The sequence below is a fragment of the Eleginops maclovinus genome, chromosome 15 (genome assembly GCF_036324505.1).
Source record: "Eleginops maclovinus isolate JMC-PN-2008 ecotype Puerto Natales chromosome 15, JC_Emac_rtc_rv5, whole genome shotgun sequence".
NCBI classification, from domain to species: domain Eukaryota; kingdom Metazoa; phylum Chordata; class Actinopteri; order Perciformes; family Eleginopidae; genus Eleginops; species Eleginops maclovinus.
Window position 1 is genome coordinate 6,525,348 of NC_086363.1, and position 126,081 is coordinate 6,651,428.

General features: G+C 40.8%; 7 protein-coding genes across 8 annotated transcripts in view; 4 read left to right on the forward strand and 3 right to left on the reverse strand.

Moving 5' to 3' along the window:
* Positions 1–4,518, reverse strand: part of opn8c (opsin 8, group member c) — a 5,060-nt gene extending 542 nt beyond the window's left edge. The window contains exons 1-4 of the mRNA XM_063902779.1: positions 4,391–4,518; positions 2,986–3,279; positions 1,068–1,399; positions 1–577 (exon numbers count right to left, since the gene is read on the reverse strand). The exon at positions 1–577 is cut by the window's left edge and continues 542 nt beyond it. Coding sequence (XP_063758849.1) covers positions 74–577; positions 1,068–1,399; positions 2,986–3,279; positions 4,391–4,487 — 1,227 coding nt within the window. The 5' untranslated portion in view covers positions 4,488–4,518 and the 3' untranslated portion in view covers positions 1–73. The remainder of the gene's footprint in view (positions 578–1,067; positions 1,400–2,985; positions 3,280–4,390) is intronic.
* Positions 4,519–8,810: 4,292 nt separating this feature from the next.
* ppp2r5a (protein phosphatase 2, regulatory subunit B', alpha isoform) lies at positions 8,811–45,657 on the reverse strand. 2 transcript variants are annotated; one of them, XM_063902784.1, is made up of 13 exons: positions 44,590–45,657; positions 29,658–29,854; positions 21,727–21,828; positions 21,519–21,611; positions 16,830–16,960; positions 15,039–15,098; positions 14,471–14,579; positions 14,026–14,079; positions 13,792–13,842; positions 13,584–13,703; positions 12,721–12,848; positions 12,176–12,277; positions 8,811–11,291 (listed from the first exon to the last, which is right to left on the reverse strand). In XM_063902784.1, the coding sequence occupies exons 1-13, from the start codon at positions 44,735–44,737 to the stop codon at positions 11,042–11,044; spliced, it is 1,545 nt and encodes a 514-aa protein (XP_063758854.1). In that variant the 5' UTR covers positions 44,738–45,657; the 3' UTR covers positions 8,811–11,041. The 2 variants fall into 2 exon arrangements, with proteins under 2 accessions (XP_063758854.1, XP_063758855.1); XM_063902785.1 differs by having other exon boundaries at positions 14,026–14,075; positions 14,470–14,579.
* An 815-nt stretch (positions 45,658–46,472) lies between these two features.
* On the reverse strand, positions 46,473–53,475 carry dtl (denticleless E3 ubiquitin protein ligase homolog (Drosophila)). The gene is made up of 15 exons (XM_063902259.1): positions 53,230–53,475; positions 51,848–51,985; positions 51,651–51,743; positions 51,510–51,571; positions 51,301–51,421; positions 50,882–50,947; positions 50,607–50,722; positions 50,445–50,518; positions 50,223–50,329; positions 50,031–50,135; positions 49,421–49,533; positions 49,210–49,299; positions 48,929–49,052; positions 47,894–48,543; positions 46,473–47,272 (listed from the first exon to the last, which is right to left on the reverse strand). The coding sequence occupies exons 1-15, from the start codon at positions 53,279–53,281 to the stop codon at positions 47,207–47,209; spliced, it is 1,977 nt and encodes a 658-aa protein (XP_063758329.1). The 5' UTR covers positions 53,282–53,475; the 3' UTR covers positions 46,473–47,206.
* Positions 53,476–54,100: 625 nt separating this feature from the next.
* ints7 (integrator complex subunit 7) lies at positions 54,101–62,648 on the forward strand. The gene is made up of 20 exons (XM_063901517.1): positions 54,101–54,282; positions 54,427–54,556; positions 55,017–55,163; positions 55,334–55,471; positions 55,566–55,612; positions 56,095–56,294; positions 56,516–56,638; positions 56,718–56,835; positions 57,441–57,575; positions 57,678–57,775; positions 58,118–58,357; positions 58,928–59,065; positions 59,244–59,450; positions 59,755–59,949; positions 60,293–60,396; positions 60,503–60,571; positions 61,008–61,140; positions 61,441–61,539; positions 61,917–62,102; positions 62,251–62,648. Exons 1-20 carry the CDS (start codon positions 54,189–54,191, stop codon positions 62,530–62,532), a joined length of 2,883 nt encoding a protein of 960 aa, XP_063757587.1. The 5' UTR covers positions 54,101–54,188; the 3' UTR covers positions 62,533–62,648.
* A 1,535-nt stretch (positions 62,649–64,183) lies between these two features.
* On the forward strand, positions 64,184–107,000 carry lpgat1 (lysophosphatidylglycerol acyltransferase 1). Its single transcript, XM_063902776.1, has 8 exons — positions 64,184–64,761; positions 65,420–65,672; positions 78,416–78,534; positions 80,628–80,723; positions 85,556–85,835; positions 92,476–92,602; positions 103,370–103,476; positions 104,240–107,000. The coding sequence occupies exons 2-8, from the start codon at positions 65,435–65,437 to the stop codon at positions 104,389–104,391; spliced, it is 1,119 nt and encodes a 372-aa protein (XP_063758846.1). The 5' UTR covers positions 64,184–64,761; positions 65,420–65,434; the 3' UTR covers positions 104,392–107,000.
* Positions 107,001–111,068: 4,068 nt separating this feature from the next.
* nek2 (NIMA-related kinase 2) lies at positions 111,069–114,963 on the forward strand. Its single transcript, XM_063901925.1, has 9 exons — positions 111,069–111,399; positions 112,179–112,396; positions 112,499–112,739; positions 112,849–112,931; positions 113,028–113,154; positions 113,249–113,483; positions 113,678–113,732; positions 113,866–113,942; positions 114,207–114,963. The coding sequence occupies exons 1-9, from the start codon at positions 111,304–111,306 to the stop codon at positions 114,410–114,412; spliced, it is 1,338 nt and encodes a 445-aa protein (XP_063757995.1). The 5' UTR covers positions 111,069–111,303; the 3' UTR covers positions 114,413–114,963.
* A 1,045-nt stretch (positions 114,964–116,008) lies between these two features.
* slc30a1a (solute carrier family 30 member 1a) lies at positions 116,009–121,128 on the forward strand. The gene is made up of 2 exons (XM_063901924.1): positions 116,009–116,922; positions 118,491–121,128. The coding sequence occupies exons 1-2, from the start codon at positions 116,349–116,351 to the stop codon at positions 119,381–119,383; spliced, it is 1,467 nt and encodes a 488-aa protein (XP_063757994.1). The 5' UTR covers positions 116,009–116,348; the 3' UTR covers positions 119,384–121,128.
* The last annotated feature ends 4,953 nt before the right edge of the window (positions 121,129–126,081 follow it).

Here is a 126,081-nt window from a genome sequence, read left to right on the forward strand (position 1 = left end):
CACTGAAACGCACAACACCAGGCTTTTTGGTTGGTGTCAAAAGAAATCCCACGTCCAAACAGTGAAAGTGAGTTCATAAGGAGACAGGTTGGGTGTGTTTTTCAGGATTATTTTCCAAAATCTTGGGGGCTTCTTTCAGCGTTGACTCCCAGCAGGTTTGAACCGGCTTGTCAAGGACCTGGTTGTTGGTGGTACATTTTTCATTTTCTTTGCACTTGCTTTTGCTTTGAATTCTGTCCTGAGACACAGCAACATTCTTCTTCTGAACGCGGCTTCTTTCCTGCATCTGTATGTGGATGGGAAACTGGTGTTCGATGAGGAAGTGGACCCCCACTCGATTTCTTCCAAGCTTGGGCCAGATGACGAGAAGCATTTGGCGAAGCTCCCGCTGAAAGGTCCTGTTGAAGTAGAAGTAAATGAACGGGTTGTAGATGTGGGAACTTTTGGCGAAGAGTGCGGGAAACAGGTAGCCCTCAGAAGCCATGTACACGTGGTCCTCGTAGAAAATGAAGAGAAAGGAGACGATGGCGTACGGCGCCCAGGCAATCACAAACCCCATGCTGACGCCGAAAAACATCTGCAAAAGGAAGTAACAGATAACCAAAAAGATAAACACATTGGAAATACCCTAGTGCTGTAAAAAGAACAATGAATCATAAGGGATGTAGTCCTGTAAAGCTGGTCTCTTGGAGACTGTAGAAAAACAAACTGCAATGCTAATGTAGTCAAGTAACATATAAAAATCTATGTTTGTAAGTTATGGCTGTCCTGAAAGAGTGACGCTATCAGTCACATGTTTAAATGTTTATTTTCAGTGGCAAATGAGGAAACTTTTTTCATCTGAAGCGTAGTGTGTAGCCTGAACTAACCTTCTCCATTAGTTTATAAACTCCCTATAAACTGAAGATTCCCATCGTAAAATAGATCAATTTCCACCATCATGTTGTCTCTTGAGTGTTCTTGTTTTAAATCAAAACCTAAAACTTACTTAAGAAAATTAACATTAAGCCAAGATTTCAGGAAGCCACTGCAATGAAGTAGTTCCAGAAAACACATTAGTTTCTCACCAACGAGAGTCTTTTTTCAACGTTTCGCAGGTTGTTGCGGATGCCCCTTGCAGACAATAAGTAGGAAAAGCGGTAAACCTTGGCGAGGATCAGACACTGGGACACCATGATGAGGACAACGGGAATCATCGTGAAGCAGACAAAGGAGCAGATAATGTAGAAGGCGTCCTTGGTTGAGGAGTGGTAACCCCTCCAGGCCACAGTGCAGGATAGGCCGTAAGGTTCAGGGACGTACTCGCCCCATCCAAACAGAGGCAAGCAGGACCAAACCACAGCCACCACCCAGATGACACAGCATGCTAACCGGATGTTAGATTCTTCCAACCACACATCTGTGAAGAAAATATCTCAAGTTATCGAACACAGTGGTTGTATACATCTCTAAACATTTGATTTGATTTCACAAAATGTTAAACAACATGTGGGCTTATAACATGATGAAATATAACATTATGCGAGTGTAATAAGGTAAGTAAAGCAGCACTGCAGCCAAATAATTATTAAGGCTTCAAGACCAGTGACATACAAATGTTACAAAGACAAAACATGTTAATAATACACCAAAAATAAAAGTGGGATAGTATGGAAAAGAGTTTGATCTGAGTCAATACACATGTTTGGGGGGATGCTTGTAAATGTGTTATCATTATTTTTAAAAAGCATTATGAATATGAAAGTGAAATACTAAATGTAAACAGATTATTAGACGTTTGAGGCATGTGTGTTATAGCACATGTCCACAAAGATCGATATAGCTCTCTATAAAGGACATTTAAATCAAGAAGCTAAGCAAAGCTCAACTGAGCTAAGTAGCTAGTTAGCTTAGCACAAAGACTGAAAACAGGGGGGAACAGATAGCATGGCTCTGTCCAAAGGTACAAAAACAACACACACCTGCACCTCTAAAGCTCACTTATTCAAATGCTATGTCCTCTTTTGTGAAATCTGTAGAACAAAGTGTAGTTGTTTTTGTACAGTTTCAACAAATCATATATATGTGCTAGTTAATGATCTTTTGAGTTGCTGAAAACCAGAGCTAGTTGTTTCCGCCTGCTGCTTTTAGCTTCACCCTTTGCAGACATGAGAGAGGTATTGCAGTAGAAAATTCACTTCAAAGGAAAAGCTCAAGTTCTTGATAAATGGAGCAAATCAGCTCGATCAAAATCAGTCACATCTATGATGAAAAACCTCCTTTTATGCACAGACAGTTTGGTCACAGACCAATTAAAGTTCTGATGTATCTGTAAAAAAGCGTTAAATCATCAGGGCCAAGATGTCAATTCTAACATCTTGACAGAAAGAAGAAAGAGTCAGTTATATAATAAAAAAGGTTGTCTGTCACAAAAAAGCAGAACAGGCTTTTAGAAAAGTGAAGTGCTTATTAAGGCTGACAGACCAATGACACAAAAATGCAGCAAAGGCAAAACAGGTTAATAGGCCAAAGAATTCACTAATAATACAAATAAATAAATACAACAATTATCTTTCCTGCTGTAAAATAACCAAAATAAATCCTAAAAGTCATACAGTCCTGTTCTGCCATTTATCGGTATCTTTTAAAGAGGACATATAGTCATTTTCAGTTTCATTTCTCATACTTGCTGCAGCACCTTTTTTCTCCCTCTGAATAAAACCAGAGCCCAGTCTGCTCTGGTTTTATAGTTAGCTGGACAGATCTGTTGGGATTGGTCAACCCCTTAGCGATGTCCCGACCCTTATCCTATCACATACATGTGGGAGCACTAGCCAATAGAAACGTGAGTATTACATAGTGATGTCATTATGTTATTGAAGTAAACAAAGGATTCCAATGGTGGCGTTTCAGGCAGGAGCCAACCTATTTTACACAATACAGGAAATGGAAAACTCAGTAAAGCTAATAGGCTTCGTTAAATGAATATCCTTTCACTGCCCTCACAGTAAACAATGCTGTTGCAGGTCTTCATGTAGCGGCTGACGCTGATGGCCGCGACAGTGAACATGCCACACAGGCCGAAGGTGTAGCAGCCAAGACCGTAGTACACACATGTAGTGTTTCCTCCCAGCCACATGTGGTTAAACGAGGATGTAATGGAGAGCGGGTAGAAACAGATGCAGACAAAGAAGTCGACCAGGGCCAGGTTGACGCACAGCAGCTCCGAGCCCACCATCTTGTTCCTCCTGCGGTAACAAACCACCAGAACCAGCCCATTGCCCAGAACAGAGAGCAGGACTGGACAGGAGACAAGAGGAGAAGTTCAGTTTCTAAATAAAAGCTGCATTTATTGACTTTTTTGACCACTTGGCCAAAGACACGTGATTAATATGATGCCAAGGCTGCCTAATAAAAACACATCCCTCACCTCCCTGATGGAAAAGAGTGACTAACAGTATACTGTGTGTATTACTGCAATACTTTAATCTCATTGTCCACCTACTATGAGCCAAAATATATCCCTGAGCAACTGTAAATACTGCCCTGCCGCCAATTATTCAATGTACATTCCTGTAATTACTCATATACATGGGCACATATAGGGGAATGACTTACAATTGCAAGGGCAAGCTCTAATCAAGATCAGTCTCTATTGAGCTATATTATAACAAGCTGACTTCAAGCACCCAGAAATCACTGCTCTGCTATTTTCTACTTCCACCAGCTATGTGTCTTTTCACGCACATCATGACCTAAGTGCAAACATTTTCTGTATAAAAATAAATGATTTAAAGGGTTATTCAGAGTCAATTTGAGCACTGTGCTCTCTGCTTTCTAGTTCAACGTGCAAGGCGTACATTTAAATTCAATGTACTTAGAAAACATTGAATATACACTTTAAAAAAAAGAACTGCTCCATTAATTCACCCCAGATTATTAATAACAACACACACACATATCATAAATACATTAACACACACTCTTTTATATATATATATAAGACCTGACTTTCAAATAATATATCCACACTTTTCTAAAAAAATAGCTGTTCCATCAATTCCCCCTAAGGCTGTTAGAAAGAAACCTAACTCATAATAAATCAAATACACACTTTTCTTAAAATAAGTGCTTCATTAATGCCCCTCAAAGTCTATTAAAAACCTAACTTAAAAATATATCCACACTTTTTGGAAAATAAGTGCTACATTAATTCCCGAAAAGACTATAAATGAGAAACCAAACCTAAAATAAATTCACTTAAGTGCTCTCTGTCATTACTTTCTGGTTTCCTGTATCGTTGTAGAATACAACATTTAAATGGGGATTCTTTATTTTTAGTTCTAGCAGTGAAAACATAAACTTTCTAACTAATATATTCTCCGCCACACAGACAGGTGAACTCACGGACCCACGAGGAGGATGGCCAACCCGATGCATGTGTCCGTGGCGGGACTCAGGGTGGAGGTAAATGGGGAGTAGGTCCGGTTCTCCTCAGAGCGGTTCATCGGCTGGAGCACAATCCGGTGCCGGAGTCTCCTTCGCGGGAGAAACACGGAGGTGAGTCCGCGGAAGATCACTTTTATAAGAGCCGGTGGGTCTCCATGGTAACTAACATGCTACTTGAACCAGAAGGGGTTAACTGGGTGGGGTCACATCCCAGCAGGAGACACATGTCGACACGGGGTAATGAGAGGAAGTAACACTGAAAATATACATAAATACAACGAGTTTTTAAACTATAATTAATGTTGTGTTATTGACCTCCAATTAGTTGGGTTGGATCCTGTGAAAAACGGTGTATTTAGCTTCCACCTCTTTAGTTTCCAATAACATTTCCCTCTCAACCTATTTATGTGCAAATATGTGTCTACATATTTAGAGGCTATATGTATGTTTTGGTGGTTAAGTTTTTAGATCTTTTATATTTACAAAAGTAGTAATACCACATATTATAAATACGTAAAAATAAGTTAAAATCCTGCATTGAAATCCTTGAGAGAAAATAAAAACAACTACAATATTTAACATTGGGATGCAACGAAGTAGATGTAAAAAGTCGACAGCGGCTCTTCTTCCTCCGCAGGCTGCGGAAGTTCAACATGGACTCCAGGATACTCTGCAACTTCTACAGGTGCACCATCGAGAGTATCCTGACTGGCTGCATCACCACCGGTATGGCAGTTGCACCGCCCTCAACCGTAAGACTCTACAGAGGGTGGTGAAAACTCAGCACATCACCAGGACGGAGCTGCCATCCATGGAGGACCTCTACACCCAGCGGTGTAGGAAGAAGGCCGGTAGGATATTAAAGGACCCCAATCACCCCAGCAACAATCTGTTCTGTCTGCTGCCGTCTGGCAGACGGTACCGCAGCATCCGGACCAAGACTACCAGACTCATAGACAGTTTTATACCACAGGCTATAAGACTGCTGAACTCCTGAGCTCTGTGAATGTCTACTCACATCTTTTTATAGTACACACATACATATATTTATATATATTATACACATCTGCCATACATATCTGTTTATAGTACACATATATATATATATTATACACATCTGCCATACATATCTGTTTATAGTACACATATCTATATATTATACATATCTGCCATATACATCTGCTATACATATTATGCATCTGTCCATACCTCCTCATTCAACAGTGTAAAGTGTTTAAATACTTTCAATGTATTCCACATATGGTAAAATATTTATCACCTCAATTTGCATATTGTTTCTCCCATTTGTAATGATTGTGGAGGCCCATAATTTTCATCATAGTAACTTAATCTATGGCATGACAGAATGGAAATCTGAATCCGAAACACATTTAGATTTTTAATGAATTATTGTAATATCTCTGTGCTGTAAAATAGTATTGTGGTCATTCTCACAGCATAGTGTGTGTGTGTGTCAGGACTTGTCTGTGTGTTTTTATAGATGGTCCTACTGTCCTCTTGTTACGTATAATGGACTTTTGTATTATCGATTCAAAATCGGTAAGAAGATATACAAGACCACCTTCCTACGTCCTTTAAACAATATAAACCAATATAACCAAATGGCCAGACCAAAACTTCAAGAGATCTAGTATGCAGTACATTGTAAGACTCACCAGGCTGAGGAACTTACATTTGGTAAGTAGTAAACATGTGTAAAATATCACTGTTGTGACAATCTTGATGATTAGAATTTGTATGAATACAAACCAATACTACGTCTCCCTCGATTTTGCTCCACGCAAGATTCACCCATGTTATGTTTCAATTATACTGGTATTCTTTCTAGAATCGTTTGTTTACTTATAATTTATGAAACACACTGAGGTGTACTGAGCGCATCTTCTGAACTACGTCATAAATAAAGATACTTCATTCAAACAACTGACGGCCAAGATGGTAAGTAAATTTCAAATATAGGTGTATTTTAAACATCATTTGCTGAAGTACACTACAGTACTTAAATAAGTATAATTCTAATGTACATTTGATGTCCAGCAATGCATTAATGTGGTGTTGTGAATTGGTCTTAGTGACCAAGATGACTTTTTTACAGGAATTCTTCAATTTTGTTAGATAGTAATAACTTTCAGAGTGACATCAAAATAAAATGCCTCATTATATTGGGAATGTATGTTTGGAACACTTCAGAGAGTGCATTATTTGGGCTGTTGTTTTTTTTGCTGACTAAGTGTTTACAGAATATGGGATTTCATGATACGTGTAAATTAATAAAAAGGTACCATTATCTGAATGAATTTTAGGAAAGATCTTGCTCACATGTGCATGACAAAAGTCCCTGTGGGCTCTAAGATGTACAATGAACCCGACACAGTGCAGGAGAACGAAAAGCACTGCTTGTTGAAGCATTTAGTAGGAAAGTGGTAGACTTATTCCTGATGGTAACCATAGAAAACCTATAATAGATCTGCGATTGAAAACAGGTTTGCCCAGCGTTTTTAAGCCTCACAGAGGTTGGAATGCTGTATGACAGAAAGCATCAGAAAGATGGCCAAAATCAAGTAAATGACAGCACACGTGTTCAGCAGGAAACCATTCAATTTAACAAGAATCACAGTTTCTATGATTACGCATCAGTAGTCATGAACACATTCACAAATCCGAGCGACACTTAAAAGCAAAGTGAGGTATAATCTGAGATGAGGGAGTAAGCTTTGTGGTAGATTACCGATATTCTGTTTTCGTACAATACTCATTAAATAATTCTGATATACAAATCAGACTTACTTGTGCATTGTTAATGCCATATGAGACACTCTAGTCTTTCGCTTGACATAACTTTATTTCCTAAGATTGCACTTTCGTAGACCTAGGAAACAATATATACTGTACAGAAAAATCTTAAATCGATGGCATTTCTTTAATAGGCCTCAAACCTACACATTCAACTAATATACACTCCGCAATCTGCACCCATCATAATTCCATCTCAAATGAACTTAGAAATATTTGCCTCGTCATACTGAAAAATATGTCTTTCATCTCATATTTTGCACTATTCTTATTATGCTTTTTGGGAAGAGTATGATTGGAAGACACATAAGTCACTTCATATGAACTTGATAGCGTGCGCAGTTAGCCTGCATTAGCATAGATAACTGGAAACAATATGGAAACCATCTTATTCTTCTTATGCAGGATACCTGTTTGATTTGTGTTTGTTTACGTTGACACGTGTGGTGTTTAATAACAACATATATCGGTAATAGTTTGAAAGTTCCTGCATTGTGTTGTAGCGTGCTTGTAAGTTTAAAGGTAATGACCAATCAACTATCTTGAGGCGTCCAGTTGAATATACTAACATGCTTATACAGACTTATTAACATTTTGGACTCAAAAGTAGAATATATTATCTTTGGCACAACGATTGCAGAACAAAATCAGGAATTGTGTTGCATGTCTAGTAAGGTTTAAAGGCCAGGCTAGGTTCCTCATTCAGTCTTATGCTAATGCTAGCTAACAATCTGCGTTTATTTAACCTAAAATTGAGAGATGTGTATAACATTACTAAGTCATATCTTCAGCCAACAAAAAAAAGCATAAGCTTTTCTCAATTGTTGAAACATGTACTTAATTGTGGTTTGCTGAAAATCATTTAACTCTTTAAGTCGTTTCAATACTTTATGTGTTTAAAAATGCAGGTGTTGTGTCGACATCTATGCTTCACCCAGCTAACACATTACAAAATGAGAAACAATAATATCTCACAAATATGACATTACCCTAATTGGACAAAGTTTAATTCGTCAACTAGATCACATTATCAGAGATACAATCATTGGGATTTAATTCATCAAGATTACTTCTTTTGCATGCACTCCTTATATCATCTACAAGTGAGTAACGGTCTTATCTAGTGGGAACTAATTTTCATAATATGAACTTAATGCTATTATGGTGCTTGTTGAATTGGTACTTTTAGGATCCGAGTGCTTTTCTACCATGGATTTTTCCATTTTGTAAATAGTAATAACTTTCAGAGGACATTAGAAATTAAAATCACTCATTATATTGGATGAATGTAATAGTTTGGAACACTTTCAGAGAGGTGTGATTATTTGTGTGCCTGTGTTTGGTTTTTTCTTCTGCTGTACTCAAGTCTGTTTACAGAAAATATGTGGATTTCAATGATAACGTGATTAAATAAATAAAAAAAGGTACACATTATTCAATTGAATTATTTAGGCACAGATTTGGTCAATGCTGATGACAAAATGTCCCCCTCTGTTGGGCTCCGTGATGTACTACACCCCGACACTAGTGAGAAAGAGATAAGGAAAAAACACACTGCTTGTTGATGCTTTGAGTAGAAAGATAGAGTAGACTTTATTTGATGGTGAAACCTAAATAAGATCTGCGATTACAAAACAGGTTCCCCACGCAGTTTTTTTTTAACGTCACAGAGGTTGGAATGCTGTACTGACAGAAAGGCATCAGAAAAGACTGGACCTAAAAACTCAGAAGTAAGAGAGCAGACACTCGGGGTTCAGCAGGAACACCATTCAATTTAAAAAGAAGTCACAAGTTGTTCCTATGATCTACGGCAGTCAGATTAAGTCCATGAACACATTCATCAAACTCCCGACGACCGACACTAAAAGCAAATGTGAGGTTATAAAGTCTGGAGATGCAGGGAGTGAACAGGCATTGATGGTAAAGATTACTCGGATTTTCTGGTGTTTCTTGATATCACTACTTCATAATGAGTCTGGATATAAAAACTCAGCTTCTTGTGCATTGTGTGAAATGCCAGATAAGTGGTAAGACAACTCTAAGTCTTCTCGGCTTTGACAGATAACCATTTATGTTCCTAAGACTGCACTTTCGTAGACCACGGAAACAATATATACTGTACAGAAAAATCTTAAATCGAGTGGCATTTCCCTTTAAGTAGCCTCCAACCTAACACACTCAACTAATATACACTCCAGCACATCCTGCAACCCATCATAATTCATCTGCAAAATGAAACGTTAGAAAATATTTGCCTCGTCAATACCCTAGGAAAAATAGTACTTTAGGTCTCATATGTTTCTATTTCTTAATTTGCTTTTTGGGAAGAGTATGATAAGAAGATCAATAAGTCACGTCTCTATGAACTTGAAGCTGCCGCCAGTTAGCCTAGCTTAGCATAGATGCGGGAAACAAATGGAAACCATCTTATTTCTTTAGTAAAGAACCCGTTTGATTTGTTTGTTTACGCAACACCAACAGCTAGGTGTTAAAACAACAATTTCGGAATAGGTTGATACATCCCCTGCATTGATGATTGTACGCGTTGCTTTACATTTACAGGTAAGACAATGAAATATGCTTGAGGGAAGTCCAGTTGGAAATATACTAACCATGCTTGTAATACAGACTTGATTATACATTTCTGGAACATAAAGTAGAATATATTTATTCTTTGGTCACAACGATTGCGAGATAAACCATCAGGAATGTGTGTTTGCAGTAGGTCTGAGTAAGGCTTTCAAAAGAGCCAGGCTAGCTGTTTCCCTCCATTTCCAGTCTTTATGCTAAGCTAAGCTAACCAACTGCAGCATCTTATTTACACTACAAATGAGAGAGTGGTATTAAGCTTCTAACTAACTCTCAGCAATAAAAAAAAGCCAATAAGGCTTTTCTCAAAATGTTGAAACATGTACTTAATTGTGGTTTGGCTGAAAAACATTTAACTCTTTGAAAGTCCTGTTTCAATACTTTAGTGTGATTTTATAAATGCAGGTGTTGTGTGACATCTATTAGCTTCACCCAGCTAAACGAACAGTTACAAACACCTGAAACACAAAAATAATCTCACAAATATGACATCTACCCTAATTGAGAACAAGTTTTAATTTCAGTCTCAACTAGAGTCACTTACAGAGATATCAATCCATATCTGGGATTATAATTCATCAAGATTTATCTTCTTTTTGGCCATGCACCTCCCCTTACTATCTCTAACGTGAGATAACGGTCCTGTAGCTTCTTGTGGGAACTACACTTTTCAATACATCAATGGACACTTAATGTTTAATTATGGATCTGGTCCCATCTACCCCGAATACTCCCAAAGTCCGAGTTCCCTTCTTCCTTAAGGTTTGCACCCAAAGTGTTGGCAGCAACAAGGAAAAGCACATTAAAAAATAGACATCTTTAAATAGCTATTCAGCTTGTCTAAGTGCAGCACAATCGGAAACATTAAATTCAAGTCATTATTATTTTCTCCCCTCCCATGTATCATACAACGAATATAAACAAAAAAAAAAATCATTTTCAGTTAACAAACTAAATGTGAAAGGATAAATCTTTGATCAGACGAATAAACAAGATACTGCAGCCACACTGTAACATCCAAAAATAGTCTTAAGTTGAAATATATATACTTTTTTTTTCTGCCAAGGAAATGCTGGCATTTCTAAGTCACTCTAAGTTGATTTAATATACTGTTGAGGTGTAATTTGTGTTTTTTTTCTGTCTCCGTTAATCCTCTCCTGACAGTCCTGAACACGATGTCAAACCGTTAATAAAAAACTAACATCCGGTGTCATTTGGCACATGGGCTGCTCTCAATGGCCGCCACACTGTCGTCAGGATCTTTGTTTTCTGAGGTGACGGCAGCAGCCTCCGCGCTCTTGTCCTGGGTGTCATTATTATTACTATTGTTGTTGTTGTTGTTGTTGTTGTTGTTGTTCTGGACACTCGGGAGCCCGTGGCTGTTGTTCTGGGCGCTGCTGAGCCTCAACTCGTCCAGCTTCTTCCACAGCTCGTCCCTCTCCTGCTCCTTCTTCTTCTCCCTGGAAAGAGAAATAGACATTATTATTTCCATCCATCAGATCAGTAGTTTGCCCTGTTTCCGATGCAATCAAGTAGCCTTATAAAAAGGTTGCAGCATCTTTTTCACACATGGCATCTCCCGGTCGCTGCAGACCAGAGGCTTTTATAGCTGTGACCACACAGCAAGCCTTGGTGTTCTGATGTATTGTTTGTATCCAATGATTTTGGTTCGGCTGTTCATATTTTTGTGACCAATACCGGGATCCAGTGTGAGCTCTTTTAAAGAGTATACAGCAGATATACAGAGGTAATGGTAAAAAAATCAGAACTCTAAAACCTTTGATTCATTTCTATGGTCATCACATAAGAGTGCCAAATGCCAAACCAAGAAGTCTGTGCTAATAACCAAACTGCAAGACACCAACAACTAGAAAAACAAACAAAAACTTGGTGCCTTCTGAACAAATAAGCCCTCTGCTTATAAACCTCAGGAACATTTTTGGAGCTCAGGTTGAAATAATCTGAATCATGTGGAAACCAAACCCACAACAAATTGCTCTGATGAAAACAAGTCTATCACATTCATTGCAGACATATTTTTGAGGAAGAAAGAAAAGTGAGAGGCTCGGTGTAAATTCACTGTAGCTAGCTGCGATAACGATGAGTACATTTGTGTCTAAAATCTAAATTTACAAAGTGTCCAGACACTTGCTGCGCCAATTATTGAATTCCCCTTAACCAGCGGGACTTTCCTAAGATGGTGCACTTACTTCTTCCAGAGAGAAAAGTTCATATTTCTTGCGGCATAAGGAACAATTCACGGAAATTGGCTGCCCCAGGTGTCAGACAGTGTGACAAAAAAAGGTGTTCAAACTAATTTACCCTCGGTAGATGTGTTACCTACCGTTGCCTGTCTGCTTTATAAGAGGAGGTCAACTCGTCAAACAGCGTGCAGTTCATCTCCATCAGCGTCTTCAGCACGTTGTAGACCAGAGCAACGATTGTCCTGCAGCACAGCAGAAACGCTCCGTGAGAAACAACACTGTGGTCATTGAACGGCTAAGAAAATGTTACTTTTTAATGCAATAATCAACATTATCATCAGTATATTCACATCACACTAAACTGTAACATGTTTGTGAACTGTTGCGTGATTCTCCTCAAAATTGTTCTAGTAGATTTTCAGATTTGATTTCACACTAGCTTTGCTTTGTAAATGTCTCAGACTAAAATGAGACCTCTTTAAAGGAATCACACATATAACTTTCATGGCCGAGCAGGACGCTGTTGAGTAGTAGTATACCTCAGATAGCTCAGACTTTCTGCATAAATGGTCAGGCTTTCTTAACGACGGACACTACGTGAATACACTAGTGTTACCATGGTAATCCATTAGCATGTGTTAGTGTGTGGATGCCTGCTTAACGGCTGGAGTGAAGGACCACTCACGGGTTCCAGTGCTCTTTGGAGATTCTGTACAGGCTACCGAACATGATGGGAAGAACTTTGTCGATGTTCTCCTCGATGAGGCTGAGGATGTACTCGTTGTTCCAGAAGTACAGCGCCCGCTCCGCTACCTGCCAAGACAAAAAGTGTTTCAAAATACTTCAAACGGAGGGACCGTACAGCTTCTTAAGAGGGAAATTCAAGCACTAACTGAACCCAGACGACTCTTCAAGCAATACTACAGATGTATTTAGAACATGTAAAGTTTATAAAATCCCTTTATTTCCACCGCAATGAACATCTTTGATAAACGTAGATTTATTGTTTACATCTGGATAACTTAATGCTAGCTAGCTTTACGTCTCATCAGTGATGCTACAGATAAAAGAACATATATGAATCCATTGTTTCATTTCAAATACCAACATATTTTATTGTTTATATTACTTAAATTATTCAATGTTAAGCGAACTCCTAACCTGGAGAGCATAGTGATTAAATAAAACCTTTCACACTCTCAAGAGTTTCTTGAATATGAGAGAGACAGAATCTCCTTCCTGGAGGGAACTTTGGGATTTTAGACTTTGCAGACTATGTACATGCACAACAATCTAAATAACACACTACAGGAAAGGGAAGACACCAAAAAGCACAAAAGGACTGAATCCTTAATAATTAAGCAAGTCATTTGTATTTATTTATTTCAGCCATTCTGCTGATTTATACTTCTAGGCAAGAAAATGAATGAAAAATGTGTTTCAAGGTGTATACGAAATATGAAATTCCAGGATTATTCAGTAAATAATAGAAAAGACTGTGACTTTAAACAAACTGTAGGTATGTTTTTGTTTGAGAAATAGATGTACCTGAAAGTGTGGATTGGCCACACATTTAGAGATCTGTTTGAATAACGGCTCCTGGATTTTCTTGAATTGGGTCGGCTCAATGACATCCAGAATCTCCTCGATTTCCCCCAGAAACATCACCTAATACGATACGACATGCAGAACATTAGGGAAAACAAAGATGTGGATTAAGACTGTGATAAGTGTGAGTTAATGGCGTGCAGAATACCTCTTTCTGGCTGCAGGTTTTAGGCCAGAACTTCAGCAGCCCGCGGATCACCTGCACAGAGGAGACAGCAGGTAATTTTGTGAGAGCTTCTCCCTGATTTATAAATAAAACCACCTCGCACAGTCTGTTAGAGTGGGTTGCTGCTGGCACCCTTTACACATCTCTCTGCAGTGTAGACATATTTAGTGCTCGGGGCTTTGTGCTTTGAGTGGGAGGAATGCTAAAAATAAGTACCGGTTCAGTGAGTGTAGGATCTTTCTCCAGGAACTGGACCACACAGTAGGCCAGCTGAGGGACACACGAGAAAAAGAGTAAAAGTACACACTGTTCACAAAACAGGCGTCAGAGAAACACTGTACAGAGCATCCTCTAAAAATAGATATTATGTATTTAAACCTAGGATATATGTTACTATTATTTTAGATGCCTACTGTGCTGACTTTAAACATATTTAAATACACTGAACCTCAGTATTAATCACTAAATCAGTGCATGTTCACTTTCAAGCCACCAGGAGGTGCTATAGTACAAATAATCATCATGACGGTGCTTCATTTCTGAGACACCCCATAACAGCTTTGAATTTGAGATACATTACACATGTTTGACTATATGCAGCCAAAATTAATGCAAGTTATATAAAAATAATACAAATAATGTTAAAGAGAGTTTCTCCTACCTGCGCATGGAAAAGGGCCAGTGCTTTAGCCGTGTGTAACGGGATGAGCACCTTCATGAGGAACTGCTTGTGCTCAGCCTTCAGAGGCAACGCAAACCCGTTGATGATACTACAAACAGAAAAACAGAAGCACGCTGTTAGATAGATTACGAGCACGAACACAAACACTAAGCACCACCGGGACTCCCTGCTGGGACAGGATGGAGACCAAGTTTAGGTGATTACAGTTTTACCAATCCAGCTTTTCTTCAGTCTAGTTTTCTAACATGTCAGTGTTACCAAACATATAAACTGTCCGAAATTACTCAATTTTATCTTTAAATGCATCCAATAATTCACAACCAAATGTCTTTACTATCTGTGATATCTTCATGTTTTGACCTACTTGCATCGTTCTTTTTATCAGTTTCTTTGGAAATCCCTTTGGGTTCAGTTTTTCAATTCTAAATGTGCTTTTTTAAATCACCTTGACTCGACTGCTGGATATGTAAGGAGGTTGCGTTTACATGCTCTTCATTTAAATCTAGAAGACATTCATGGATATTAATGAAAGGACATTATTACAAACCTCCCCAGGATTTCTAGCAGCTCAGCAACTCCGTTGAAGTGCTCCGTTTCATAGATGAATCTGCACACAAATAAGAAAAAGAAAACACATGAACCAAACAGAGCATGCTGAACAAAACAAGGGATCAGGCTGCTCCTATTATCCAATGATTATTACAACAACATGTTTATATTATACCTTTTTATGAAGTTCACTGTGATTTGTGCCTAAGAAGTAGCTGTTAATCTACCTGCAGTTGGGATTAAATGAGTGTAGAGCTGATAGAAAACAGTTTTATGTCCTTGATAAAAGCCTTAAAGTTCTTTATTCGATAAGAAGTCCTGTGTAAATATCTGACAGACTGACTTGAGTGAAATAAGTATATTTAGCTGCTCTTATGTAACTGAACGATCCGGCCACGGTTCGTCTCTCCTGTTTGCTAACGTCTCTCTCGCTCGGCAGCCGCGGTATCTACAGACGGAGCCTGACAACTGTGGCACTATTTTTATTCTCACGGCAGATGGTCAAAGTGGGTGCTCCCGTTTAGTCACCTTGCCTGTTGGAAACGACATCAAGTGCCCCCCCCCCCCCTCTGTTTCAATCATGTAAAGCCCATTGTCACACAGCAACAGGAGCCGTAAAGTGTCAACAGAGCAGCGGAGAGTATGTGATGCCTCCATCTCCTCAGGTTATAGGAGGTGGGATGAGTCTGTCTGTTCCTACAAAATATCATAACATGTAGACATAAGGATAGGTTTCATTTAGTTTTCCCAGGTCAGTCAGGACCCCAAGCTTTAACTTGTTTGATTGAATGCAAACCAACTAAACTTGCATTTCTTCCAAAGACACGTTTTGGCAAAATAAATCAGTAACCTGCCTCAACGAAGCCACTGCGTATATAAATCCAACTTGTTCCCCATTATTAAAACGCAATATGCCTACATTTGAACACTGATGGACACAATTTACTGCTGAGTGTAAGCCGTTAGGGCGGTGGTGGCAAAGTCCATAGGGGGTTGGCCTGGGAACTGGAAGGTCACCAGTTCAAGTCCCTGAAAGACCAAGTGCCACCGTGGTGTCCCTGAGCAAGACACTGGTTACCTACACTGCTCCCCGGGCGCCGTACATAATGGCAGCCCACTGCTCCTAACACTAGGATGGGTCAAATGCAGAGACCGCATTTCGTTGTCCTAGTACTTGTACTCTGTGCAATGACAATAAAGTTGAATCTTCTTCATCTTAAGGAGATCTCATTTCAGTGGAGGTGGGAGAGGGGAGAAGCACCTTTTTGTTTACTATAAGGTTCATTTTTGGGGGGAGAGATGGTAATGTTAAGGACAAAATAAACTGCGGAAAATAAACAGCCACACTTCTTATTTTTTTATGTTGAATCCCCACACCAGAGATTGCTAATAACTTCAGATCACTGTCCCACATCCAGCCTGAAACGCCCTGAACATTTTTCTCGCCCCACAACCTGCTTAAGGCAGCATGTTGGAATTGAATTCAACAGATGGGTGGGAGAAATTGACTGGGGTGGATACACTCTTTTCCATGGGCTCTTTATGTTCTGCTAGAGAAAAGCTGCTGAATCAAGTGGGACACCTAGTGGATAAATTCAGTTTAGCAGTCTGGGGTTTGGCTTCATATCAAAACTGGTAACACATGTTTGTTTTTTTTAAACCTACCATCCCCAATAAAGGAAATTGTGAAATGAAAACATAAAAGACCTCGTCAACACGCCTGCGTTGTGTGAGAGAACAACAAACGTTCCCGTCTCCTTTGTCTTTGCTTCTTGAAGTCTAAACTCACCGCAAGAAAATGTTGTTGATCTGCTTCCTGATGAAGGCCCGCAGTCCGAGGAACTTTCCATAGATCCGATGCAGGATGGTCTTCAGGAAGTCCCTCTCCCTCGGGTCCTCGCTGTCGAACAGCTCCAGCAGCTGGAAGGACACAGACACACACAGACACACAGACACACAAGTATTCACTCCTGATTCAATCAGAAGGGGATTTGCTTTGTCTCCACCCTGCTTAATGTTGGGTCAGGATGTAGGTATACTTTGATATGCATTTAACTGAGTGGCAATAACATTTATATAGTTTAGCTCTGTACCATGGTACATTCCTTGAAGACACATTTATGGTCAGTAGAAAAAGGTTGAGAGGTTGGGTAAAGATTTGTGAAACGTCGTTTGTTTTCTGGCTTCATGACGTGCTGCTCTGATTAATTACTGGGAGGTAAAAGCATGACGTGATCGATCAATCACCTGCTGAGCTGAACCAGCGACTGACGCACCTCTAGCCGTTGTGGCCTTTGCCATGTGATGTGCTGAGCCATTTTCCCCGAGGATTAATCAGCCTTCACTGTGAAACGCTGGGGGTTACCCTGATATTGATTCTGAAACATTACTGGGTGCTGTAATTACCAACTGAAAATGAGTCCCCCACCTCTAGGCGATCAGAAAGGGGGACCAGCGTACTACGAAGGCTTTCTCTACCGAGCTCTACTCATTCATGGTGTAAGGAAGTCATTTCTGCAAACAAGTGTGAAAAATCAAGCCATATCCTACCAGCTAGAAGCACCTTATGTAACAAGCACACATGTGTCTGAACTCTCTGTATTGTAAATATATTTGAAATCTCTGGCGTATAAGAGCTATTTCCAGCAACATGATGATGACTCATGATTGCAATACTGTCGAGGGCAGCCAAGCCAACCGCACCGACTTCAAAAGGGAATGTTTTCAGGGTGAAACCGGCCTGGCAGTATCATACTTATTTTCTACAGGCATGCCATCAGCACCTCGGTGACAGGCCTGACAGTCTATATTTAAACCTGCCATATCCAGGAAGAAGGTGTTCATCCTGCACACATGTTCTTCTTCTGCACATTCATTCAAACCCTGGGAGATAAATGTAAATACACAGCACGTTGTAAGTCTTCCAGTTAGCCCTTTCTGCGTATGATCACCCTACGTACATGGAAGCGAGTACAGTACTTGAGCAAATCTACTAACTGTGACCACTGAGTAGTATTACTCTTTATTTTTCAAACTGTACATTTTAAGGGAACATTATTAACTCATTCGAACTGCTCAGATTGTTTAAAGAGAGATCATTATCTGTACGTTTCAGAGCAAGGTCTTTGCAAAAGCTTCTCTAGACCAAATGTTTGTTTTGGTTAAATTGACATCCTTGCTGACCAGACAGAACAGATGACGTTGAGCTGAAGTTGATCAATAAGTCTGTGATGGGACCGGACTTAATTGTGTAACGAAAGCTGCCACAGTATAATGCTGTGTGTGCCTGAGGCGGCGTCAATATTCAATCACAGTAGTGCACACTGGGATCTCAGTTTTCTCTGGAGCCTGAATCAGAACATGTCCTAAAATAACCCAGTGAGTCCAAAAAAACTGATCATTATTCCGCTGGGTGCTCTGTCCATCTGTAGAGAGGCACAATCAGAGGAAACTTGCCTACACAGGGTTCATAGAAATATTCAGAAAGAGAACAAATCATTATAATTCTCCTCCATGGTTTTCAAAATAAGTTCCTGAAAATCATACATGATAAACTCTCTCCGTTCAGGCTGCAGGAGATTAATCCACTGGGAACATAAACTGGTCATTATCAAAATTAAATAGAGTAATTCCCTGAGTAAAAGCCTCTCTGTTTACCAAATATGATTGAATCCTAACGGACAGTAATCACGTGACGGCAGCAACAAAAAAAGGTGATAATAATCTATCGCCAAATCTATATCTGGCGCTTGATGGACAATGTAACGTGTAAGCCTCTGCGCTGCATGAAGCTAACCTGAATGTGTGACAGAAGATTCAAGCTAAACTTTGGGAGACAAAAATCACTGAAGAAATGGACTTTATTATGATTTCACTTTGTTTTTGATTAAATGTTCTTAAGGAATACCAGATGCTTGCTTCAAATGAATACCTGCGTGCCTTATCAACTCTGTAGTGTGGATACAGCAGGACAGAGTTAGAGACCGAGTTCAGAAACAAATGTGTTTGTTAGCTGAGGCAGCGAGTTTAATTCATGCTCGTACAAATGCAAATCTACGAAAAGAATAAACAGAGGGGAAAAAAATCACAGAGACGAACACAGTGTTCTGAATCAGGTTCGGATTTAAAAGCATGTTTTTGAAAAAGTAAGATGAGGGTACTTCCTGAAGAATATGTAGGGTTTTTTTCTGTATGTTCATGTAGGCACCAATAACACCATGACAGTCCTCCTATGAGTTAACCTAATTGGCAATAAATAGATCCACTTTGTTTCATTAGAATATATTTTCTACCACCAAAGAAAAGCCGTTATAACATAAAGTACTTATTTTTCAAAACGGAGCTTAAACTGAACAAAGCCCCCCATGAGGCATTTCACTGGGTATGCCTGAAAACAACAAAACATCCTGAAATACTCCCTGACCACGTGTCTGACCACACGATCCGCGCTGAGCTCCACATGGATGTTTTCCCATGTCGAAGGTTGTTTCCTGCTGCAGCTGTGCCCTGCACTCCGTGATCCAGCGGTGCAGAAGCAGTGCTAGTTTTAAAGCTGTGTACTCAAGGACCAAAATATGCCGTTACCCACAGAGCCCGGTAGAAAAGCACTGACGATCCGGTTTGTAAGAGGATATGACACAACCATGCATAACATTATTTTCCACTTCAGGATGTTCTAGGACAAGTGTCATGATTACACAAAACAGGTACACAGCTTCACAAGGCTCAGGCTAAATCAGAGTTGACATCCAAACGTTTGTTTTCACACCGAGCTGCGTGTTTGTTTTACTCCACACCCATTTCTACAGGGACGAGGGCTGCTACACAATCACCTGAAGAAGTACATTCATGTCAAATAACAATAAAGAGCTCCGGGCTTTGTCTAAGTTTAGGATGTAACTGAGGTGTGAAGTGCATTAAGACACAGGCTTTAAAATATGTAAGGTAAACTCAGATACACCTGACTTCCCTTTGTTACCTCATCTCACCACAAATTAAAATGTTCTTCAAAAACACAACGCTGAACCTTCTGGCTCTAAGCGCAATTTATATTAAGAGAAATGTTCGGGGGAAGAATCTGCAGTAAATATTGGAATGGGGAAAAAATAAAGACATTTTTACCCTTAATTTTGGTGAAAAGTGAAGGATTTCCAAGTTTAAAAAAAATGTGGTTGCGGAAAGGACTCAGCTTGTGTACATGGGGCTAATGTGGCGGCCCTAAAGCTACAACATTCAACCTAAAGCTCAGGGTCATAGGTTAAATATACATAACATTTCTTTCCTTTTGAATCAGGCAGCAAAAGGTTGTAGCTTCACATGTTAAATATGAATACACCACACCTCCTGCAAAGTGACGAGTGCACATGCAAACATCACTAAGGGAGAGCTAGAGTGCTGCATCAGAGAGCACTGACATGTTTGTGAACATTTCAGAGGGACATTTGAAGACCTGCTCCTACATTCTGTAATATGAAAAGTTAACCACAGTTTCTACCCTGCGCCACCCTAACCTCCATCTCCTCCTTCCCTTTGCTCCGACCCCAGTCCTCCTTTTCTCAACCTGAAGAGTAAACACCAGCCAGCTATTTAAAGCTCCCCCACGACACACTCACATCATGGAAAGTCGGTCCAGGCACCTCGGATGTGGCCCGGCCAACATTCCTGGCCCTGTGGTCCCCCCCGTTAGCTGCTGCTGTGCTCTGCGGCTTCACATGAAGGGAAGCATTCCTGCAGTCAGTGGGTACTGAGCGGGGCGGATGCATCTGAGCTACAGTTTATTAATGTCTGACTCATCAAACAATCATACTGTAGGGTCCCAAAACACATTGCAACACGCCGCTGAATACCGTTACTCACCACATTAGACATTCCAGGCATTTGAACCACCATGTAAACAGTGAGCTGTGAAGCGCTGCAGTGATTAATCGATCAGGTATTTCCAAAACAAAATGCCAAAGGTCGCAGATCTAAAATATTTTGGGCGGTTTTCCGATCATTCATCAATGGTAAATTCATTATCTGGATGAATTTATGGCTGTATATCGGACACAACGAGACGTTTGAAGATCCATTTTTCCTGATTTACTGACAATTTGAATTCCGTATATAATCTGTAGCTTTAGAGGTGTGTAAATAATTAATAGATGTAGCCGTAATGCTGTCAGATCACGGTCAGCTCAACAGCTAGCCAGTATTCTCCTCTCAGGTTATAATTAGGAGGACAGAGTGCCGTCTGTTCTGCTGTCCTCTGTTCTTCTTGTCTTACTGCTGCTATTGAGTTTGATCTTCCTAGTAACAAACACACCTGCACTGATGCATGTGCAATTACACAAACTATTGATAAAGTGTTATATTAATGTGATCTACTTAGAATAACATGTGTACTACTATAATACTCCGTTTGATAAAGTAGGTACTTGAACCTCGTTATGATCCTGTAAAATGTTTTGTTTCTTTCTTTTTTTAAAGAGACTCTTACCTGCAGCACAAATTTCTGATCAATGTGGCGCTTTGCGATGCTGGGCTGGAAGTCTGGGTTCTCTAGAAAGCGTAGGAGAAACTCATAGACCAGCTGGAAGAGAAAAGAAAGAACATTTAAAGATAGAAAGAAATTGCACCTTGTAAATATTAACACAGCACATTGCTAATCTAAACAGGGAGACGAGGAGAGTATGGAGAGTCCTTACCTGAACGTGAGGCCAGGAAGCCTCTAGAGTGGGCTCGTCCTCCTCCGGGTCAAAATCAGGGTTGTCGCTTGGTGGTAGAGTGCGGAATATATTGGTGCAGATCTGGAGGGAAAGAGGATACAAAGAAAATCATTAGTAAAGCATCATAAATAAAATCAGGAGAAAAGGAGGAGCATGGGAGGAGAGATGTGAATATAAGTGAGCCTTAACTTAAGATAATATAAAATGCTCAAATCTGGCATTAATTAGAAAGCGGCTTATGAAATAACTAGGTTCCTTATTTTCTATAACAGTTGCTATGACTTCTCGAAGTTTGTGTCTCTATAAATAAATGTGACTTCTCTTGACCTATGTGAGAAGTATATCAGTGGAAGTTTTATTTGGTTCCCAGAGCTCAGAGCCCACAATAATAAACCACGTCACTTGAAGCGCGATTCAAAAATCTGCTATTTTAATTAGAGGGTCGCTGCAAACTTCCCTCCATGATTTTACCTTCTTTGTTTAACCACATACAGTACGTCAAGTAGTGTGAATGAGAAGGACAGTGTTCTTGCAGCGTGACAAACCATACACTACATTTGTTTACAGTTCATTTGTTTATACGCCAAACACCTCAGACAAGGTTACAGAGGCTCACCTGAAGCAGGGAACCAAACAGAAAGTGTCGCTGTTCACTTTTTATCCTGCAGGCATAAGAGGCTGCGGCAGCGTGTAGGAGATTAAATAAATATAGGTGGGAGAGCACAAACTGATTACAAGTGTGTTCAACATGCACTTTGGGAGGCGTGAACTGCGAGGTTTAATTTAACGGAGCAGCAGCACATCACCAAATAAAACCATTACAGATTCTGCATCTGCAGCAACCACACATTAAAATTCTGAGCCGAAGACAACGGCTGCAGACAGGTCACAGCCACCTCTCTGCCACCTTGTTATTTATAGCAAGGGTGAGTTGGAGAGTGACACACACACGGCAGTAGGGAGCTGGAAAAGCTGCCATTATGTGACTGGGTGCACACTCTAATTCTGAAGTGATAAAGACAACATCAAATTACATATTGGCAGCTGGAAAATCAAAATGACACTAATGGGAGGGAGGGGCGGCGAAGGTTTTTCTAACCTGACAGTAGTTCAAAATCTGATTTGCTGAAATAACCCGCAGAAAAACCTTGCAAGGAATTCTTGAAACAGCAAGGCTCGGTGAAAACAAACCATGGAAACTAATAAGCATGAGAATGAACTGCTGGCCTGCTAAAATGCACAACGTTTAGTAGAATAGTTTGGAAAATGTAGCAAAGAACCAAACAAAATCAGACAATTAAATGATCACAAAAAGAATTGTCCAACCTTATAAACATGTCTTCTCTCATATTTTCCTTCACGTTTGATATTTTCACATCATAAACTAAATTACAACACTGGTTTACATTTTCATTTACCATATGAGGCTTAAAAAGACGGAGCTGTCTACTTGAAACCCTTTTCACAGTTTAAAATGATCAGACTGGACAGGAAAAACCACAACAAAACAAGGACTCACTTCATTTAGAAATGAAAGCATTTTTGCTGCTTTCTACCCTCTCATTTTTGTAATGTGTTGAAAGATGCTATATGAAGAGACTTGCCCTGCCTTAACCTTCTGCTAGATTTGAGTTGAGACCCTTGTGGAAGTCAACCTTTTCGTGAGAGAGGAGAGAAGTATTGTTGTCATAACTTCCTCCCATCAGTACCAAATCATAGTGGTGGTCACCTTTTTTGGGTTAGATGTACTTTAACCTGGCTGTGAAATCTGCTACCTAATGTCAGCTCTTCATTCAGTGGAATTCATTTATTCGATCTGCTGTTTGAGAGGCCGTATTTGTTCAGGAAATGTAGCCAAAGACTGAATGACACACTGAGAAAGGGTCGAACTTGGCCACTATCATCGTTGCTGGGACATTCAAATGATCTGGTTCGACCATTAATGCCTGATCTTGTTATTTTCTGTAAGGAATGGTACCGGGCGTGGTCTGGCGCTGATGGAGCCCGCGCACCTTCCAGGCTGAATGGGCGGTTGGTTCAGAGATGCCCTTCAGATCAGCACCGTGCTGTTATTTTCTTGCTCTTGTCCTTCCTGTTATTTTAGAGAAGTCTGACAGTGTAAGTGCAGCTGTTTCTGAGCTGCTGAAAACACCATCTGGCGACGACAATTGTTGGAAAATCTCAACACAACTGTCAGTAAGTGTGTTTCCATAGTAACACACTGACACTGCCCAACTGTTACTGTGTGTTAGTGTGAAGGTAAAACATCACAAACAAAGGCACATGGTGAATCATGTCTGTAGAGTACGCTACAGTACAAACTCACGAACATCCAGCATGTTGTCCGACCTTCAGCGGCAGAAACACAACCTGTTGACGGCCGCTTGCTTTGTAAACAGTAACTCACTCTGGAGTTTCGAGGTTGCTTACTGCTACAACTCTGCACATTTTTACGACACACCCAGAAATACATCTGGGAGTAATACACTCAGCTTAGCTCACTGACTGGCAGCACACCTCAGGACTATGGTGTCATTAAAGCAGCTAATGTAGTGAACTACATTTCCATTCATGTTTTCATCATTTGGCCTCCAAATTACCAGAAAATATTGAAAATGGTCATGCATGTTTTTCTACAGCCAGAGGTAAGATCCTCAAAGTCCTTCTTTTTAATTTATCTGTCGTAAAAGACTCTGGGAATATTCACATTTAAAAAGCTGGAGTCAGTCTTATTATATTTCTGCTTAGAAACTCATGATCAGTTGTTCCTTAATCACTGTGTTTATCTGAGGATTAAAGGGGACATATTGTGCAAGTTTTAAGGTTCATAAAAGTATTTGGAGCCACGGCCAGCTCTGTTGTGATTGGTCAACTGCTTACAGATGTCCTGTCATAGAATGTGTTGGCGCGTGTGTACCATAGTGATGTCACATAAGTAAACAAACGAGTCCAATGGAGGTGATTGAGGCAGGGGTGGGGGGGGGCGGGTTCGAGTTTGTTGGAGACCATTTAGATGCACAAAAACCTATATTGTAAGGTACAGGAAAGGGAAAACCCCAAAAAGCATAATAGGGCCCCTTGAATTCAAGTCCACGTACTGAATATCACACAAGTTGACATTTGATTTTCTTCAGATGAACCATAGCAACAATTACAGCAAGTATTTTTACCTAAAGAATAATAATAATATGTTGGATTACATACCTGGGACCGACAGCCCGTTTATACCACCGGACTGTCGTTGCACAATCATCTGTGCAGATGCTAATAACGATGCAGATGAATACATCAGTGTGCCACATCTACAAACTCTCTGTGGCACATCACTCTGCTCTCCCTGGTGCGAGGCACATCATTGGCTGAGCTGGAATCAGATCACTAACAGAGTGAGTTGCCAGGCGGAGCATTAAGCCTCCGTGCGATGACCAGGGCAAGTGCTCTGAGGCCAAATGCTCACAGAGAGAAGACAAATGGAGGGGTTGAGGGCATTCGGACACACGGTGAGGCGGGGGGGTCATACCTGAACCACATATGGTCTGTAGTAAATATTGTTTAGCAAGGATTTAACATTAAAGAACTGATCCTGTGTCTATTGTGGATTTTATTCTGTATGTTCTTGGAGGTTCATGGACATTTTGTATATTTATATCCACAAAGAAATCAACGTCTTGGTATTATAATATCCCACGTAAAATAAAACGAGTTACTATAACAACAGGAGGAATGAAATGCATTATACTCAATTTCCTATTTGACCATTTCCAGACGGTAGAGGGGGCTGGGTTCTGTCTGAGGAGTCAAACATGCACACCGTCTGCACAAATAATATGTTACATAATTAACCACACAAGCATCCGCCACACTTATTCAATTCTCTCAGTCATTTTACAGAGGCAGAAAATATCTAGAGTCGGACAAAACCAGCGAAAATATTGTGGGAGGATAGCAAACATGGCAAGTGTGAGAGCGAGAGAGGGAGACAGAGAGACAGAGAGAGAGAGAAAGGGAGGACAAAGAAAAGTGTGATTTGTGTGTGAGAGAAACGTAGGAGGATCCTAAAAAGGACCGTTCCTAAGTGATAGGGCTGGAAGTGAAACTAATGTACACAAGCTGCTGACAAAGCGGTGCTCTGTGTGGGGTCAAATAGAGGTTGACTATAGTAGCAACCAACACCTAGCAACGCATGGGATGAGAGGGGCGGGGGAGATGGGGTGAGAAAGAGAGATAGCACGGAGAGAAGCATTAGGATGAAAAAGATGGGAATTAAAGCAAATAAAAAGGGGGGAATTAAAGCTCAAAGATGCTCGCCTGCTGGATTTCCACTCATCCCTCGCACAGAAGAGGAAGAATACCATCAAACCTGTCTGTGAGACGTGAGTTTCTATAATTTACTCAAAACACTAATTATAGAGCTGGCAAATAAGGCGAAAACCTCCTTTCACATAGATGAGAAGCCTTCGCCGTTTGTACTGCTAACAACCTCAGTGATCAAAGGCGTCCTCCATGCAGCAGAATAATGGGCAGCACTTTAAACCCTCACCTCTTCATTATCATGTGATGCCAAGCATGGAGTATCCGGGAGGGCTATTATCAACCCGGCGTTCTGAGTGCAGCTGCTATTTGTCTAACCTCATTCAGAAGCCTGTCTCTAGTGCGGGACCGGGTTTTCTATCGAGCACGACCCGCGTCCCCCCGTCCGGCCCCCTGAATAGAATAAATGAGATTACCCAGCAGGACCACTAATACCTGCGCGATGGCTGGAGTCACGCATTTAAGCTGAAGCAGTCTTACAGACCTGCTGGTGTGCTAACCCAGGAGGTCACTTATGTGGAATGTGCAACCAAGCTACTACACGTTAAGTAGCTTATTATCCCGAGTGCAACCTGTTGCTCACACACTCTCACTTGTTCACTTTCCTGTCTGCCTGCTCTTCTGCCAAAGCATGGGGTAAAAGCATACCTTTTTTTATTAAACTAGAGGAGATTTTTCCAGCTCCTGGTTATGACTGAGTGGGAATAACAGACTTCTTTTATTTTCATTACATTGGGCTGTTTACATCACATGTGCTCCTATGTATACAGCCTGTGTTGGCTGTGTTTATGTATTTACCCCAAGGTCCAATGTCTATATTTAGGAAATATATGTCATGAAGGCAAAACTAGGAAAGCCCAAGCTTGAAACGTAAACTGTGTTTGTTTTGTTTACATTAGCTATTTCATTTGCTAAAAAAGTAAAAAGTAAAGACAGTTTTTGAATAAATGATGGTCTTATTAGCAGCTATAACTCTCCATTTAAAACACTTGCTGTGAGTTTTTGGTTTCTGGGTGGGACCGGCTCAATAACAGCGTGCAGATAGTTGCTAATACATACCATGTCTTAAACACAGACGGTGTAAACACTGACATTAAACGTGTAATGGCCGACACTCTTAGCTGTCACCTTTATATTTACCCCCCTCCTCCTCCATGTAGGCACTGCTTTCCCCATGCAAAGGTTTGCCAAACTAGTCAAAACTTTTTGCACAAGCGGTTGTTTTGGGCATTCTTGGAGCTGATCATCACTGTTTATGTTATTGGAATAGCATTATTAACAGTAATGAGGCATCTGCACCACGCACGATACAAATAAATCCAGAAAATGTAATTTAGCTCGACAGCTGCACAACAGGGCCGTCTGCAGAATGTGACAGCTTGTTGTTATTGAGTACTTAAGATTATTAGATCTTAATGATGTAATTTAGATCATATGACCACACGCATTACTGCATTAAAGCAGAGGCATGTCAATAAGAAAGGGTCCAAACATCTCATCTGCTTCATATTTTGTTTTTGTTTATATTTTCTGTACATTTGGTCCCACATGTATATACTTGTTAAATGCTATTTTATTTTATTGTAATTACATGACCTTGTTTTTATGCTGCTGCAACGGAAATTTCTATCTATCCTAAATAAAAACGTGTCTTCCTAGTCAACCACTTGCCTCTTCCTGCCCAAATGAGGGCAATGTGTATTTAAAGAAAATAATGTTTAGGGCCATATTTCTGTGGTTGATCCAAAAGCACGAGCAGCCTTGGTATTTTAATGGAAAATTGACCTAATCGTCTATTTCTGTTGAAAGGTCACTTTACTTCTGGTGATTCTGGTAACTAACTAAATAGCTAAAATACTTGGAGAAAATGTGCAGAATGAATGCAGAAATGATAATGAGCCTTTCATTTATTCATCCCTCTCCAATCAGGAGACACATTCGACATAAAAGAAATTCTGATTAATGTGATTGAAGCAGAAACCCTGCGGTCTGTAAGCATTGGATATTGCAATGCATTAAATAGGGCCCTGTGTCTACAAAAATCTACAGGAAAATGGTTAAAATGTCCTTTTTCTGGAGTTGCTAGGTACAAGAACAACTGCCGGCTATAAAACAGTAAATATGTTATGATGTAAAACACTGTTACAGACAGATGTGAGAAAAATGTAATCCTGAATCAATGGTAGCAGGTATGACGTGGTCTACTGCCCCCAGTCCAAATAATGAACACTCCTCGACTCAGCGGTGCTCATACATATCCATCATGATAATGTGTGGAGTGAATCACTGCCGCACTCACGGTCCGTTGCTAAATGTTGCCCATGAGTCACTCTTGCACAGTAGGAGGAAAACTACGCCGCTGAAGGCACCTGCTCCAAGATCATAAACATAAACCCTGTCGGTCAGAGACACTCTAAAGGGTGTTGGTTTCCTACAGACCATTGTGTAAGAAAAAGTGTTGCAACAGCTGATGTGTCAACACCTCAAATGTGCACGACCTAAAACATAATCTAATGTAATTTAAGTGCTGAAGTGTTAGAATTAATGCCATTGTTCCGTGACTATTTGTATTATTACCCAAGCCTGGTGAGTGCAAAGACATGTTTCCAGGTTTCTAATAATGCATTTGATTAATGGCGACAAAACAATGCTCACACCAGACAGAACGGCAATTATAAATAGCAGAGGTGTGCGTCACTTGGGTATGCATTGTAACTGCGCTGTCATGTAAATAATACAGAGTGACACAGATCATGTGGGGATTTTTGAGTGGTTCTATTGTGATGAGTAAGGGAGGAATGTGTGTAAGAAAACGTATCAGTATTTTAAAGAGGATTCTTTCATAGCGATCCCAAAAAGCTGCGTGAAAAGTCTCTGAAACTTTGGAAATAAATCAGTCTGTGGTAACACCTCTCTGAAGGATGACATGTGACCTGCATTACTAAGATTTCTCCACACAAGAAGAGGACTGCTTCTTGCATTTTTTAAGTCAAGCTAACAAAAGAGTGAGTGAAATATGTGTAACCAAAGAGCAGTGTGGGGAGGGGCTTGTTGTGAAATAGTGTTCACTTCAGCTTACGGTATGTTCTTTAGGTCTAACCGGGTTAAAAGTTGGTCAAAATCTCAAGTCAGTGGAATAGTGTCACACAGTAAATATGATTGGTGGTGAACATAATGAACTGCCGCTACGTGGGTGTCACCATACAAGATTTCAAAAGCAGCTATTGCTAGTATCAGAGTGTTGAAAGGCAGCACCGACTGCTCTAATCAACCCTGTTTTTGAGAACAAACAACCTAAGGTTCAACAGTGCAATGCTTGATTCAAAATCTAAATATTTAAGAACTATGCTTGTTCTGTATTCACTGGGTCATACAGTTACATCCACAATACATTATATATGTTCCTTGTTGATTTGGTGCTTAAATGGATGAAACAACGCTTCTCCTCCAGTGCTGCATGTTGTACAGTGACACAGAGCGAAAATCTTTGCTGTTTTACAATAAACACAAGTAATAACACAAAACATAGATATTTGGATTAAATTCCTGCTTATTCTTAACCTATTAAAGGCACCTAAGAAAGGAACGTGTATCCTCACCATGGTAGTGATCTCTGGGTACGTAGTCTCCACCAGCACCCCTCTGTTGGTGGAGACGTAGTCCACCAGCTCGTTGAGCGTGGCCCTTTTGATCTCCTTGCTCTTCAGGTCCGTCACAGAGTCCATGAAGTCGAAGAGCATGCAACACTGCTGGAGTTTCTGGGTGAACAGCTCCTGCTGCTCTGTGGAGGGCGCATCTAGAAACACAAGAAAGAAAGAAAATACGCTGAGTCACGGTTCAGATACACAGGAGAAAGCTAATCAGGTAAAGTAAAACACCCAACTGAGAAGCTCAAGTAAAGTGTATCGTATATTTTTTTTATATAGAATACAATTTTACAATATAAAAGTCTGTGAAGCACAAACAGTTAACAGATGAGACAAGAGGGGGTGACAGCTGCAACTGTTCCCCGAAGACGTGCAGCTTGAAGAACAATAGGAAAAGCAAGGCAGTGAAGAGTATTACGCCAAAGGTTCAGACTATTTTTAGTTTTTAAAATCCCTTACTACGATCAATGAACTGATTCAAGACACATCGAGTCAAAAAAGTCCCTTTAAATGACTTCAAAAGCTGGTTTACTGCCCACTGGCTCATAGCTAAACTGGTGGATGAATAGACAATACCGTGATGTATTTTGCCAGAGAGAGGCGAGCCAGTCTTTCCCAGCTTTAATTGTAAAGCCTTTTATGGATTAGACGGTGAGTGCGTTCAGGGTTATGAGAGCTGTCAAACCTGACCCCAGCTAAGCTATAAACAGCATTTGGCAGCCGTGCAGAAATGCTGTGACACACTGTACAGCGACGTCCTGTTCCAACAGCGAGCACAGGACCGTCTCTGTGACGGAAAGCCCCCCTGCAGGTCTGATTTACTACTGCTCAAGAGCCGGAGACCCCCGAGGGTCTGGGGTTACACAAATATTGATGCCATCCAAGACACTTGTTGACATTGAAGCGTAAATTAATGTCTTAATTGCTATTTTTTCTGCTAAAGAGGTTTGGATCTTTTATTAGTTCAACTTATTTATTAGGAACTCCTATGAAGCAGTCAAAATATACCTTTTCCAATATCTAATGACTTACATTTAAATACTGGCATTTGTCCTAAAAACACAGCTGCACAACAATTAGTCAACTGGTGATTTGTTGACCAACAGAAAATGAATTGGCAATTATATGATGCTCCAAATATTGGTTTGAGTAACTTTTTCAAGCTAAACTTCAAATGGTATTTCTGTTTTTTGGTATTTGATAGTTCATATTTTTAAACTGTTGGTTAAAATAAATATGCTAAACTATTTATGGATTCAGCAGCAGTAAAATAATAGTTGGTTTCAGCCTATAACAGACAGTTATATTTATTTGAACAGTAGAGGAGTCCGTGTCAAAGTGTTGTGAGGCAGGGTTTCTTATTGAGCACTATTATGCAACCGAAAAGGCATTACCCATAAAACAGTGTGGCATGGGAACAACGCACAGTCATGCACAGCCAAAACATCACACCTAGTGAAAATGTTCCCGTGGTGATGACAGCTGACGAAGAAGTTACGCAACCAAACTCCACAGGTCAGACCCCGGCTGCTGCTCCGAGTGAACTCAGTCTGCGAGTTTCACTCCACCGAGCTGACTTGTTAACGCACTGCTTTGCATTGATGCCACATTTCCAAAGTATCGAATCTCAAAGGATTCCACATTCAAGAAGGGCAGACTGAATACCAAACTGGAACCAAAAAGGAAAGAAGACCACGGGGCCCCTGAGGACTGATTGTGCTGTTATTAACGTGACACATGGGCGGCTCACATTTCCTTCCCACTTGTGTATTGCTAGGTGTTTTCACTTGGCAGGCAATCTGGATTCAAACCTTTGTTCACTGTGAAAAGCAGATATTTAAGCGTGATAGTTTGTCATTAGCAGAAATTGAGAATTTTACCTCGTACTTTTGGCACCGTGTCCACCAACACTAGAGCGGCACGAAGATTCTGCTCAAACTGGCCATTTTCAACTATTGTCAACAGCAGAAAACATTATTTTTTTTACCTGACCCAGGTTTTAAAAGTGGATCACAATTGACAAAGTGCATATGTCCATCTGTCTGGTTAAAAAGAGTCAGTTTCACACAGGGTCCTTACGGGGAACAGCTGTAAAACCTTGCTAACACCAAGGGGCTACTATCAGCAGAAGAAAAGGAAATAAAGAAAAGGACATGGTACTAAAAGGGAGTTGATTCTATCACACAGCATAAGACAGATACAGCGCTCTGACTGTACCTTAAAAGGAATAATTGGACCTATTTGGAAATATGCAAATGCGCCCGTTTGCTCGGACCTAAAAATAAAGCTACAGAGATGGTCTGCTTAGCTTAGCATTAAGACTGGAAACAGTTTGGCTCTGTCCAATCAAAATGTGCAACATTCAGGTCAGCCTTTATAGATCATGTTGTGTTTTTCTCCTAGCTTTCGGAGTAACCGAATCATTGCATTTCTTTGCAGGGAATTGTCTTCATCGCCCTGAGAGCAGAGAAGGCTGGGCCTGTTAGATACAGCCTGACTGGTACATGCTTTTCCCAGTGTGAAGCTATTTTTGCCTTCAGATACAGATGCAGTCGTGCAAAAGAGTCCTCAGGGTGCTTGGCAAGGAAGGGAAATATTTCCATTAGAACTATGAAACCAGGCATCAGATGAATGATGAATCAACCTGAAGACGTATTTGGATTTTGTTCCAGAGAAATAAATGTCTCCGTTAATCCGAAAGATTATGGTGAACTGAATAGTCCTTCACTCCCACATGAAATGCTTCATCTTGGTACCAAAATGAAGATGACATTTAACAAAAGCACTCTTTTACACTGGGCTACATGAATCATTTAAACCATTATCTGGAGGAAATAACATGCAATTTGATAACCACACATGGACAAGTGTTAGAAAGTGGCAGGGTTAAAAGCAGAGACAGTAAGAGCCAAATATGAAATTATTCTTAAGAGTTTGAGTTAATAACAAAAGGGTCTTAATGCTGTCTCTGTGGAGGTTTTACAATTCATGACTGCCCCTTTTTATTAACTTAAAGATGATAGCGTGACAGATACAAAAAGCACAAACAGATTCCCTACCAAGTGTTTTCAGAGGGAACTTGAATTAATTCCGGCTTCATTTTTGTGAGTAATCATCTCCCACAGGCTTCAGCCACATTACTGTTGCTGGAATAAGATCCGAGAAGAATCACACACACACACCACATCTACCGAGTCCCTAAAATAGGCTGCAGCTTTTTCTGTTGTGTGAAAAAAGCCTCCATATAAAAAGAGAAAGATAGCAGCTCATCAGCTCTGTTTTTAGCAACCCCAGACGGTAGATGTTGTCGAGCGTTGCAAACCACACATTGCACCAGCCATTTAGTCGTGATGTTTTCTTTCTCTTGCTCTTATTTCATGTTGGTCATTTCTTTTTGTCTACGTGTTGATGGGTGAAAACCATATTGGTGTGTCACCATGAGACATGTTGCAGAACAAAGTATGTTTGGCAGGCAATGTTGTTATGCTAAATCCTAGAATTGCATAACCAGAAGATTTGCTGAAATTAAACAACTTCCACAAATATGATTTTATTTTTTGCTAAACAGATTACACTTAAGACTACTTTAAGGACTGTTTGTATCCTAATATTTAGGGTCAGAATGAGTTAGTTCCCAGAAACATACACTGTCAAACCAATGACAAAACGTGACATTTTGTGAGAAAAACAGGAAGTATGAGCCCAGCTGTACAACCACAGCACGGCAAAAAGAGTGTGAGAAAAACGTGCAATTGTTCAATTACCCTAAAAAACGCAGATGCTACAATACAGAGCACATCAGGGTCACTGGATCAGACGAGGGGGACACATTGCAACAGCACTCCCTACCATCCTCATCATACCACTGCTCATCCCTCCGCAAAAGTCCTAAGGTATCTATGAATGGCGATTTTGGTTGACAGTGGTCACCAACACTTCTTTACTAACACTTTTTTTGTCATTAAATTTAAGCATCTCCTGTCGAATCCTTGAAAATAGGAAGGCTTAAAGCTCCCAGAATCCATCAAGGTTGAACGGACATCTGTTTCTCAAATGGTCATAAGCCCAACTCTACTTAACTAAATGGACATCTCTGATAAAAGAAAGGCATAGAAAACAAAATCTACAGAAGATGCAATCTGTAACATGCAGGACGACAGATTTACAACTTAAACACCATCACTATGCAATATGTTCACAAATGTTATGTTGAAAACAGTCGCCATCTGCATCATCATTGTTGAATTACGCGCCGCATTAGACTGAGGTATGCTGAAGATAACTGCAACCGTTTTCCGTATAAGCACACCATGCTGCAGCGGCCCAATGACTGATGCGTGTTTCGCCTGGAAGAGTCGTGTTCTGCTGCGGCAGAGGACAACAGTCGGGACAGGTTGATCCACTCTAAGGGTTCATTTGTGGCTTTGATTCAAATTCAAGTTTATATGACTATTGTGAACATTCGCAAGTAAAACCTTTAAATATACTTCGTAAATAAGAAGCTTTACACATACATGTTGCTGTATTAGGGACACAGAAATACAGCTCTGGAAAAAATTAAGAGACCACTCCAAATTGTTCTTCAATCTTTATCTCTAGATGTATGGCAGACATTCCAGTGTCTGTTGAATTCCAACAGTCAGTAATTAATAGAATAAAACAACAACAACAAAATCATTTAACTCAAAGACATAGAAATAATAAAACAAGAGAAAATGAGGCAGCTGTACAGTATGTGCAGCTTGAGTAAAGTGATGACTTTTGATTGCCACTTTTAAGGAGTGAAAGCATTTAGCAGCGCTTTTCAATCCAAAATGTGGATTTCATTTGTTGATATAGGTATAGAGTCTTCAGCCCTAACGCTTTATGTCATATAAGGACAGGTTTGTAGTGTGAACATAGGATCGTAATCTCCATGATGGTAGAAACACTGGGGGTCTTGACCTATTCGAAGTTCAATATTCAACAAACATTATTGATATTATACTTCAGAAATCCTACGCTCAACACTTTGAAAATTACTTACATCGATGCCTGCCCTTTTGGTAGCCATCAACAGTTCATAGAACTACAGTCAAGCAGAAAGAAAACCAAACAAACTGAGGGAAAGTATGCAGGTCAGGTGACCCCTGCTCAGCCACAGATTAGTGCTCTGTAATACAGCTCTGAAATTAAGTGTATTGTCTCGGTTCTGTTGCTTAATCAAGTACACTGAATTCACCCCCAGACTTACCCAGACATAAATCCATTTTTGGTTTAAGTAATTAGTAAAAAACCTATTCAGGAGGTTAAAGACGCTATGGCTTACTTAAGAGTTGCAACACAGTTTTTTTCAGCCCTTATTATAAATGTACACAGTTCATTCATGGTCAACTTCGGATGAAAAAAGGAGGCTTAGGTTATGGCCTACCAATCTACCAGAAGAGACCTTTCTACAGTATGCAGCCTTAGAGCAAGGTCTGTCTGAGAAGCTGAAGCCAGAGGAAAGAGAAGGTCCCATGACTCAGCAAGAGTAATACTACTAATATTTAAACTCATGCATATTTCACTTCATTCAGGCTGTTTGACTGTGACTCGAGGATGCTTTAAAAACCCTACTTCATTCTTGGCAATAAATGTTAGCATACTGGAACAAGGACAGCCTAGAGAAGTAAAAAAGGATTTAGCCCAAAAAATATGAAATGTGATATAAAAAAACCAACTAAATAAAGAACGAGGGTTTATACTTGGCAGTAACTTCCGGAGCAGCCGCTAACAAGTCAGTCGGAGATGACAGTAAAAGCCCTTGAGGTGCTCTTGTTAAGGCTCCAGTATTATCTGTGCACTGGTTTGGCTTGCATTACAGAAATAAAGTCTATTCAAAGGAGAGCTGCAGGAAAATGAATTAATAAGCTCTCAGTTGTTTCTCAACGCTGAGAACATCTTACTTCACACATTGGAGAACATGTGAACGGCTTCAACGTGTGCAGAACATGACTGGTGAGTTGGAAAGAACGGGAGTGACAGCGTACTGTAGGCAAAATGAGACCATTTATGCACGACAGCGGAGATGCCACGTAGGTCGCACTGCAGCTGCAGAACTGGTTTGGTAGGACGGGACTGCATGCACAATTTGATCCAGACTTGTCCTAACATTTGTTTGGAGTGCACATTGAAATGATGCTGGCAAAATATATGACCACAGCAACCAGAAAGCAACTACAAGCAACACAGGACGGATGGATTTGGCTCATCAAGGTAATGTCAATTTTATCTTTTGACATGAAATAAAGTACTTTATAACCAAAGAGTGAGACAAAGTCCTTTTTTTTGAAAGTCATAACTATCAAATGTAATGCCATTTTTGCTCGGTATGATTGGCATATTTGCGACAATACCAAATGCTGACTTTGCTGGGATGTCTGGGAAGTATCTTGATACTTAAAAGGAAATTAGGCAAAAACATCAGGAAAAGTAAAAGAAGAAAAGATGTCAGAAGGAAAAATATCTGGTAATGTGAATGTGAGGAAGTTGGAAATGTATTTAAAAAGCCATAAAACAACACTGGTGAACTATTGTACCATAGTTTGTTCATATATTACATCCAAATTCATTTTAGTGATTTAAAGCCTCATTGGCTGTCTTTAAGATCCTGAGACTTGTTGATAGGGATGCTACTTTGTGCTCCCTTGTGCAACAGCATAAGGTGGTAGCCAGCACGTGCCGCTGGTCGTCTGTAATCACGAGGCCACCTTGAAATGGGCTCAACAGTTGCATGAACTGCAAACACGTGCAATCAAAGAACATAGCATAACACTTTAGAAAAGCAGCGATTAGGGCAGTAAACTGACTGCTGCTGTCAGCCAGACGAATGCTAATCAGTAACAGCTGTGGCCAATAGCTTTGTTTACCCAACTGGGAGCTTCGGGAGTTAACCAGACATCATTCAGAGGGTGTTTCAAGATCATCTTTAGACAGACCAGGGATAATTCAATGGCGAGATTTTGAAATCAAGCTAGTCAGAGTACATGAAAAAAAAGATGTCACTGCTATTTCCAGCTGTTCCTTATTCATGTGTGTTATAATAAGTGTTGACGTCAAAGTTAAAACCAGAAAAAAACCAAATAGGCCACTAAACACGTTTCTAATTACAGTACAAGCCAAAAACTTTTTCCAATGCTAATTTAAAAAACCACAAGTATGAAAGCAGAAAGCCAGAACTCTGTTCTCTGTCCAAAGATTAATCCGTTCAAAGGAATTAAACTCTTAACTGTTGTGGTTTTGCCACAAACAAGAGCTCTCCTAAAAAAGTCTATCATGTCCTTTGTGCTGTCTTGAACTTCACCTTCTGCTGATTTAAATATAAAAGGGCTGAGCATTTCAGATAGGCATGCCAGTGATGTTATGGACCTTGACGTGTTGAAACCTACTATCCGTGGCAGAAATAGGAATGTGTAGGGCATCCGGCGCTCCAGTCCGTGTCCAGCCTCTCTGCCTTGACCTCTTGACTTAATACAGGAACTCTTTTCTCTCTCCAAGGATCAAAACATGAAATGGAAATGAGAAAACATTTAAAGTAATCAAACCCTTTAAAGGATTAGTTTGATTTTGGAGTTTTTATCTGTGTATTCCAGCCTGCCGTTTCACTCACATTACCTCTATGGGTGGCGTTGACACTTGAGCATGTGCGACAGTTTCTCAGAAAGATTAATGTCAGTCGCTCTGGCCAAGGGAGGTCAAGACTCTGCATGGAAAAAAAGGGTGGACACAAAGCGGTAGGCCGGGTGCCCAGGACATTCCCATTTCTGCTACGGATAGATTTCAACACGTCAAGGTCTGCTCTGTCACTGGCTCGTCTGTTGCTCAGCTCAGCAACTACTTTTATAGTTAAATCCTCAGAGGGTGAAGTTCATGACGTGTGAATGACATGCTAAACTTTCTGGAGGAGCTATTGTATGAAGTAAAACATCAACTTCAAATAGAGAAAAAGCAGAGGAGTTTTTCTGTTTATGAAAGTTAGTGCGGAAAACTTTTGCTGTACAGCATAATAAGTGCTTTCATAATTGTACCAGAAGCGCTGGCTCTCTTTTCTTGTCACACACAGAACCCCTCTCTGTGTCTTTTTGTCTCCTGGGTACATGCTGTCCAACTACAATCTGTAATTAAAACTATTCAAATCAATGACAATGATTGCTTTCAGATTGCTAGTGTCCGCCTTCAGTTGAATTGCAAAAACTGCTCACCGGTGACAGCTCGAGAGTGGTCAATGTAGATAAAACGTTTATTTAAAAAAGTAAACCAGTGGCATCAGCGCTACAACCTGTACAAATGGCACAAAAGATATAAACTATTATATGGATCATTTATTCTAAAATAGCAGAGATAAACTGCCATGACAAAGTGCAGCATCAACTCAACTTACTGCATGTTATCGAGTGAGCACACACTTCCCCTTTGAGTTTACGGATGTATTTGCACGCTAATAAGAGCTTGGAGAAGAGACGAGGATGGGCAGGAAACATTTCTGCGAGTATTAGAAATGTTTGAGAATGCAGCTCTAGCTGTGCTGGGGAAATAAAACCCACAACTAAGACATTCTTGGCTGAGTCACTAATGAGTCACTGAAGAAAAGGCAGTGGTGAAAGGATGATGACACATGCAATAACTGTGCATTGGTGTCAACTCCGAGTTTCCATCAAAACTGTTGGAGAGATGGCTTCAGGGCAACGGCGGAAGCTGGATTTGTAATATTTTACCTTTAAGGTCTCCTATTATGCTATATCTGAACAATATATTGTAGGGCAATATCTATACAATGTATACATATGTCAAGTGTTTGGTCAAAATACCAAACAGGTCACCCATTGCAGCCATGCCTCATACCCCTCTACTTCAGCCCTGTTCCTGAAGTGCTGATTCTGTGACTGTCGCTTTAAACCTGAGCTGAATCTGGCCACGCCCCTTTGGAGCATCATGCATGATCTCTGTCTGAAGAGAGGAGCTTCTAACGGAGAAACTCAGCTATACGCTGCCGTGATTAAACCCCATACTTTTTTCCAAACCACATCAAGCATTATTTCTGAAACACTTCTCAGTGTTTGCCACTAGAACACTGACATTATATGTATTATATGCAACAACTCCAAGTCCCTCCTGCAGACATCCTGCAGAGACAAAGAGGTGCACGAGGGGATTCAGCTCGCGACTGTATATTGTGGACGATAGGTTGGGACGTGTCACTCGGGTGGGACGTTGCCAGGAGTTCAATGTAAAGTCAGCCCACATTTCCGATATGACGTCACATCGGCAGCAAATCTGGATCAGCTCGTTAGTACCCCTGTTTTTAGAGATGTGGGTAAGGAGGAAAAGAGAGCGGGTTGTATTTTCTGACACTTTGTGAGTCTTCTTACACACCGGGGACACATATATGTATAAAAGACAGCAAAAAGTGCATTTTGCATTATAGGGGGCCTTTAAATAAAATCCAGAAGTTGTACAGTAGCAAAAAGAAGACAAAAACACGATGTATTACACAATCAGGCCCAGCCATACCTGCAGCTGGTCATTATGAGAGCTCGGCTTCACACAGCACGTCTTCAGCCAGCAGAGTGCCAACACGGAATAAAGTAGAGGCAGCAGTTTTATAAAAGAAACGGTGGAAGCAGACTCAAACCTGCCAGAGGCCACGATTATGAAACAGTATGCAACAGAACTCAAACTGCCATAGCAGTGCATCAAAGCACTGTCCCATTATTCCCTGGAAAATCCATCTATCGATTAGCCATCTGCTGGCAGACATGATGGAAACGGACTGTGTGGCACACACATCAATCAATAGGCCAATAGAGTCACAACAGCTTTTCCATGAACAGGCATTGATGAGCCTTTGCTAAAGGTTGATGTAATCAAAACAGAATGAAACTGAAAATAAGGATTTTTCTTCATTTTCAATTAGGTTATTCATCCTATTTTTCATTTATTTTTTAGTGTATAGGGTGTTAAAAAGGTGAAATGTCCATCAGTTTCAAAAGTCAAACATAATGTATTGAGATCATTTGCATGGTGCCACCAACAGATCTGCATATCCTCACATTTGAGAAGCCAAATTACAATCTCCATTTAGTTTTATTCTCTTTATCAACTAATCAATTATTTAACAGATTGTTTCAGTACTTGGAGGGGCAAAGTTAAGGCCAACAAATTGTATAGATCGAGTTCATTCATGAGACTAAACGGACAGTACACTTGGCTGTGGACTCCATCTAGGCCTCGGGGTGTAATGAGCTGTAAATCTGCCCAGAGCCTTGGTGCTGGTTGAGGTAAATCTTGGGATCAATGTCTGGAGCCAGACACATCACATTTCAGGTGAAGCTAATCTTGTTATAGCGAGGATGAGGATTAGCTCTCATACGGGTAAGTTATAAGAGTAGTTGTACAATTCGTGTTTAGCAAGTTTTCTTATATTGTTAGAGATGATACATGATTGGATAGGAGAAAGCAGGGTGGTACAAGGCGGTAGTGTGCTAATTTTACACAAATGGGTAAAAAAAGGGAGCTGATCAGAGGGCCTAGAGCTTCCTTTTAACATCATTTTAAAAAAGGCAATCAAAACACATCGCAAAGCAACCCTGATAACCTGAGTGGAGATAGGAAATGTAAATTCAAATGTTCTCATAGTAATCTGTACTGCATTAAAGCTAAGGAACATACCTACCACTACACACCGTGTGCTTGACTCTAGTAAGGAATCATGGCTCAACTGAAAACAGAAATATCAACCTAAACGAAGCGGTCTGTATTTAGAAAGTAAAACATTTCCATGGCTTGCTCTCAAGGCTTCTGGCTGCCATGGCAACAATGTTGGTCTCAGAGTGACTCATCTTTTCAGTGTCTATCACACAACAGGAGCTATAAGCACTTCAACCTCTCCACTGCAGGAGAGAAGACATCTTTGCCATCTCCAATCTTTTTAGGCTCTGCTTTAGTCTCTACCAACCACTGCTCTTTACTTTGTATCCAAAGTACTGAGACTGCCGAGAAGAAAAGAGATGGTCCGAGTTGTCAGGAGGTGACAGTCGGTAAATTCTTCAGTTTGTGGTAATATGAATACTTACATTACATCCAAACCTTTCTAACAAATTAACACCTTCCCATATGTTAAGTGTGAACAGCTAAGCCTTTGCATGCAGTCCATTCTCACCCACAGATGCATGCATTGTACTTTATATGACTCATAAATCATACACTGTGCGCTACTAGGCAACGGATGGCAAAAGGTTAATGTGTTTAGTTTGAACAATTGGGACTGGCCCTGCAAACAACCCTAAGGTAAGGCACAAATGTGGGCCGGCAGAAATAGGAATTTACAATGAAAAACACACTCCCTTAATAGTGGACTGTGTCATGAAAGTGCCAACCGTATCACAGTTTTAGTATAATGACTGCACTTATGTCTGATTTTTGGCAACAAGGCGTAAAGAACGCCTTCACGCCAGCTTCACAGAGTACGTATGAGTAAGCACTTTTGCTGTGCTCCCGGAGGAGATACATAAAGAGCATGAGTCTTTACAAGGTCTGCACTGATCAGGGTGACTGAACTCAATCCTAAAGTGTTCCAGGTCGTCACTCACAACAGTGTCCAAATGCCGAAGAGCAGATATATATCATTAAACTGTGGCGGGGCACAAGACCCCCAGATTTGGCTGCAACACATTTTCCTTTAACAGTGCTCCACATACTTAAGGTACAGGCTATGCAACATAACAGTGAGCTGTTTGTTATGACTCAGTGTCAGAAATACTGGCAAATACTGTTGATGGCATCTAAAATGTAAGCCAAGGGTGTGCTGGTTTGCTTTTGCTGCGATGGAAGCTTACTGGCACACTGCAGGTAATATTTGTAAGCGCCTCACAATCATGAATTAGATAAAAGGCATTGTAAGATATGCTTGTTAATGAACTTCCATCCTATGATATTTCCCTTTGCTGTCATTTGCAATGTTTCCATCTAATCCACTGACACAAAAGTCCCTCAGCCTATACAGTGTTACTTTTAGTGAGCGAGAAGTCATCTAGTGCTGCAAGATCAACACTTCCAGCATGTGGGCCTCCAACACTGGCCAAAAGCCCCCTCCCTCACAGAAAACACTTTCCACTTCTGTGACTAAAAATACTTTGAAAAGACATCAAAATAAATGCATGTGTAGGTGAAAGGTGGGAGAACACTCTGCATCATGTTTAAAAAACTGCAGTCGTTATTGATACCAACTCTTTTTTTAATGTTATTTTTATGAGAAGTTGCATCATATAAACAGTTCAAACTACTTGACCAGGCAAGTCTCTCTCACGTTCCCTCTGCTCATTCCTCCAGTATCAGAAACACGGTAGGAAGCTGTTGAGGCACGTCTGTATACGGTTAGCAAATGACTCTTTTAGGACAGATTTACCCTTTTTTTTAATGACGCATAAGCGGTGTGGATTCCTCAACTTCTTTTAAACGTTTTTTAGTGTGGACCATAATAGGATTTAATATTGCTTATAGGCATACAGGTTATTTTATGTTTACCTCCTATATATTGTAGATGCCCACCAATGTCATAGTTTCATATTTCCATTCCTCTGTATTATGCTAGTCTAAAACAAAGCAAGGATCAGGCTGCACTACAGTGACATAAATTGTAAAATCCTGTTTGAATACACAGTGGAACTGATCACAAAGTTGTGAATGGAACTTCACGCGCTCTTAATCAGGATAAGCTCAGTGAGATTTAACCCCAGGCTGAAAGAAGACAACAGACAGGGATCTAGTCCGATGCATAGTGACATTAACCGTATAACAGTTTTCAAATACACACCAGACATAAACAAATTGAGGTGTTTTTAAAAGCACACTATTTTGGAAGAGTGCGTCACACTTTGTTGTGGATTCAATACAGGTGCGTGAATCAGCCAGTTCTTGCTAAAGCAGTTTTTAAAAACACTAATATGAATTCTGCCAAATGCCAAAAGCATGTTAATAAATCATAGTGACGATGAATCATTGGGTCTATGCTCAATTAAAGTGCATGGGGAGAGCTTGAAGCTGCCTTGAGTTCAATATCCAAGTATAAAATACACAAGACTACACCGGAGAAACAAACATGCATTAAACATTCAGCAAGGCTTGCAAGTGAATACAGTGTTTACTCAACTGTGAAATAAACACAAATATCTAAATGTTTGTGTCATTCGAAGCTAGGAAAACATCACGGAAAATGCATAGTTCAACAAATAAATATTTAGTTAGCAGGAACCTCTCCTTAAATAAACTAGCAGTATTTCACTCGACAGGTGTGGAGCAGAGTCGTTTGGGCCAACCCGGACCAGACCTCCTCCCCCCCACATGCCTGTCTCTACCTACAACAAACTACTGCATCAACTGACAACAGAGTCTCCAAAGTTTCATACTGGCTACCCATATCATCCCACAGTGTCACATTTCCCTTGATGCATTGTGTGACCCTGTATAATACACTGCGGTATGATAAGACTTAGTGCTTGCTAGGCAGCCATACATTTATTGCAGGATGATATGAACACACATAACTTCACAGATGAGCCCAGTGACAGACAAGCTGTAAAAACCATAATATTCAACCTGTAGGTTTCCTTTTCACAGTTGCAGCATTGTGATACCCTTTACCAGGTAGCCTTCAGTCTTGTGCAGTACTGGAATACAAATGAAGAGTATTGGGAGTGCTCTTAAGTATCAAGCCTGGGTCATGTGGCTTGTGACCTGAAGGCAACAAGTTCAGATTCTTAGACTTGCTGGGCTGAATGTGAATGAGTTAGGATGGCTGTATGCTTCTGTACTGAAGCTTTCCAGAAATCCTCGATCTTGCATAGCAGTGATAATCCAGCATGTTAGCACAGGAATTTGCCTTGTAACATAAAAGAATGATTATAGAGAAGCTTACTGAACCTTTCTTGAACAGTTGTCTCCACTATCAACACTCTCTACTATCAACAACCTACAAGAAGAAAACACAGGCACAGGTTTTGTGTTTTACACAATGTTGCTCCTTCAGTCAAAGGTGACTGCTTGGTTAAATTTAGGAAAATCATTTGGGAAAATCTACACTTTCCTTCAGAGCCGCAGATAAATGGAACTCAATCCCCACCCACGTCATCCATCTCAATGTTTGTATGGATCCAACTGTTTTTGCCAACATCGAGACCATGTAATGTATTATTTCTGACATTGTTCTGTATGTGATGTACTGTTTCCCTTTTCAATTGTTAGCATAGTACTGTATTGTTCTTTTAATGACTCCTTCCTGTCCATTTACTGCAGATGTAAAATAGGTTGTGTTGTGCATGGACCCCTGGTAAATAAATTAATAAACCAAACTCAAATTCCTCGCCTGAAACTCAAGTCATTTTGTTGTTGCCCCCACAACACCATGACGCAAAACCATGTATCCATCTTAACCTTTTCTACAACAACACTCTGGATGGGCCTCTTGCATGTCAGCACAGCTGCCAGTGACTGTCTTTGATAATGTAACCTGGAAGAGAGCAACATGCAACTGGGATTCAAACGTAGAAAACATAACCCTTGACAAAATACAGTAACAGATTTCGGGTAGTGCCCTGGGGCCAGCTCTTGTAGCTAATAACCTAAAATGTTTGGTGATGTCCCCAAAAGTTTGACCACTGTGTGTCCCTGTACAGAGCTGTGCATTGTGCTGTATGTAAACTGTGTGAAATACTAGCACAAAATGCACGCCTTTATATTATGTTTGCTGCAATTCTGGTTTTGGGCTTCATGCTAATTGCAAGTGCTGCATATCTAGCAGTACACATAGTAAACTGGTCATGACAAACAGCCTATTTTAAGCTGGGCCCCCTTCATCCTCTTACCGTACCTTTGAGCTGCGGCAGCGGGGAGAGCTCCACCGGGGCGCATTGTGTGCGGTACTGAGAAGAGCCTTGGGATTTTCTCTGTTTCTGGGCCTTCCTCATGGACTTTCTCGTAAACCCGTCCACTTTCTCGGATGCAGAGATGGCCGACATTTTGATGCACAAACTGACGAAGACTTCAGGCAAGCTATTGTATTCCTAGTTCAAACGAAAGGGTTGCTCTTCTGCTCGCAACCAAAATATGGAGCGAAATGCACGACTTGAAGCTTGTCTCCTGTCTGGTGTTATTCTGTATGATCCAACATGGTCGCTCGGTATTGGGATTAGACTGTGTCCAAAGACTGCATCATTCGAGCAACTTGTTCTCTGAAAGACGGGGACAATCTTCAAAACACGAAGCAAAAAGCCAAACTCATGACACAGCCCGCAGCATAACCTGGAGTAACAAACCGAAGGAATTGATCGCTCAGCTTTCAAAATGTCTGGTGTATTTGTATTACTGCTTCGTCATGTTTGCAAAAAATATACCTGTTGCAAAACGCATTATAGCCATTCTGGTAAAAAAAGTTGGCTGAATTAGTCGTAAAGTCCCGGCTGTAGCAAACTACTGTAGTGCTAGCCTGCTTGCTAACGTACCTAGCTAGCTTGCTAAAAGATTAGCCAACGTTAATGTACGCCACTACGACAACAGTTTGCACCGCTGTCGAGAAAGGAAAGTTACAAAAGGATAATTGCCCCGTTAAATTCATGTAGTTCCTCGTTAAAACACCAAGTCCAGGTCTTCAAGCCGTGTTTTTAATCCTGGTGAGACTTCCGCTGAGTGTTTTCAGAAGAACTATGCGATCGATGAAGTTAAATTTCGCTCGACGACTGAGTCCCTTAAAAGTTAGCCGTGTCCACATACAGTCGACTTAGTCTTAATTACATTCCCCGTTGAATCATGAGCTGTAGTTTCGTTTTCACGGCCTTTAAAAACAGTGAGTAATCTTATATAGACGAAATAACTGAACGTCGTGCTGAGCAGGCAGCCATAAACACTCCCAGTGTAGCCGTTCAGTCGTTGTCTGTCTGACTTCACTGTTCGCTGAGCTGAGGAGCCTGACAGGTGTACGTCACTGAACGACGTCTCTAAAGGCCAATCAGAGCAGAGGATTAAAAAACTGTAAACTTTTTAGACCAATTAGCTGGCGTGGAAGGCGGGCCCTGAACATGTGACATGTGAAAACAAATATGTGACGTTGTACAGTTGAATGAGGAGTGGCAGCTGTAGTACATGTTCCCACAAAAATATTGGTTGAAGAAGTTTGAATTTGAAATCCTTCATCGACTTGAGACAGGTTAGATCAGTTTTTGTCACATATCAGAATTATACTCATGTTAGCTGTGCTTTATGTAATCTAGTATGTACCCATTTCCATAAACTGAATACCTTCTACAAATACATCTCCGAAAAAATTATTCTTTCTTGGGCATTTATATTTTTTTGCGTTTTTGGTTTGTGTTAAGCTTAATAAACTTGAATACTGAATAGCTTTATATTGCTATGACCTAAACATCAGTGTAATAATATGTTTACCCTGTAAGTCTTTGTAATCACACACACACACACACACACACACACACACACACACACACACACACACACACACACACACACACACACACACACACACACACACACACACACACACACACACACACACACACACACACACACACACACACACACACACACACACACACACACACACACACACACACACACACACACACACACACACACACACACACACACACACACACACACACACACACACACACACACACACACACACACACACACACACACACACACACACACACACACACACACACACACACACACACACACACACACACACACACACACCTTTAGAATTGAATAACATCCAAACACAGCTAATTTGGGTCAAATATATTCAAATGAACCAAGCAAAACTCATTGGTTATTTTGTACATATAAACAACTTAAGCATATGCTCAAGAAAAATCACATTTGACAGAAAGGTATAAATGCAACACTGAAACAAAAAAGGTAAGAAGAAAAAACCCACAAGGAGATGAAGCGTTAAATAAACTTTAGATGATAAAAATGTTTAAAGATGTGATTCAAATAAATGTATTTTAGCAGTATTTAAAATGTTCAGTCCTTTAGGTTCTTTCTGCACTCTGAGGATTAATTCCTGGTGACCTCTTGAACGTCTTTATTAAATGTGGGTTTTTGCATCTCTTGATGTTGTTCAGTTCGAATAAAATGTAACATTTACTCAGCAACATACAACTTTCCTCTTTTTTAACCAGAGATTCTGAACAGCACTAGAACATTGTGTAGGAGGCAACTGCAACATCTAAAATAAAAAAATAAAAAGGACAGCCTCTCAGGATGTGAATACTGTAGTGACAAATATCCAGAATGATTCATTTGTCAATCTCAATGAAGCCCAAGTTTATGTGCTCATGAAATCTGGATCTGGATCAGTGTTCTTGGGGGTGTCATGGTCTGCGGGTCCAGGTTAAAAATACTCAAAATAAAAAGATTTTAGCATTTCAAACAGAAGCACAGCATCCAACTGGCACAAGTGGTCACTCCAGAGGCCTTCTTGGGAAATACATGGAGATTTTCTTTATGCTCTGCGGTGAGCGGATTGTCTGAAAAAACAAAAAACAAAAGAAGATCAACTAAATATTCAAATGAATGGCTTTAAAAACACCCGCATGCATGTTAACATTCACATTCATAAATAGAAAACAGACCACTCTCAGAGAATCCTGCCTCAAGTCTTTGTGTTTCGATGGTAAGGCAGTTCTTTTTCCAATTTCCTCTTAGATACAAGAGAATGAACCTCTAGACCGACATTCCAAGAAAGTATTTTTGTCTTTATAAAATAATGGGCAGTAAAGAGGCTCACAGGAAACATGGTTATTAGCAAGGCAGGGTTATGACATCCGACAAAAAGTCTCTAGCTGGAATTGAACCGGGGGTGTTGCAGGTATGTGGTTTAACCATTTGGCTTATCTTCACTTTACAGACAATTTATTATATATCAGTGTTGGCAAGATAGTAATTAAGCTTATTTCCCAAAGAATATTGCTTTCAGAAAGTACTACTCTACTTCCAAAATAACTATTATTTTGGTCTTTCAACTGCAGTGTTTAAGATATTTTTATGCTTACAAGGAAACATCTCTAAGAGGGAAAATCACTCTGACATGGAAAACCAACACTACTGCGAAAAGGTCAAATTGGTGAAGCAGAGATGTTTATGCTTACCGGAGAAGCTGGTGTCTTTCCTTCTTGTCTCTTAGAGGCACTGGGGCTTCTGGGAGAACTGGGGCTTCCTTGACCTTTCTTCATCTTCTGGCCCATCACTGACAGCCAGTCTATTGGTCCGGGAGAGCAGTTCTCCTTACCACTCTGTGTTGGTGAGACCGTCTTGCTGTCATCTGTGTGACAGTCTGTCTGTAGCCGGCTCTCTTGATTGTGGCAGCAGATCCCCGATAGAGCCCGGCTTCTCTTGGCTGCCGGGTAGAGTTCAGTAACACAGCCGCACTGTTCTGCCTCCCCACAGCCTGCAGATGCACCCTCTCCTGTCTCCAGCCTGCGTTTGGCCCGCCGCTCCGTGGGAGAGGTGATGCCCGCCGGGCTCTGTGGACACAGACTCAGCACGCGGCGGAGCTGAGGGCTGGCCTGAGCAGGAGACCCACGGCTCGGGGATAACCATTGTTTGATAGACGATGGTGTTCTTTGGCGAACAGCGGCAGCCTTGGCACCCTGAGAAGGGATGGGAGACGTGGTGCTGGAGGGGAGAGGCAGGGCGGCACCGCTGGGAGCACAGGCAGCGAGCTGGGGGGACGCCAGGCCTCCAAAACTCTCCGCCTTCTGGTTCTTGGCAGGGGTTGTTTCAGATCTGAGAGAAGGCCCTTAACAAATGCATATGGCTAAGTTAGCTCACAATGAATAATTTGAAATTACACATTTTGTAGTGATTAGACAAGACAGCGATGTAGGGCTACGAATAATCAGAGGATTATTTTCTAGATTCATTGAATATTTTTGGTCGGTAAATATGTCAGAAAATAGTGAAAACTGTCCATTCCATTTTCTAAAAGAATCTAATGTTATGTCTTAAAATTACATGTTTTTTTCAGTCAAGAAACCAGATAAATTCAGTTTAATTTGTATGTAAAAAGCAGGAAATCTTACTTCATCAGTAATTCAATTATAAAAATGGTTGCAAACTACTTTCAGATTATCTTTTAATAAACATGTTGTCCTAATGTGGATGATTGTAGTTTTAATGCTTACCTGAGGGAGATTTAAGACGTGCCCAGCCAACAAGGTTGGCCTGTCCCACTGAGGATTCTGCTCCATCCATTTGCCGGTGGAGCCTCCAGATACGAACAGTGTGATCATCAGAACAGGAAGCAATCTGTAAACGGAGCAGTGGGGATTAAACAGTGCCTAAATCCATCTTCCCTGCTTGTTAAATCCGCTCGGCTTCAAAACAGGAAAACACAAATACCTCTGATTTATTTAAAGTGTCTTAGAAAAGCTTGAACTTTAAATGTGAAAGTTTGTCGCCTCACCTTGGTAAAATCTGTCGGACACCATGCAACAGATGTCACTTCCTCGCTATGGCCTTGGAGGGTCATCGGAGGCTGATTAGGCTCAGAGATCTTAAATGTAAAATAAGATGGATAAACGCTAAACATACACAGTTATAATAATCAATCTGAAACGTAAAAAAACAAACACTATTTACAATTTTAGAATGGTAAACTATTAAAGAAACAGTACCTTCCAGATGTATGCGTTATTGTCACTTGAACCACTGGCTATGAACTGGTCATCGGGGCTAATAGTGGACTTTACATAAAAGGAGGAGTTCTGGTGGCCACTGAAAGCTGCAACTGTGGAGAAGAAGGAAAAACAGCGATATGAGAATCCCTGAACTAAGACCAAATCCAAAAAGCAATGAAGTCTGAAATTAGCCCACATAAAAACAAAGAATATAGGAATAAAAAACAAATGACACAAGCCTTAATGAGATACAAGGTTTTCAAAACAGAAAGACCTGAGAAAGCTGAAGTGCATGCAATGTGCAAGTATTGACCAGCTGTTTTGTACTGATACGCTGTCCAGTTATGTTTCTACTTGCCTCAGGACATCACATATTAAGATAAAGCCTTCAATTAAAGATATTAGTATATGCTCGTACAATCAGACAAAGTGCCTGCATCTCTACACTCTATTAAACAGTGCCCTCTCATTGGCTCCCCACAGTTACAGTATAACAAAGGACATACGTTTGCAGCCCCATCTAGTGATATTCAATGGCAATGAATACAGTTGAGGATAAACAATGACACAGTATAATACGTATAGTCAGAGTGGAGTCCTTGTTTACCTGGAGTTGTTTTTGTTCCGCTAACATTGAACATATAGATATTATCATCAGTGCAGTTACATATGATCTTTGATCTGGTTGAGTCCAGAACGAGTCCGGAATAACCTGCAACACATGCAAAACAACAGTCAGCTTATTCTGGTTATTTGCATATTTTAGGTAAAATAATAGTCAGTACTGAGCTAAATGTACCCAGTCGCATGCGCATGCAGGAGCCCGGGTACGGGTATGTCTGCAGAGGAACAGGATCCGGACGGTGTGCAGTGTAGTTCTTCCTCAGATCCCACATCTTGATTACACTGAATAAGAGGAAGGAAATGGAACAATGAATTGAATTATGCATGTCCATTTCCTTTGAAGGTCATTTTCTACTGGCTTGGGGCAAGTAACAAACACATAACACCGCATTCCTACCCATCAACAGCTCCAGAGGAGATGAGGGTGTGCTGATCCTGGAACAAAACCACGGTGACACTCTGCTGGGTGTCCTGCAAGAGAGAGGGAAGCGCTCAAAGATCAGTATTCCTTCTGGAAAACCTTACACTTCATTCAATTAAAGCTGTTAAATAGACTCACCACACTGGGAGCCATGCCACGTGTGCTGATCCGCCTCTTCTTGGTTTTGGTGAGGGGGTTTGTCTCTGCTTTGTTGTGAGCGCCACTGATCTGGTTCACTTGTCTGTAGAAACCATCTGAGAGGAAGACACAAACATTGTCAAACACATGTATAAGAAAAATATGTGTTATGCATTCGCCCTCATAAGTATTAAAAACAAAGACTGGGTTAAACAAAACCTAAGAATGACATAATACAAAAACAAACCTTTGTAATTGAAATGTTTGATTCATACCTTTTTTGCTGCACCTGGTGTCCCAGACCATAATATTTCCATCTCTGGCCCCAGTACAGAACACAGCTGTTTAATACAAGACGAAGAATAAATAATGGGACAGAACAAAGCATCTATTAAGCAAATGGTATTACAATTAAATAAAAAATATCAAGCATCCATCTACTTTACATAGATTACTGCAGAAACCCAGCTTCTTTGCTTAGATTTTTAAATCTGACTTCCACAGTTGTTTCTGCCTGGCATATATCAATGGTTATACATTCTACCTACAGATAAGGATGTTTTAACATAAAAAGAACAGCCTGCTATAGCCTCAAAGTCACACCGCCAACACAGTGTTTTCTTGTGTCTTTTGGGACAGAAACAGGACCACAATATCCCTTAGCAACAGAGTATTCAGGCACTATCTAGTTTACCTTTCTCCTGTGGGGTGAAAGCAACAGACTTGAGGCTGCAGAGGTGACCCTTGAAGCTGCCTAACATCTCCCCTGACCTCACATCCCACAGCCTGGCCATTTGATCACCAGCAGCAGTCACCTAAGGATAACACAGTAAAATTAGAATAGAATTAAAAGATACTGATGTAATAATTCATAGACATGGCATGAAATTACATTTTACTTACCAAGTGAGGCTCCCCCGGTACCCAGGCTATGTCGAAAACAGCATTCTCATGAGCCATCCATTCTGCAAATATTAACACATAATCAGCCAAATACTTCTTGATAACCGTCAGAACGATTGTGAAAAAGGTTTCTACACACACCTTTAAGAAGAGGCTTTTCCCGGCTCTCTGTGTTGTAGATTCTAACAATGCCTTCTTCGTTAGCTGCTGCGAGGATGTTCTGCATGTTTCCAACTGAAGAGAGACACACCAGTTAGATGCACATACATTACAACAGATCCTAGCTGCTGTGCATCCTGTGAGGATAATATGGCATGTACTGAACACAGGTGGGTTACCAGAGGAGAAAGCCAGTCCGAACGGGGGTACAGAGTCACCCAGGTTGCCGTACGAGATGTGCTCATCGTGTCGGACACAGTGGTAGCCACCCAGCAGAGAGCTCAGAGGGTGCCTCGGACCGGGGCCTGCAATGATGGCTGGAGAGACAAAAGAACAAACATACATGTATTCAGACAAAATAAACGTACTGATTCTTCAACTTGGGATGTATTAACACAGCATTCAGTGTGTAAATTGCACTAATGGTTTATTAAAGCTATCTGACAGCTCTTTTTACTTTCTCTTCTGACATTTAAACAGTAATAAAAGCCTGGGCAGTAACTCAATATTACAATAATCTACTTTTATATGGCATCCTGAAGTAATGTTAGAATCATAGAATGTTATATTTTATTCATTTGCCTTTTTTTGTTGTTGTTTTGCCTACGTGCAGTGTTGGGGAAAAAAACTCAGATCCTTTACTTACAGTACGTAAAAGGTACAAATAAAAATACTCAACCACAAGTAAAAGTTCTGATTTCAAATGTTACTTAAGTAAAAGTAAAAAAGTATAAGCATCAACATGAATTTAAAGTACAAAAAGTAAACATACTCATTCTGCACAATGACACGTTTTTGAATAATACAAGGTACAGAAGTATCAAAAGTAAAAGCACTCATTATGCAGCATGCATCTTTTCACAGTATATTGTATTATAGTGCTTACTATATTATCCTGTTTTTATACATGCAAGAGCATTTCAGTATTGTAGTCTGTCAATGTGGACTAAATATAGGTACGTGCTGTGTAGATTAGTACAGTACAGCATTAGCATATCAGCTGTCATGTGTTTTCAATGTAACTGTGAATGTTCAAATGTAGCGGAATAAGTACATGATTTGCTTTAGTACGTTTTGTTCTGAAAGCATTTATTATTTATAATGTCACGTGATGTTACATTTGTGCATGCTATACATTTTCGACCCTTTGAGAACTACGTTTTTATGTGATTTCCCCCTATTTGTTTAAGTCTTACTTGAAAATTAGTTCTCAGTCACAATGTGACTTCTTGATTAAATTAAGTATAAGTAAATCACTATTACAGACAGAATTAGTATAAGTAAATCACTATTACAGACATACACTTTTTAATGTAGCATCACGTTACGTAATGCACGTTAAATAGCGCTAATTTGAGCTACTTCGGAACGTTTCATTATACTGCCATGTCAACACAACTGTAAACGTGTTTGTTTAAATAATACAAATATAAAAACATTAAAGTTAGCTTCAAATACATTTGATCTTAGCCTATCTACATTAAGATAGCACAAAACACACACAGGGCTCACCCGGGAACCGAAAAGCGCTATAATAATCCCCCCAAATATATTTTCTCACCATTCTGCCTTCGTTTGCCCACTCCTCTGTCAAGTATTGAGCGGAAAAGCATCCCTACACTCCAGTACAGGACGATCTGAAATAAATGCAATGTGAAGTTTTCTCAGATTAGTTGGTGGTCTTTTTTCCCGTGTTGCTGCTGCTTCTGCTGGTCTTTCCCGCGAACAGATCTTGTGAACAGAGGGACTGAATCCCCCGCTAAACTTGCGTTCCACGCTCCCATTGGCTGAGAGCAGCGACGCGTCCACTTCCTCTTCCTTTGTGACAATGTCCCGCCAAGTTTGCCATAATAACTACCGACTGTTGACTTCCGATTTAAAAGAACGACTCTCTTCTGACAGGAATTAATAATGGAATACTCTCGGTGGGACAATTACTGAATCAAAATGCTTATTTATTACTTCATAAAGAATATTATGATGCATTCCAGATACCAAAGGGGGAAGCTTATGTTGTTTTTTAGAGAGCATACATTTGTGATCAATAAGAATTAAGAGAAAATGGTCAAGGGTTATACCAACTTTTCCACTCTTCTTGCATCAATTCAAAACACATAATACAACCATCCTATCCTACTTCAGGTTCATAAAAATGTATAATATGACAAATATCACACATTCTGGCAACAACAGAACAGGTTTAGAAGGAATATTATATACTAATACAGTATTATTATTAAATGTAGTTGTGTAAAAATACATTTCATTGAGTTGAAAGTAGCCCTGAAATAGTATATAGATACATGAAACTAATTCACCAAATCAGTTAAATAAAAAGACAAATAATACAAATAATAATGTGACAATGTGCTACTCTTATTTTGAAAATGAAAACAGTAGACCGGAAATAGAGACCCTGTAACATCCGGTTTTGTATACTCGATGTCTGTACAATGAAATGCTAACGGCCCATGGCTTCTGTCACAAGCTTCTTTTTTTCTAGTATAAAACAAAACAAAAATGTCGCTTTCTACTGCACGGACCTTCCTATCAGAGGCTTGTTATGGTGAACAAGAGCTCGATGCTAATTCCGCTCTCATGGAGCTGGACAAAGGTTAGTTGGCTAACTTGCTAACTAACTAGCATCAGTTTTGATCTTGTGTGATGTGTCTTCCCATCTGTTTGTTTTGCTAAATATGTAACGACTATATCAAACGAATGCATTTGGTGTACCAGGTGATATTGTTCATTGTTTCAGGTTTGCGGTCGGTGAAGCTGGGAGAGCAGTGTGAGGCTGTGGTGCTTTTTCCTAAACTCTTCCAGAAATACCCTTTTCCCATCCTCATCAACTCTGCATTTCTGAAGCTAGCAGACATCTTCAGACTCGGGTAAGAATGCTTTAAAACTTGGTATTAAAACCGTAACATGCCCCAAAACACCCAAACAAAACATCAAGGGTTTCTCAAGTTGACCTATCTCTCTTTTGATGGCTTCTAGCAAACTGACAACTGCCACACACACACAGTTGTCAACCTGTTAGTTATACCTGGCCAAAATAATGATATTTATAACCTACATGTAACCAGGAGAATTGAGTTGATGTTCAAGTCATGTTGAGAGTTTCCTTTCGAAGCCAGTCAGCATCACGTTAAACAATGTTGCAGACATACAACAGAAAAAAACGGACAATATAAGGCATCAACATTTCCATAAGCCATTAACACAAGTTACCAGTGAATCAACATAGAGAACATAAAATCCCGCACTCTGTTTTTCTGTCATTACTAAAACTGTTTTTAATGTTGTATAAATAACTGTGTTTAAGAAAAAACTTGTTTCTGATTTCAGGAACAATTTTCTCCGTCTCTGTGTGCTGAAAGTAACTCAACAGAGTGAGAAACATCTTGAGAAGATCCTCAATGTGGACGAATTTGTCAAAAGGGTGTTTTCGGTCATCCATAGCAACGACCCTGTGGCCAGAGCCATCACTCTAAGGTAAATATGCGTGTGTAGTGAAAACAATGACATTTGAACTATAGCTTTGCTGGTTGGCACATGATTTACATCAGAAAAAGTACAAATCCTGCAGTGTTGTATTACTCTCTACATGCTTTCCAGATTATTTGAAGTTTAAATTAATCTATTTTCCCTTTGTTTCTCTTCAGGATGCTCGGTAGTTTGGCCTCCATCATCCCGGACAGGAAGAATGCCCACCACAGCATTCGCCAAAGTCTAGACTCCCATGACAATGTGGAAGTGGAGGCTGCCATATATGCTGCAGCAAGCTTCTCAGCACAGTCAAAGTAAGGTTCTTACTTTACCCTCCTTGTGCTGCATAACTACTGTATGTGATGATGTTTTGTTTAACAGAGATTTGGTGTGTTTTCTGATTTTCAGAGACTTTGCAGCAGGGATTTGCAACAAAGTCAGTGAGATGATTCAAGGTAAACATCTTTATTCTGTACTAACAAGGTCCTTGTTCCCTATATAAAAAAACAACAGATTTAAAGATTAACTTTTTCAAGCATTCAATATGTGTAAACATTGTAAACATTTGCAAATATTCCAAACCATTACCAAAACTTTGCGAATAGGCCTAAAATATTTGTTTGATTGGAAATGCAGCCACTTACGTCATAGTTTAGCCCACTTTTTAAAACTTTCTTAAACTTCTTGAAACATATGAGCATTAAAATGTGGTCAGTGTGAATACTGTGGCTCATACATAAATAAATACACTTAATTTGATAATCAAAATGAACCCCATACAATTTATTGTACATTCACATACATGCAAAATAAAAAAAGTGAACAATATCCACAAATCATTTACTTCAATAATCACTGTTCAGCTGATCTCTGTTGGTTCCTACATTTATTTGTATCTAAAGAGTTTACATTCCTCTTGTCCTTCCTCTCACCTCAGCTTTAGACACTCCAGTGGATCTGAAGCTGAAGCTGATCCCGATGCTGCAGCACATGCATCACGATGCCAGCCTGGCCTCCAGCAGCAGAGAGCTGCTACAGCACCTGGTCAGCTCTTACCCCTCCACCCCCATGGTCATCGTCACCCTGCACACCTTCACCCAGCTCGCTGCCTCTTCCCTAATCGATATCCCAAAGCAGGTACTACAATAAGAGAGCTCCACCTCCTTCACACATTCACATGTTTGTCTCAGAGTTTTGGATTTTAAGTGCTTAAGATCTGACTCACTCTTGTACCTTTATAGATTTGGGGACATGTATTGCCTGTGATCCCCTTTCTTGTCTCTCTTCAATTGTTCTATCCGATAAAGGAATAAATCTATATAGTGGACTTTTTAAAAAGTATTCCTTTATCTGTATAGTTGCAGCTCCTCCTTCAGTACTTGAAAGACGACCCAAGAAAAGCTGTGAAAAGACTTGCGATTAATGACCTGAAGCTCCTGGCTAAAAAGGCTCCTCACCTTTGGATCAGAGAGAACACTCAGGTAGAGTTACAACTGCACTGTAGGACCGTCTTCATGTTGCTTTAAACTGTGTAGGTAATCTAAAGTGTTTCTCCTTCAGACGCTGTGCGAGTGTGCCTTGAGCAGCCCTTACAACAGCCTGAAGTTGGGGATGCTGGCCGTCCTCTCCACGCTCTCTGGAACAATTGCACTCAAGCAGTACTTTCATAATATTACAGGTACTGTTTGCTTTTAAATACAAATGTTATTCTCACACTGTGGATGTATAGAAAAGTTGTTATGAAACTCTCAACTCTCTCCCCCTTTGTTTTCAAGGGGTTATATTTTCAGAACCGCTGTCGTATCGACAACCAGATTGCTCTTTGTGTTCTTCAAAGCCTACACTGACAAACTTTACATTCACATCAGCGGGGGAAAAAAGCAAGAAATATATTCATAAATTGTTATTTATTCTCAATGCTGCTCAGCGTAATCTCAGTCCTTGGCTCTTCAGCCAACACTACATGGTCTCTCCCTCTCCTCTTGCACTGTGCGTAGGCCGTCTCTCCCTCGCTGCAAACATCCGCTGAGCTTTATGCAAATGAAAGCCTGATTGATGTGCCAACATGCAAATGAGCAAAAATACTTTTAGGAACTTTTGAAGTTAGTGCTTAGAGTTGGCAACACTGCAAGTTATTTAACCTTGTTGGGGCTATTAATATTTACTCAATAATAATAATAAGTTAAACTAAATAAAATGTGTATATTGACACTTCAAATACTTTAAATGCAGGTTTGCTTTGGAGAAAGACTTATGACTGATGCATATTCCACCGTTTCCCAGGTGGCTCTTCGGTTCCCCCCCGGCTCACAGACCTGGTTAAACTGGCACAAGAATGCTGTTACCATAGCAACCTGGCAGTGGCTGCTCATGGGATCGTTGTGCTCTCAAACATCGCCATTTCCTGTCCAGAAAAAGGTCAGTGATGGCAAGTCATGCCCGTGGTTAGGAATTCTGCCTCGAGCATGAACCATTGCCCTTGTGTGCGTGGACTCAGTGTTCTGTGTTCCTCCTCCTCAGATATAATACAGCTGGAGCAGGAAACCGTTTTGGGAGTCGAATCCCTTCTGATGCTCTGCAGTCAGGACAGCAGCTCCAGCGCACAGGCCACACTGAAAGTAAGACAACTTTATAACCTTTAGACCTTTGTTAATACATCAGCAAAGAGCTGGATGTTAAAGCTCATTTGGTACCAACCCAACTGTGTTCAGATCAGTTCCCTTAACTGATACTGTCTTTGTAGACAAATATGTAGGATCACTATTGTATGAAACTGAATCACATTTCAGATTATACCCAGCCCATGTCCATTAAGTCAGGGAAAAGTGCCAAGCATAATTGGTTTTGGAGCTTTTGCTCGGTTAGCTCAGTTTCTGAACCTGACCGTAATGATCCCAGCACACTTTACTTTAAACGTCTACATTATGATTTAATGATTCCCTATTTTGTGTCTTCACTAGACCACCCTCACTTCATTGGTCAAACTGCTGAAAGGGCGACCTCATCTCAGCCAATCAGCGGTGGAGTTCCTGCTCGGTCAGCTCCACTTATCCTGCGACTCCTCTCGCGTTCTCATGTGCCACGCGCTGGCCGCCATCGCCACCCACCTGCCAGTGCTGGGCGACGGGATGCTGGGAGATCTGGTCGACCTCTACAGGGTTGCCAGCCACTCCTCCACTGACAAGCAGCAAGAGCTTCTGGTGAATGGACTTTTTAAGATATAAGAGCACACCAAAATGTACCGCTAAAGAAACTGTTAAAAATCTCAAACTGTAGTGCTATTTATTGATGAACATTGTTTTGGTGTGAGTTGCTGATTGTTGGAGATAACAGCAGTGAGATGTTTATCTTCTCTTCAACATTATGGCACTACATTATTCACTTCCCTTGTTGCGAGCAATTTCATGTAGAAGCTATTGGTTCCTCCTAAACCAGAGAACAAAAGCTTCACTTCCTAAAGCAGATGAAACCTACTTATGCGCAGTGATATGAGCTCATCAGTTTGTTTTGCCAATATTTGAACCACAAGCTGCGTTCCATCTAGTTTAAGTTACTACGACCAACATTTAAGAAGACATTTAGTTATGTTTATGTTCTGCAAATGTGTTTTCAATAACAAATAGAGCTTTACGTTTTTTACCTAAGATTACACCATCACGTTACAGTAGCTGACATTGCACTCAACTCTCAAATCTTTTTCTGGTTCCTCCTTGTATTTCCCTGAGTTTGGTTTTCAACTCTCATCTCTCCCACTGTGATCGCTGCTTCAGGTTTCCTTGGCAACAGTGATTTTTGTTGCCAGCCAGTCGTCTCTGTCGGCCGAAGTGAAGACGGTCATCAAACAGCAGCTGGAGAATGTAGCTAACGGCTGGACGGTGTACCGCATCGCACGACAAGCCTCACGCATGGTAAACGCTCTGCCCGATCAATACAAGATGTATGCTATAAAATGGTTGAACTTGTAAGTCCTTGCACAGTTTGTAAAGGTCTTCCTAGGCAAAAGCATGTCATTGTTTAAATAAAAAAGACATAGTACTTTCAAATCTTGCGCCTGACACATAATAAAATGTTATCGTTAATCTGCAGGGATGCCACGAGTTCTCCAGCGAGCTGTACCAGAGTATGCGCACCCGTGTGGCGTCAGAGCATTTCTACTTCTGGCTGAACAGCCTGAAGGAGTTTTCCCAGGCAGAGCAGTGCCTGAGTCACGTGGAGGACGGAGACTACAGTGGAGCCATGAGCGCCATTGCAGAGGCCCTGCGCTCCTACCAGAAGGGCATCGCTTCCCTCACAGTCAGTCGACTCTCAGGCTTTTGCATGTCCAAAAATAACACCTATACAGTTCTTCCTTCATCAATAACAAATGCTTAAAGGGATAGTACCAGCACGGAGGCTGAACATGTATTACTGTGGACGGGGTCGGCAACCATACCTATTTTAACCACCTAAAAGAAAGTTACACCAAGAAAAAACATACCAGTTTGAGCAGCATCTCAAATTGTTAGGGATTAACTTCCAATTTTTACTAAATGGAGAACAGTGACATTATTCAGCGGGAGTGTTTATGTGCTGCTACCTGACTTACCTCTCCCTCCAGGCCGCCAGCACTCCTCTGAGCCCGCTCACTTTCCAGTGTGACTTCATTAAGCTGCGGATCGACACCCTGCAGGCCCTGTCGCAGCTCATCTGCACCTGCAACAGCCTGAAAACCAGCCCCCCTCCTGCAATCGCCACCACCATCGCCCTCACCTCGGGCAACGACCTGCAGCGCTGCGGCCGCATCGCCATGCAGGTAGAGCACTTACAGTCAGGGAAAAACCCTCAGCATGTTTTTCAACAAAATGCTAAAGGGTAGGGCTGCATATTATTTTTAATATGATCATCAGCTATTTTCTAGATGAATTGATTATTTAAACTTGTTAGAACATAAAATGTGTTCATTTAAGTTACTCAAAGTCCAAGGTGATATCTCTAAATGTCTTATACTGTCCGCCCAGAGAGAATCAGGAAATCTCCTTATTTGAGAGGCAAACAATTTTTGAAATGTTATGAATCAGGAATAATTTTGGGATTTAAGTATAAATGAACAAATGTAGTTAATCATCAAGTCACTGTGTTTTCTCTCTTTTTCCCAGATGAAGGTTTGCATGGATGAGTTCAGAAGTCTCGCTGCTCGCTACGCTGATTTACACCAGTCGTCGTTTGACGCTGATTATGCCACCCTGCGCAACGTGGAGCTGTATCCTCAAACAAACCTCAGCCCCATCACCCTTTTTAAATGATTCTCTGCTGTGATGTCTCCTTTCTATAATGTTGTCATTGCTCTTTAACTGCTGACCGCTCAGACAGCAACAGAGCTGTTTGCTCGTCTCTCATGTTATAGAGGCTCTGATACTGGACCCTCAGGCAGCCAGGTGAGAGCCACAAAGTGAATTCATTTGTTTGGTGTTGGACAAAGTTTGAAATGAAAATTGGTCCACAATTTATGTTGTCATTTGAGGACTTTTGAGCAAATGCTGTAGAGCAAAAGGACTTCTGTCTTTATGAAATATCTGACACAAGAGGGTTTGATAAATGGGGAAATAATAATTCTGTGGAAGACTTTTTGTTATGCATCATATTAGACTTAAAGTAGACAATCATGCTTTAACTGATCACAGCATGATGGGAACTGCACATTTGAAATAGATGACACCATTATTGTTTCTTCTAAAAGGGTTTTTCACTGCATCGTATACTTGAGGTTTTTTCTGTTCAAAGTGCTTTGCAGTAACACACATCATCCCCGGAGGATTTTCCTGGCGAACGTTTGTCTGTAACAGACTGTGTCTCTCTCTTCCTGTAATCTAGTTTTCAGGAGTACGGCACCCTGGGGTCGGTTCAGACGGAGAGTGAATATGAGCGCCGGATGATGTCAGTCTTCAGTCGAGTGTTAGAAGAAGTGGAGGGTCTCACCAAGAAACACCCTCCTGTCTCACACCTGGTAAGATTCATATACAGGGTTTCTAAGTCTTAATAGCTGGTTTAGTATTTTAGAATTTGACTGTAAAGGTTTGAAATACATCTGACTGTAAATATAATACTTATAAAATGCCTTATTTTCCACATAATCCGATGTTTGATTTATACAATCACTCAAATGAACTCTAAATATTTTAATATTTGATATCCCGTCTTCGTAATTTTTAGTTACATTTTTAATTTTGGTATTCACAAGAATAAATGTAACTTGGTTAAATAAAATAAGTGTCAATATTGATGATTGTTTGTTGTTGTTTTGCAGCATACAGGTTGCCTCTGTGACGCCGTCATAGCTCTGCTCAAAGTCCCGCTTTCTTTCCAGAGGTATTTCTTCCAAAAGCTCCAGTCAACAAGTATTAAGGTACAGCAACTCATTTGTATATTTACATATATTAGAAACATTCTAAAAATATACATCCGTATTCTCAAGTATATAAGCCAGAGTATAATACTTTAGAAATGATAAAGCCTTACTGTGAATCTGCTACTACCCTTCATATCCTCAGGACAACATATATGATGCCCTTGATTGTTCATGAACTAAAGGAACAATGGGAAGCCACACCTTCTGATTCTGATGCATTTATTTGACCTAATAAACTTTTGGGCAAACTCTCTTTCAACCTATCCTTAAAGTATTTTAGGGCAGTGGAACATTCAGTATTTTTTCAGCTACTTGTATGTAGTCTTTCTCGGCTCTTCAAAGCTGACACATTTATATTTAAATTGTTCCTCCAGCTCGCCCTCTCTCCTTCCCCACGGACGCCAAGCGAGCCGATCCCGGTGCAGAGCAGCCAGCAGCTGACTCTGAAGGTGGAGGGGGTGGTGCAGCACGGCTCCACACCGGGACTCTTCAGGAAGATCCAGTCTGTCAGTCTCAATGTCACATCCGTCCTACAGAGCAAGACAGGACCCGACTTCAAGGTATCCAGTGTTTTCCTTCATCTTTCATTATTACTCAATAATGTAATAATAATTATCAACAGATCAGGCAAGTTCTGACTTTGCAGTCCCATTTGTTGTTGTGTTGTTGATCCAATAATGATAAGACTCCCATATTGGTCCTTTTCAGATTCCTCTGGACAGTAAAACCAATGAGATCGAGCAGCGGGTTGAACCCCACAACGACTACTTCAGCACTCAGTTCCTGTTGAATTTCTCCGTCCTGGGCACTCATACCGTCACCGTGGAGGCCTCTGTGGTGGACGAGAGTGGCATCGAGTGGAAGACGGGGCCCAGGACGACAGTGTCGGTCAAATCTCTGGAGGATCCGTACTCCCAGCAGCTCCGCCATCAGCTGCAGCAGAGTGCAGCTCAGCCTGCTCCACAGAGGAGTCCATACGCTCGCTTCTAGCAAATATCCTCAGTGCTTCAAAGTCAAAAACTGTTCAAACGTGTGTACTTGACCTTGTAGAAAAACTGAACGTGTACATATGTTTTTTCCATGATTAAAATATCAGATTGAATTTTCATGCTGCACGTTGTTTGTTATCCTTCTAAATGAATGTTAAGCAGGTGTTAAGGACACATACGTGGCTTTAATTATAACCTGATGGGGAAGATTTTCAGCATCAAGGTAGGTCACAAGGGGAAAAAAACACTTTCAATTTCCTGTCCCTACTCTTGATCCAATATTATTTGATGCATGATGTCATTTACGGTAAAATGTATCATTGGAAGACCTTGGATTTACAGTGTCATCTATTCTGCATGAAGTGTAATGGCACAAAGAGCCATCAGGGGGCACACAATAGTCATTAACTGGGTATTATTGTCTGACAGCACAAATATCTCTCTCATGTCAATTGTGAATTCCAGACTTGTCTAAATCATTAAAATGTTAGTAGTTATGTGTTTATCATGGTTTTATGTGTAAATTCATACGGCGTAAATTAAATATCACCACCAGAACCAGGATATTATGCTGTTCCTGTTATTTCCCCAAAGGATTTAAACAGTTTGGCTGTAATCTATTTCAAATTCTACCAACATAACAGAATGATGCAAACTCTAAAAGCCCACACTGTTTCCGGTTCAAATTAAAGTAAGTACACATCGATGATAACGGTGAACTCACGCGCCCACACCGATGATGTAACTAGCAAATGACTTGGGGCCGGGAATGGGTCTAGATTGTTTAAAATGAAGTCATAACACTGAGTAACTACATAAGAAAAGCGCCTTCTTTTTTTATAGATACTGAAGCCATCAACACTTGACATTAGAGTCTGCGCACTTAAAGCTGGCGTCAGGTGAACGCGGGAGAGTCAAGTGAGGAGGATTAAAAAGTAAAAGACCCGCACCTGGTTTTCAAAATAAATCGTTTGCTGAACACTGCCTTTTTGTACAAGAATTACAATTAATATGAATCTGCAAAGTAACTTGATTTAAGTAATTATCTAAATGTTGTGGTGTAAAAGACATTGACCTCTAAAATGTAGTAAAGATTACATAAAATGTTAAATGTAAGAACAGAAAAATGACTGAAATACGGTACATTTTCTTGATAAAATTGAACCACAGCAAGCCAACTAAAAAAAATAATAATAAAATAAACCATCATAATACAACAATTAAATCAATTGTTCCCTGCAACAATATTTTATTTTCTGGTATAAATATAAAAAGTAAAACATTTTTAAATTGTTTTATATCAAGATAGGTTGTGTTTTATTATACTGAGTTGTGTATGATTTTGACACCTATTTACACTGCACTGACACTTTAATGAATGTATTTTTATACCTCTATTCTTCTATTTTAACTGGTTTTACGGTTATTGTATTCCCCCTTTAACCCATTTTAATTTAATTGCAATGAATGTGTTTTAAATACCGTTTACAATGTGATTCCGCTGCACTATTTCTGAATGCTGTAAATGTTTTTCATTTTTGTAAAGCACTTTGAATTGCCTTGTGTTGAATAAATAAACTTTCATTGCCTTGTCTATGCTCTTATTTTGAAGGTAAACTGAACTCACTTCCGCCCTCACTCTCGTGGTCTTTTGTGTACATTGACGCTGCTGTGAATCGAGCTCTAGAGAAAGATAACGGGTGCTGAGAGTCGAGAATCGAAAAAATCTCAGCTCTCTGTATTACATGAGCATATGTCGTGTATAGTTTGTGTTTGCGTTTATTTCACTGGCAGCGTTAATCCAAGCCCCGGATCCGAACCATCCTCCATCTTCGCTAATGGGAGCTGCCGTGTAACATTAGCTAGCTAACCTGACGATGATGATGATGAGGGTGATGATGATGCATCGGAGGATTTATCCCGGTGTCTCTGACTGAGATGGAGCCAGCGACACTTTGCTGCTTGCTAGCTAGCTAGCGAGCTAACGGTGCCCGCCGGGGTCCACTGTGCAGCCCGAGCAGCCCTGGAGAGCGTTAGCTTGATGGGTGCTGCTGCAGCTTCGTTATCACACATCTCCACCCCGGGCCAGAGAGATTTCAGAGACCATGTCCGCTGGCACAAAGATGCTAACGTAACCGTTTAGGTTAGCCACACGTGACATAGTTTATCTCGCTCCAGCATTTAGCTTACACCCCTGGCCGTCCTTGGATGCTTCATTGACATTTACTGGGTGAGTAACATGATTATTACTACATTACAGGGTCGGGCTATATTCTGGAGGAGGCGAGCGGACATTGCGCTTTGCACCAGCCTCCAGACATCCGAGTTTGGTGTTGTCTCTTAAAATACCCAAACACTCCAGCTTATTAGACACCTCTTTTATTTATGTTAGAGTGCTTTACAATTATGTCATAACCCAGGGTTGTCATACCGGACATATTTCTTTACATCTGTTCCCGTTATGCTAACTCAGCCTGCTGCTAGCTAGCATGCCATGAAGTGCCCGACCACGTCCCTGGCGACTGGTCCTTTTATGGTCCTGTCTATGCATGCATTACTGTTACGGCTAGGCAGCTAGCTAGCGGGAAGTCAAGAAAAATCACAGTTCAGGATAAAACCCTTTGAATATAAACCACAAGACAGAGTCCACTACCCGTGTGTTGCATTTCAAATTCTTGAAATAGCCTCACCCATAACGGTTAGAGGCAATCTCACTCTGTTGGATGTATACAACACGATTTCTTGCGGATTCTCCTGTCGTTCGTCCTGTTATTTGCACATTATTCTGTTAATCGTAAGGATAATGTTGTACATAAACATGAATCCTCCTTGATTTCTAAAACAAGCCTACCCGAGATGCTAACAGCTGCTGTGTCTATGTGTTGCAGACGGTGTGTTTCAGGATGGCACAGCTCTTGGATGGGGCCGGCAAACTGGGCTGGGTTCTGCTCAAGTCTGTGATCCGTTTCGTGTTTATGTTTTTCAACAACTGTGTAGCCATCCCATCCTACTGTTTATACCTGCTGCTTCTCCAGCCGCTGAGAATATGGGACAGCCCGACTTTCTGGCACATCGAAGGAGTCATGTTCAAATGGTTGCTGGCCATGGTGTCTTCATGGGGCTGGATCGCAGGTTATACAGGTAAGATACTTTGTGATGCAAACACATAGTCTTGTTCCACATGCAAAAGTATTTTTGCATACTGCTATAAATGTTATAGAGGTTAGTGATAGGTAAGCATGAACATTATTGTTGAGGTAGGTTGATCCTTAGGGTTTATGCTTCTTGTGTTTACCTGTTATTGACAGGTAACAGTCATGGTGATGGGCATCTGTTTTACTGAAAAGCCTGACAATGTCTGAAAAGCCTACCAGGTTTTTCAACGACATTAACCTTTATGTTCAAAGACTCTTCCCAATGCTAGTATGTAGTATGTTTCTGTGGTGCAGCAAACACACTATTTTCCCTCCATATGGTTAAGACAGATGATTGAATGAAGCGTTGCAGTTGCTCTTTGTTCCTCTTTTATTCAGCATTTCCATATAATAAAGCTGTGTGCTTCTTTAGATTAGATATACTATATCGGTCCCACCTTTGGAAGTTGTTTTAACATTGGTTGCAAGGAAACATTCTCCTCTTGAAATGCATTGTTAAGCCTGTTTCTATTTGTAAAGCTAAACATGAACACCTTTTTACTACTGGTGCATTTGGCACTATTAAACATTCAATGCAGTCCTTGCAGAGCTGAAAGAATTAACCCATTCATCGATGTGTTCATCTCAACGTACTTAAACTATGTTGTAGATTGATTCATTGTGAATTTGAAGGAACAATACCGACATCTCCAGCTTCTCAAATGTGAGGATTTCGATGAAATGTTTGTTAAAAGGAAATGTTAAGACACTGTGGGTATGCCCCCTTGGTTAAGCATTTCCCCTTTTGTTCTCATTTCATAGAGTAAGTGAGAAGCTTGTGTGTGGAGTGTTCATTAATTAAAATATTGTTTGCAGGCCATAGGTACTGTCAATCAGAGAAATGGTGTTTTGTGACAAGGTACAGAGACAGTATGACACACACATAATTGACACTTATAGAAGAACAGCAGGATGTGACGGGTATTTGTTGTTTCCTCTCAGCTGAAGTGATTCAGACAGCCAGTGGTGTTTGGTTGCACAAAGCTCCGAGCAAAATGCTTACAAATTGCTAAGTGGTGAACATGGGGAGCAACAAGGTGTGCTGATTAATAATGCAAAGCGTTCAGCCTATAGAACACCTGGTGTTGCGTTGAGTAATTATATGTGTTTCTTGTTGTTAATTGACAGCGTTTAGAAGTGGGTTGATATAGGGCCGTCAAATAAAGCATAGGCTACACAGTCCCTTTGATAATATTTACAAAAATGGTTGATTTCATATTAGTCTGAAGAGTCATGGGATGTTATGCATTTTTTTTGTGTTGCAAGTACAGTGCGTCATAGCTCAGTTTTTAGCTAACAGAGAGGTATCGGACCACATCATTATTTTAAATGTCACTTCAATGAAACATAAATAAACTTTGGCTGATGATGACGGAAGCTACGGGATAATTGATGGTTATGAGACAAAATAAGAACATTTATACTTATTTTATACATATAAGGATCAGCAATATGTCATTTTAGAATCAAGTCTTAGATGTACCCTGTAATATATATCAAAATTAAAGGCATATCAGCCATTTGATTAAAGTCTAATCGTATTTAGTTAGTTTTCTTCAACCAAAGCATGCCAATTGTTAATTCTTTGGTATTGTTGTTTGCAGATATTGGCCACATTACAAATGAAAATGATGTAAACAGTAGAGCTATTATGATAAGGAGATTAATAGAGCAGTCAATCACTAGAAAAACAATTGCCAACTGTTTTGATCATTAACTCATTGTTGCAAAAATGGTATTTGATGCTGTTTTCTGCCTCAAATAGAGAGATTTCATATCTTTCTGTTTTATATTTAGCTGAATAGCTTTCAGGTAAATATAAAACAAGACATTTAAAGAAATCCCCTGGCATTAAAAAAAAACAGAGTTAGACAGTTCTTAATATTTTAATTAACAAGTGATTCATCAATTAACTTTTAAAAAATGATTAATTGATAAGGAAAATAATCCGTAGTTGCTGCCCTAGTGAATAATCTGACTAACAGAGAGAGTAAATCAGTACAGAAGATTAAATATTGGCAATATAAACATGGCATGATAGAAACTGTTTTGGTGGAGGGGTCAGCTTAGTCCTGTATCATGAGTGTGCTGACCCCAGTGCTGGGACAGTTTGACTGAGACAAAAGGATTAACCCTGTCACCTTAACCTCACAGGACACTCCTGGGTAACCTCCAGTTCCCTGCACTGTGGATGACCTTTAAATCTAGACAACATATATCATTTAAATGTTCCACTCTTTCTTCAAGGTTGCTGTTTTAATGTTTTAATGGTTCGCAAAACTAACAATTTCAATACAACATATCAGTACTTGTGTGCTGTATTTACGACATGCCGAAAGACAAATGTTTACTTTTGGTAGCACCGTTAGAGATAAAATGTAGATTTCTCTATTGCTGTTGTGTTAGTCCTGCACGTGCACTCAAGAAATGCTAAATGTGGTGTCAGGGAAACGAGGATACTCACAGCTTGACTCGTTGCGGTCTGGAAGCTGAGCTTTGGTTGACATCAGAGATGGAGGATGTTGCATCACCTCCACCAGAGATGCAGAACAATAGGGCTTTGTAGATCCTACGCAGACATCTTATTGGCACCAAACTAGTGACATACTGTATTTGCTTTGTCATTGGGACAGAAAGACAATTTTGTGTGAAGAGTTTTTGGAAGTTTCGCACGACATGCTAACCTCCGTATAAGCACAGTGCAGAGCGGCGGCTTTTAGCTACACACACACACGCTCGCACGCACACACAAGACTGCATGCATGCAAGACACAGAGGGACTTCATTCTTGGCTCAGGTACACATCAATACACTGTTATTACTACACATCCTAACTAGGGCTGAACGATTAATTGCATTTGCGATAATATCGCGATATGACAAAACGAGATTTTCCAACCGCAAAGGCTGCGATTTGACTGGTCACGTGATCTGGTGACGTGACTTGCAAGCGAGCCGAGCGAAGCCGAGCAGGCAGGGAAAGAAGTCAACGCTGCGCTTGAACCTGTTGCACAATGGCCTCAGGCTCGTCAGAAGAGTGCACGGCTGGAAGTTTGGTACCAAAGAGGGCGGCACGTCAGTTGTGTGGAATTATTTTGGCTTTAAAAAGGAAGATGCTGCGCAACGTCAGGTAATTGTGCAGAACGTGCCTCGCTACTGTTGCTACCTCACGAGGTTCACAATTGTAATCACGATTGATTTATTGCTTGTGTTTGTTGAAAAATACATGAGAAGAGGACCGTGAAAAATAATCGCATATTAAATCGCAATTAGATAATTTTCCAAAATCGTTCAGCCCTAATCCTAACATAGAAAGTAGATGTTTGTTGCTGTATTAATGCTGTGAATTTCAAATCAAAAGCTTTTTAAGCAGAGACTTTGGAGAGAAGAGGTGAACACTGTTTTGTTATTCTGGAGTGTATATCATGAAAGGTTTCCTTAAACTGAAGTTGCCCTAAACCGCAATGATGAATTTTTGTGCCGGATTAAATAAACACGGGCGGGTTTTTGTCGCCCCAAACAGAGAGAAGATCAGACTCTAGTTCTTTAGGTGTTGATTTTATTGGTATGATATCAAAGACGGGCTGCAGGATGGGATCAGAGGGAAGATTTTCCTCGTAAAAAGCAATTAAGCACGTTCGTATAGCTTCAGAGGGATATCCTCCCCGCAGTTCTTGAGAAAATGTAATTATGACAACTGCTGGAGTTCAGCTCTACTCCACCCAGTGATGTGTGTTCAAGCCCTTCATCCATAACTAAAATAACTTACATTCATCTCTTTGGAAAGATTCTCATTTTAATAAAGAACAAGATCTGGATAAGCTAATATTGCTATCATTACCTGGACTACTTACCTCCGCAGATCCTCATAAACCCCTTCCTATTGTGTTATAATGTATTATACAAGCTAATGTACTGCCAGCTAACTATAGATGGATGCATGGATGAATGTGCGTTTGCTCCCTCTTATCTGTTAAGTCGATTAATTGGATGTATTGGTCTCGGTTGATTGCATTTTCTACAGTCAAAAAGTCGTTTTTTATAGCTTTTTTCAAGCTGAACTGCTGACTGATTTTTAAGACACTTATGAATATGTCTCGTAAACACACAACTCTACCTAAACCCCAAGGTTTTAGGTGGTGCTTTTGAATGATTCCTTGATTGGTTTAATGAATCAACATCGACAAAATCCTAGTGTTAGTCCAGGAAACGCCCACTGCTGATGCTCCATCATTCAGCCACCAGGACAGTTTCCCTACAACACAGATTTGCTGAGCTGCTACTGCAACACATTCTGGTAAACACTACTCGTTAGCAGGATTAATCTTGATATGTTAAATCTGCAGTTCAGAGAACTTTTAGCTTTGTGCGTCATTAGTGAAACATCATGAAACAAAAATGTGTTTGACACTTCAGAAGGTTACAAAGCCACCCAGGTTTCAACATTTTGCAGAAAAACAGCTTTTTTAAGTGAGAATTCTGATGTATTGTCATTTGACCTGGCCCCGTTTTCCGTGTTGTTTACAAAGGCGTGCTCAAGGCCTGATCCAAGTGTCACACACACACACACACACACACACACACACACACACACACACACACACACACACACACACACACAACAGTGGACAGAGGCAGGTGTTTTAAAGCCAGCAGGATTAAGTCTTATTGCATGTTGCATGAGTGGGTTGACTCTTGGGTCTGTGAAGTGATCAGAGACGGTGGCTGTGAGATTGCAGATGATGCACATTTGGTCCTCAGTTTTGAACCTGGTTATTCATATACCTGTACACAGTGGATATAACACTAGCCAGACCTTTGATCACTGTCTGTTGTCCATACCAACTCAATGATCTTAACTAAAGCTACAACCATTAGTCAATTAATAAATGTGTTTGAAATATACAATTCATCTGCAATTGTGCTGCTTTTTACTTAATAGTTATTTAAATAGTTTGGGCATTTTCTGTATTTTGCTGTTATTTCTCAGCTCAGAGGTGATTGTCAAAATACACAGATATTCAGTTTACATATATGACCAAAAAAGCATCAACAGGAAGAAGGTTGTTGGCACCATTGTTTGAAAGATCTTGGAAATGTACCGTTGCATCAGATTTCTCGTATCCAGGAAAAAGGTTTGTCACATTTCTGTGTGTATGCATAAATGTTTTGGTATAAGAACGATCAGGTTTCAGATGTGCTCCGCAGTAATGAGGGCTGGAGTAAATTCAATGTGTATCTTTCACTTTGAAGCCTTAACACAAACGGCTCCTGGTTTGTTAAAGCCTCTGCACAGCCATCTTGCACCCACACAAGTGTTATCAGTTACTCGGATGATTAGACTTTCTTCTCTGGACTGTGTGGGTGTGTACAGATAACATCTGATGCACGTCTCTCTAACTGAATTACCTTAATTGTACATTGTTGGAAAGCTCTATGTATAATTTCAGTAAATAGACATGAGATGAGGACCATTTAGATCTTTGTCATATTATGTCTTCCCTTCTTGATATGAAAACATTTCTGCGCTTATGAATGTTTTTCAGCATGCTGGTAGGGTGTTTGTGATGGATGTGAATAACTGAACATTTAGCACTTTTGAAAGCTTTCTTGCACTTCGGTAGACATTCAGCGTGTGTAGTTCATGAAAACATACTGTAAGTAGGTATACACGTGAACTTCGAATAAGGAATAAAGCATGTTAACATCAATGGCTGAAACTGATATTTATTTACCCCGATGTGGAGTAAGACTGTGGGCTGTTGATTTACATGAACATCACATTGTGTGGTGTATCTATATTGTTTTGTGATGTATTTGATATACAACCCTAGAAACCATAGATAGGGTTAAAGCTTTTAGATTTTAAGAGGACATACAATTAGAGAGCGTTCATGAGACCCATTAAACCAACATGGAGACTACTGGGCGGCGCTGGTGAACCATGGCTGTGTTTATTGTTTTGCATTTCTGATAAAGGTCTTGTGGTGTAGAGCCAACCTCACTTTATTCCATCTATCATTCATCTGAGATGGTTTTGGCATTTCTCATATTTAGAGAGACCATTTTTCAACAAAATATGTGCCTTTGTGCAGGGTTTTTATAGGATATTCTACTGAAATGGGGGTGTTCACTTGCCTGGAGACCGTAGTTTCTTCTTTTCTTGTCACGTTCAACAGAAGCAGGGTTAGTAAACACTTCTTGTACTTTTTTCTGGACCCCATTATAACTAAAGATCAGGGTTATTCTAAAAGTAGGAGCTTCAAATTTCCTCTCTCTATAACCCGTCACCAGAAAGCTTTAAACCATCAATCAAAATGTCCCCTTTCCTTGTCTTTTTTGGGGGGGAAAGTTTCCTCTTTGGCCCCATGTATGAAGGAGTTGGTGTCATGCTCTGCCACATCTATTTCTCCCTGACAGAAGGAGAAAAAACCAAGCGATGGGCAGCAAGGTTACACCGTTTAGCTGACCACCGATACCGGATAACGCGATGCGCCCGCAGTGTGGCTGTCATGCTGCTGGGCTAACTGTGTCATCTCTTAAAGACAATTTCCCTAATGTATTCAATCTGACAGATGACCCATCTCTATGATATCATTTGTAATAGTCTCCCGCAACAATGGGGACTTCGGTGAGCGTGAAGGCATGTTCCTGATGAAATGACATTGCCTTCAGGGTACGAACACCCCTCGCATCACTGTCAGGTGTCACAGATGTGTCATCTTTCTCCAGATACGCTCTCGATTCCTGTTCGCATGAGAGTTGAGCTTATCTCCAGAGGACAGGAGGTGAAAAAAAGGTCAAAAACTCTTCCATCACTCTCCCAGTTTTTAAAATCACTTTCTTTAAGTCGGACGGTTTAAAATCCGTCTGTGTTGCCAGGCTGCAACTCAGACGAGTAACAGCGCATTAGAGAAGGTAGGATGAACAATGAAGGTTGCCTTATACCCTTTTGTCAACAGCATCACAAGTGTAGTCATTTAGATGGAAATGAACTGTTGAATGGAGTTGTGCGTTAGCATGGCGTAACTGAATCCCAGTTTGAACATGCTGAATAGCAGCGAGAACAGGGGGTTGAATTTCAAGGTGGAATAAAATCCAGCCTCCAACCTTTTGTCATCGCAAACTCTCCCGCCAGGGAAATGAGTCGGCCATTTACCGTGAGTCATGCAGCAAAGGTTAATCTTACAGGTCGCTTTGAATTCTTTTCTCCTGTGGTTGAGAGCAGATCTTAAATTTCATACAGTCTACAATGACATATAATTGCACAGTTTGTAGCCTAAAAAACCTTCTGTATTTGAATATCTGCACATTAAATAGTTGACATCATTTTTCTATTATAAGGCATCTCCATGTTGCCTCCTCAGTAAATGGATCCTGGACTTGTAGCACTCAGATAACAAGATAATCAAGAGTGATATCAGTTCCTGTTGATCATTTAGTTGGAGTTTAACGATCAATACAAGGATTGTTTGAGGTTCAGGTCTCTTAGCAACAGTCACAGTTATCTGATGCTATCTGCCATGGAAAAAGGGAGTCAAATTGCTCTGTCAGCCTTATTCAGGGGGGGGTTATGTGAGGAAACTCAACATGCATATATATGGTGATGGGAGAAATACCATGCCACATCAAACTAGTATTTTATGGCCTCTTTTACCTGCAACAAGTTCTTTAAGCGGCAACTGCAAGCAAGTTATTGAGCATCCAGCTGTATTGTGCCCTGCACCGATGTTTAGCCTTCGTCACTACTGTAAAAGAGATCAAGTATAAACCGATTGTACTTGAAATTCACGGCTGTTAGGAGATTTTATTTGTATTAAAACACCAATGATGCAGCTGTAACTTTGCTTGTAAGTCTGTCACCCACCTGCGCCAAGCCCGATGTTTGTAAAGGAAAAAATGTATTGGCTATTATTTCCAAAATTTGAACTTTACTTCTTTTCAAATGTTCTCAAGGAGCAAACAAACAATGTTACAGGACTGATCCATAGAATAATTAAGGCACAGCACTACCATAACAAGAGCCCTACTACGGTGAAACAGATCATTGTTGTGTACATTCATATCATCACAGTCAACGATTTGAGTCTTTCCAACGACAGCTGTGTTGGTTTACTCGTAGTTTGTGTAATGACTTCCTTAATTCCCAGAGTGGCTTTTGGATAACCCCGCAGTGTGAGTGAACTTGGTTATTTTGCCCTTAATTTGTATACAAACACAAGAGTAGTAAGGGTAAGAAGAAGGGTTTCTACAGTAAATAAAAGTGGGAGCTCTCTGAAACGGAAACATTATCTGGTCTCTTGAGGCTGGATTCAGAGGAGAAATAGGAATGTGAGCTTCTGCCATGTTTAATTTATCTCTGTAAGACTCTTTTTATATGAGGAACGGACGCTGTAACCATGTGTTGTACAGCAGGAAATAAATAACACAAATACAACACTGAGAATGGGAGTTTTTCTTCCACAAGTTTTTTAAATATCATAACTTCCTGAAAAATATCTTGGGCACAATAAACAAATCTTGTCCTGGTCTGAGGTCCTTTGTCATTCACCAGTCAGTCTTGTCTCTTGAAGCCTTCTTGTCCTGCTTTAGTGTCATGTCCTTGCTTGATTAAATGTTAAACTTGACATTCAAACAACTATTCTGGTTAATCTTTATCTGCTAGCAATCCTGACATCAACGTCAGAGGCAGCGTTCACTCACTTGTCCCCCTCAGGCTTTACTGATGCAACATTAGCATTACACAGAGCTGCAGCCGGTCACACCCGCCCTGAACTGTAGGGATTCCCTGCCAATGACTGCAGCCCCGACTCAATCTCTTCACCTCCTGTGTTCCTCTGTTTATATGCAGAGCTGTTGAAGTGCATTTAAATTGCAAACGCAGCTAATGCGTTCTACAGGAGGGCTATTGTTGTCACTCCTCATCTCGCAGGCCTGTTTCCTCCTTTGTTGCAGCTCCTGTGTGTGCAGGGTCAACAATAAGACAGCGCTGAATGCTCGGTAAAGTAGCCTGTATACACTGACAATGTAAATCAGGGAAGAGGGAGCAGAGGTCCGCTGGAGATGCACTCCTGTAGGTGCTGATACAGATGCTGGTCATTGTCTGGTTGAAAGCATTTGTCATGTAGACGCCCTGAATCACGGGAAATGATGAACAGAAAAGAGGGTTCACTGATTTCAAATTTAATAGACTCCTTTTTAAGACCACGCTCATAGTAATGACCTTTAAACACCAACGTTAGTCTTCCTCTGAAATGTGTCCACAGGTACAAATCTGTAATGATACATTTATGTTGATGTGGATGCTATGTCATTTACAATCTCTGTGATACATTAGCTCCTTTACATCTCTTAAATAGTTTCATTTTTTGAGTGACTTTCCATTTGAATTCAACGACTGAAACTGGAATCTACTACACCAATAATGGAAGACTTTGGCAGCGATTACTATTCGCTTTTCTGTATTGACTAACAGTTGTGTATCATGGTTCAAGGTCTTCATCTGATTTTGAAATAGTGTCCGTACTTTATGAACTAATGTTTATTTTAAATCGAAAGGTTTGACTTAACACGTTGCTTTACTCTCGGGAAGGTTCAGGGCCGGTGTGGTTTGGAAATACTGTTAGCTGCTGGTCTTTGTTTGCTTACACTAGTGATCTCTGCCGCTTGTAATTGTATCCTCGGCTGGCAGCGTTGCTTCTTAAATTGCAAGCGAGGTTTGTCGTGCCACGTCAGGTTTTATAGATGGATCAAACCCTCTATACTTTATCTTGAGCATGTCTAGCTAGCAGGAGAGGAGTAGGAGCTAGAACTCGCCCAGAAAGCCAAATGACACACTCAGTGGTACTGTGTGTGCTGTGTTTCAGACTGTTCAACAGGTTTTGTGCAAGGACCCCTCTCACCCAGAACAGTACTTGTTAGCATTAGTAATGGATCCCAAGGCAGTAACATTAATATAGACTCTTCCATGTCTTCATAGTTTTGCTCGTCGTAGCTGCATGTCCAGTTAAAGCTGTAGTTTCAATTCTTATTAGCAGCTTCCCACTGCCGACACAATATCGCACACTTTGATTGACATGAATGACCTACAACTGGGTGATGATTGATTTTGTGTCACTTCATAAAGTCACCATGATAATATTAGTCCAAACCATTTGGCTCTGACATTTGAATGAAGCCGGCTGTAAATCCAAACATGAAATGAGTCGTTTCTCAGCAACATTTTGTCAGACCGTGATCAAAATTGTTCTTCTGGCAGGGAAGACCTCGGTGTACCTGTGTGCAGCGTAGCTTGATGTGCCTGTACTTGGCCCAAAGAACTGCTGCTCACTTCTATATATGCTTTGTGTTATTTTTATCACTTTGACAGCCAACAAATCCATGGCTCCGTGCTCAGCGTTATGTGGTTTCACTGCACAGGGAAGCATTATTTATATACAGTAGACATGCAAATAAGGCTGGTGTCCTGTTGCAGCAGGATGTAGACATAACTTACTGCTTATCCAAATTAACATATATTGCCGGCACGGAGCTCCCAAACCAACAAGTCTGCTGATGATGACACTAAGCCTGATGAATATGTCTAAAACATATTCATCACCTGCTGTGGTCTTTCTAAAAATAAGTTAACTTCACCTATAAAAAGAAATGGTGTAGACTTTTGACGCTAGGTAGAAATGATATGGCTAATATGTTGTACCCTTTTAAAGGGGCCTTATTATGCAAATTATTTTATTCCTCTACTGTGACATGTTTCGATGCTTTAATGTTCAGAAAGCTCTTTATTTTTCTCATACTTCCTGTGCTGCAGCTCCTCTTTTCACCCTCCATCTGAAACCAGGGTCCAGTCGGCTCTGATTGGTCAGCTGACCGGCTCTTTTGTGATTGGTCAACAACTTAGAGATATCCACCTCAGCCCATCACGTACAATCTGTTGGAGCGCACAGAAGTAAACAAAGGAGTCCAATGGAGGTAGTGGGTGCGAGAGAAACTTCCTCTCGGGGGAACACAGGGATTTTAGCCTTTGCAGACCATTTACAATCACTAAAATCTATATACCACACTACAGGAAAGAGAAAGGGCCTCTTTGAGATAGTTCTGCACATGTAGGCATTGTTGGGAATATATTTGCAACTGATAATGTCGCACAATCTGTTGAAAATCCTTATAGAAATGCATACATCATGTGACAAATTACGAGGGCAGAGAATTTGATGACACAAGTGATTCTACACGTTGTTGGATACTAAGCTTGTAGTGCCATTACAAGCTTTTATGACACCTCTATGAAAGTCCAGTGTGCAAATGAGAGCTCAGATAATCAGTTAAGGTGTTGATATGGAAGTTGTGTCATCAAAGAAAATGGCACTTCCCTTTTTCTCTCTAACTGTTTCTTCTGCTCTGCTCTGAGTGGTCAACAGTGAGAGTGGTTGTAGGAGAACTTCCTGAAACTCACTTCTCCTTTCTCATTTCAAACTACGGTGTGGGTCGCGTCGCAGTTATGCAAGTGAGAAAGAAAAAAAAGCTGAGGAAAAAAAAATCACCAAAAAAGTCAGACTTTTATTTTGAATGCCGGATTTTCTAATGCTGCGTGTCCAGTGGCCGTTTGCCCCAACATTTGCATGCACCAGCTGCTGGAAACACTAACGCTAACACTCACCACTCCGTAACGTTGCTCTCCAATCTCCGACCAACTGGCTGTTCTTCAAATTCATCGGGTTCCTCCTCCAATAAAGGCTCAAACTTGTAAGGTTGGATGCCAATAGCCTTCGTGGTTCCTCTCTCACAGTTTCGCGAACTTCACTTTTGTGGGCTCTGAGGCAGCCATTGATTGCTCCTTGTAAACCAGCCAATCAGAGCAGAGCTCGTCTTCATTATTTAAATGAGCCCCCAAATAAGGATTCATTCTAGGACCAAATCATAGGGTTGTAAATGGGTCTGTAAAACCGCATCTGGACCTTTTTTGGATCAACCAAAGTTATAAACCTTATTTGTAGACATCAGAGAACAACTTAAAATACCAGATAGATGCATTCTATGGCACCTTGAAATCCTTGGTTACATCTCTCAGTGACGTTTGTTGGAAAAAGTCATTAAAGTGGAGCTGAATCCACATTTAAAATCATTTCAAAACGTAAAATTGTTTGTTTTTTTTGCTTGTTTTTAAAACTGGATGAAAGTCAGATGTAGAGCAGAGTTTTTGACACATTTTTGCAAATTATATATCATTTTCTCACTGATAAACAGTTTGTTGCTCCTATGTTCTTAGATAAATAGCAAGGTTTGTTGTATAGTCCAACAATTATTCTTTGAAACTGTGAATGATTCTTAATATATATATATATATATATCAGTCGTGGAAAAAATTAAGAGATCACCCCAATTTTTTCTCAAATCTTTAAATTGCCATTAGTTTATAGAATACAATAATAAAAAAATATATGTAACTCGAAAGACGTACCTATACAAAATAAAACCAGAGAAACTGATAATGCTGAAGTGGTCTCTAAATTTCTCCGCGGCTGTATGTATAAATTAGTTTAGCTTGTTTTCTATGGAGGGAAATGCATTCAATATGTTTGTTGGACATTGACTCTAAATAAAAAACACTGCACTTGAAGAAAACGTTGTCTCCAAGTCTTGTAAAATATCTCTTAGCGTTAATCTGTTTGCCTGTTTTCCCCGCTGCAGTAACGGAGTGGGGTGACGACGTACGGCCGATCTCTGAAGAAGAAGCCATGGTCATCGTCAACCACCAATCCACAGGAGACGTGTGCACCCTCATGATGTGCCTGCAAGACAAGGGCATGGTGAGTCCAGAGACAGAAAAGTGTTTCATCATCGCATCCCTTTCAGGAACTACAGGAATGTAACATTAGGGTTGAGCAGCGTCACATTGGCGTTAATAAAAGCTGTGCAGTAACTCGAGCCTGCATGGTGCTTGGCACTGCGTCTGTATTTTGCTGAGCGGAGTGCTGTTTCTGTCTGGGCTTGTTTGTGTGCGTTTGTCTATGCAGAGGAGAAAAACCTGAAGAGTTGCACACATTATCAAAACACCCTTTAAGTATGTTTGTCAAAGGTTAGCCCATGTCTTAACCGGCTGTTTGTTTGGCCAAATGATAGAGAACATTGTTCAGTTCAAATGAAAGGAAAGGTAATTATCAGGTTAAATCATCATACACTGTTAGTGATCAAGCTAAGATGTTAAGTGCTTTCCAGGAGTGTTTATGCAGGAATTACTTAGAGATAGGTATACACTGATTACGTAACCTGCCCCATATGACTTATTGAGGATAATTACCTAGCCTTTTCACATTTTGCCTTTTGGCTGTACGTATTGCTTGAAGTATGGAGTATTGTAAAATAGGAGTAAGCATTCGTCAAGGGAGGATGCTTTTCAAGTCAAAACAGTCGACACTTTTGAAGCGGGTAGCCTCGTAAAGCAGACCTGTGGCTTGCTGCATTCAAATGACAAAATGCGAGTTGGCGCATTGAGCAGAGTTTTTCACACAGCCAAAAACAGCTGTGCAGAAACTCAAGCGGTGGCTGATTTGCATTCTTTCAAAACGATCACTTTCAACAAGGCAAGGATTGAAATGTGCCCAAACATCAGCACACACACACACACACACACACACACACACACACACACACACACACACACACACACACACACACACACACACACACACACACACACACACACACACACACCTTCCTTTGTATCAAGAGTATACTTCTCAACACATTGTATTTTAAAAAATGACATATGATGTGCACTTCTCACAGCTGTCCAGCAACATATAGATATTTATTGGAGCATAATGTCTGGCAGGGAAGCAAAGAGGTAAAATGTACAGCAGAGGATGTTTTTTTCAGACAGGAAGGTTGACACACTACACAATTTACAGCTGCAGGCCGTAGTGTCTCTCTGCAGCTGTGTTAATTAGGGCTGTACAATTTGGTAAAAATAACTCATTAGGATTATTTTCACTAATATTGCAAATGCGATATGATTTGCTAAATTATAAGAGAGATTTTATTTTTGTATTATTCACATCACAAAAAATATTAAAATGATCAAAATTGAGTTATTCAAAAAGAGGACCGTACAGAAGTCTGTAGAGTAAAACAGATAGGATGCGATATCTCTGCAGCTCCGTGATACTAAACGTAAAATCGAATTGTTGACACTTTTTTCCAAAATATTTCCCTCACTGCATCTGGATATTTTACTTTATTGCGATTTCAATACATCTAGAAACAATTCCGCAGCCCTGCTGTTGATCTTTTTCCCTTTGTGTTAAATACCTTTGTTAGGGGCTCAGCTGCTTGCTTAATTACCAATAATGCCCTGTAGCCACTGACCTTAACCAGAAGATAATGAATCAAACACAGAAATAGCTTCTAAATCGAGAAACGTGTTGGCAACAGCAGACTTTTAAAATAGATCAGGATAGAAAAATCTCTCGAGCCTTTAAACCAAATCTTTCTGTATTCTTATTAATCGGTAAGTAACTCCATCTTCACGACCTGCAGCTTCGCCATTGTGCCACCCGACTCATGCTGGAGATAAGCTATGAATTCTGGGACGGTGGGATGCAGCTGTGTTGTTGTGTGTTTATTTTGTGTTTGTGTTGGTTTTTTTCCCCGCTGAGGCTGGCGCTGCAACAAGCGCGATGACATGATCCGCCTCAACAACTGCATCCCTGGCCCAGTTTATCCTCTTAGCACTGAGAGCACAGTAAGCCAAAGCTGCGCCGCTGCAGGTCATGAGGGTGGGGGTGCTCATAGCGACAGCGAGAGTCAGTTTTAGGCAACAGAAAAAAGAAAAAGTCATGTGTCTTGGTTACAGGTAAGCACGGGATTGAGATTTTCATTGTGTCTCTCCTTTCTCTGTCAGGTGGTACAAAAAATGATGTGGTTGATGGACCATGTGTTCAAATACACCAACTTTGGCCTAGTGTCCCTGATCCACGGGGACTTCTTCATCAGACAGGTAAGAGACCCTCAACTGGTAGTATTTTATATTAGATTCTTGGAGCAAAGAACACAAGAAGTACACTAGAAAGCTTCAGATTGATGTCAGACACTGAAGATGTATTGGTTAGTTACGGCTGGACCAACTCTGAAGCTCTGTCCCCTGAACGGCTCCTTCTACCCACTGAAAGCTGATGATCAAACAATACATCAGCAACCATGTTTCCTGCAGAGGTCTGGCTCCAGATAAGGTCAAATAAGGTTTACCCATCGACACATAGCATATGATACAGACCTATTCTTATCTGAAGGAGTAAATGCTTTCAACCTATGCATATTCAGAAGTAAGAAAGGGCGTCATCTCCCAACACAGATGAAGAGAGCCTGAGAAAACAGGCGCTGGCTTATCGTCGTACAATAGGTCGCCCAAGGTCAAATAACTACTGACTGCACAGACAGAGAAACGGGTGAGGATAGAAGTAGAGAATTAATAGATGGAGACAGATGTGATTGATTGTATTTCTACCGTCAATCAATCACATTTGACTTGTATAGCACAATTACACAGTTGTCTCGGGGGGGGGGGGGTTAGGGTTAGAGAGTTGTGTGTAAAGCATACACACTCTGTCCTTAGACCCTCACAGTGCACAAGGGGAAAAAAACAAGGATTAATGGGGAACAAATGGCAGAAACCTTGTGGATAGTGAAGAAAGGAAGGTCCCTCTCCTAGGTCTGACCAATATGCGATGGATTTGTTGTCTATAGATAAAACAATAGATAATGAAATGACAACATAGACAATCCAAATGGCAAAATGATCAGGTGAGCGTATAGAAAAGGTTGTTGTAGGTTTACTTTTAAAAGAGAGACGCGCTGCAGTGTCTATTTATTGGTCACACCTGATATTCGGCCAGCAGAGGTTAAACCTCACTGTGAGTTACATACTACACGTATTTACTTCCAGGGTGCTGCCAGACAGGTTGTCTTTGTTGGGACATTTGTGTCCAGGCTACATCCACCTTTTTTGAAAGATTATTTCCCCTCACCTTGTTTTATCCTTTTCGGGATTACAATATTTTTTAGGTCATAATAACTCGCCTGTTTTAACCTCATACCTGCTGTTTCCCTGGTTTTCACTGCGCTATGTAAAGTGGAGCCGCTACCCATCTGCCTGTCCCAGCTGCACAGCAGATACGTTAGTGAGGCTTCCTACCAGCCTGTCCTCAGAGAAGGCTAACGGTAGTGTGTGTGTGTGTGTGTGTGTGTGTGTGTGTGTGTGTGTGTGTGTGTGTCTGTGTGTCTGTGTGTCTGTGTGTCTGTGTGTCTGTGTGTGTGCGTGTGTTAGGGGGCTGGGTCAGACTGACCCTCGGTTATTTGGGCAGCTGGAGCAGAACAGCATGCCCTGACAGGTCTCTACTCAATGAGCCAAACGGGATTGCGTAGGGAATTCCTGGAATATCCTACAAGTGTCAGGCGGTTTATCCCAGACAGGAAACAGTAATTACCTGCAGAGTTATAGCAAATGACAGGATATTATTAAATTAGTTGGCTCCAATAACTAAACAAAAAATAGGTTATATTAATTGTTTGTAGTATAAATCTGGACTTACAAAACAAAATCAACATTTGTCTTCTTTTTCTTCCAGGCTTGGAGTTAATTTCCAACTTTATTGGATATAATTTATTTATTTTAAATACCAGGGACGCTATAATGTAATTTAAAGATAGTATTTTCAGGACTTTATGCGCAAGACATTTGCCCAAACACTGCAAGCTGAGATTGGTATGCATTTCCAAAAAAACCATTTAGTTATGGACTATTAGTAACCAGCATCAGGCACTCCAATCAAGTGAAAAATGCACACTTTAATAACCGACCTCAGCACAATTACAGAGTACAGTTCCACACACGCATTTATATGCTGCTATTAGTGCTCCCTGACAAAGCCTTCTCTGTCTGATATTAGCAGACAGCTGGACAGCTAATATTCCCTTCCCAGCAAATAGAGACAGTAAAGTAGTAAATCCTCACAGAGAGAATAAATCTCAGAACCACAGATAGTATCTCGTCCACAAACTCGGAGCACAAACCAGCGTCTTCTCTCCAGTCTGTTCCTCTCCGAATGTTAAATCCAACCATTATATTAGCAACAAGGCAGCCATACTGAGCTGGACATCTGTTATCAGTGGACACGTGGTGTTTCTTAACTATTTATGCCACAGGAATCCCACAATGAAATGAAGGCACTATTTAAAACAACAAACTAAGTTGTTATGTATTCAGTAAATAACATTTTTAGTTTACACATGTGAGGCCTCTGATGTTAGAATGAGCTGATCAATATTTTCTGTGGAGCTTCACTTGTTGGCACCAGCTGCAATAGTGTAAGGATTTAAAATATCACTATACCGTTCATTAACATCACTGCTGATAGGTTGTCTAAGTAGCTTAAGAAACACCACAGCCATGGCGAGAGGGAATCACATTTTTTAAGCCAAAGAAATAACGTTTGCTGTGAGATTTGTGGCGCTGTGCTGAGGGGGGAGCACCCTGAGCTGGTGACAGCCACACTGCAGTTGAGGCCGAAGCAGGCCAAGTCATCTCTGCTCCCGCTCTCCCTCCCTGTGATCTCCTCCGGCATTCTTCTGTGTGCATTCTTGACATCCTTCCCCAGAATACTTCACACATCCACACAGCTCAGCACGCATCTGGCCGAGCCTCCCGAGCATCTGCCGTCCACTCAGGCTGGCAGACGTGTCTCGGCCATCGTTATGCACAGCAACGCATCGCCGGCTTTGATGACAGTCGCTCATTCACTTGCAGTACCGGGCCGTGATTAGACATTTTTTCCTTGTTAGTGTCGGTGTTCTCAAACTTCTAAGACATTAAATTAGAGGCATGGCGTAAAAAAGTGTTTTATTTTAATGATGTACGAACTCATTCGTTTCATAAGTCTCTTTCTCTGCCTGAAACGCCTCCATTATAGTCCTTTGTTTACTTCAGTAACACAGTGACATCACTATGTAACACCCAATTGGCTATGCATGATAGCTTCTGGTATTGTATATATTTTGGATTTGCTCCTTAAACCAAGCTTAACCTTTTATTTTTTGTAGTATTTCCTCTTTTTAATTCAACAAAGGAAGTTAGAATACAATACCAAGTCACCAGTTTGAGTCCTTTATGGTCAAATAAATAGACAATGAAACCAATGTATTTTTACCTACATAAAATTCTTTACTCCCATTTGCAAACTGTTTTTTTTTAATAAGGAAGTTAGCAGGTAATAATAACCTCTCTTAAATACACTGCCCGGCCAAAAAAAAGGTCACCAGCCTGTGTGGGGGCAGTGCTATGATCTGGGGTTGCTGCAGTTGGTCTGGTCTAGGTTCAGCAACGTTATGTGCCCAAAGAATGAGGTCAGCTGACTACCTGAATACACTGAATGACCAGGTTATTCCATCAGTGGATTTTTTCTTCCCTGATGGCACGGGCATGTTCCAAGATGACTATGCCAGGATCCATCGGGCTCAAATTGTGAAAGAGTGGTTCAGGGAGCACGAGACATCATTTTCACACATGGATTGGCCCCCACAGAGTCCAGACCTGAACCCGATTGAGAGTCTTTGGGATGTTGCTGGAGAAGACTTTGCGCAGTGGTCCGAATCTCCCGTCGTCGATACAAGATCTTGGCGAAACATTAATGCAAGACAGAAATAAATGTGACATTGCAGAAGCTTGTGGAAACGACGCCACAGCGAATGCGTTCCGTAATCAAAGCTAAAGGCGGTCCAACGAATATTAGAGCGTGTGACCTTTTTTTTGACCAGACGGTGTATATATGCGATAAAGAAACTCCATCTATAGAAGTTCTATTTTAAAGCCATAACAGTTTGAAACACATCAGCAGAAACCCAAACAAGTGTGCGGCAGCATGTGTGTTCACATGACACAGTGCAGCCCCGCTCTGCTAATGCATTTAAAATGGCTTTTGACCGGGTCTAACTAAAAATCAATCCCTCTCCTCTCCGTCCCGTTTCTGCTAATGCTCTTAATGTTGTCAAGGCCATCATGGTTTTGCATCCATTTCAGTCGTGCCATTCATTCTGCTCTGAGTGCTCCCGTGTGTCTGTAGCTTGTTTACATTTGGTATGATGTTTGTATGCGGACAAACATCCATCAAGTTAATTTGATGAAATTAGCATTTAGCCTCAATCATTGCGCTGCAAACAACCCTTGGGGATTTATACATTTGTTTTGAAAGTAGTCACCTATATTTATCAGGACAAGATGTAGCATGGGTATTGGCATCCTAAAGAAATCATTCTTAGTCGATAAACACAGATTTTGGCGACTAATGGAGGAGTGGTTTGGATTTCATGTATAGATTTACAGCTAAGCTATATTTCTTCACCTAAAATAAAGGAAAATATTTTACATTTTATGTTTACCAGATATTAGATAATAGGTTTCTAAGAAAACAGTCATTCTGGATTAAAAATAATATGAATTTGACTAAATAAATCTTTGCTGTTTTAGATTTAATGACAAATGACTAATCAACAACAATCATTTTTCCAAATAATGTTTAATAATGCATATGTTTTATGTTATATTAGTGTCTTGTTTGGTTGTTGATGTTCATTTACTATTATGTCATACTCTTTGTAAAAAGCACTTCTCTAGGGATAGTGGAAGTTTAATGAAATCCTTAATTAAAGCAAGTGTTGGGGATTTAAATCAACTGACGCTGCTCTGGGAACCTTCGTGCTATAACCATTTCCCCCTTTCAACACTTTAACAGATACATTATGATATTTACTCTAAACACACTTCCTTTGTTCCCACAGGGTAAAGCTTACAGAGACAAGCAGCTGGTCTACCTGAAAGACCACCTAGAGAAATACTACCACAGCCGCGACAGGAAGTGGATAGTGCTCTTCCCGGAGGGCGGCTTCTTACGCAAGCGGCGGGAAACTAGCCAGTTGTTCGCCAAGAAGCATTCTCTCCCCCACCTGAACCACGTCACTTTGCCTCGTCTCGGGGCCACACAAGTTATCCTGAAGACGCTGTCGGCCCAGCAGGAGAACGGCAGCGTGGGGAGCGAGACTGGAACCCCCAACCGGACCGGTGAATAAACCCTTTTTTCTTTGGCACTCATGTTTACCAGATCCTTTACAGGAATATTTGTGGGATCCATGTTTTTTTTACCATAAATGAGTCCCCAGTCCCCAGTCCCCACAAACTTCACAGACATACTTGTTGTAAGACGTTTTTGGGTTTAAACTGTTTTATTTCTACCTAGCTATACATATCAACCATATCACGGCGCAGGAGGAAGCATGAATCTACTCATGGAGGCACATGCTCACCCGTCGGTGGCAGTGTAGTTCATTTTAAGTCCGCTATTAGCATCACTATCCAACTTTCAGCTAGTTTGATTATAGTTGAAAAGGGTCAGACAACTCTAAGGCTGATATTTCCAACACTAAAACAATCTAAATGTGTAAAGAGCATTACAGGTAAAAGAAAACTGAGCTGGGCGTACCGTCCCTTTCTAGGTTTGTTTTATGTTCATTTTGTGCCTTAAATGGAGAGTTGTAAGTCAAAGCTCTTTTCCACTCTAATGGCATTGTCAGCACCGTTATCCCCAACGCTAACGGACCAGGGTGCCCCTCTTCCCTCAGCATTGACCTCCAGTCATGTTTTCCAGGCTTTTAAAATGCTATAAATAAATTCCATGCTTTCTAAAAACAACATTTCTATAGGCATCATCTAAAGTGGTTACCCCTGAAATGACTCCTTTTTGGTTTTTAGTCCCCTGGGTCACATCTGTAAAAATACAAAAAACAGGCAAGGCTGCTGCTGTCTTTGCTATGACAAACAGAAATGTTTAATTGGATGTTGAGCATATTATGTTGGGCCTTGTGTGGATTATTTTTCATATTTTTTTGAATGCTATTCCTGGAGAAGTCTAACAGAAGTTTCCTTTATTACCGTTACTCTGTGAGCACCGACTGCAGCTCTTGATCAGATGTGATCTCGTGTTGACTAGAAAGCCAAGGATGCAACATGCTATGACCATGACGCATTAAATCATCACTGTCCTCTGGGGGTTTTAAATGAGTAGGGGGCTCTGGAGAGGAGAGGGGTGACACGGCCAGGAATCACTTCAAGGTCCCTGAAACCACAGCGGTGATTCGCAGGATAGTCATTTTTCTGTCTAGAGACCAGCCCTAAATACAGCCAATGAGCAGGAAGAACAATGTGCACTCCTTTGAGAGGGGAAATCCTCAACACTTGGTTTTATTTGCATTGATTTCTATAGAGATCATCTTCACGGGTCGGCCATAAATAAGTCCGTGTTGGTTTTCATTCCCTCATGTCACATTGATTCTTAAATTAAGACAAAACTGCCTGCTGACTTTGACAACACTTGGTTTTATTTGCAAGAACACTTCTGCCTCTATGTCCAAGTATTTATATTCATATGGATGCAAATCTAGCAATGATACAGTTTCTATTTGTGAGCATTGAAGCTGATCCTTATTTCCTAAGGAGAAACACCCGTTTGAGAGGGGGATTCTTTCAGCTGAGCTTCATTTTAATTGCATTTTCTGCACCTTGAAACCCCAATGCCAGCAGTCATAACATTTACACATGTTTTCAAGGCGGCTCTTAAAGCGCTATAAATGCATTCCATCATTTCTATAGACATCATCTCAAGCGGTCAGACCATGATGCATCCTTGTTGGTTTTATTCCCCTGGGTCACATCGCGTCTTCAAAACTGCCTGCTGAGTTGGACAACACTTGGTTTTATTGGCAAGTCCGCCCTTGTCTCTAAGTCCATTTCTACTCCTATAAATGGTTGCAGATCTAGATTTTCTCACCATAGTCTTTGCTGGCTATGTAGGTGATGCTTTTCTGAGAAAGGTACTTTCTATTAATTAGGACAAACACCAGTTTTTCCAACACTAATGCAGATGGTCACTAATTCTGAAGATAAATGGGATTTTTTTTAGCTGTACCTTTTTTTGAATCTGATTTTCTGCACCTTAAACCCCAATGCTTTTCCACCACGAATACTCATGATCAAGCGATGATACGTCAAAAAGAAACTACAGTATACTAAGATTGTTTTTATTTAAACTACACACCCAAACAAAACAACAATGATTTATCGTACTTCTGGCTCCCACTGTTTTTTTTATCTCTAAACCTTCAAGGCCTTTCATGTGCATTAGCTCATAGCCCCTCTGTTGCCAAATTACCTCTGTGGCTTCGTATGAACACCTGATGTTTTTCAGGACAGACGGCAAGCACACAGTTAGGACATATTCGCTGAATTTGACAAAAAGTCTATTGGATTAAAACGGCTGACTCCACCTTTTTAACTAAGTGAAATTATCCAGATAACACAGTAAACCCGCTTCTTGGAACCGTCCCCAATGAAAAATCAGAGCGTTAAAACGGACATAAACACACAAATGCAATGAGTCCCTCATGCCCGTGCACACTCTGTTTACCCAGCGGACTCTCCTGGCTCCGGTTCAGAATCCATTTTAAGGCCGTGCTGTGTTAATAGTAATTTGGAGAGACTTTGGGCCAGCATTATTGAGAAAGTGGCTCAGGGACTTTAGCTAACGCAGCTCTGTCGTACTGCCTCAGCACTAACAGCACGAGGCTGTTCTGTTCGTCCGTCTGCAGGACGGTCTGTCACACCAAAGCAGGAGCATCTCTTAATCAGCCGTCGTTACATTTCAGTGAAGACAAGCAATGCTTCATTTATGTGCTAAATTATAATGCTGCATGTGCAACATTCTGTTTTGCCAATTTAGCAGATATTCTTCACAAAGTCAACAAACAACGACGACAGCAGGAGTTTTGTTTATAACCTCTAGCAGGAAGGGGTTTTAAACACATTTTAGACACGCCAATCCTTTACACATTTTATTTCCCCCTGCTTTTGTTTCATCCATGTCCCACTTCTGTCTTTATCGCCCTGTGTCCTCTCTTCTGCTCCAGCAGCATGATGAGGGGAAGCTGGTTGCTGCAGTAGGGCTTGTCCTTCCACTTGAATCTAGCTAATGGCATTAAAACCTAGGGCAAGAAAACACACACCCACAAGAGCGCTATGTCCTGTGTGTGTGTGACTGGCTGATCAAAGACACAGCTCTGTCTCCCTCTGACCCTCCCTGATGCTCTGCAGCGCTGCCCAGAGCTTGCTGACTCACTCACAGACAAATGGGCCACTGGGAGGAAATAGGATTTGATGTAAATGTGTGTGCCGCTGTGTATCAGCCATGCAATGTCAACCAGTCTAAACACACTGCCTGGCGCGGATACAAGACACACGGGTCACCAGCGGGTCTCACGCCTGCAGAAAGGCTCTTTGTGCAGCTATATGATAACGCTATAAAACCGTGTGTGTGTGTTTGTGCAGTCGGCAGGTATGCAAAGTTCACAGTTGTGAGTCATTAAGGGGGGGGGGAACGCAGCAGCGTAACACAAAGGTAAATGTGAGTGATAGCACCGACCAATCAGAGGCAGTTTTAACTCGTCGGTGGGTGGATTTCAAGTGTTGTAATTGGGCTGCCGAGTGGCCTGATAGAGAGCCAAAGATCTGCCTGTGTGCTTCCTTCCTCTAACTGTTTACAGAAGGGCAGTGCGTCTCTGATGTCGCTTTAAATTACCACCCTCCTGTTATTACAGTATTGTTTGTCACAGCGCACCGGGCACCAGCGATACCTTGGCTCGGCGCCCCTGTTCTCTGGCGGGCCGCTCGTGGGAGACGATGGCCGCCCTTTCAGCACACAAATATCTAGATCCAATTACCCACACAGGGACCGCTGTGGTGTTAGCCAGTCCCCTCAATACCCAGCCTGCCAGTCAAGTCACTGTACATTTGGTACGGCAACAATTTAGGTAATACAAATACATAATTAAAGAATGTTTCAACTGAACATAAATATCATTACATAGAAGGCCCTTTAAAACCCTCACACGCTATAGGAGATTATTAACCATTACAGTTTTTTCAGTGTTTTTGAAACAATTTGTTAATATTGTGATGTTTTATCTGGCCCTGATTTCCATCTTGAATTGCTCTGTGTGTTACTGATGTTATTTTGAGTTGTGGTAAAGTAACACAGGGTGCAGAGGTGTCATTCATTAGTTTCTGCCCTCACTTTTCATGTAGGTGTTTAGCTTTACCTTTAGCTAAACACACTTCTAATAAAAGTTGAGGACCGTTGAGGCGTCCAGGGTTGGGAAAAAAACCACAATCATAGTGATCATAGTGGCAAAATATCCAGATCAACATTGAGGCCCCATGAGAAGTATGATACTGTAATTGATCTAGTAGACGCACACACCCAACATCCATACTGTCATAAAGCAGTCCTGCTGATGGATTTGCAACAGGTTTAATACACTAAGAGTAATGAAAGGCATGGCTGCCACAGTACAAACAGCTGTAAATCTAATCCAGTAGACAAAGGGTATTGTTTGTGGTTCATATTGCTATTTTGCCAAACCCTTTATTCAAAATAACTAGCATTCACATGGCATGCTATTGATCACTGTGGGAAGCATTGTCTGTTGAGAGAATGGGACTGTAACTGATGAGGTGATTTAGACCTACAGACTTAAACATAGTGTCCCTGAAATCAAAGGAACTCTGTCTCTGCTGCACTCTTCAACCCATTCACGTTTTCCTGTTTCTTATCGGTGTGAAATTAAGACTTGTTAGCAACTTCTCCTGTTTTACTGCTGTTGACTCTGACTGGCTGTAATGTTAACGTGACTGATCGGTTGTAAAACTGTAGCTTCACTTTGTCACACGGGCATGCTATGTTGACTCTGCATAAAGGAGTCAGTGTGCTCGGGGAGGGAAGTGCTCACTGCACAGTAACAGCCGCCTGTGACACTAGGCAAGCATCAAAATATGCCCTGCTTTACATCGAGCTCGTTTCAGATCTCTCCGTGCCGAATGAACCTGCTGATGTTTTTCTGCTTTTACATTTGACAAGCCTGTTCAGCTCAAAGGAACTCCTCAGCGTTTCGTTCATGCTGTCTCAGGTTGTGTGCTATCAAAGCTCACAGTCGGGTGTGCAGGTTGTTTCATATCTGTGCATTAAGCACAAAGTCAGGTTTAGGGTGTGTTTGGATTAGCTCTAATGCTAATAACGAGGACAAGAGTTTAGCTTTTTTCAAATTTGGATTTCAACAGTTATGTGGAAGTGGATCAGCTCTTGTTTGTTTCTCATTACTCCCTAAAGTCACACACACATTGACATAATATAAAATGTAACTGCGTCCTTACTGTCTAAGCCAAAGCATACCCCCCCATCCACACAATTAAACAGACACCCAAATGTCTGAGTCCTGTCTAATGTCTGATATACTGCAATAAATCACAGGCTCGAGGACTAACGTAGAGAAATGACGGACATCATCCTTCTGCTTTCTTATTATATGGGATTTTATGGGAGTGCATCTTTAGTCAGATACCGTCACAGACCCTCAAACCATCTTTCCATTGTTGAACTCAAACAAATAAAATGGGATGTTTTTCTTTTTTTAAACACACATTGAAACAAAAGAAGGACGTTTTGTGGGAAAACACATTTCATTTCACCTCTCCGAAATGTAATTTCCTGAAGCCTCATGCAGGAGGCGATCCTTTCTATCACAAAGATTTCAGACGTAATATCATACAGGTTCTCTATAGATAAGTTGTCTGGCTAAAGCCTTTTCTTCGTCATTTTTTTCCTAGCAGCTCCTTCAGTGAATCCAATAGGTATTTTGTTAAATATTTGCAGACATTGAATGAAGCCCCAATAGAAGTTTGTATGTTTCATCTGATCTGTAGCGACATGCCGCACAGCACAGAGCGGACCCTGCATAATGTACATTAATACTCTCACACATGTACCCTTACAGCTGACAGATATCCAACACATGTTTAGCATTCCCCCTCCCATCTGTCAACCTTCACCGCCCTGTCTCACTTCTCTTCCTCCTGTCCGTCTAACCCTGCCATAAATGGAGGGTCCGCTAGGCTCTTATTTTACAGTTTTGATCTGCACGTTTTGTTGTAAATGAATGGAAACCGTTCAGAGAATGCCATCACTTTACTATAATGCAGCAATAAGTAATCCTATTATGCTTTTTGTTGGTGTTTTCCCTTTCCTGTAGTGTGTTGTATATGTTTTTGTGCATGTAAATGGTCTGCAAAGGCTCAAATCCCCCTTCTCTCTTCTTTCAGTTTCTTTACCTGAAAATGAGGATAATATGTCCTCATTAAAACCTGGGAAAGACAATACATCACTAAATCTAACATCTAAGATGATATATATCACATTATCTGTATTATATGGATATGTTGCTCAGGCTATGAAAGATGAACTCTTTAGGTGAAAATGTATCCTTTACCATGAGCCATTATTTAAGCTGCCAGCCAAACTCTGTGTAGTACGGACTTCAGCTGTTTTTGTTCAGCCTTCCCTTTGGCAGTAACCAGAACTAATTTGGCTCCATGATTCAAAATCTCCTGTGACACCTGGTAGATAGAGACACTGTTCTCCATCTGGATGCCCATTAAAGTGTCTTTGAATCTCTTCCAGCTGTGTGTCCTTTACCGCAAAGCCTTGTTAGTTATAGGATTTCGCTGTGTGGAGGATTAAGTATGCCATATCTCAAATACGGACGGTCCCTACCTTTCAGGTCTGTTCTAACTTCCTTTATTTGTTTTTCTTCTCCAACAGTTAATAAACGTAAAGGCCTGCAGTGGGTAGTAGACGTGACCATAGCTTACCCCAAAGCGAGACCCATGGACATCCAGACCTGGATCTTTGGCTACAGACCTCCTACAATCACACATGTACACTACAGGTAAGACTAAACGTGATTCACTACATCCATCTGGTTTATCCTCATGAGAGGGAAACACCAGAACCATTTTTACTATGCAAATGTTTTCCATGCCCACATGCAAATAAAGTGCGGCACATGACGTCATTACATCATGCGATGAGGAACATAATGTTGGTAGTCTCGTGACGTTAAGGATTTTCAAATGTTATTCAGTTGAATTGCAAAAGCAGTTTTATAACCTCGGTCTTTCACAGATTTCCTTACTTTCTTTAGCTCTTCTTCCAGGTGATAAATAAGTCTGGGGAAGGCTTGAAAGAAAATAGGATACAAATAAATTATGTTTGCTATATCTATCTATCCACTCCGAAAGTACCTTTCGAGCCTTTTGTACAAGTGGCTGTTAAAATGCCAAACACATATTCATCAGGACGCCTTCCCTGAAATTGTCCTACAAGTAATGTGGAAAATTGTACAGCAGGTCAGGGTTTGTTAAGCTTGTGAGTGCTCTGTGAATCTCTGCAAAGGAAGGCCTTATCACTGCACACTCCCAAAAGATAGGCCAGTGATTGCTTCCTGAAAGCCACACTGTCTCCAACATCCAGCATTCTGCATTCCCACCAACAGTAATATAGTGAAGACTTCAGATTTTTTTACCAGGTCATTACAGCTAGTGAACTCTGTGACAGTGACACTAACAGTTGCTCTTTGCTCCTGTCCCTCCCCATATTAATCAGAATAAACTATTTATTTCCGTCATTAGAGAAATCTATAATGTTTCATGTCTATAATAGGAAAGCCAGTCACTTGGGTTTGGGACTGTTCCTGTGACTCACTACAGCAGTGTTTGGAGAGGGAGCACTTGAGGTTCATCCACCCACTGATAACACAAGTTCACAGCAGGAACAAAAAAATAACTTTGCATTCCTACAGTAGTGAGTCAGCAGGACCCTACTGACATTAAAGGGTCCCTGTGGAGCTTTAAACCTCGAGTAGAGCTATGGATCTGTTTTTGTTGTCGCAGAGGGTCACGTTTTGTTTATCTGGTGCACGCGTGTGACATTTGGTTGATTTTTAAAAATGGACAGAAAATCAAGCTGCAGTGATTTTGGATAATTGTTTATTTAAGTCTTTTTTCAGTCGGCCAAAGTGAGGATCGCTCCTTTCTCATATATAGTATAAACTATGCATGCTTTGGTTTGTTTGCTAAAACTGGAAGGAATTTATTGAAGAAGAATAAGCATTTTATTTGTTTTAAACCAGTGTTTTTTTTCAGTGTTTAACAACCGTTCTCTAATATGTGTTGGTGTGTGTGTCGGATAAATCACAGAAAGAAGTGTTAGTTGCTAATAATTCAAACGCCATATTTGTTATACATTATTCCTATACTCCGCAGCTAAGAATACCGCTGTTATTATGCAAAGAAGATGCATTTGTCCCCTCCATATCGTCCCGCCGCCACTGCCCTCTATTACTAATCCACCCACTCGAGGGTATGATGAAGGTGGGCCAGGATTACATTTCTTTAGTGTCTGTCCAAGATGAATGTGGCCCTCTCTGTATTGTCTTGTCGCGGTACATCATAAGGGATGTATACAGACGTAAGCCGCAGTGATCAGGTAGAACTCATCTTGACCCCTTTCTGTTGCGTTTTGCCCCTGAACAACCTCCTCACACAACTCAGTGTGTGTGTGTTCACCTGTGTGGGCAGGCGATGAAAGGGTAAAGTAACACATGATTTATGAAGTCCTGCTCTCGGGCTCCTCTCTGGGGGCTTCTCCGCCCACTTGTGCAAAAGCTAAGGACTCATTAAGTCTGTAATTAGACGGGCAGAGGATGCAACGGTCCCGCCCCGCCGCTGAGACTCTCTAAGCAGCCATTGACACGATCAGATCCCGTCGCTTTGTCAGCAGCTCTGCAGTCTGGGGATGCACTGGGAGGCACCCGACGAAGCTGCTGCTGTTACAAGCGTGCAAAGGAGGCTGATCAGAGAGAAGTTAGTACCGTGGTGGTGGTGCAGGTGCAGAGTCAACAAGAGGATTAATCTGCCTGCCGAGCAAGGGAACTCTGCGGGTTAATCTGCATGTGAATGCAGATAGGAGAAGAGGTTAGACAGGTTTTCAACCAAGCAGAACTACAAGCATTACTACACAAACAACACAGAGCACAGACCTATTTGAAGGCCAAGAGTCCTATGTGGCAGTGTTAACGAAAGTGGAAAATGTATTTGGGTTTTGACTCTCTAATCCGAATGCGTACTTCCTTGGCCCATGCTTCAACGTTCCACCAAGTTTCATGAAAATTGGGCCAGTAGATTATGTGTAATCCTTCTCACAAAACAAAACCATAATAATCTTTTGTTAATCTAATATTAGGAGACGCTAATGAGTTTCCAACACTCTTGTGTTAAGGAGTATGAATCTGGCTTCATGGTGCTTCAGCAGACGCTGTTACCTTTGTGTTTTCTAACCACAACAAAAAATAAAAAAGGGATTTCATTTGGACAGGCTAGGTCAGGGATTTAGAGCTCACAGGGGAACTCAGTGATTTTGACAAACAGGTCCCTTCACCAGAACAGCAGGTTGTTGTGAGTTTGTTGCATCAGATGGTGTGATTGTGTTTGATCGTGTGCCATTTGAATTAAACAAATTGCAATCGTGTGGGCAAGATGTACTTCCCAAATGTTATAAATAAGTCATTTCAAAGTGAGGTATTAAGAGTGTTATATTCAGAGTCACAAATTCAACTAAAAACCCACCTAGTGAAAGAAGTGTGAAAAATATTCTGATATTTATCATCAAAGTTGTGTTATTTTGGAAACCATGGTTCCTGTTAGCCAGGACAGTAGCCTCGAAATGAGTTGTTGTTATGATGTCTGTGCTGAGCTAAGAATGAGCAACAAAATCACGTTCAATGATGGTTCCTCTTCTGATAAAATGGGGGATTCCCTCTCTAAGTGTGTGTTTTCAAAGTATATCAGGCCTCCGGGTCCCCTTAAATACTTCTTAGACTATTATAATAACCTCAGAGTTGATGGTATTATCAGTAAACATGCAGAATGGAGAATCCTCTGGCCTCACATGCAGAGTAGGAGCTGTAAGAGTCAGCTGTTTGCTCATACCGGTGATTCAGCATGTTGAATCTGCAGCAGCAGACCTGAGGCTCTCTGTAAAAACGGTTTCAAAGGATTCACTTTAGCATGAAAATTGTTGGCTATTGTTGGATTTTGTAGAGGAAACGGAGGATGTGCCTCAGTTGAATTTTTTAACTTAAAATTCAACTGAGACTTTTGTTTATTTTGCTGAGATCACAATGGAAGCTTGATCATTTGCCTCCCTCGAGCATCAGCCACTCTGAGTCAATTTGCTTCCACTTAACTTCTTGTGTTTATTTCATATTTTTATTTTATCTTTTTGGAGCATTTTTACTTAAATTATTATATTTAGAAGATAAATTATTTTAAAAGTATTTTTATCCCAACCTTTTCTGTTTCTATAAAAATAGCTTTTATTTGTTTTAGCTTTTTCTAAATTTATGTTAAATGAAACAACTGTCATGAAACCCAATTTCCCCAGCGACCAATAAACTGATGCTGATTTATTCTGATCACCGTCATCTTAAAACTCTCTAATTTGGGTTTATATTTAGCTTGTTTATCTTTGGGATTTGCTTTTTTTTGGTTTAAATACAGAAATTGGACAAGTAATTCCCTCTCTTGCAGGCACTGAACGTTCAGTAGCTGTTAGCTGGACGTCACATGTAGCCTAGTGGCGTGTTCAAGTCCAACAGTTCTCTGAAGGTGTGTCACGGCCCTAAATCCCACGGCCTCAGCCTGGCAGGTTTGATGTGATCTGACCTTGATAATAAACGAACGCCCTCCTCCCGTGTTATCGCTTTACGGGGCTGTATAGATTACTACTGCGCGTGAGCCACAGATTCAAAGACATGCGGCTGACAATTAAGTGATATTACAGATGAATCCACATCCAGCACTTTTTTTTCTCTCTCTGCCTCCTCACCCCTCAGCCCTACCTCCCTCTCGCTGTGTCTCCTACCCTCTCCCCATATAATCTCAGTCTTCCAGATTGCAGCATCATAAGCCCTCTCTGAATGGCAGATGGGAGAGCTAGGTGGGTTGTCAGGGGCCGGGTGAGGGCAGTAGTGGGAGTTAAATACGTTGATTTTTTTTCTCCCTTCCTTTAAATGCATGTCTCCTCTCTTTTTTTGTGCTGCTCTGTGCGTTTCTGAAAGCTGCTGTTTGAACATTTCTGAACGGTGACATGATTTATGGAGTCTGCGTGGTCATCACATGGAGGCTTCAGAGCTGCACACCTGGCTCTCGCTCTCACACACTGAGGCACTTTTTCTTTGTCCCAAAGCATTATTTAAAAGCATGCAAGTATGTAGTCATTGGCTGTAAATCACACACTACATTTCCTACTGTTCCTTTCTGTCATTTACTCGTTTTGTTTAATGAGGTTCATTCAACGCCTAAACCAGGATCAATATCTTGTACACTCGTGTTTTACCTGCACGTTTAATGAGTACCTCGGTGGTTAGAGGATGTGTCTCGGGATTATTAATGAGTAGGGTTTTTTTTTTCTTCCTAGGGTCTTTAGAGGACATATGTTGACATAGAGACACATACACTAACAGAGGACGTCCCCCACCCATATAGGAAAAGAGTGTGCGCAAGTCCTAAAGGCACTGAAGTAGTTTGACTGAAATAAAAGCCTTACTAGTTCAATTTCAATTAGAAAATGATTATCTTATTATTATTATTTTAGTCTTACTTTGTTCTCAAGACTCAAGAAGGTCAAAATCTTTGGATGGGAAGAATTTAGTTTTCTATGTCAATTTATTCTGATGCTTTGTAGAAAAATGGTCTGCAAAGAAAACTGCATATGCTGGAGTATAACAAGTAAAAGTACCTAAGTACCTGGAAACCCAAGTGAGGTACTTCTCTGGATTGTCTTTCTAGATATGAAACCATTATTAAAAGTGGGAAATTAAGGAATATTTGTAGACCTGTATTTAAATCAGAACATGTTGGTTTTCTGTTTTGTACAGTTTGTATTTGGGTCCAACTTTACACTTAATCTGACCTCCAACGTACTCCCTCATAAAAATAAAGTGCATGGCGTTGTGACATCAGCGGGACATTAAAGTCTGTTCAGGTCACAGAGTCCATCTCCACCTGTGACGGAGGTTTTTATGGCTTCTTACATCGGACCGCTGCACTGATAAGAGGTTCGATGCTCCAGTGGAGAACAAAAGCACGTGTTTGTGGCTCACTCGAGTTTAGATCCTTAATGGATTTGAATCAAAGTTGGATGTAATCTCGACCAGGGAAACGTCAAGTTCTTCACGCTGACATTTTACAGAGTATCTACCACCGACTGTTTCGGGGATTGGTATCTGTTATCCTTAGCACGTCATGCAACAGTTGTATTCCCCTTTTTATACTTAAGAGTTCATGAAGAAATACCTGATTTGCAAGAATACAGCTCCACCTTAAACATCAGAAAAAGCAACAAAAATGACTTACTGTAAAATTGCTAAAATAAGCAAGAAACGTTATTTTTTTCAAAACCTTTTTTCAGTTTAAAGCGATATATTAACAAAATCACTGCAAACAAATAAAACAAGATATGGGATTTCCCCAGCAGTTGGTCTGTTTACTTCCACTGCCTTTTTAAAATATCACCCACTGAAAATCCTACTATTGTGAATAAGTTTTAATGTGAACAGTCTTTTCTCTCAACCCTTATCCTTCTGTTAAGGAGTTTTCTGTGTCCAAAGACAGACCTGAGCGAAAGCAGATGAAAAACTAAATTGAGCAGATAAAAGTTTGCAGTTTAGTATGCAAGAGCCCATAAGTGTGGTTAACTTAATGCACCGCAAAATTACATTAATAAAGGAACTCACCGGAGTATTCTTTCTTTCGTTTAACACGCTGCTGGTTAAACTGACCCTCACAACACAGGAGGATTTACAGAAAGACCTTAAAGGCAGCAGTTTGGGATTTGGAGCTTTTTTCGCACTTAGATGAGGACTCTTATCTTAACTAGAAAGAGACAGAGAGCAACACGGCAAACTTCTTTTCCCTCCCCAAGCCACACTGCCCACTAATCTCAATATTCACCTTTTGCACCACTGTGCTCGATAACAGACCTCCCCCAGCCACCTCTTTGTTCCTAAAGATTCCCCAGCAAGAGAGATGCAGGGCCGTGTAGAGTCCCCTAACAATGGCAGGTGGCTCCTCTCCAAAGACGCATGTCGAGTGGACAGACTTTTCCTGCAAGAGTCCAAATTGAATTGGCTTCCCAGTCCAGTCAAAGGGGTAAAAATATGTCGGGAGAAGAGATTTCCAGAGGCTAAATGATTCGAACAAGGCAGCCAATTTGGAGGATCGAATGCTTCTGATTTGCAGGGTTTTTAACCTAAGTCCTTTCTTCTAATAAATAAACACATGGCCAATGTTTGTCATCTGTATATTTCGATGCTAATACTTTTGTACTAGTAGCATTTTGATTGCTCTGATGTTACCGCTTATTGACAGAGGAAGCTGCAGCTGTCTGTCTGTGCGGCCGGGTGTCAGGTTAACATGCAGGCTGCTGCCAAGTGGGTTAGGGTGGAAATGAGAGCGTTGCCGTGGCCTAATGCCAACACATCACCACCACTACTACCATCTCTAGTGTAACGTGCCACTGCGCCTCCTGGTACAACACATACCGCCATACTCTTGTTTGTTTTACTCGGCAAAATATAAAGTTTCAATTTGTCTCTCGGCCGTCAACAAAATCCCAGCATATCTTTGGGGTAACCATACGCTGTTCGATCAAAGCCCGTTTGATTCCAATGAGCTGAAACTGGACCGCTGATGTTTCGTTACAACCTGTTACACGCCAGCACCTTAAAGCCCCATCACTCCCAAGGTATCCACACATGCTGAAAAATGAACTGCTCACCATAAAAAGTACTTCAAGTGGAGCTGAATTTCTTCATGGGGATAAGTAATACAGTTTCTGCTGCTTCATCGTAAAGGTCAACTTGTACTTCTTCTTTAAGGTGATAATGCAGAGAAAGTGGCATGATTCTGGGAGAAATACCACAGCTGTTCCGTCAGAGCAAAACCAATTGAATTAAAAATAAATTGGCAACATTAAACAAAAAAACAATGAGTTTTTCAGTTATTTAAAACGCCATGCCAGGCAGCTGTGGATTCAGTTGATTTCAGAGCAGGAAATAAACCGTGTGAACTTCGAGATGCTGTTCATTTTTGGCTGCGTGAGGTTTTTCTGCAACTGAAACCTGGCTGATAACCAATGATACGGTGTACGCCATCCAAGCATGTCTATATCCTGCAGACCTAAATGAGCAGCGCCTCCTCGAACCTCAGCTGGACACCAAAGATCCTGACTCCTCCATGAATATTTCAGCTGCATGAAAGCGTTGTGGCCTCCACCTGCTCCCCGAGTCACTAAATGCTTCTGATAAGTGACCGAAGCCCGGCAGGATTACTCAGCTATCGGTTTTCATTTAAGAGTAGAGGTGTCCTCTACTGCAGCAGGTGTGAAACGCTCTCTTGGCTTGCACGGGTTGCATTTGATCATTCGTCCATTTACTATTTTAATGACCGCAACATCGCCATCACCAATCACGTCTCAGGAAAAGTGCACCATTTACCGATACAAGTGAAGTTGTGTGCGGAAGATTGACGGAGGAATGGAATGTTCTGATGGGACCAAAGCAAAATGTATTTTAGCAACCTAAAAAACCTAAAAAATCAATATCAATCTAAGTGTACACTATATTTTGAATATTTTTGAAGCGCTTTCCTTGGAGTCACACATCCATTTACATCGGGGAACTGACACCGCTCTTTTCAACATCATCATACAGTATCATCATCCAGATCTACGATTAAAGCCACCAAACGCCATTGAAGAAAACTATCTTACCTCGCAGAAAACAGGTTGTTGGTTTCACCGCCGCCTCAGTTGCTTAGTTTATTTGCCTTCGCTGTCTTACTTCAAAAATAGAAGACGAGTAATAGTATATTCTGTAATAATCTGTTTATCTAAACTTGGGGCTACCATCCACTTAAGGTTAGACACTGACTTTGCTTCAGTACCTCTTATAACCCCACTTAAAAAACAAAACAACTATCCCTTTAATGGGAACTTCATGTGCAGCCAATAAAAAATGACCATTTATCGCCACAACAGTTACAGGAAAGCAGCTTTTATGTTGGAGTGGTACTTGATTTCACTTTGCTTTTATTGCTATTTTCGGTTATTCTATCAGTCTCACGATTAGGGGGCATTGATTTTACTGTTGTTCTCAGCCGTATTCTGAATGTATTTGAGAAAGCATCAGTGCTTGTGACTATAAGTAACGTAAAGACACCTGATATATCCACGGACGATGCGGGTGAAACATTGTGAAATCACTCACTCTACCCTAAAGAATCTTCCGGTCAGGCGACCGCAGCAGCTTACCTCCATTTTAAAGAGGCCACTACAAACTTTTAACAGACAGTGGTGGATGTACGTCAGCTGTAGGTTGGATTTAACAGGAGTTTGTGATGCTGTTTATGATGCTAAAAGGGACATACAAGTTTCTCCACTTAAACAGGACATTGTTCTGCCTTGCCACAGAGCAACTCCCACACAGTGACCTGCGGATAATGAGTAGAGAGTCCCTGGATAAATGTAACAAACAAACACCAGTCGCTGTTGAACCGTCTGCTCCTGCCCTCATCTAAAACATACGTTCAACTTCTGAATATACTACATTGTGTCATATCATTACATTTTGTCATTTGGACACAACTTTTGGAAATGTTTTTGGTGTATTTAACATTTAATTGCATGTATCATTTTCAATTCAAAGCAATTAACACTTTTTACATCATCAATTAAGGTTTCTTGATTATCATTTTCTCCTTAAAATGTCAGAGTAATTATTATAATTTCTCAGAGCTGGCTTTGATATATTTTGGTATTGCTACATCTGAAAATCTGTCCCAAAAACCAATTAAAAAGACATACAAAGGCACTAAATCCTTACATGTCAGAAAATTACCACAGAAATTGTTGGGCACATTTCTTAAAAAGTGACATAATGAACATTTGATTGATTTAGTTGCGCTTTATTTCATAAATCAGACATGTCTGCTTGATTTAAGGGTCGTAATAATCAAAATAAATGCACATTTCTGCACAAAAATGACTAATTAAAAAATGTATACAGACTAAACCAACAAATCAGTCGGAGAACTCCTGACTATTTTAACTAAGGGTATTATGGCTTATGAAGTCATGTTTTCTCACCTACAACCGAGGGGATAAAGGGGGGTCTCTTTGTCCTTAAACTGGATTTAACCCACATCATCCTAACAGTGCTGCTGCCTGTTCCTTAAATTGCTTTTTAGCACATCCATGCCTTCAGGAAATCCATACCGTACCACTTATTACTTCCCTCTCACAGAAGCTCTCCTCAAATCCACATATGTACTTCTACGAAGGACAATACCCAGTCGGGAATATTGAGCAAATGTTAAGTGCAGGAAACGCTGGTCTGAGGCAGGAGATGGTAACCTCTGTTTGAAGGTGACCACTGTGTTTTCAGCACAGCCTGCTGGGGACCCCTTCTGGTTACACTCCTCACCAGCACGGTGTGGGTTTTTACAGGGGCCCTGCATTGCTTTTACAACCTTTAAAAAAAAAATAGGTTTGTCATATGCGGTTGCTTTAGCCAGCTGGAAATACTATGGGAATTAAAGGAGCTAGTGGAGATTTACAACTAGATGTTAGTCAGGCTAATGAATAAAGATGAATCAATAAGTCAGTTTTGACAGGAAATTATTCGGCAGCGAGGTGGATTCTGCACAATAATGACTTTTCTTTGGTTTCTACATCTCAATTGTCAAGATGTCCTCGACTGCAAAGAGATTATATACCTTTGAGGGTGCACAAACAGCTGAATCCACCTTTACTATCAAATGTTGTTGTGATTATATTGTCAGGTAGCAAGTAAACAGAACCACATAATCATCCTACTTTAGCACCGTTATGCGTTTGGTTTGAAAGGCTTTTTATAAATATTCGTAGTGGTTTAAAGTGCCTTCCCAATACAGTTTTCTGACTTTATGTTTTATAATAGGGGATGAACAGGATATCATGCTTTTTTTGTTTCCACATTTAGCCCTTGTTTAACCAACTTTTCAAGTAAATGTTCTGTCCCTTCTGCAAAGAAAAATGAAAGAGTTCACCACGGGCCGTTTTACTGTCAGCTGAAATTCTTTGGTTTATCCCAAAATCTAACAGTATATTATTTATATATTTAAATAATCATTATTTGCAGCCAACTAATCACTCAGTGTCCCCCACACGGATGAAAGACAGTTTCAATGGTGGGCAGAATCTAATGGTGCTGCCTCTCAAAGTCATCATTGATTTTTACTTTTTCAGTGTCTCCTCCCACACACTTGTTACCGAACCATTTTGTGGAGCTCCACGACTTGTCTGTCTCCTGTCAGGCTCCCCTCAGCACTTCTGTCTCTCCCTCTCTGATGAGGCGGCCAGTTAATGAATCCCCAAAACACACTGCAGCTACAGCAGCACACAGACGGCTGTAATAGACTCCGGCCTGACATAGACGTCTGCGCTCAGGGACCACAGCCACCACGACAGATCAATGCAGGCGGTTTGTGCTGAGAGTAATCCTTTTTTTGAGTTTCATCTCACCCCCCGGTCGGTCTGTCTCTCCCTTCTCCTGCAGGATGTACCCAATAAAAGAGGTTCCTGTGGAGGCCGAGGCCCTGACTGACTGGCTGTACCAGAGGTTTGTGGAGAAGGAAGAGCTACTGAACCACTTCTACGACAAAGGTATGTCCCTCCATCCGTCAGTATATACATATGTGAAATACGACCACACTGCAGCTGTGGAGCATATATATGTTGTCAATTTTCAAAGAGGCTTAAAAAACATATTTAATAAACTCATATTTGAGTGGGCGTTTCCCTTAGCAATGTTTGAGTGACAGTCGAGGACCGTTGTTGCTAGGAGACAGACTGTCAACTTCCGTGATACAGCCCTGGCATCATGTTATGCCGCCCACTTACACCATTAGGGATTTAAAAACCCTCATTTACAACATTTAGGAGGATCCATCCGTTTGGCACTGCTTTGTACTCAACTCAGTTTTTGTTGGTGGCTAATTGGAAGCTCTAACCGCTGTGATTAGACTTTTAAAAGCTTCTATGATTTTGTTTTCTATTCATAGGGATACTTTGCCTGTACCCTAACCCTATGTCTTGCATGAGGGTTAATTGAAAAAAATAGGTTCCCTGCATGCATGGCCAAGACATTTACCTGCAGGATTATTATCACCCAAAATATGTAAACCGTGTTTTTTGTCTCATTTTGTTGACTGCATGTGATGATGAGTCAGTCAAAACTCACCTGAACCAGTAGCCCTGAAATGACAGAGTAATGCCATGTTCACATCATATTGTTGAGCTAAAATAAATGAAAGAGGCTCTATTGTGCCTTTTTGAGTTCCATTTCTGTTTGACCTAAAATCACAACATCTTGGTTTGAATCCTAAGGAACACAGTAGTGACTGGTCTGTACCTCCGTCCTCTGCAGGATCATTCCCCCCTCCAGAAGGACAGAAGGCGGCGATTCCCCGGCCGATGATCCTCGACCCCGTGTGGCTGTGCGTTATCCAGTCCATTGCGTTCGCCTCGGGCTACGCGTGGTACAGCGTCCTCCAGTACCTCTACTGTTGTTTATTTTGAGCGCGCTGATGAGGCGGCAGTCTTTATTGGACCACTGGAAAAGCCTCAGGATCAGTTGGTGTGTGGCCCAGCGTCACACTTGCCCCCTACGATGGATGAATGTACATTTACAACAGTGGAGAGACTCGATAGCAAAACAAAAAAATCATATGAGGAACACACAGAAAACAAATACAATAAGGAACTGGTCACAGGCATAGTTATCTTGCACACAAACCTAAAACCACACACTCGCTCCAACGGCCTAGCAGAATAATCTCTCGCACTCGTCACGACTCACATTTTGATGTTTACACGTCCTCATACACGTAGACGCTCACACTGACATAACTTTTTATTGGAAGTGAACGAAAACTGAGGCTCAGGACTCCTCCAGAGGACGCGCTCTGGACCGAACTCTCTCTTCCCCTCTAGGCTTTAGCCGTTGTAGTTTTACAGAGTATAAAGTATGTATGAACGTGTGTGTGAGTGGATACATGTGAATAGAAGCATAATGTCTGCCCTTAATCTTCTTCCTGGCGAGAGTTGATGAAGCCCACTGGACCTCACTTTCAGCCCGCTGACACCTTCCAGAGCGAGCGGCTGTGTGAACGTTGAGGCTGCGCAGCCCGCCGCTCCTCTGGCTTCATTGCACTAAGGATCCATACTGCCCTAACTGCTCCCTGTCCCAGGAAATATTCCTGCGTGGTAGCTGTCAATGTTTTTAATTTCTTTTTGTTTTCTTCCCCTAACCTGCATATCTCCAAAAAACGACGGCCATTGTATTTGTTCTTGATGTCTTTTTGTTGACTTTTTTGTTTTCCTGTTTTGTCGCCTGTCTATCGAGGCAGTATTGTGAGCTCACTGAGAAAAGGGGGATCATGTTTACACTGGCAGCCCTGCTGAGAGCCTAAGAGGAAACGGCGGCTATGATGCGGCGCTTGTTTTAGGGATCGTTTGAGACGTTAAAGGGAGGAAAAGGAGACAGTGCCGTAGTGCTAATTTTATTTTAAAAGCAGGAGAAAAAAAAAGGGTGGCACGCAGGGCAAGAAATTGCAGTCTGATCAACTAAAAAGTAACTTTGTGGATTCCCTTCTGCTTTCCGACATGCATACACTTACACACACACACATGCACACACAACCATGTGCAGCTACACACAGCAGAGTATCTTTGAAGGATCATCTCAGCGAGCCAGACTGAGAAGGCAGAGACTCTTATCCCCCATTGGACTACATAGTTTTACAAATATTTAAGCCATATGCTTAGTGTCGTCGGGTGGGGAAAAGACATGGGGGGGAAAAATATGATTTTTATAGAAAGCTACCCTAATGTTCAGCATTCTAAAATACAGATTTTGGCTTACAGAACTATAGGTGTCATTACTGTAAATCTACAGCATAACCTGCCTAAGTGAGTGTGTGTGGTTGTCTTTTCCCCCCCCCTCTTTTGATATATATGATTCATGTCGTGTTGCTCTGTGACGTCAGAGTGCGGCGGCGATTTCACCACAAGTGGTCGAATTAGATTTCATTTTAAATTACATGAAACTGTCGTCCTCATGTCATGGTATGTTTAAATCTTGTACATAACAAAGCTGAGGAAGAGTTTTAATTGTTGGAAATGACGGCAGCGTTTCTTTCTCTCTTTTGGTCCGTGATTATTTCAGAGAATTTTAGTTTAAAATATGAATGTTTTTTAAAAAAAAGAAAGCGAGGAATTTCCCTTTCACTTCTCAGTGTTAAACCTTCTTTGTTTTTATTTAATTTAATTTCCTGACCTGGAAGTTGTTGTGTGCTTCAGACATTAGAGCTACTGTACGTCCGCGTGCTGGCTGACACAACGTTTGCACAGCGACACATGGGCCCACTTTCAAATTTGTACCATAGTACATTTAAAATCAGGATTTAGTGGGAAAACCTCGACTATCAAGCCTTACCTGATGTCCAGGTAGAACCACAATCCCAGATAATGCTGTTTCCTCACACTCCCTTGTGGCAAACATTTGTAAAAAATTAAGTGGTTTTATGACGTCGAGCTATAACTGGGAGGGAAGAAGGGATCACTCTTCACTTGTGAGGGAAACTCTGGCAGGGCCTGCAATGACGCAGCTTTTCTCTATCGAATGTACCCGTCTAAAGTTCAGTAATTTGCTTAGCCTGCTTTGTTTAGGAAAATTATAGAGGAGCAGCAATTATCGTCGTCATAAACGAATGCATAAATGGTGCATTTTAGTATTTACTGCCCTCCCTGTGGGCCACTGTTGCTAGAGTGAAATGCAAAAAAAAAAAAAGAGGGTTCCTGACCGAGTAGGTAACATTTAAATCTGGTGATGTGATTAATTTGCGGCCCTTTCAGATTCCCCTCCGTCGTGAGAGTGACTTGAAATGAAGCTTCATCCTTTTTCCTTTTTATTTTATTTTTTTATTATCTGACCATGTTTCCAAAGAAGGCAGGGAAATAATGCTTTTCCTTGATGTGGTTTTAGGAAATAAACACAATAGGGATTTAAACAAATTATTCTAGAGCTGTCTGTAATTTTCCATTTTGTACTTCTCCTTTAATTCCTAGCTACACAGCCATTTTACAACACAAAAGACTTGTGCTGGAATAAAACATAAAGATCCTAACAGTGTAAGGTTCTTCTTTTGACAAGTTTTATTCCTTATAACATTCACAGTGTTGTTTCACAGTCAATGTTATTCCCTTACTGTTCGGTTCCTTTACAGTCACAGGTTTTCATTTATAAACACACTAGACCTAAAGTTGAATTAGTTTGGTATTTGGGGAACTATATTTATTTATTTGTCATCTTGTTACTAGCTTTACTGAATATTATACAAACATTTGGACACTAACTTGACTTGATATATATATTTTTTAATAAATGTAGCCATATTTATTTAATATTATTTTTACTTTTCAGTGTTTGTGTATAAGAGTTTTAATGTAATACTGAAACTCAAATCCACTTAAATATGGTCAACTTTTTTTATCGAAATGTACCATATACAATCAATAAATGTACAATGAATGTAATTTCATATATATCAAGATCAAGATACTTATTTAATGGATATATTTTGTGTAAAATGGTAACTTATATTGAACAAACTGGGAGTGGTATCAATCATACCATTACTTGCATTCTGTAACAAACTAATAAGCATGTTCCTTTCATATCAAACTCTTCATCAATTCTGGCTGAAGGTCCTGTAGAATATACAAGTCGAAAATCAGACCCAAATGTCAACCTTAAAATGTTCTCTTCGAGTTACAGGCTGAGGGTGATCTCCAGGTAACTATAGCCAGTGTTTGCTCCGTCCTGTGCCCGTTGTTTAACTGTGGTGTCGCTCACCAGCTGTTGAAGGTCTGGTTTACATTACAGAGCTCTGATTTCAGAGGTGACGATCGGTCTTTCTTGGAAGTGTCTGTGGGAACTCTCAGCAAAAAGACTGCAGAGCTCTACTGACTGTCCCTGCTGCCTCCCCCACAAAGAGATTATCAGCGTTTCCTGTTCGGACCAAACCCACTGCTCATCTATGTGTGACTTCGTGGAGAAAGATAAATGTGGAGGTGTGGTCGGATATTGGACCAAGGGGGCCACTTGAGCCATGAGAGAAATAAAAAGGTTTTAATGAAGCAGCATTCAGTACAGGGAGTCATGCTTTGGAAAATACAGTATACTTAGTATATATTTGTACTTCAAGTAAAGACCTTGTATGTAGGGCTATTGAGACATACACAATATAGAAAGTGTTATCACCTACATTAAGCTTAATTTTTTATTGAATTATGCATCATGTGTTTTTATCAGAATGTAGTCAATAGATTACTCACTATAATTGTGGATTAGCTAGATAGGGCAAAGGGGCTGTATATGTATTTTGTGCATCTACTGTGTCACGCTAACATGCTTTTTAATGTTCAAAAAGGCCCAGTATGCTGTGATTGGTTAGCTCTGTTGTTATTGGTAAACTGCTTAGAGATGTCCCACGCCTAAGCATATCACATAACAAAGTGTTGGAGTGCTAGCCAATAGAAGCATGAGTGTTACATAGTGATGTCAGGAGTGTGTGAGAGAAACTCCCTCTGGAAGGAAGTTTGGTATTTTAGCCGTTGCAGACCATTTTCATGCTCAAAACCACATCACACTATAGGAAAGAGAAAACCCCCAAGGCATAAAAATGCTTGCCCAAGTCATTCACAGAATATCCTACTGGAATGTTTCTTTGAGACGGTCAAGTTGCACTACATCAGCACTTGACTACATTTCAAAAGCAGCTGGAGTCATATGGGGAGGTTCGCGTCTGCAGGAAGGCCACAAGCTCCGGGCAGCCAATGGCAGCTGAGGGTGAAAAACAGCGGGAAGTGAGCTGGAAAATGGGATTAAATATGTACGAAGCTTTACCTACCAAAGGGCTAACAGTCAGGGGCCACGGTGGCTGTTGCTCAGCATGGTACACAGATACAGGAGTAACATCACCATGCATCATGCAATCAGTACCGCTCCTACTAAGGTTACCCACATTCCACAGACAAATTGCACTCCAGAGGGACTTTTGTGTCCGCTGCAGAGGCTCCAATGTTCCTGCACGGACACCTGCAATGAACTATTTCACAGTCAGTGCTCTCCAAGGCCTTCAGTGTCACGCTTTGAAGCCTGCTTCCTCGTGAATGGTGGAGGCAGCATCCCCCAAATCAGTGAGCACTAAACATCTAGCTGTGGAGAGAAGGAGCAGGCTGAATGTCACTGCAACAGCCGTCGGTGTATCTCCTGCTGTCAGGCTGACGGCGGGTAGGACCCTCGGTGCTGTTAGGATCAAATGCTCCTCATGCAAATCCGTCTTGTGACAACAATTTCCATAACTCATTATTGGGTGTCCCAGCAGAGCAAGAGTGAATTCTGATGTAAAGGGAAACTTTAATAAAGAATACAGGAAAGTAGATTATTGAGTAGGGTTATGCAAAACATACAAATAAGTACATTTGCCCCAAACGGTGACATGCATGCACTTGTTTACAAAAAAATGCAGAAAAAGGGTTCCCATTCAGTCAAGAAAACATTACAAACTGTTGTCTAGGATGGCTTTAAAATTAAGAAATGCGATGCAGTGCCATATTGGCTGCCCTTCTAGTTGTATATCAGAACATTCTGCTTGCTTTTCCTGAAATTGTTAACTTTTCCTTTAGAATTGCTACTATTGCTGTAATTCAGGTATTCTAAAAGTGGTGGCCTGACATACAGTACATCATGCATACTGTACATGAGATACAAGAGGGAGTCCATCAGTGTATTATATATACTAAATATCTTTTAAGGGGTCCTTGACATGCCACCTTAGTGTTTGTTATCTTGTGTTGTGAAATCTTTTTGACTTAAACTGCACCAAAAAGAGAAAGGGAGTCAGAGATGGCATGCGCACCATAAGCCTCCTGTATCTCCCATTACAGCATCACAGTGACCCTAGCGGAGGTGAGGAGGCTATCCTGCGATGTAGCTGTCTGTCGCTCCCTCTCAACCCCTGGCCTTTAACAGTGACGTGAGAGCGGCCGCCCTCAGGCACCTGACTGTCTCTGTTGTTTTTAGCTGTCAGTTTTCCACTCTCCCTCCTCCCCCCTTCCTCACTTCGACTGTTCCTGGCTGATGTCCAAACTCCTCCAGCTCTTTGTAGGAGTGACCTTTGCAGAGGCAGGCCAACAGACAGACCGGCTCTGCGCTCTCTCTGGGTGGTGTGAGTGGTGTCAGTGTGTGGCACTGGCAGCAGAGAGCAGGAAGAGGCTGAGAGGATCATTTGAACACAACTGTTACTGAGGCTTCCCCATTAAGGGAGATGTTACTGACAGAAAAACTGTGTTTATTTCAGGCACCAATCAGACAACAAAGACTACCTGTAATAAAAGATAGTCTTTTATCTATCCAATGTAGGAATTAAGAATGTGTAATTGAAACATGCTAAATGCAATGCTGCTTTACTCTTTTATGTGTCAGGGAATCAGAAATGTAATACAAATGTGGACAACATGCCTACATAGGCCTACAGCTAAAACCAGCTGGATTTAACTTGATCTCAGTACGTATAACTAGATATGATCCTTATGTATTCGGAACCTAGACAAAATACGGATTCAATTTAATCATTGTGAATCCACGAAAGGCCAATACCACAGAGATAAACTCACCAAACAAGAGACAAAAGTGAATGTTGATCATTCTAAAGTGTAAAATGTGTCTGGGTGTGTCACAAAAATTATGAAATCAGTGAAATGACATGTTGTATATGTCTAAATGGGGTGTAGAAATAAAATAAACAGAATAGTTTAATTGGGTAAAGGTAAAACAAAAAAATATTCCCAAAATAAAATGAATTGTCCTTCTCTTAAGGATAAGGTTATGTTTTGCACTGCTTAATTTCATTGACACTCAACTTATTTAAAAACATTATTTAAAAGGTATAATTTATATAGAAATCTGTTGAACATAAATGGGAAATCCCCCTCAATCTATCTTTGATCTGACTGCTAGTCTTTGGCGCCACCCTGCGGAAAGCTGTGCGTGCACCATCTACCCGCTCTACTCTCGCGGGTTTCAGGCGCTTAGCAACCTCACAACTTGTATCTTCCTTTTGACCAATCAGCTGTCACTGTGCGGAGAGAGCAGACCAATCATGATCGAGGATTTGGGCACCAATTTAAACGGCGAGCAAACGCTTCCTGTTTTGTTGACTGCAATACACACGAGAGAAGGACCAAAAGCCAAACATTTGGTGTATTTAATCATCTTTATCGGGAAAAAGAAATCACCAACACATGAGAAAAGTTGAAGACTGTTTCTAAAGTCGCTGGGTTAACTGTATGTTTACAGCCGATTATATCCTAACGTTATAAAAGTCGGGTAACTTTTAAACGTTAGATTCGGTTGAAAACGGTAAAATGCCTTCCCGTGTTGAGGATTACGAGGTGTTGTTCACCATAGGAACAGGTTCTTATGGAAAATGCCAGAAAATAACACGGAAATGCGATGGGAAAGTGAGTAATCTTCAAATATTTTGTTCACTCCCCACTTGAAACGTAGCTCAGGTACCTAACTTCGTTAACCTGAACGGAAGTCTGTTGCAGCCATGACGCCTTTTGTAATTGTCAGCGACAAGACGTTAAAGAATGCTAACGGTATTCTTCAGTTGGTTTAAACGCTTAAAAAAACGGGCTTTAAGACGCAGTGTTGTGTGATACTTTTAGCTGTAACTGTTCAATATTAACAGATAGGTGTATGAAAATAGTACGATGTTCTTTTGGCATTCATTTCAGGATTTGTAGGGTTAATATGTGCTGATTAATAAAACCACATTAATGTATATCAAATGACGTTATAATTAACAAAACGAACTCAATGTAACTCTGGATAGATGTAAAACCTGTTTGTCAGCAGGAACATGCACAGGTGTTATTAATTAAACACTGTCGAATGCTTCTCATTCACGTGGACAAATAAACCTCTGGCCATGACACCATGGATCTGAAATAATGGACTTATGTTATTTGAGAAGTCCAAAAGTAACTTTAGAAGTGGCAAACAAAACCACCACCTTGCATAAAACGATAAACTAGAAAGCCATAAAACTCAATTCAGTATTCTATGGGGATTTGCTGCTACAGTCTTTTTTTCTGTCTTGATTGACCTGTACCCTATTAATTGTTATTAAACTACATTTCTGACTTGTCATTAATGACAATGAATTATAAATGAATGTTTTTATTCAAATATTTACGCTCTACCAGGATGGAATAATCAAGTTTTTGTTTTTTAGATCCTCGTGTGGAAGGAGCTGGACTATGGCACCATGGCAGAGGGTGAGAAGCAGATGCTGGTGTCAGAGGTGAACCTCCTGAGGGAGCTCAAGCACCCAAACATAGTGAGGTACTATGATCGCATCATAGACCGGACTAACACCAGGCTGTACATTGTCATGGAGTACTGTGAGGGTGGGGACCTGTCCAGCCTCATCACCCGATGCATCAAAGAAAGGTAGATTATACTTTTTCTGATTTGTAAAATGTTTTGGTTTTTTTGTGCAGCTGCTTCCTGACAGTATGCAGGGGTAAGAAAGTGTGTTTTTTACCCTGGCAGACGTTATCTGGAGGAGCAGTTTGTCTTGCGAGTCATGGCACAGCTCATGTTGGCACTGAAGGAGTGCCACAGACGCAGTGACGGCGGGGCAACAGTTCTTCATCGAGACCTGAAACCAGCAAACATCTTCCTCGACATCAAACAGAATGTGAAGCTCGGAGACTTTGGCCTCGCGAGGATCCTGAACCATGACACCAGTTTTGCCAAGACATTTGTCGGCACACCTTACTACATGTCTCCAGTGAGTTGTTTAAACCTGCTGTCTTTCCAAAATACCCCTTTTTGTGAACATTATACCTGATTTTTGACCCCTCCTGGTTGTAGTCTAATCTGCCACAATTTTCTTTCAGGAACAAATAGACCGGATGTCATACAACGAGAAATCAGATATTTGGTCCCTGGGGTGCTTGCTGTATGAACTCTGTGCATTGTCGTAAGTGTCTTTTACTCCTCTGCTTGAGCTCATTTTCCCAGCAGGTGGTTTGTTTACTGTGAATCTGACATTTCCCCTGGATATTTTTTTGTTTAGCCCTCCGTTTACTGCTTACAATCAAAAAGATCTTGCAGTAAGGATCAGGGAGGGGAAGTTCAGAAGGCTCCCGTACCGGTATTCTGAGGGCCTCAACAACTTATTAAGCAAAATGCTCAACCTGAAGGTTAGAAATGATTTTGTTAGAAAATGTACTACCAGCTAATCAGGTTGTGTTTTCATGAAGGTTGGCTTCATTAATAATGTTTCTTTACGGTTAGGACTATCTGAGGCCTTCAGTAGAGTCTATTCTCCAGAGCAGCCTGTTGGCTGAGGCTGTTGCTGAGGAGCAGAGGAGGGCACAGGCTCGACTCCAAAGGAGGTCGGCAGACTCCGACTGTCCTTTTAACAAAGCGGCTGAACAGACACCCACCTCTGCCAAAGAGCTCAGACTCAGGGAACAGGCGTTGCGCGACCGAGAAAAGGCACTGAAGGAACGTGAGGAGAGGCTGGAGCGTAAGATTATTTCTACTCTTCTTTGATCCATGCCAAACGCGTATGATCCCTGCTGACCTGCATTTTCTGTTGTGATTTTTGTTCCTCTATATCATTGTTTATGTGTAAATAGTATTGCACTGATCTATTTCAATTCAGATATTTCTATAAAGTGTGTGCAAATATTCAATGGTGTCTTTTGTTCCTTCATACAGAAAGAGAGCAGGAGCTTTGTGTCCGTGAGAGACTGTCAAATGAGAAACTTGCAAGGTACACTTGGTTTGTTTTTTAGGAGGCTAGAAATAAAACAATCGATACGTAATTGAATTTATTTTGCTTACCCTACATTGTCAATCTTGCCACCTGATTGTTGCTCACTCTTTATTCTGATCCACGGTTACAGAGCAGAGAGTTTACTGAAGAATTGCAACCGCCTGCAGAAGCAGAGGGACCTGGCACCGTTCTATGACAAAGACATAGGTATGGGAATAAGACGGAGACCTCTGGATGTACTGAACCAAGACTACTATTGAACCTTGCTTTTAATGGGTTCAAGCTTCTGTTTGGAATGTGAATGACTGAAATCATATTTATTACTTATTTATTCATGCAACGATTGTTTTTATACACAAATAAAGATGTTTTACACACCCTGACTATCTGAAATCTAGCTGTCATGTTTGATTGCAAATACTTTTATAAGTTATATAAGTTAATCAGTGACTCCTTACTCTTTGGTCCTAGATTTGGAGAACCTCTCTCCGGGCAAGAAGAAAGTCCACTTTGCTGGTGAAAGCAAAGAGAACCAGCGGCCTGATGGGCGTCCAAGTGTGGCGTCCCAGGAGATGATTTTGAGGAGGCTGCATGCAGCCAAACTGCGCACTCAGACACTGAATGAAGTGGAAAAGACGTGTCAGTTCAAGAGCAGGCAGATACTTGGCATCCGCTGATCTCAAAGAAACCCCTGTCTGACATGTGACTAAAGCCTCTGAAGGCTAGTCGTTATAACTGGATGTAAATTAAGCTGTATTTATTTGATGATTCAGAGGTGAAGCCAAATGATTAAATCCTTTGCATTTTCATGTGTATGTTAGAGCAACCTTTGTAGTGTGAAGAATTGTATTAAGTTTGTGTGGATGTTGTCATTGTATAGATAGTTATTGTTAATGTGCTGTGTATTCTGTTGAATATACGTTTGTCACAAACTGCTTAGAAATGCACAGAAACAAGGTGTAGCTCCCACAAAATGATAAAACTTGTGTTTAGACAAGTTATAAAAGTATAAGTTAAGAGCAACCTTTGTGAACATTTGAACTATGCAAATTGACTGATTGTGAATGTAAGTATTTACATTACCAAATGAACTACTAATTGTAGTTATAAGTGATTAACATACGATGGGTACATTACTCATAAAGACATGATCCGTGCCTAAGATGCTCCGTTTGTTGTAGCAAAAATACATATACATGCATATTGTTTAATAAATGTGTCAAACAAATCACTTAAACTAGTTACTTGTTCATTTACATGACAATGATATTACAATGAGTGCTTCATCAAGACAGATAACACCCACAAGGGGTCATCAGTTAGCCACTGTGTGAGGGACTTGTCAGTAATTACAGGAAACTCAGCCTTCACACCTGAATGTCGTTTTGTTCTTGATTAATAGCAGATCAGAGGTGTGTAATTAAAAGTGACATTTGTTATATACTATGATTTGTACAATAACAGACCACAAGGCTACAGTTGATTACATTAAAAGACTCTAAGGTTTCCAACTGGGAAAACATAAGTATTATATTAATGGTTACATTTATGTTATGTTTGGTTAAATTCAATTAAAGAATATACATTTTTTAAACATGTAGAATGTTTAACAGTAAAGCAATTATAAAGGGTTATTAAAGGCAGACCAGAGACAAAATATAAATGAAGCCATTAATTGACAGATCTTTCATATTTTAAAAGGCTATTCTTTTTTAATCAGGCCTTTATAAGCCATCAGCATCTAAACTTATAAAGCAAAAATGTAAAAAGGATCCCACTCTTGTTCACTTACAACAAAACGAAACTCAACTTAATGTAGAATGATTGAAATTAATACAATTAAAACGTGCTGAAAATCACCTTATATTACAAAAAGTATATGACTAAGAAATGGTCTTTGCAACTACTTACAATTGCTTTGTCATTATTTTTCAAGGATGCATTTATGTCAAGGTTCCTTTATGTTTTATTCAGTTTGATACTGATACCGTTTTACTGATTTGTCAGTTTTTTGTCTCTTTTTTTTGTCTCAATCAGAGGATGAAAATGTATAATCATAATGATTGAGATGTGTAAATTCATCTTGTGACTTTAGAGAGTTATCGCGAGATGACATGATGGTTAGCGTACGTAGCAACGGCTGTTGTCTGGCTTGTTTCCTCCGCCCACTTGCGAGAGTTGCAGAATTTGACCAATCAGATTCGAGCATGTGTCCTCTCCACCAATAGGAATTACCCTGGGCGTACCCATCTGTGCCGTGGTCCGTGTGGAAAGTTTACCGGCTCGGGTGCAAAGTTTTAGCCGTCTGCAAACGGGAGCTCGTCGGCAAACGTTTCTAGAATACGCTGGTATCGAACACGGTCTACCCACAAGGTTACTAGACTCGTTTGGATTAATGTGTGCCTGTGGTTGTGCGTATATGTATCCTGGTGATGCTGCCGTCGCTGGATAACAGCAGTGTGTGAAGACGCTGTTAGCATCGATCGTATTGTCTCAGGGAGCCAGCTAGCTTACGGTTACGTTAGCTTGTTGTAAACCGGAGCGCTAGCTAGCTGAACACACTGGGAAACCTTTTATCTGTTTTTACTTACCAAGGACTGCTAGATAGGGAAAATGGCCTGCGAGCCTAACCGTGTCCGGCTGCTATGCATGCTCTCATTGACTTTTGGGTTTTTCATCGTGGAGGTGGTGGTCAGCCGGATGACCGCCTCTCTGTCGATGCTCTCGGACTCCTTTCATATGCTGTCGGACGTCATTGCGCTTGTAGTGGCTCTGGTCGCGGTGAGATTCGCCGAGAAAACCCATGCGACCAACAAAAACACCTTCGGGTGGATCCGGGCGGAGGTGATGGGGGCTCTGGTCAACGCCGTCTTCCTCACGGCGCTTTGCTTCACCATCGTCCTGGAGGCAGTGGAGCGCTTCACCGAGCCCCATGCGATCGAGAGCCCCTTGATGGTCGCCGGGGTCGGTGCGGCGGGGCTGCTGATCAACCTGCTCGGCCTCTGCTTGTTCCACGGACACGCAGGCAGCGGACACGGACACTCTCATGGAGGTCACTCTCATGGAAATAAGAACAAGAGGGGTAAAAACGGCAAGTGCGAAAATTCTGGGAATGGGTCTTCAGGAGAGGAGACCAACAACTTGGTGGGAAATCATAACAGCCCAGGAGATGGGAGACCTAGAAATGGTGAGTATAAACTGTAGAAGCTGTATTCATTGTGTTTTTAGATTTTTTGTTTCATTATTTGTCTTTCGTGTGTTAACTTGTGTAATGTCAGCATAAAGAGTCCTAACCGTGTGTGTCCCACATGACAGCATGTGCCAGACTTTGTCTCCATTATTAGCAGATTGCACAACAGTACATACATATATCTGCAGTGTGCCCTGAGGACAGCCTGTCTGAGTGACTAATCCTCATTGTTTCCTCTATGGCCTTAGCATTGAGACACATTTGTTTGTTATCAGATATGTATTGGAGGGTCATTTATTCCATGGAAACGTGGCCCCCTTCAGTGACATTAACAAGCATCAGGTTCCAGGCTTTGTTTGAATGACCATCATCAGGTGGCTTATACAAAGACATTTCTAGAAACTGCTGTCAGATTCAGCCAAGTAACTTCCTGTTTTTTTTAACATGTTTAAACTTGTAAAAGTGTCTCATATTTCCAAATTCCTTCAGGTCTCGTTCGTTATTCGTACCTCCTGCATTATCCCATAAACAGCAAGTGGAGTCATTCAATTGTGATGAAGCAGCAAGAATAGCTTAGAATCCACTTGTCCTTTTGTCTGCTGCTGGTGGTCAGATACGAGCTGTGTGTCTGCGTGTGGACAATAAAGGAACAGACAGCAATTTGAGTTTGCGGCTGTCCTTCCGCCTCATCCACTGAAGGGTTAAACCCATACAGAAGGACATTTCTCCCCCCACACTTAGGCCCTGCCAGTTTCAATAATACCCCCACCCCCTCCATACACTGATGGCTGTTACTGGGTCATACATCAGTGTAACTGTGGAGCCGACGGCCCAGGCAACACCATTAGCTGCTGATAAATGACCCGACAGTGTCCTGGGATGGAAGAAACAGCAATTACTCAGGTGCAATTCCCTCTGAGTTGTATACGCTACCAATAGCCTGCAATGGCTAATTACATTTGTTTGATGTGGGGGTTTTGTTGTGTTTAGTATCCAACATGCTGGGAATTTTCTTGCATATAATCCAGCATGGCATGATTCTCATGTTTGTGGAACTGAGCAGTTATAGCACCAGCCCAGGGACCTGTTGTCTTGCACAGTGAAAGCTGGAGCATTGTTTGCAAGGAAAAGACACTAATATGAAAAATTAAAAGACTGCATGTCTTAAGAAGTTGCCCATGGTCATCATCCTCCTGACTTTGAATTGAGCACCTCCAACATGTGTCAACGGATAACACCGCTGGTTGACATCTGGTCTCAAATGTGTTTGTGCTTTGCCCCCAAATGACGTAACTGAGCAATTGAGCAACTGGCTGCCACTGATAGCATCTTCTTGGAATCCCCTCATTGCTGGCTAATTTGTTACAGCTTTGTTTTGTCAACAGAATTATCTTTTTGTTGTTTATCGATTTTTTTACAGTCAAAATTCTATTTTTGTTTCTGTTTCCTCACTGTGAAATTGTATTAGTATTAGTATATATTAGTATTGTTGTAGTCTAGGTAATTATTAAAAGTTCTCTTCCAGTTCCAGTGAACTAAACTAACCTTTGTTTTTTTATCTTTAGAAATCAGCTGTAAAGACAGCACAGATGTGCAGATGAATGGCAATCCCCACTTTGAGGACATGGACCATGATCTAGACGCGTCGCAGCTCAACATGCGCGGGGTCTTCCTGCACGTGTTGGGGGACGCCCTTGGCTCGGTCATTGTGGTGGTCACTGCTATAATATTCACCTTCGTGTGGCAGCCCTGTATAGAAGGCGAGACGTGTATGAACCCCTGTATCAACAGCCACTCCACGGACCACCAGCACGTCAATAACACGCTGGTCGACCTGCTGGAGGGTCCCACTGTGTCGTCCATGAAGTTTGCAGGCCCCTGCTGGGTCCTCTACCTGGATCCCACACTCTGCGTCATCATGGTGTGCATACTGCTGTACACTACCTACCCACTGCTCAAAGAGTCAGCCCTCATTCTGCTTCAGACCGTGCCCAAGCAGATCAACATGCACCGGCTCAACGAGCGGCTGCTGAGTCTGGAGGGCGTCCTGGCCATCCACGAGCTGCACATCTGGCAGCTGGCCGGCAGCCGCATCATCGCAACGGCACACATCAAGTGCCATGACCCCACTTCCTACATGGAGGTGGCCAAGCGCATCAAGGACTTCTTCCACAACGAGGGGATCCACGCCACCACCATCCAGCCCGAGTTTGTCACGTTCAGCTCTGAGTCTCGAGACTCCCTCTGTGAGCTCTCCTGTCGGACTCAGTGCGCCCCCAAGCTGTGTTGCGGCTCTGCGGACAAAAACGATAAGAAGGCCATCGGCGACGGCAAGGCTGCTGCCGCCTCAGCCCTGGAGGTGATCAGTGAGACGCTGGAGCAGGATGCAGGCGTTGAGGTGCTCCCCCGGTCCGAACCCGAGATTACCGTCACCAGAGAGGTGGAGTCGTCTCTGTGAGATGGAGGGGGATAGAAGAAACGGAGGAGAAGCTGGACAACCACCATCCTGAAATCATCGTGTACGCTGTTATCTTTTTGACCCGTGTCCCTGAAATGAAATCATTTTCTTGAGCTTTTATTCCCTGTCATTGCCCCCCTGTTATGGCTGAAAAATCCTCCCCTCATCCCTCTGCTGTGGTTGTGCATTTCAGCTGTTTCTTTTCATCTTTCTCCTCTCTGAATAGCTACTTCAATCCCCTCCCTCCCAGCCTCTCCTCTGTCACTCGGCCCCTTCTCTTGTTGCCCTGGCAGTATGGTGGCGATGCATGTTGGGGTTCACTGACCATATCTCCTCCAGGACGGGAGCAAGGCCTGCATGAGTGTCCCTCATTAGCACCGTGTTGTGATGCGTCATCTCGTCCTATGGTGTTTCTGTGCCAAAGCTTCTCACTGCAGGACTGGAGGGATCTGAGAGACGTCCTTTTGTCTTAAGGACACAAACAACACATGCAAGTCGGAGCACATATCACTAGGTTATGTTATTTAGCCTTTGGACCTGTTTGCAAAGAGTCTACCTATTTTTTGTTTTGTTTTTTTGTGTAGGCTTTGAGCAGATCTATTTTCTTACCCTCTGTCCCCAAATGGAAGAGTATTGTATTGAGTAATAATTTAAGTATTTTAAGTTATTAGAAATTATCTACTTCTCTCTGTAGATGCTGTTTGTAATATTTAGTTTGGACGATAGAAACATTTTTTTGCAATTTCTCTGTCTTGACTTTTTGGACAGACCATCTATGCTGTAGTCAGTTTTTCAAATGTGACGTTTTATAATAATTTTTTGTTTCTCAAGACTTTTCTCTGGCCTTGGCTCAGTTTTACTCTCGGTCATCATTTGGATACAGAAGCCGTATCAAAACCTCTCTCACATTGCCTTTTAAATACAAAAACCTGCTGTGGGTAAAGCACTGGTAGACGCAGTGTAACTGAACCTCGGACACAGTCACCTAATTAAATGTTCATTCCAAAATTAGATGCCTTGCGAGCCAGTGGGTTGTGTCTGTCGTGAAGAAATCAGCACTGTATGCCATTAATAAAACACCCTCCTCTGTATCTGGCTGTATTGGAAAGCTTTCTGATGACGGCTGTTTTGTTTCATTTAAAAATCCTCATGAATGTGTTCGCCACCATGTCACAATCCGTGCTGATGCTGAGGGAGTTTTTATATTTCCAGGACGTTCTGCTGTGTTTGCATGACCAAACTGAGACCTGGTGTTCAACTTTCAGGAGCTCCACAGAGAGCTCCAGTTGCTGCTTACCAGTACCTGCTGGTATCCCCAACATTACTCGTGATGTTTAGGAAGTGACTCATGTTAAAGTTCGTCTGTCCTCTGCTTTGGACGGCTGAGCAGGCTGTTTTTGAAAAGTTAAAGTCCATATGGTGGCCTTTGAATACCCCCTCATCACCATATATATCATTTGAAAGCTGTTTCAGATTTCCACTCCTGAGAAAATGTGTATGCAATATAGAAATATGTGCTGGGAAATGTATTTTGATGCGTTCCTTCATTTGTAATGTTCGGTCACTTTTATTCTGTGTCTTTTAAAACTTGAGCTCTATGTGCAAATTGAAACAAGTGTTTTTTTAATTTTAGATATGACACATCTACTGATGTGTTTTTGATATTCTATATATCTACAGTACCTGTCCAATGTGTCATTGTGAAATAAAAAAAATATGGCTGTTTGGTACAGTTGATGAACCAACATTTGTCGTTTGCCTTATTATTCAATGCTAACATTTCTGGTCATATTTGTTAAATATCATTTAAAGAAACAACGTCAGAGCAACAAATAGCAGAAGATTAACCTTTAGTATTCCCAATAGGGGGAAATTCAGATTTCACTTTGCAGAATTACAATAGATTAAGATGGGATTAAAGATTACCAGCTGTATACAAGTTCTAATACATTATGCCTCAACAATTATATGATGTAATCCAGACTGAGATGTCTGTGTTAGTGCCGTGCCTGCAGTCTATCTGGTACAGTTTATTGTTATAGTAACGTTTATTTGCCATTCCTTATTTACACTTAAAAACTAGTTTAACAGGAATACCGTGCAGATTTCCATATTCATATTAATATGCCATTTAAATATGGGAGGTGCTGCGTGATGGCTTTTTATGAACATTTTAAATCCTTTTCTAATAGAGGCAACAGCGAGAAACTGAAACTTGGATCTGAGATTAGTATTTGTGTAAAGTCTGAATGATTTTAAGCCACTCTTTGTAATGCTGCCCATCCAAACTTTGATATTCAGTTGACTTTCGACTTTTAAATCCACTTTAGCCTAAGAAGTGTGAAGCAGATTAAAGAGGAGATTTAAAAAGCATTGTTCGGCATAATTTACAACACTTAATGTACACAGCCTTCATTCCAGTGCTGTGTGAGAAGTAAAGCTAATTGTTTGCATTGCTTTGTAACATAGGTCAAACAAACAAAGCATCATGGGACTGCAGAGGAAGAACAAGTTACTCAGCCGTGATGCACAGTTATACAAGAACAACACCAGAACTACAAATCCTGTGATGAAGCCTAAAGTAAAAGACAGAAGTATTACAGGCAAAGAACTTCTGATACCAAATCAGCCTTTTCATAGTGTCATGTATTTACAACTGATGAATAAATCAGGCTGTGCATTTCTGTCAATAATTCAGTCTAATTCAAACTACAATGGTTTTAAAATATGTGCCTATATTTCAAATCAAATCATGGACAAGATCCTCAAAACCTGACTTCCTTACAATAAATACTAACAGCTTCCACAGTTGAGCTTGAAGGTATACTTCACCATATAGATCAATTACTGACCCTACAATCATTTGAGTTTTTGTTATAAACAAAAGAGGATTGTGGAGAGTCCTCAGGAAGTGTTTCAGCTGAAAGGCATGGGTTTGGCGTTTAACTAATAAGCATACAACTGAATAAATGAGATTTGGATGATACTGCTGAATGGTATAAGAGTTTTGCTGTTGTTAAATGTGTCCCAAAATAACTTCAATTTATCCTTTTCCCTGATATATGATACTTGCTTTACTGTGGAGGCATGCAAAAGAATATTACATTGAGAAATTAATTTACAAATGTTAGTGTTACAAACTACAAGGGCAACATTGTTAACAGAGCCTTCTGCCATATTTGCAGTGAGAGGATCTAACCACATGCACAAACAGATTACATGTAAATCTACACTCAGGTTGATCTGTAAGGCATACAGGATGTTTGTGGCTTGTGTCTTCGGTCCAGCTACACAACCTCAGACTGTAATAATGGTTACACGTTAAAAGTGAGTAATGGTGTGTCATGCTCAAGTCCATAATTACAGCATTTCACGGCTCTGCTCGTGGTGTAAGGTACAGAAACTGAAACATGTGTCTGAGTGTCAGAGAGGAGACTGGTGTGGCTGAAGGAGCAGCATCCACTGGCCTGACGGGACTTATGTAAGCGGCCCGGGGGGAATACCTAAGGCAACAAGCACAGGGGTTTACCCAGCATTCCTCAGTGCTGCCGGGCTGCTGTCCGCTCCCTCGTTGTCCCCTTTCATGCAGACAGAGCGAGGCTCATGCATGGGGTGGCTCTCTTTTTGTGCTCTTTGTTAGGGTCAGGTGTTCTTTGCACCTTTGCTGCAGCCCCTTTGTATGCACACAGTGAAGTATGCATCCACTGCTGACCCCGGATTGTGCGTGCTGTTTTTGACCCCTGTCACCTGGAAATGTTGTTTAAATTAAGCACATTTGGAATACCTTGGTTATGTTTTCTATTTACCCAATGAGTAAATGGTTAATTTAAGGGGCAATAGACAACTGCACAACTCTTGAGAATGGTGACACTGAATTTTGTTTTTCACAGTGACCTTGGTTGTCTGAAATATCTGGTGCTCTTTGGTATCAGAGGATAGCTTACATTAGCTAACAGGGAAACCAATGTCTTATCTTTCATCTGTTTTATTGTGAAATTGATGATGCTCTTCCAAAAATGGACCCTTCATTTTGATGGGAGATTGTACTCAAAGCAAAAGCAAGGTTTATAGGAAAAGTGCTATTTTACAAATGATTTCTTTACCTTCCCACTGCACCATGCTAGCTCTTTCCCTGTGTTTCAAGTCTTTGTGACATGCTAAGCTAAATATCTGGTGGTTGTAGTCGTATATTTAGTGTATAATAGTGGTATATACTTATATAGCACTGCCATAAAGCAATTAAGCATGTTTCCCATAATGAACACTATTCCTTTGATGGCTCTGCTATCTGGATGAACTTATAGAACTAAACAAAAAAAGTGTTGTCACATTTGTTTTGACAGTTGGTCCGCATAACTGCCAATGCTGGATATTTTAGGTTCCTGTGAGCAGAGGTAGTGGTCTCACCCTACTGTGTTTGTGTGTGTGTGTGTGTGTGTGTGTGTGTGTGTGTGTGTGTGTGTGTGTGTGTGTGTGTGTGTGTGTGTGTGTGTGTGTGTGTGTGTGTGTGTCTGTTTGAGAGTGTGGTCACACCAGGCCATCTGTCGCCCTGGCTTTGTCCCTGGGATTTCCAGCAGGACAGGAGGCTGAGTTCAGGGGGATGAGGTGGGGTTTGTGGGGGGGGACACTGGACTTAGGGGTGAGAGGTCACTGCTAAATAGATTCACCTTTGCCAACACAGCGTTTGTAAACACAATACCCCAATAGAGTTGTCCTATTGACTCCAGTATGAGATCATCACCAAAATATGCATAGATTTTCTTTTTTCAAAGTAATTGAGCAATCTTTGAAATGAACTCAAGAGGGCCGTAAGATTTAACAATTTTAAATGATGTTATCTAATGTAATGATTTTGTTACATATGAACAGCGCAATGCTTGGTAATTCCCCCTGTTTCCAGCCTTTATGCTAAGCTAATGCTAAAATAAGCTAATCCACTGCTAGCTTTAGCTTCTGAAGGTCACACTTTTATTACATATTCCCTTTTTTTATTGGGAAATATTTCCCTTGATAAGGTACATGGTTGTTGTTGTTGTGTTTTTTTTTGACAATGCAGTGATGTTGTGTCACTAAAATGAATTACTTTCAACAGAAATGATAACTATGCTTGTTTACCTTAACCATTGCCACCAATTCTTTGTTCCATTTGGGATTTTAAAAAATATTATACTGTATAGTGGATACATTTTGACACGATTAGACAATTCAATCACATTGTTGAAAGAAAATATGGTGTACTACGCCAGGTATGAAATAGAAAGTGATTTTGGACAGTCCCTTTGGCTGTCTTGTAAAACGGAAACAGATATTGAAAGTGTTGTAATGAAAGTGAATGTAGCCGCAAAAGTGACCTCTGAATGTTTGTCATATCGTTGTCCTTTTATAGAAACCGGCTGCGATTGTTCTGCTACTTAGGGTCAATTCACTGACGAGTACTCCTAAGGGCGTGATACAAATAGATATTTACAAAAATATTTTTTGCCTAGGGATCCCAAAACATTACAGGCAAAAAATGATTGATCATTTTTTCACTCTCTTTTTTTTTACTGTCAACTTTGAGAATTTGGGCTATTTTGCTTCTGTAATGTATTTTTTTTAGCCACGTGGGAAGAAAACATCCCTAACACACTTTGGTGTTTATTTGAGCACCTTTGTCTATTTGTGACTGTCGATTTATCCTCAATTCTTATACAAAAGATAATTTGCTGAATGAAAGTAATCAGCTAGGAAGGCCTCTTGGTGGTATCCGTTGGTTAATATCTTTACCTTATTCACCCGACGTGTTAAAGCCCCACCAGCACCTGCTGAAACATCTTTGACTTTGGCTTTCACTTCTTATAGTTTGACATTTTGCCACTCAGATTCAAGTGGCAGCAAGCTTTGTGGCCGACCAAATGCTGATTTCTCTATTTACAGGTTTTCTGTAAAACATTAATACTGAACTGAAACCAGTAAATAAATGTGAATGTTAAATACCCTGGTTTTGTGTGCGTCAGTCAGCGTGTGGGCTGTGAAGATAATCTGATGACTCAGATGAAAGAATGAATTTAAATGAGGATGAAGCTTAAAGCTTGTTTCACTTCCTTTGCTTTGCACTTTCTCAACAGCACTTGTATTTCCTTAAATTACATTTGGGGCTTTTATCATAATTCACACATAGCCACACTGAAACTGTAGCATACTAATTGTACCTTCTAACATTTTTTATTTATAATATTTTGGCAATGCGAGCAGTGTGGCTCCTTCATGGCAATGTCAGTCTTAGTCAGTCCACCCCTCGTTCCAGAATTAAACATCTTAACTATTAAAAATATCATGTTTTGGGCCGCATTATAGCTCAGTTGGTGGTACTGTAATCCGGCTTGGGACAATTTTCTGCATGTCGTCCCATTTGTCATCACTGTCACTTCAATAAAGGCACTGGTTACCCAAAACAATCTTTTAAAATGATGAAGATTTGAAATCATATTTCCCAGAAGGTGAATACTACTGACTTTGACACTTCATCCACCACGACAATGAGGTTTACAGTTGTTGCGTTGAGTGAAATGTCTCAACAACCTTCGGATGGATGCCATGATATTTGATACAAACAGTCACAAACCCGCACGAGATGAATTTGATCATACAGTTATCATTAGGTAAATATGTGTCCAATACTTTGTTTGAAGTCTAAGATACCTGACAAACAGCATCAG

Bases quoted from the DNA above. Each gene is read 5' to 3' on its own strand.
- ppp2r5a (XM_063902784.1), bottom strand. From the start codon at position 44,737: ATGTCGGCCATCTCTGCATCCGAGAAAGTGGACGGGTTTACGAGAAAG. The intron at 21,829-29,657 runs GTGAGGATACAC...CTTTCCCTCCAG, and splicing joins ACCCAGAGATCACTACCATG to ATCTGCACCAATATATTCCG. The intron at 21,612-21,726 runs GTAAGGACTCTC...TTTCTCTTCCAG, and splicing joins CTTCCTGGCCTCACGTTCAG to CTGGTCTATGAGTTTCTCCT.
- dtl (XM_063902259.1), bottom strand. From the start codon at position 53,281: ATGCTTTTCCGCTCAATACTTGACAGAGGAGTGGGCAAACGAAGGCAG. The intron at 50,948-51,300 runs GTAAACTAGATA...TGTATTAAACAG, and splicing joins TTTCACCCCACAGGAGAAAG to CTGTGTTCTGTACTGGGGCC. The intron at 50,330-50,444 runs GTAGGAATGCGG...CCTCTTATTCAG, and splicing joins TCCTCTGGAGCTGTTGATGG to TGTAATCAAGATGTGGGATC.
- ints7 (XM_063901517.1), top strand. From the start codon at position 54,189: ATGTCGCTTTCTACTGCACGGACCTTCCTATCAGAGGCTTGTTATGGT. The intron at 60,397-60,502 runs GTATCCTCAAAC...CTGACCGCTCAG, and splicing joins ACCCTGCGCAACGTGGAGCT to ACAGCAACAGAGCTGTTTGC. The intron at 62,103-62,250 runs GTATCCAGTGTT...GGTCCTTTTCAG, and splicing joins AGACAGGACCCGACTTCAAG to ATTCCTCTGGACAGTAAAAC.
- lpgat1 (XM_063902776.1), top strand. From the start codon at position 65,435: ATGGCACAGCTCTTGGATGGGGCCGGCAAACTGGGCTGGGTTCTGCTC. The intron at 80,724-85,555 runs GTAAGAGACCCT...TTGTTCCCACAG, and splicing joins GGGACTTCTTCATCAGACAG to GGTAAAGCTTACAGAGACAA. The intron at 85,836-92,475 runs GTGAATAAACCC...CTTCTCCAACAG, and splicing joins TGGAACCCCCAACCGGACCG to TTAATAAACGTAAAGGCCTG.
- nek2 (XM_063901925.1), top strand. From the start codon at position 111,304: ATGCCTTCCCGTGTTGAGGATTACGAGGTGTTGTTCACCATAGGAACA. The intron at 111,400-112,178 runs GTGAGTAATCTT...TTTGTTTTTTAG, and splicing joins CACGGAAATGCGATGGGAAA to ATCCTCGTGTGGAAGGAGCT. The intron at 113,943-114,206 runs GTATGGGAATAA...CTTTGGTCCTAG, and splicing joins GTTCTATGACAAAGACATAG to ATTTGGAGAACCTCTCTCCG.
- slc30a1a (XM_063901924.1), top strand. From the start codon at position 116,349: ATGGCCTGCGAGCCTAACCGTGTCCGGCTGCTATGCATGCTCTCATTG. The intron at 116,923-118,490 runs GTGAGTATAAAC...TTTTATCTTTAG, and splicing joins AGATGGGAGACCTAGAAATG to AAATCAGCTGTAAAGACAGC.